General features: G+C 43.2%; 2 protein-coding genes across 5 annotated transcripts in view; both read left to right on the plus strand.

Moving 5' to 3' along the window:
• The window catches only part of PIWIL2 (piwi like RNA-mediated gene silencing 2), a 44,942-nt gene extending 7,365 nt beyond the window's left edge, over window positions 1-37,577 (plus strand). The window contains exons 4-23 of the mRNA XM_058194838.1: window positions 66-219; window positions 1,488-1,655; window positions 3,741-3,851; window positions 4,627-4,744; window positions 6,917-7,041; window positions 9,621-9,701; window positions 10,249-10,362; window positions 12,891-13,079; window positions 13,324-13,408; window positions 14,654-14,743; window positions 17,249-17,389; window positions 19,289-19,402; window positions 21,705-21,893; window positions 24,372-24,473; window positions 25,285-25,404; window positions 28,086-28,174; window positions 31,467-31,572; window positions 34,395-34,648; window positions 36,289-36,396; window positions 37,061-37,577. Of these exons, the coding sequence (XP_058050821.1) occupies window positions 66-219; window positions 1,488-1,655; window positions 3,741-3,851; window positions 4,627-4,744; window positions 6,917-7,041; window positions 9,621-9,701; window positions 10,249-10,362; window positions 12,891-13,079; window positions 13,324-13,408; window positions 14,654-14,743; window positions 17,249-17,389; window positions 19,289-19,402; window positions 21,705-21,893; window positions 24,372-24,473; window positions 25,285-25,404; window positions 28,086-28,174; window positions 31,467-31,572; window positions 34,395-34,648; window positions 36,289-36,396; window positions 37,061-37,217 (2,615 nt within the window). The 3' untranslated portion in view covers window positions 37,218-37,577. The remainder of the gene's footprint in view (window positions 1-65; window positions 220-1,487; window positions 1,656-3,740; window positions 3,852-4,626; window positions 4,745-6,916; window positions 7,042-9,620; window positions 9,702-10,248; window positions 10,363-12,890; window positions 13,080-13,323; window positions 13,409-14,653; window positions 14,744-17,248; window positions 17,390-19,288; window positions 19,403-21,704; window positions 21,894-24,371; window positions 24,474-25,284; window positions 25,405-28,085; window positions 28,175-31,466; window positions 31,573-34,394; window positions 34,649-36,288; window positions 36,397-37,060) is intronic.
• Window positions 37,578-54,874: 17,297 nt separating this feature from the next.
• On the plus strand, window positions 54,875-120,898 carry SLC39A14 (solute carrier family 39 member 14). Of its 4 annotated transcripts, none has more exons than XM_058194569.1 (9): window positions 54,875-54,932; window positions 87,341-87,626; window positions 90,424-90,610; window positions 94,353-94,522; window positions 101,771-101,893; window positions 108,283-108,465; window positions 112,007-112,214; window positions 116,194-116,378; window positions 118,324-120,898. In XM_058194569.1, exons 2-9 carry the CDS (start codon window positions 87,351-87,353, stop codon window positions 118,468-118,470), a joined length of 1,479 nt encoding a protein of 492 aa, XP_058050552.1. In that variant the 5' UTR covers window positions 54,875-54,932; window positions 87,341-87,350; the 3' UTR covers window positions 118,471-120,898. The 4 variants fall into 4 exon arrangements, with proteins under 4 accessions (XP_058050552.1, XP_058050551.1, XP_058050554.1 ...); XM_058194568.1 differs by lacking the exon at window positions 94,353-94,522 and adding an exon at window positions 99,149-99,318; XM_058194571.1 differs by lacking the exons at window positions 54,875-54,932; window positions 94,353-94,522 and adding exons at window positions 82,389-82,409; window positions 99,149-99,318.
• Window positions 120,899-129,856: the final 8,958 nt, after the last annotated feature.

Raw genomic sequence — 129,856 nt, forward strand, 5'->3', positions numbered from 1 at the left:
ACCTCAGTGACTCTCTTTGGACGTGTAAGAAGAACTTGTGTTCTATCTTGACTTGGTTTTTCAAGGAGTCTGTTCAGGCCGAGGGATTGCAGGGAGAGGAGTGGGTGACATGAGCATGAAGCCCAACGTAGATCTCCTGGGACAGCAGGTGTTTGCAGGGTTGAGAGCAGGACCAGCTGGAGACAGCAAGACGGAACAGATGCTTCCTGGCCGTGGCAAGTGAGTTAAGCCATCTTGGGGTCAAAGGGGGCGGGGGGTTGGTAAAAATGGCAAGTTGTATTAAACATCCTGTAATTCCATTATTTTGGTTGGTATAGTTTTTGGTCAACTAAGCATGAAGTCAGCTTACTTTTCTGTTTATCATTGTTGTTGTTTTTTATTTGTTTTTATTTGTTTTTATTTTTTTCAATGATAAAAATGGCTGCCTTTATTTTAAGCAGAAACACATTGGGACATAGATAATTACGTGCATAGATAATTACACAGAGAACGTCCAGTCCTGTGAAAGCTAATTTCTTGAATATTTTGTGTCCTACTGTGTACCTTCAACTTTTCGTTCTGAAAAATTGCTGCTTTTGGAAACAAAACAATAAAAACTTTTCTGATTTTTTTAAAAAAAGTCGTGATGATATATTAAGTAGTAAAACTCATGAAGAGATATTAGTGAGGTTTATCTAACGTGAACATTGCACTCATATCTGCAATTTTTGCAGTATTTATGTGTAATGTCCCAGTGGTGAAATCCTGCCGGTTCTCTCCGGCTCACATGAACCGGTAGTGGCAGCAGCGTGTGGTTCGGTGAACCAGTAGCGACGGCAGCGTGAGGCTCCGCCCACCTGCTTGCATGTCATTACTTCCTGATTTTAACCAGGAAGTAACCTGTTTTTGACCTGCGCATGCTCAGAGGGTCAAAAATTGGATGCGTGCGCTTCCGAACCGGTAGGGAAGATAACTAGATTTCACCCCTGTAATGCCCTCTGAAATATTTGTCTCTTCTAGGCTAAGAAAATAAATGGGATAAATCAATTCTTATATGAACTGACTTTTGTTCACACCTTGGCAGTTTCCTATCTCTCTGCATCCACCCTCCAGATCTGCCTTGAGTGGTTTCCCCCTCCCTTAGGAGAGGGTTTAAGTGTTTAAGGAGTTGGACTGGAAACTGGAAGTCCTCGCTTAGACACAGAAGGCAGCTAAGTGACTTCCAGCCAGTCCCTCTCAGTCCAACCGACACACCACAGGGAGGTGACTGTGGGGAAAATAGGAGGAGGCAGGAGTATTATGCAGGCCACCTTGAAATGTATAAATAAAACTGGGATACAAATCAAAATGTTGCTTCAAAGCTGGCTCGGGAATTCTGGGAGTTGAAGTCCGCGAGTCATAAAACGCCTGTCGTCCCTCACCTCTGCTTTCAAAGCATAAAAACAATACAGAAATTTTATCTTTGTGGGTTTTAGACATTTTTTGTTTCCCTTTTAAATATTCTCCAGGTATATGGAAAGTGAAAAGCCATTTTGGGGGCTTGAGAAAACAAGCCTCTTGGGGCGTGGCCGAGGCTACCCAAGCCCCTTCCCTTCGGCCTCCGAAGGTCTTCTTCCAGCACCATCAATCAAGCCTAGTCCTCCTCCTGTAATTTCTGATGAGCCTGTGGATAAAAAGTAAGTGAGAAATGGTCTGAAGAAGGCAACAAAGCCAAACTCCTGTAAGTCTAGTAAATGCTGGATACCCCAGTGCTGAGATCAGCAAATGAGGTGGGACTGGTGTTTTTTTTTTAATATATATATATAGAGTATTCTTTATTGGCCAAGTGTGATTGGGTACATGAGGAGTCTCCATTGACATCGCTTAGTCAGAAGGTCACAAAAGGGGATCACATGACCCCGGGCCACTGGAACCATCATAAATAGCAGTCAGTCGCCCAAGCATCTGAGTTTTGATCATGAGACCATGGGGATGCTGCAACAGTCAATAGGTGTGAAAAGTGGTCGTAAGTCACTTTTTTCAGTGCGCCTGTAACTCTGAACAGTCACTAAATGAACCGTTGTAAATCGAGAACTACCTGTACTCTTTCTTGTTATAGAATAAATAACAGCAGAATTTTGAAAGCTCTATCAGAGTTTTTGAGTGCCCCCCCCCTTAATAGTACACGAATTTCTTTTGAATGCTTTTATCTTCTCTGGACTATGTAATTACATCTCCATGTTCCTCCCCCTCACCCCACCTCCTCCCGCCCATGGCTCTTCCTCCCTGCTGGCAGCTCTACATATGTTTACATTGTGTGCCTGTGGGTGGCATGTGAGAGAGAAATCCTGGAGTGCTATAAAACAAGGCAGGGAGTGTAGAGGCCTCTGTGACCATAAACTCAGACCTGGCAAGCTTTTCAAGGGCCAGGAGTAATCATATTATTTACAGTTTTACTGTAGTTATATAATGTAGCTTTATTATTGGGGGTTGTTTCTATTACGTTGGCAGTGGCTCTTGCTTTTGCATGCCTCTTATAGGAGCCTTGACTGCATTAGTTTACAAATTCATAAATGAAATCATGCGTGTTCAGTTCTATCAAATGCTGTTATATTCCCTGTGTGAATAATTTGCCAGAGTAACCAAGGATCTTTCATTCCTGAACTTGATTCTGAATTCTGATATTATGCTGCAGCAGATTTAAGTTCAAAATGGTTTCTTCCAAAATCACTTCGAGGTTGAGAAGCCACCATAATTTTATTTGTAAACTGCCTAGAGTACAATGCAAATGTGATGGGTGGCAGAGTAATTTGATAAATATGTTCTTGAACTGGTAAGAGAAGGTTAGAGATTTGGAAGTAGTTGTTCAGATTAATTAAAATTACTACCCAAAAAACTCCACAATTTTCCTTGACTGGTTTTTTCCAAAATACTTTTAATATCTCCCTTTGAAGGATTTGTAATTCTTGAGCACATTCTTTGTGCTGAAATGAATTTATTTTTAAATACTGCTTTTAAGTTATTGTGCTGTACCAATTACAAGTATCTCAGATAGCCATAACCCAAAAGCTTTTGGCTATACATGTGCTCGGTTTGGAGTAGATACAAACAGAAAATCAATAGCTTAAGCGAGAAAATTTTTTTTTTGAGTTTTCTGAATGTAGCAACCTCTGGTGAACTTCTGATTTGTGCAGGTCTTTAGAGAAGATAAAGCTATGAATTTTTTTTCAATTTGCTCAGAAAAAAAGTAAGAAATTTGGCTTGGAGTAAGACTATGGGGTAGAAGTATCGTCCAAGAAGCCAATCATATACAAATTACTTCTAGAACAGTACTCCTGTTTTGGACAAAGGGATGGAAGTGACAAAATATATCTAAGAATAGATGTTCTTGACAGATGCATCATTTTTATTGGATACACTGAATTGTATTTGTTTATGTAAAGATACAAATTGCTAATGATTTTAGCAAAACCTTTCATCCAAAAATGGTTCCCAGTTATTGATATTCTAATTCTTTGAACATTGGAGAATATTTTATTTATTTAGTGTATGACAAATACATATGGAATTATAGTGGTTCAAAAGTTAATGTCCAGTCCACCCAGCCATTCAAGGACAAGTTGGTCTGGGTTGAAAAATTTAGACATTGGGCTGGTGCAAGCTCTTGATGGACAATTGGAGAAGAAGCGCCCAAATACAGTATTCATGAGATTCAACTTCCTTACTGTCTTTCTCTTAAATGAAGCAGAGAAATTATGATAAATACACTTTCATCCTTCCAGAGAACCGCTTAAGAAGCAAGGGTCAAAAGGAGTAGTGATCCCTTTGGCACTGAATCTGATTCAGATACACTGTAAAAATGAAGCTGTGTATCAGTACCACGTGACATTCAGGTAACAGTTCTTAAATCTTAACTCTTTCCTCAACAGCTGAAGGCAGTTGCTTTGGGGTCTATCATGGCTTCAGTAACTGAATGCGGATAGAGAAGATCCAACATCTTTTATTCAAATTGTTCTCTTAAATTGCAGTCCAATTGATCCAACATTTTATATGCTAAAATTTAAAGGAAATATAAATCGTGTTTTGAAGCTATGTGGGAAATCTTTCATATTTTCTAAACCCTGAGGCTGTCTTGATAAGGTGCTTTCCAAAGTACCAGTTGCCAGCTTTATGAGCTAAGAAGGCACCTGTCCAGATGGTTAGTCTCAACCCAAATATGTCTTGCATCCAAAGGCAGCAGTTTTAGCTAACTAGTTTGACTATGGATGCTACCGTGTTAACGTTTTTGGTGGGACACCCCCCCCCCCCAATTGTCAGTCCATTGATACATTTCACTTGATAACGTAAAGCTGCAGGGAATCTGAACATTTTCTTGTAGAAATGCAGCCTAAAGACCCTGCATCATCTTTGGAGCCAAGACTGAAAAAGAAAATAGTTAAAGCTCTTCCTTGATGCTGTCTTTCAGTGAAATAGTGTAGCCAACCAGCATGTAGAAGTTGCCTTTCTAGCGACAACGTTAAGGAATGAATTTTAACGGTTTTCCTGTATTGGTATTTCTGTCCCTCTTAAGTAAAATGAACAGAAATGAACATTCTTTATTTTTTTCCTAATAAAAATGTACCACCCATGTTTTTTTTTCTTCTTCTTGATTTTCCTCTTGTCTTCCAGCCCAAACATAGAATGTAAAGGCATGCGTCTTAGGATGCTGAAAGAACATCAGTCGGTGATAGGAGACATTTCCGCATTTGATGGCTTTCTTCTCTATTTGCCCATCAAATTGTCTCAAGTAAGGAAAAACCAGAAGAGTTTGCTGCAATAATTTTATCTGACGCGGGCGTTTAATTCCAACTCCTTATTTTGTTAGTTGATCAACCCCCAGTCTATTTGGATGGAGCACCACCTGAAATTTTTCTGTCTCCTAGGAATAACCAAGCTGATACTGAGGTTGAAATATTTGTAGTTCACGATGATAAATGCTTTTTAAAAATGTGAATTGAAACAGTGATTGTGTGTGTGTCTAACACCTGAATGTTTTCCTAGTCTTCTGTGAGTTTGGAATTGAATTGTGCCCTTTAATTTAATTTAATTTATTCTTTTGAATTATACTGCAACTGAAGTATCCCTGATAATATTGAAACGTTCCTTGTGAAATGAGCCAAAGGAGTCAGTTCCCTTCTCATTTTCCCAGATTATTTTGTGATTTCTCCAATAGCAATAGGTGACAGCATATCTGAATTCCTCAAAGGATTTCACTTTACGGTTTAGCTGTGGCTATGACCATTGTATTAGTGGACAACTTTGTGCTCCAGATATTTGTTAATACAATTATGATCTACCTGTCCTATGATACCTTGGGTGATGTCCCCTCCTGCACCATCCTTCACAAATTATCCCATGAGATAGTCTATGGAGATTCTCACTCATCCAGGTCATGGTTGTCCCAAAGGTGCTTTTTGAAGAGGCAACTGGACTGTCTGGTTTTTCTTTGAAGATGTTTTGCTTCTCGTCCAAGAAGCTTCTTCAGAGAAGCACCTTTGGGACTCCCATAAGATAGGTTGAGCTGAGCTGAGAGAGACTAGTTCAAGTCATCCAGTTTTCTGTATTTTAAACAAATAATATACCCTGGTCTCAACATCTTCATCAATGTAACCTTGAAAATTTAAAATAGATTGATTTGTTTTCTAATATGTTCTTAAAAGAGAACACAGAAAGAAGGACTGGGGTGACATGATAGCAGTTGTCCAATATCTAAGGGGCTGCCAGAAGAAGGGGGGTAACCTTATTCCCCAAAGTACCTGGCAGGACAAGAAGCAATGTATGGAAGCTACCGTATTTTTTGGAGTATAAGACACACTTTTTTGTCTCCCAAAAGGGGGTGAAAATGTCTGCGTCTTATAGACCGAATGTTGCCGAAGCCCTGCCCACCCACAAGCGATTTTATGGCCTCTGCACGCCCTGTTTTTGGGCCTTTTTCAGGGCCTTTTTTGGCCTATTTTCGAGGTGCTTTGCAGCCCATTTTGGAGGCTTTTTGCAGCCCATTTTGGGGGCTTTTTTCTGCCTGATTTTGAGGCTTTTTTGGTCCATTTTTTGGAAAAAGGCTGAAAAAAGCCTCAAAAATGGGTTGCAAAAAGCCTCAAAAACTGGCCCCAAAAAGATGCACCTACATTTAGAAGAGGAAAACAACAAAAGCCTTTTTTGTTGTTGTTTTCCTCTTCTAAATGTAGGTGCATCTTATAGTCAGGTACGTCTTATAGTCCGAAAAATATGGTAATCAAGGAGAGAAGCAACCTAAAGCTAAGGATACATTTTCTGACAATAAGAACAATCAGTGGAAAAACTTGCCTCCAGAAGTTGTGGGTGTTTCATCACTGAAGGTTTTTAAGAAGAGATTGGACAGCCGTTTGTCTGAAATGGATTTAGTGTCTCCTGCTTGAGCAGAGGGTTGGACTAGAAGACTTCCAAGGTCTCTTCCAGCTCTCTTATTCTGTTAATATTATATTAAGCATGAGTTTGCTTTCAACTGTATCTCTTCACAATAAGAAAAAAAGGTGTCCAATCTTCATGTTTCAAGGGGTTTTCTTAACAGAAAAGTTAAGAATTTAGCAATATAGCAAAAGAAGAAGTATATTAATACAATATGCAATTTCAACCGCAACGAAATAAGGCATAGTTATAAATAATGGTTTGTTTCGTTTCCTTTTCATTTAGGTTTCATTTTGTCTTTCTTTTGTGTGGATAGACTAATTCGAAAACAAAGCACTTTGAAATGTTACTCTTTGTTATCTTGAGAGGGCTAAGTTATACATAATATCTTTTTACTGCAATATTTACTTACTGGCAAGAATTGGAACTGATTATTTTGTAGTTTATTTTGTAAACATAATGGTTTTGGAATTCTTAGGTTGTTTTTTACTGACCTGTATTTGAGTTCTGATAGGATATATTTCTTCTACTTTAGACTCTTAACCTGAAGTGTGAAAGAAAAACAGATGGAATGGAAGTCAATTTAAAGATTCAGATGACCAAAATTCTGGAACCGAGTTCAGAGTTGTGTATCCCGTTTTACAACGTTATTTTCAGAAAGTGCGTAATTTCTGCTGTCTCACATCTGGATTTGAAGCATCCCATAAGTACAGCCATTCTTAAAATAAATGAATGTTATACAAAATATCAATGTTAAAATGCTTAGACCTGCTTTTTTTAATTGAATTTATAACAGTTGACAGAATGTTGACCACTATGTTAGTATCTCTTAACATTTCTAATCTGTGTGATTGAATAAGTGAATGATTGAATGTCTGAACAAAAGCTCGATAGACCAGTCCTAGAACAGCTCTGCACAATTAATAGTTCAAATATAATACTCATGATTATTTTAAAGCCGGATCATTTTAATATATAGCATTACAACTTTAAACCATCAAATTGTATCTATCTACTCACAAGGAAGTGTGCGTCTTACGTAATGAATGGGGCCAAGTGTCCAATTTAAGATAGTGGGAAAATTTTACAACTGGAGTTTTATACAAATAGGCGTGCTGTACAGAAAAAGGATGGGATTCAGATTTTTGCATTGTGCAAACAAGTACATGATTATTACAGAAAATATAAATGGCTGCAAAGCTCTGTTTATTTTTAAATCAATATATGTTGTAGTGACCAATTGGCATGCGTATCATTTCAGTACAGATAAAAGAAGTGATTACACGTTATTTTGATTGGTTCTTTTTCTTGGTGCTTGAAATTACCTTAATCTCAATTAATCTACCTACTTAATTCATGAAAGAGGGTACACCAGTTTTCTCTATCAGCATTACAGGTCGTCCTTGGCTTGCAGCCACAATTGAGCCCAAAATTTCTGTTACTAAGCGAAACATTGGTTAAGGAATTTTGCCCCATTTTACAAGTGAATCACTGCAGTTGTTAAGTTACTGACACGGTTGTTAAGTGAATCGGGCTCCCCTATTGACTTTGCTCATCAGTAGGTTGCAAAAGGTGATTACATGACCCTGGGACACTGCAACCGTCATAAATATGAGTCAGTTGCCAAGCATCTGAATTTTGATCACATGACCCTGGAGATGCTGCAACGATCATATGGTCATAACTCATTTTTTCAGTGCTGTTGTAATTTTAAATGGTCACTAAATGAACTGTCCATAAGTTGAGGACTACCTTTACTGCAACCTAATCTAGTCAAGTTGCATTCAGGATCGGCTTCAGTTTGGGATAACATCTCTGGCCACATAGAGAAGTACAGTGTAAGATTCTATACAGTAATACAGTTTTAAGGGAGGAAAAAAAAAACCCTTGGCCTTTGGATCAAACCCTATTTTAACCAAAGAGTTCATGATAGGGAACAATTTCGATTCTTGGCTCTTGTTCATCAGGCTAGAGGGAAAAAAATGGGAGTTGGTATTATTTAAAACGGGTGTCGAATTCAATTTCATTGAGGGCCGCATCAGGGTTGTGTTCGACCTCGGGGTCTGGTGGGCGTTGCCAGGGTGGGCGTGGCCAGCTCGACGTCACTCCTGTCGGGGGGGCGCCTGTGGCGGCCTGAGCGCTCTGCCAGCAAAAACTAAGCTTGAGAGGGTCGGGTCCGTTTTCACTGGCAGAGGGTTGCAGGTGGCCTTCGCAGCTTGAAAACAGCTTGGGGGGGGGGGGCACAAGTGACTGTCCCAAGCTCCGCTTTCGCTGGCAGAGGCACCGTGGGCCAGTCCTTTGCTGTTTCCAGGGTGGCCCCACGGGCCAGATCTAAGCACCCTGTGGGCTGTGGGCATCTGGCCTGTGCACCAGGGATGAAATGCTACCGGTTCAGACCAGTTTGGGCGAACTGGTAGTAAAAAATGCTACCGGTTCGGGCGAATCTGTATTTCCGACGATCAGCTGGGTGACGATCAGCTGTGATGTGTGATTTATATTAGCTAGAATTGTTGGATTTCCTGCTTTCTAGCTAATCTAAAAGTCACGTGGCACAGCTGATTCACCCTCCCACCCCGCTGTTCTACTTAACCTCTGCAGACTTGGAAGGCTTCAAAATGTTCCTTTTTTAGCGCTGTGCAGGCGCACCTCAGGCGTGCCTGCGCACGCAAAGTGCGTGCTTGATAGCAGACTGACAGAACCGGTAGGCGAGTTCAGAGGATTTCACCCCTGCAGCGGGCCTTGAGTTTGACCCCCCCCCCCCGATTTAAAAGAATGGAGCCTGCATTTAAATTCACTCTTGAGGTGAAAAGTAGAATGAGGCTCTTTTGCATCTGCTGCAGTGTTGGATGCTGGAATGCCCGTGGACTTTGGATTGTGCTTAGTTATTCATCTTAAAATCCTGAAATGAAGAAAGAGAAGCAGAGAGATTTGATACCAGAGATAGCTATTTACCAGAAATATTGTGTGGGTATCCTTCACATTCAGGATCAAAAACAAACAGCAGGAAAACCATCATCGTTTTAAGAATTGGAGAAAGAGATGTAAGTCTTCGCTCTAGGTCTGATCTGAAGATGTTTGAAATCTTGTGGGAGCTGACCCAGGTTCTTCTGCCCTCCTTTGGTGATGGGACTGGCAAAATAAAAGGGATTTTATTTGTGCCCAGAGTTCACGCTTTAAACAGCAATTTCATTTCTCAGTGTCATATTTATCTTGGTGTGTTTTTTTTTAATGTATTCTAGAGTGATGAAGATTTTAGGTATGAAACTTGTTGGGAGAAATTTCTATGATCCTACTAGTGCTACTGTACTTCAGCAGTACAGGTTGGTATGTTGCTTTGTGCACTAGTGTTTTAGTATTTGATTATTTGAACTATATGCTGTGCAATAGAAGCAATATTCTTTTAAAATATGTTTATGCTGATACATTTTCGCACGTTCTATAGCAAAAACTGAGTTACTTTAGCTAATTGCAATATATACCAAAATTAGCTGCCTTGTGTCTCTGGAAAGATTTAAAATAATGCTGTGACATATTTTTAGTGGATTATTTTATTCATTTATTTGTGCCTCAATCCTAGTGAGCTCTGGGTAATCTATGGACATTATTAATAATATATAATATATAGTAATAAATTAGACTGCAATTTCATCACATACTAAATTTTATTACCTCATCAGAATGTTCTGTGACAGTATATTTTAATATTCAATCATTTGCATATGATTGTTGTTTAGAATTGTAAACAGTGAAACCAGACGGTAGCAATTATTAACGATGACTCTGTTCATAAAATCAGTTTGCATCTTTTAATTAAGGAGTTTCCCTTTGATAGTAAAAATTAGCCTCTTTGTGTATTTTTGTCAAAAGTTTGCAAATATGGCCTGGCTATGCAACTAGCATCCGAAGGACAGATGGTGGGCTGTTTTTGTTGGTTGATGCTGTTCATAAGGTTATTCGGAACGATTCAGTCCTGAATTTGATGTGAGTAAAAATGCTGATATCTTAAATACTTATAGAAAGCATTTCAAAGACCATTAAGAATATTGTGACCCTTATTTTTGTTGTGATATAACAAAAACCAGTACCTAACCAAGATTGCTCCCGAAGTTTAGTTTGTTTGGGCGCGAGTCTCAAGAGTTTGGGTAGGAAATGATTTTGGAAGTGGTGTAAAATAGCTTTTAGAAAGAAGATAATTTTTCTGGAAATTAGTTAGAATGGAACTAATAGCAAGATGTGTGCATGAGCATTGCTCTTGGTAATGTGAGATGGAATGTGCTCACTTCCAATGAGAGAAATGTGCTGGTCGTAATCTGCACACTAGATCTGTCCCATTTTTTTATATGAAAGAAATCTGTATGCAAACTGAGGAGATCTAAAAAGGAATTTTCCATAATGAGTCTATAGATCATGCTCAGGAATTCCACGCCCATTTGCGCTAGTCAGGTGACTGAGGGCATGGATAAACATCCAAGCAATCTCAACTACTCAGAAAGAGTGATAACAACCAGATGACTGCAAAGAATATAAATCCTTCCATCCTCCACCACTCAGTCAGAACTGAAGAAGCTTCTTGGATAAGAAGCGAAACGTCTTCAGGGAAAAACAAAGTCCAGTTGCCTTTTGAAAAAGCACTTTTGGGAAGCCATGGCCTGGATGACTGAGAATCTCCATAGAGACTCAGGAATTCTAGGAGTTGAAGTCCACAAGTCATAAAGTGCCATAATTGTCCACCCCTGCTATAGATAAAGCTCCACTATAGAGAACCTCATTTTAGATCTCCCTGGCTTACACATTTCTAGCAAAATACTTATTTGTATCTTTTATGACCTTTAATTTGTTATTTATAACTGCATATCTCTAGTTGGGGGGGGGAAACATTTTTCCTGTTGTGTTAAATTTATGTTTTACCGACAAAGAAATAAGGGGAGACAAGTATAGAACTATTTCAAGCTATTTAGCACATTTTTTCCTGTTATAATGTATTTTAATTATCTTTTAACATTTAGTGGCCATCTGATTTTAAAATATTCTGGATGGCTTACAGTTTAAAATATATATATATATATATATATATATATATATATATATATATATATATATATATATATATATATATATATATATATATATATATATATATATATATATATATATATATATTTGTTTTCTGAGATTTTCGCGGGTGTTTGTATGTAGGTCTTTGTTTATTGGGTTTTCTCACGTAAAATTGGAAGTGTCTTGGCGACGTTTGACGAAGTCTCATTCGTCATCTTCAGGCTTCAGCTTTGTGCTTTTGGAAGCTGCTCTCAGAAGCATGAAGCTGAAGCCTGAAGATGACGAATCAGACTTTGTCGAAATGTCGCCAAGACACTTCCAATTTTACGTGGGAGAAAACCCGAATAAACACAGACCTACATATATATATATATATATATATATATATATATATATATATATATATATATATATATATATATATATATATATATATATCCAGGAGCACACATATACGCACACACACAACAAATTGACAAGATCTCAACATCCATCTTATCCCAACCCTGAAGAAATAGTTTTTTGTTTTTTGTTTTTATTTGCATTTATACCCCGCCCTTCTCCGAAGACTCAGGGCGGCTTACACTATGTTAAGCAATAGTCTTCATCCTATTTGTATATTATATACAAAGTCAACTTATTGCCCCCAACAATCTGGGTTCTCATTTTACCTACCTTATAAAGGATGGAAGGCTGAGTCAATCTTGGGCCTGGTGGGACTTGAACCTGCAATAATTGCAGGCAGCTGTTGTTAATAACAGACTGTTTAACAGTCTGCGCCACTCAAGGACCCCTTGAGTGTTGGGCTTGGAGGACTTTGGAACTTCACCACGATGATGGTGTTTCAGAGAGCTGGTGCCATGACAGAGGGTCATAAGGTGATGTTAATCCTGTGTGCTTGTAGAATGCAGAATTCTCAGAATAAGTTTATATTGAACTATCAAATATGCCAAGTATCTCTCATGCAGCTCATTATTTGGCTGTGTAAGACCATTCCACAACATTCAAAAGAGAATAAAACAGAAACAGAAAAGGAAACAATAGGGCTGCAGCCCATCCCTTCCAGCAACCAACATTCAGATAAGCAGGGATCAGCACCAGACAATCAGACAGAAAACAATATTCTAATTGAGGAACCACCAAGAAGGAAATTACACTTCCACCAAAACTGACAGGAAAAACTGCTGAATATAAACAGGCAGCAAACTCTGCCCTCACGTGCACTGGAAATGTTACCTAGTTGGCTAATGAAACATCTGTAAGCAAACAATCAAGGCCAGAGAGCACCAAGAACTACAAAGCATTGCAAAGTTAGATCTAGATGAGTGGATTTGGCAGATGGGATGTTGCCAGTGGGGTAAACAGACTTCTTAAAGTCAGCTGGTAAACACAAGGTGAGACCATAATTTTTGCCTTCCTGGTTTTTAACTTGAAGCATTTCTGTTTTCATAAAGGCATAGAATCTACCAACAGAGTCGGGAAAATTTCCAAGACGAATGCATGAAGCAACTTATCGGTAACATTATAATTACCCGTTACAACAATAAAAATTACCGAATTGATGACATTGATTGGAACAAGACACCACAGCACAGTTTCACCATGTCGGATGGGAAGGAAATCACTTTTCTAGAGTATTACAGGTAAAAGATTGTGATTCAGTTGTTTCTACGATGTCTAGATAAGATGGGTAAAAGAAAATAATTAACAGGAGAAAAAATTCCAGTACCTTGCATAGGTTTTGTTAAAAGTGTCAGCCATTATCAAAGTCATTAAGTACTTTGGCTTAATTGGAATTGTTTTTATTAGTCTTTTAGCTATTGATATTTAAAATTATCAAGTGAGTTTAGTTTTCTTCCTAGAATTCATGTGACATTCTCTTTCCAGTAAAAATTACGGGATTACCATTAGAGAACTTGACCAGCCACTGTTGATTTACAGAGTTCAAAAAAGAAAAAATCCTCCAGAAAAGGTGAGAATTTGAGCAATTGCAATTATTAGAAGCAACCAATTGCTGGCATTTGTAATGCAGGCCTCAACTAGAATGGCTTGATTTATGTGACTTGTCTTGGGTGACGTTTCTGGGCTAGGAACACTTTTGAGCTATGACCGAGGATTGTGGGAATTACTATGGGACAGATGTCATGGGCGTGGCTTTGATTTCTCCTACCATCAGCCCTCCCCCCACTCCCCCAGATGTTACCAACCATCAGGTTGGGTTTTTTTGTAAATAAGGCTAATCAGTTTAATGGGAAGCTTTAGGCTGTGATGCCCCTCACTCTTATAGTTTAAGACCTTATATGAATACAAGCATTCAACTGGCATAGTATTGGAAATTGGCCATTGTTGGTCAAGCACTTCAGTCTTCCAGATTAACTGCAGCAACAAACAGGAAGAGAGGATAGGTTTTAACACTGGGGGCTTTCAAGAAAAGACTGGACAACCATTTGTGTGAAACGGTATAGGGTCTCCTGCTGAAGCTGGGGGTTGAACTAGATGACCTCCAAGCTTCCTTCCAACTATGTTATTCTATGTTCTATCTTATTAGTCCTAAGACAAGACATCTCTTGAGTGTTAGTCATAAGCCATTAGCTCACGTGTTAGCTCTGCTAGCCCTGGACTATTCCAACTACCACTTAACGTTTTTTCCACAGGGTTTGGAGAGAAAATCGTGACAATTAAAAAGCCAAACCCACACCACCTATCTGGTTTTCTCGTCACCATTCCCTTTCCTTTTTTCCTTTCCATATAATGTGTACAGTATATGGGGTATATCAGGGCTGTCAAACTCAAGGCCCGGGGGCTGGATCCGGCCTGGGGGTGCTTAGATTTGATCCATGGGGCTGCCCTGGAAACAGTGAAGGACCGGCCTGCGGTGCCTCTGCCAACAAAAATGGAGCTTGGTAGAGTCTCCAGAGCTCCATTTTTGCAGGCAGAAGGTTGCAGGAGGCCGTCACAGCCAAAAATGGAGTTCGGGAGCCCATTTTCGCTGGCAGAGCGCTTGGGTCACCACAGCCCCCCCCCCCCCCCCCGGACACGAGTGACGTCAAGCTGGCCACGCTCACTCCAGCCCACCAAGGTCAAACACAATCCTGAGGCGGCCCTCAATGAAATTGAGTTTGACACCCCTGGCGTACATCAACCCAGCTGATTCTATTCGTGATTTATTTCTGTACATGATGTGCGCTAACAGGTTTTGTATTTGATTTTCCTGCAGCTTCAGGAAGGTGAAATCCTGTTAGTGCCAGAGCTTTCCTTCTTGACGGGCATTCCTGAGAAGATGAGAAAAGATTTTAGAATTATGAAGGTGCCGGACTATCTATTTTACACGGAATTGGAATTTGTTTATAAAATTCACAACCTCTTAACATCAAATATTTGGCCTCTCGCCAATTTTCAAGTCGTAACTGGCCGTTCAGAGCCCTGGTTTTGTTGGTTCAATAGCATCTGAAGCCTTCTCGTCCCGCTCTGCTTGAAGAAGGATTCCCGTGGCCTCCCAGAGATCTTCCGTGGCTATGTGGTGATGTAATTGGCTGACATTTTAAGCTTGTCTAATCAGCCAAAAGTTGTAGTCGCCAATCTCTTTAACGATTTACTCCTCCTCCTCAGATCACAAGAGAGTCATGGTATTTTTCTTCTAAAGACATTATTGAACTTCATATATATATATATTGGTTAAAGTGCTAGATAGTTTCTGGGAGACCACGAATTCTAGTCCTCCCTTAGGTCAGGTGGTTGACTATAGGCCAGTCCCTCTTTCTCAATCCAGCCCATCTTACACATATGTTGTGGGGAAAGTTGGAGGTGGAAGAATAATGTATGCTACTTTGAATTGTATAAGATAACATGATGGAATGTACGCTGTGCATCTAATAACTACCGTAAGTTTTAAAACACAGTAAATCTCACTCTCTTCGATTTGAAACTTCGGGAGGGAGGAATCCAGGGGTGAAATGTAAAATTTGTTACTACTGGTTCTGTGGGTGTGGCTTGCTGGGGGGGGCAGGGTAATGCCACTGGGTGGGCGTGGCCAACTTTTTTTCTTTTACTTTTAAAAGCATTTTTTCTACAACCTCCTCGGCCGAAGAGGCTGTAGAAAAAATGCTTTGAAAGGGTTCTGACAATCCCAGCTGAGTTGCTGATCGCCAGAACCCTTTAAAAGCTTCTTTTTTTTTTAACAGCCTCTTCGGCCGAAGAGGTTGTAGAAAAAATGCTTTGAAAAGGTTCTGACAATCGCAGCTGAGCCGCGCGATCATCCGAGGCTTTTTTTTTTCTTTTAAAAGCATTTTTTCATCCAAAGGAAAAATGCTTTGAAAAGGAGAAAAAAAAACCCTCTGACGATCGTGCAGCTCAGCTGGGCATGCGGGGGGAAAGGGGGGGGGGCAGGGATTTTTGCTACCAGTTCTCCGAACCACCCGCTGCCATCTCTACTGGATCGGGCAATCCGGTCCGAACCGGGAGCATTTCACCCCTGGAGGAATCCTATCATTTATCCCTGCCATTTCTTGCAGTGGCTTAAGAGAGACCTTAGGTGCTGAAGTGGCTCCTGCTTGGATTATAGGAGGGGTGTGTGTGCACAAAATGGAACACGGTTTCCATGTCCGACTCAAAGTTTAGCTCGGCTGTGGTTTGGCAGAACTAAAATAAAAGCATCCCAGCCTTCTAATTTAGAACAAATTGTGATTTTACTATAAAAGTCACTGATGACCATTTTTCACACTTACAGCATTCCATGATCACGTGATCAAAATTCAGACGCTTGGCAACCGGCTCACATTTATGACGGTTGCAGTGTCCCAGAGTCATGTGATCCCCTTTTGTGACCTGACAAGCAAAGCCAAATGGGGATGCCAGATTCACTTAACGGTAGTGTTACTAACTTCACAACTGCGTGGATTTACTTAACAACTGTGGCAAGAAAGGTCGTAGAAGGGGTTAAAACCTATTTAACAACTGTCTCCTTTACCAGCAAAAGGAGGTGCTCAATTGTGGTCGTAAGTCAAGGATTCTGTTCAGAGGTGTCTGCAGGATGTGATTTAAAAAACCCTCAAGATGGTGACCAATAATAATGCAAAAAAAAAAACAACAACCCAAAAACCACCCATCTGTTTTTTTATGTGCAATTACACACACAATTTCTGTTCCTTGTGAATTTTAAAAGCAACTAGCTGCCTGTAGCCTTCCGGGTGCGCTTCAAGGTTTTGGTAACTATCTTCAAAGCGCTCCATGGCTTAGGGCCGGGCTACTTACGGGACGGTCTGCTGCCACCGATTGCCTCTCACCGACCCGTGCGCTTTCACAGGGAGGGTCTCCTTAGGGTGCCGTCTGCCAGGCAGTGCCGACTGGCGACACCCAGGGGAAGGGCCTTCTCTGTGGGGGCTCCCACCCTCTGGAATGAACTCCCCCCAGGACTTCGTCAACTTCCTGACCTTCGAACCTTCCGCCGCGAGCTTAAAACACATCTATTTATTTGTGCAGGACTGGACTAGAATTTTAATCTTAAATTTAATTTTAATGGGGTTTTATTATTTTAATTGTAATTTTAAATTTTGGCCTATTTAAATAAGTTTTTTAATTAGTGTTTTATCTTATATTATATTTGTATTTTTATCGGGCTGTAAACCGCCCTGAGTCCTTCGGGAGATAGGGCAGTATAAAAATTTGATTAAATAAATAAATAAAGTAAGTAAGTAAGTAAGTAAGTAACTGGAGAAGCTCCTCCTTCAAACTGCTGCTTTGCTGGCCATGAGTTATGTAAGCTTCCTTTTTTGAATACAAGCTGAAATGCCTTTTCCTCCCCGTCTGTACTCAGGATCTTACGCAGAAAGTCAACATGAGTCCCGAACAGCATCACACCTCTCTGCTCCAACTGCTGAGCAGAATTGAGAAGAATGAGAGTGCCCATAACGAATTGTCCCGGTGGGGACTTTTCTTGCATGGGGATGTTTATAAGGTAAGAAAACTTTGTGTTAGCTTTCCCAGTGCTTTAAACTTTGCCTGGTGGGATCCTGCCTATTTTATGAAACATGATTTTGACAAGAAGAGATTGATACCCTACGACCCCCTTCCCTCTCTTATTTGGTTTATGCTAACCATGTTGTAGAAAATAAATGGCTAAGCTATATATTTTTCTCCTTTTATTTTGTAGCCTCTAGGACAACTGTTAATAACAGAAAATAAATAGGTCGTTCATTTCTGCAAAGTCCCGAGAGTATTTACCCAAAGGTAGTACACTTTTGGCCCGGATCAGAAAGTTGTGTAAGAGAGATAGCTGCATTTGTCACCACATTCCTGCCTTGAGCTGGTGGACAGCACCGAATCTACTTTATATCTGATTATTAGAAGCTCAAGGCAAATGAGTTGAAGAATTGAAAATTTTTTAGAAGTTAAAACTCACAATTTTTGAGTTTTGAGTAGTCATAGAGGGGAGAGTTTTTTCTACTACTCAAAGCTTATTTTTGTTTCCTTTTTCTACCTGTAATCTTGGTTCACCAACTTCTCCATGTCTGTCTTCTTGGAAAAATGCAGGCTTTATAGAAATGTTCAGTACCACAGTACAAATTAGGGGACTGGAGACTAAAACATATGAAGAACGGTTGCAGGAACTGGGCATGGCTAGTCTAGTGAAGAGAAAAACCAGGGGAGACATGATAGCAGCCTATCAATATTTGAGGGGCTGCCACAGAGAGGGGGGGGGGATCAACCTATTCTCCAAAGCACCTGAAGTCCGGACAAGGAATAATGGATGGAAACTGAACAAGGAGAGATTCAACCTGGAAATAAGGAGAACTTTTCTGACAGTGGGAACAATCAACCCATGGAACAGAAGTTGCCTTCAGAAGTTGTGGGACCTTCATCACTTGAGACTTTCAAGAAGAGACTTGACAGTCATCTGTCAGAAAGGGTGTAGGGTCTCCTGCTTGAGCGGGGGGGTGGGTGTTGGGCTAGATGACCTAGATGACAGGTCCCTTTCAACTCTGTTAATCTGTTTAAAAAAATTGAATTTCAGTTTTAAATTTTGAGGGAGTCACACTGGGGAGACAATTGTTCCTTTAAAAAAAACAACTGTCAAGGTTCAGCAGCACTCCTGTCTAATGCTTTTCATGACACGGGATGATTTATTTGAGGAACCACATTTCCCCAATTACACAAGCTCATCCCATCAACTCTGGCAAGAAGGACATGCTACAGGTTCCCCCCTCCAGAGAACTACACTCGGTAAGCCCAAGGAGGTGGGTCTTTTCCACTGTGGGGCTCACATCCTTCCCCCCCCCCCCCGAAAACGAGGTCATCTTCATCCCTTCTTATTTTCTGGAAGTCCATAAAGATCTGGCTTTGTCTCTAAGCCTGGGTGTTTCAGGGGACCGGTGAGATCTTGGAACTGCTCTTTGTCTTTCAAACTATGACAGTGTTTAATACATTTATTGTTTTATGCTGGTTTTGCTTATACGATGCCCAGAATCGCTTCTTGTGAGGTGGAGGGGGCATAGCAACAAATTCTCGGTCTTGAAGTTCTGCCTTGTGCAACTTCGTAGATTTTGAAAATCATAACACAGCTTTGCCTGAGCCTGTTTTTCAATCTGCGAAACAGCTGCTCGTGCGATTGGAGCTTCGCACGTGAGTGCGAGCGCCTTCTGCTATGGCACAAAGCTCCATTGTGTGCCTGATGCTCGCACAAATGGAGCTGTGCGCGCACCTGCTACATACACACGTGCACCGGGCTGGAAAGGTTGGGGACGGCTGCTTTAAGGCATATTTGGTGCTGAGCTCTGGAATTAAAATGGGCTGAGGGTTGTCCCAGATTTAGCCTTGTATACACCCTGACTGTTTTCTTTTTGTTTGCTTGTTTCAGACCACAGGACGCGTCCTTCCCATGGAAAGAATAAATTTAAAGAAGTCCTCCTTCAATCCCTCGGAAGACCTAAACTGGACTAAAGAAGTCAGCAGAGAATCCTGCATTTCTGCAGTAAGCTTAATTTTGGGTGTGTTAGAAGACATTCCCTATTTTGAAAAATCTCTAGAACTAATTTGGCTGATCTAGTCAATCTGGTCAGAAGGCTATAGGGTTATAATAATAATAATAATAACAGAGTTGGAAGGGACCTTGGAGGTCTTCTAGTCCAACCCCCTGCCCGGGCAGGAAACCCTACACCATTTCAGACAAATGGTTATCCAACATTTTCTTAAAAATTTCCAGTGTTGGAGCATTTACAACTTCTGTAGGCAAGTTGTTCCACTTATTAATTGTTCTGACTGTCAGGTAATTTCTCCTTAGTTCTAAGTTGCTTCTCTCCTTGATTAGTTTCCACCCACTGCTTCTTGTTCTACCCTCAGATGCGTTGGAGAATAGTTTGATTCCCTCTTCTTTGTGGCAACCCCTGAGGTATTGGAAGACTGCTATAGTGTCTCCCCTACTCCTTCTTTTCATTAAACTAGCTATGTCCAGTTCCTGCAACCGTTCTTCATATGTTTTAGCCTCCAGTCCCCTAGGTTGTTGGAAATATTTCTAGAAAAATATGGCAAGCAACAGAAGAATCAATAAAAGTCCTGTCCAAACAATGCCAATACATCTGGAGGACAATAGAGTAACCATCAGGCTGGTAGAGGTCAGTCTGCATACCAAAAGAAGGAAAAGTCTAGGAGACTCTGCATGCAAATTCTCATATAATAACTTTTCCATGCGAGGAACTTAATCCCCAAATTCATGCCCTGCGAATCGGAGCCTGAAATAGAAAGTTGGAAACCAGCTATTCAAGCTAGTTTTAGAAAAGGCTGAGGAATGGGATACAATAATACATTGTACATATTGTTGGATAGTCAAGAAAGCCAGAGAATTTGCACAAGAAGTCAATGTGTGCTTCAGAAAAATGCTTTTGCTCATGTCAGTCATGTCAAGCTGTGGAATTGCCTTGGGAAAATAGGAAACCAAAGATATTACAGGAAGTCCTTGACTTATAACAGTTTATTTAGTGACTGAAGTTACAGTGGCACTGAAAAACATGACCGTTCTTCATACCTATGACCATTGCGACATCCCCTTGGTCACGTGATCAAAATTCAGATGTTTGGCAACTGACTCAAGTTTATGACGATTGCATGGTCCTGGGGTCATGTGATCACTTTTTGTGACCATCTGACAAGCAAAGTCAATGGGGGAAGCCATTACACCGAGGGGAGTCGGATTGGGAGAAGAAGAGCGTGGTTTTAAAAATCAGAGGAAGAAATATCAATAACTGGTATTATGTCGACAACTATTAGTCTGTTAACTGAAAATGCAAACAGGCTTCAAGCTCTGGCAATGAACGTCAAAGGGCACAGTGAAAAAATACGGCTGAAACATAAAGATTAATAACCAGTTGTAATATTGATGCTGAAGAAATTGTGAAGGAATTGAAATGGCGGAATAGCATTTGCCTTTTAGGATCCTAAAGCAACACTTATGGTTTTATAGCTTTAATGTTATAAGGCACCTGGAGTCACCCCGAGGCGAGATAGCAATAGCACTTAGACTTATATACCGCTTCACAATGCTTTACAGCCCTCTCTAAGCAGTTCACAAGGTCAGCTTCTTGCCCCCAACAATCTGGGTCTTCATTTTACCCACCTCGGAGGGATGGAAGGCTGAGTCAACCTTGAGCTGATCAGGATCGAACACTTGGAGTGAGCAGTGAGTTAACCTGCTATACTGCATTGTAAGCACTGGGCCACCGCGACTCACTACGAGATGGGCAGTGAATGAATGAACGAATGAATGACTAAATCAAGGGTCTCCAACCTTGTCAACTTTAAGACTTGTGGACTTCAACTCCCAGAGTACCTCAGCCAGCTTTGAAGTCCACAAGTCTTAAAGTTGACAAGGTTGGAGACCCCTGGACTAAATCATTGCAGTTGTTAAGTGAATCACGACTTTAAGCAAATCCAGCTTCACCAATTGTCTTTGCTTGTCAGAAGCTGGCTGTGAAGGTTACCAATGGTGATCATGTGGCCCTGGAACACTACAACCGTCATAAATGCATGCCAGTTGCCAAGACCCTGAATTTTGATCAAGTGCCCATGGGGTTTTTGGAACAGTCATCGGAGTAAAAGATGTGTCACTTTTTTTCAGTGCAATTGCAACTTTGGTCATTCAACAAATGGTTGCAAGTCATGGAGTCTCTGTAGTAAAAAAAATATATATTATGATCCTCAAATCCCTGTGAAGCCATATCTTTCAGCAAGGATCTTATTTCAAGGGTCAAAAGTATGTTGACTTTCTTCCTATTTCTTAGGTTCCAATTCATTTCTGGGCACTCTTTTACCCAAAGCGGACGATGGAGCCAGCGCATGAACTAGTCGGCATGCTGCAAAAAATCTCAGGAGCGCTTGAAATCCCATTAGCTGCACCTATTTGGAAAGAGTTGAAAGATGACCGAATAGAAACCTATGCCAGAGCTATCAAATCATTGCTAAGTAGTGAGGTGTGAGTTTATGGGTTTGTGATTTTATGGTGGTGGTTTCCTGTTTGATTTCTCCCCCTCCTTACAGCTTTTATTGAGCTTGCTTTCAAATAAAGTATACTGAGATACAGAGTATTAAGACAGGAAGGGTGAAGGAAGAGGAGTGTATAGTTGGCATGGATAGAGCAAACGTCTGCAATTTGATCTTAGTAAAACTTTCCTGGGAAAGAAGCTATTGCGCTTCAACAGTTTGCCTTCTAATAGATTCATATTTTGTTGAAATATGAACAAACTATCAGGGTTCCAAGTAACACCCCCCCCCAACGAAATCAAACTCCGAGGCTTGCAGTTCCCCAAAGCTAACTTTTATTGGAGATGTCATATTGGCACAACTGTGGAAAACCCATATCTGAGATCTTCTGGGTTTTCCTCGCCCAAAAGAAAGTTCAAGACCTTGCCCACTTCTCCCACATGTCTCCTATCAGTTCCTTTATGTACAGCAGACTCCTCCACATTCTTCTCTGCACAGCTGTCTTACACCATGGCCTTGAACTTATCTGTGAAGTTTTATTATGGCTAATTCTACTTCACTCATGCAATCCCCCCTCCCAAGTTCCCATAATAGACTTGTGGTAGGCCTGGGTCTTAAAGACACCAAGGTAATATGGTTTCCAGGCATGGCACAAACATATACAGTGGTATCTTGGTTACTCATCACTAATTGGTTCCGAGAGGCGCAATAAGTAACAAAAATGATGAGTACCAAACAGATTTTTCCCTTAAGAAATAATGTAGCGAGTCACAAGGCAGTCGATGCTGCCAAGCTCTAGCTTGTGTGTTGAGTACTATTTATTTTATTTATTGATCAAATTTATATACCGCCCTATCTCCCGAAGGACTCAGGGCGGTGTACAGGCATTTAAAAACGCATAAATACAATATAAAAAATATAAAACAGTTAAAAAACTTATTCTAAAGCCTGTTAATTTAAAATTAAAAATATAGAATAAAAGCCAATTTAAAAGCCAGTAATTTAAAATTTAGCTCAGCACTGCACAATTAAATAAATATGTTTTAAGCCCGCGGCGGAAGGTCCGGAGGTCCGAAAGCTGACGAAGACCGGGGGGTAGTTCATTCCAGAGGGTGGGGGCCCCCACAGAGAAGGCCCTTCCCCTGGGCGTCGCCAGACGACATTGCCGCGCTGACGGCACCCTGAGGAGACCCTCTCTGTGAGAGCGCACGGGTCGGTGAGAGATATTTGATAGCAGTAGGCGGTCCCGTAAGTAACCCGGCCCGATGCCATGGAGCGCTTTAAAGGTGGTCACCAGCACCTTGAAGCACACCCGGAAAGCCACAGGTAGCCAGTGCAGCCTGCGCAGGATGGGTGTTATACGGGAGCCACGGGGGGCTCCATCTATCACCCGCGCAGCCGCATTCTGGACTAACTGCAGCCTCCGGATGCCCTTCAAGGGGAGCCCCATGTAGAGAGCATTGCAGTAATCCAGGCGAGACGTCACGAGTGCGTGAGTGACCGTGCATAGGGCATCCCGGTCCAGAAAGGGGCGCAACTGGCGTACCAGGCGAACCTGGTAGAACGCTCTCCTGGAGACGGCCGTCAAATGATCTTCTAGAGACAGCCGTTCATCTAAACAAACGATGAGTACTGGGATGAAATTTTTGCACCACAATGTGTTAAGAGTATCAAATTTGATTAGTTTCAAAGCAATTGAGTACCAAGGTAGCACTGTTGTTTGGCATTCAGGTTGGAAATATTTTTATGATCATAAAGTAATGGCAAAGAGCCAATTTAGTGTAGCGGTTAAGGTGCTAGTCTAGAAATCAGGAGACTCTGAGACTCTGAGTTGGGAAGACATTGGGCTCTTAACCCAACCCACTTAATAGAATTCTTGTTGTGGGGAAATTGCAAGAAGGAAGTATTAGTTACACTGCCTTGAGTTCAGGGGTGGCTGCTGGGGGTTCGCAGAGGTTCGGGCGAACCTCTAGCTAAGATTCTGTGCAGTTTGGAGAACCCCCAAATCCCACTCCTGGCTGGCCCCACCCATCCCCTCCAAGTAGTCTCCACACAGCCTGTTTTGGAATCGGGTAAGTGCTGGGCATGCGTGGAGGCTCAGGGAGGGTGAAAAATGGGCCAAATGGAAGTTGGGGAAGGCCTCCAGAGTCTGGGGGGGCGTTTTCTCCCTCCCTGAGGCTCGAGGAAAGCCTCCAGAGCCTGGGGAGGGCAAACTCCCCTCCTGCCATGGTGCAGGAGGCTGACTAGGCCACGCCCACCATGGCCATGCCCATCCAGCAACCAGGCAGAGAACCCCTTCCTAAACTTTTTGAAGCCCACCCCTGCTTGAGTTGCATAAAATAAAAGCAGGATGTAAACTAACAAATGACGTTAGTTCTACCTCCCAATATGCCAAACCCCTAGTGGTATACTGGTATTTAATGATCTTATTGCAAGCTGGTTACTTACTGTCCTTTCTCTTTATTAAGCGATCAATACAGTTAGTCGTTTGCATTATCACAGGAAGTAAAGACGATTTGTACAGGGCCATTAAAAGGCTGTGCAATGTACAGAACCCGGTTCCTTCCCAGGTACGTCGAATAGTTGTCTCTTCCTTGAGCCTGTAAAAATGCTTGCATGGACGTTGCTGATGGTGATGTTACTTGTTTGATCACCTGCGTTTTTATGAGGAGCCTCTGATGTGTCTTTGAGGCCCAACATTTGGTGTAACCTGAAACAGTTTATACTGTTTGTATATATATATATATATACAGTTCGTATATAAGCTTTGAACAGTTTTGTGTTCTAGTGATTTAGAGCTTTATGATGTTCAGATATTAGTCAATGAATGTCAGCTATGTTTAGCTTTTAATTGCGAATTCAATAGTTTATTAAATGAATCTCTAAAATCAGATTTTTTTTAGAATGTAGAAATACAGAGGAAACTTAGTCAAACCCTATATTTTTAATGACTTAAGGGTGTTATTTTGGGAAATACGTTAAATGTTTTTTGTTGAATGGAGGCTTATTTTTTTGTGAGGGGGAAACAAACCGGTGTTGTGTTTAAGCAATAATAACCTCTCATTGCCTTGTAAATATATTAAAACTCACAGCTTAGAATTAGATGTGGAAAATATGGAATTTCAACCATTTCCACTTTTGAAAGGGCTATTTCTAACGTCATAAGAAATATTTTAGTGCCCTTCTGATTTTAGTGGAAGTGTTTCAAGTTCAGAACCCTTCTGGTGAAGTCAGGAAAGCACTAGGGTACTCCTGATGAAATTAAGCTCAAAGTGGAATGGTTTAAAACACGTTATGCAATAATCAGACTGAGAATCGTTGAAAGAGAAACATTTTTTTCTTGCCCGGGCATTTATTAATTCTGATCATTCATTGCTACAGGTTATTAATGTTCGAACCATTTCAACACAATATGCTAAACTTAGAAGTATAGCACAGAAGATTCTGTTGCAAATTAATTGCAAGCTAGGTGGAGAGCTGTGGGGTGTGGACATTCCATTGGTAAGTAATACTGACATTATTTCTCTTCAATGAAGCTTAATTCAGGAAGAAGAAGAATTCTCTAAAATAATGATGCATATTTTATGTATGAATACTTGTGTCCTTTAAATGGCACTATTAATATCCATCTTTTTCAGTTCCTTTCATTTCTCTAGACAGCTCCCCTTCACTTAGTTATGACCTGCTAAAAGTTGGGAGCCCTGAAAATAATACATTACAAGGTCAGGGTCATTTCTGTCCTCTTACAATTTGTTTGGATAAGATGCTGTTTCAAAAAGAGACAAGTGAAGATGTGCAAAGCATCCCACCGAAGAATTCAGCTGATATGTTTAAAACACATTAATATCAGCCTTAATCCTAGCATCCACTACTGCTGGTAATATTTTAAGAACAATTATTTATACATTAAGAGTGACTCCCCCCATTGGCAACAATTGCCACATTTCCATAATCCATTAGCCAGTTCTACAACCTTTTTCTTTCCAAATGATCAGAATCATCATCCCTTTTTTATAGAGTAGAAATACGTTGTCTGTGGATTAAGTCAGGTTAAAGAAAAGATTCTTAAGATTCCAACTTCTGCACAAAACGGGATGGCTTGGATTGCCCCTTCTAATACAATGGACAGTATAAGAATATGATGAAAAATTGGAACTGGGAATCTTTTTTGGGTTATGCAATGGTGGCACAGTGGTTAGTATTGCAGGCTAACTCTGCCACTGCCAGCAGTTTGATTCTCATCAGCTCAGCCTTCTATGTTTGGTAAAATGAAGGTCCAGTGTCAACCCTGAAGCTGACCTGACCGGAGCCATATTGGAGCTTCAGTGTTGCCACACTGGAGCTGAGGGACAGGGAGTGGGGATTAGAGATAGAGGGGTTTGTGTAGCCAAAGCAAAATACTTTCTCTTGAGAACCAAGGACATTCTCATCAAGGACCATGGAAGAATGAGGGAGGTCTCCAGATGACCAGACAGCCTCTTGATTGGACCATGTGACTGATTGTTTTGGGTTTGGGAAAAACTTTCTCTTTTAAGTAGATGCCAATATGATATGTGCCAATATGATATTTCCAATAAAGTAGGGGTGAAATGCTACCAGTTCGTACCGGTTTGGGTGAACTGGTAGTAAAAAAATGCTACCAGTTCATCCGAACCGGTATTTCTGACAACCAGCTGTGCCACGCAATTTATATTCACTAGAAAGCAGGAAATCCTGCTTTCTAGCAAATCTAAATTCCGTGGCACAGCTGTTTCCCTCCCCTCTGTTTTACTTACCTTAAGCCTCCTTTTTCCATGCGAACCATGCATTTGGTGCACATTGTGTATGCGTGTGCGCAGCGTGCATTTGGTGCATGTGTCTGCAGCATGCATTTGGCATGTACTGCACATGCATTGGCGAAGCGCGCATTTGGCGCGCACCGCACATCACGGGCATCAAACTGGTAGCAAACCATGGAGGATTTCACCCCTGCAATAAAGCTATCCTTTGAGGAATTTGCCTGCCTCGGAGTTTTGCTTTCTGTGGGTCTATTAATTGTAACCCTGACATATAACCGACTCTTGTCATCCAGATTGTTTGGGGCAATATGCTGACTCTATAAACCACGTAGACAAGGCTGTAAAACTCTGTGAAGCGGTATAAAAATCTAAGTGTTACTGCTATTACAGAAGAGGGCTTTCTCTTGAAATGTTAAAAGTAGAAATGTTAACTGTTTTTGGCAGTGTTTGCTGCCTGAAGTGCTTATACTTAAGAAAATGGATAACAGCGTTAATGTATTTGAATAGAGAGAAAGTTATTTATCACGTTTTGTTGTAAAACATACCAAAAAGTCAGCCGTGAAAATACCTTGTCATGGTCCTCTTATGGAAGGTGATAACGAAGGGGAGGTGCCCTCTTATTGTAGTCACCAGGAGTCAAAATTAATTTGAATTATGGCTGAGCCACAGGAAACTCCCCTGCTATAAAGATAAGCGCTCAGTATTGTGCAGAGATCAGAGGACCAAAAGTAGCGAAGTAGATTATTGTTTTGCAAGCCTCTATTAAGGTTAGAAATGACATGCCAGCTTGCTTGCTTACTGTTTTCCCTCTTGCTATCATCCAGGTCATGGTGCTTTTTCAAGAGGCAGTTGGACTTTTTTTCCCCCCCTTGAAAACGTTTCACTTCTCATCCAAGAACGGAAGAATCTTTTTGGATGAGAAGCAAAATGTTTTCAAGGGGGGGAAAAATCAATAAAATCCAGTTGCCTTTTGAAAAAGCACCCTGTGTATTGTGTTTTTTCTGTATTGTGTATTTTTATTTTTGGAAATTTAATAAATATTATTTTTTTTTAAAAAAAGAAAAAGTACCCTTATGTTTAATGGTTAAAGCACCAGGCTTATAGACCAGGAGACTCTTGAGGTCTAGTCCTGTCTTAGACACAAAAGCCAGCTGGGTGACTTTAGACAGGTCCCTTTGTCTCAGCCCAACTTACCTCACAGGGTTGTTGCTTTTGCGGGGAAAGTAGAAAGAAGGAGAGTGAGGGACGTCCACTGCCTTGAGTTGTTTATTAAAAAAAATGCAGGTATAAATAAAACAAGCGGGCAGGAAACCTTGAAGCACATCTGTTCGCCTGCCTATCTTGCTGGATATCCCTTGCAGATGTGCATGTGGAGAATAATTTTTACCTTGTTCTTCCTTCCAGAAACAGCTGATGGTGATTGGCATAGATGTGTATCATGATCCCAGCAGGGGGAAGCGCTCCGTGGTGGGCTTTGTGGCAAGTATGAACCCGTAAGTGTCCTCTTTTTAAAAAAAACTTTTTGGGCATGCAGATCTATGGGTCTGTTCAAGGACTGGGGCCCTTGCTTAAGTTCACATAGAATGGCTGAATCAGAGGTCCAACCGTGGCAATTTTAAGACTTGTGGACTTCAACTCCCAGAATTTCAGCAAAGCTGGCTGAGGAATTCTGGGAGTTGAAGTCCACAAGTCTTAAAGTTGCCAAGGTCGGAGACCCCTGGGCTGAATGGCTGTGCCGATTCTCAGTCATCCAGGTCATGGTTGTCCGAAAGGTACTTTTTCAAGAGGCAATTGGACTTTCTGGTTGTTGTTTTTTGGGAAGATGTTTTGCGTCTCATCCAAGAAGCTTCTTCAGCTCCGAAGGATGATTTCCAAGTATTTAGTATTTCTGGTCTTGAGGGAAAAAAATATGCTGCTTATGATTTATGTATTCAGGTTTGGTTTTTTTTTTTTTCATTTGAAAGCAACATCCTTTCTGTCAAAAGTTAGGAAGCAGCTTGTCTTATTTCTGAGCTAAGCTTAATTCACAGATTCACCTGCTCAGCCGCCTATTACACCCTTCTCCCTAGTGTTCCACCATCCACTCATCAGCTGACTGAAGGTTCCAAGTAACACCCCCAATGAAAGAAAACTCTGAGGCTCGAGATTCCCCAAAGATCCATTTTATTAGAGATGTCATATTGGCACATCTGGGAAAACCCGAATCTGAAAGCTTCCAAGTTTTCCCCACCCAAGCAAAAGTTCAAGTCCTTGCCCAACACCCATGTGTTCATCACATGGTCCAATCAATCCGCTGTCCCAACTGGAGATGCCTCCCGGTCATCCGACTACAGGTGCCAGGGCAAGGAATCCTTGACTCTCTGAGAAAAGAATGTTATTTTGACTATATATCTCCCATTCGCCATACAATCCTTCCCTCCCATTTTCCCACAGTAGAAAATGTGGCAGGCCTGAAGGCCCAATGCAAAAGATGGCTTCCAGGCCTGACACTAACTTCAGAAAAAGAGTCCTCAGTCCAGCGGTGAAATCCAGTTTTTTTTTACTACTGGTTCTGTGGGGTGTGGCTTGGTGGGCGTGGCTTGGTGGGTGTGGCAGGGGGAGGATACTGCAAAATCCCCATTCCCACCCAACTCCAGGGGAAGGATACTGCAAAATCTCCATTCCTACCCCACTCCAGGGGAAGGATACTGCAAAATCTCCATTCCCACCCCACTCCTGAGGGAAAGATACTGCAAAATCTCTATTCCTACCCCACTCCAGGGGAAGGATACTGCAAAATCTCCATTCCCACCCCACTCTGGGGCCAGCCAGTATTTGCCGGTTCTCTGAACTACTCAAAATTTCCGCTACCAGTTCGCCAGAACCTGTCAGAACCTGCTAGATTTCACCCCTGCCTCAGTTTCCTCTCTCTTGTCTTGGATATGGAACCAGTTACAGCAGGTCTTAATCCTGATCATTTCCCAGGAGCCACTGACTGCACAGGGTTGGGGGAGAATTTTCTTTTCTTCCTTTTGTTTTGCTATGGAGGAGATGTAATAAGAGGCCGGGTGAAAAATGCAAAGGACCTAAAAGTACTAAAAGACAAAGAGCGCAGTGAAAATTTGGGACTAACATTAAATTAGAAGACCACCAATTTAACGAAGACCAATAATGACAGGTAGAACTGACAGTGAAGATATTGAAATGGTGGGTAGTTTCTGCCTGTAAGGCCCAACCACCAACAGTAAAGGAACAAGCAATCAAAAAATATACAGCATTTACCTGGAAATGTCATCAGATACCTGGTTCATATTACCATATGTGGTGGACGTGCATAGAAGCTAAAAGATACTGGTCCACACATGGTTGGAAAAAATGATAAAAAAACACATAGACTTTAAACCTGAATAACATATTGAAATGAATGATGTAATAGGATTAACATAAAACCGAGAATATTTTACATGAAATGAGGGAAAAATACTTATATTTAAGCAATGATTAAACCAATATATTTGGAACATATCAGATTGATAAAATGTAAAACCAGATAAATCATATGTTACACATTTGCTGAAATTGCACAAAAGATTTGTAATCAACCAACCGACACACTGTATTTGTATTGAAGACGTTTTTATGTTTGTTTGTTTAAAAAATAAAAAAATTTCAAAAAAGAAAGAAAGAAATATACTGCATTTAGTGGAGCAATTAAGGCAGCCCTGGGAAAGATATTCAGATGCCACGATGTCTCTATACCTATAAAGATCAGAGTCATGCAAGCCATGGTATTTCCCGTGATGCTCTATGAGAGTGAAAATTGGATTTTAAAGAAGCAGGATAGGAGCCGTTTTGATGCTTTTGAACTTTGATGCTGGGGAAAACTCCTGAGAATATCATGGACAGCAAAGAAAACAAACCGAGGGACCATCGAACAAATCAACGGAGTCAACAGAGTTCTCACCTGAGGCACAAAAGACCAAGCTCAAATTATCCTACTGTGGACACAGGATGCGAAGTCCCAGAGCTCTGGGAAAGGTGGAAGGGAAAACGAGAAGAGGACGACCGACAGCAGTGTGGATGGACTCAGTTACTCTGGTGATGAGGGCACCATTGGGAAACCTGCAAGGGGTCTGTAGATATTTTCACAGTCCTCTTTTTGACTCGTGCGGTATACAGATCCTCAATGGAAGGCAGGTATATACGGACTTGATGATACATAATCGATGAGCAGAAAGGGACTGAGGATCATAGTTGCCTAATTTTAAAATGAGGGGCAGAAATATTCAAACTTTTGTTCTTGCTTTTCCATTGTTTTCATTGGGTTTACACCCAAATAGAATTGCTTGGATTCTTTTTGCAGCGTGTTTTTTTTTTTTAAAAAAAAACTGTATCCCTCCAGATTGATGCAAATTATTATTTAAGTGTTACGGTGTTAAAAAGATTCCAAAGCTATGATGCAATAGTGGGTTTCAAATCCCAGCGCTAACAGTTCGCTATTGGTCGTATGCGGGTGTATGCGCTTGCTTTGCAAATGTGTGGGACTTCTGCGCATGCGCAGAAGCTTCTGCATATGTGCAGAGCATTTTTGATGATGTCTGGGTGAGTGGGTGGGTGGATGGAGCCTCCCGCCACTGCTACTACCAGTTTACCCGAACCGTAGCAAACTGGGAGCAACCCACCACTGTTATGATGGCTCTAAAAAGCTAACCATTTCCAAAAATAAAAAAATTGGCCTAATGTTGAATTATGAGGCTTTATGCTTTGAATTAACATGGGTAATATCTTATCCTTTTCTGCCACCAGAATTGTGACTCGATGGTATTCCAGGGTTGTATTCCAGACGCCTCATCAAGAAATAATAGATAGCCTAAAGGTCTGTTTAGTAGCTGCTTTGCAGAAATTCCACGAGGTGAGAAATGTACTATTATTTTCCAGTTCTCTGGAATTTATAGAGAAGCATGTCCAGATTTGACAGTTTTTGCATATTTTTTTGAGAAGGTACGCTTGTTTCATTCTGCTGTCTTTAGTAGCCAACTTACGCCTAGTCAACTTACAACAACAATTGAGCCAAAAATTTTCTGTTAAGTGAGGGATTTGTTTAGTGAGTTTTGTCCCATTTTCCAACTTTCCTTGCAACAGTTGTTTAGCGAATCATTGCCGTTGATAAATTAGTAATTTGGTTGTTAAGTGAATCTTCCCCATTGACTTTGCTTGTCAGAAGGTCGCGAAAAGGGATCACATGCCCGGGATATAGCAAAGGTCATAAATAAGGCTAAAACATATGAAGAACAGTTGCAGGAACTGGGTATGTCTAGTTTAATGAAAAGAAGGAGTAGGGGAGACATGATAGCAGTCTTCCAATATCTCAGGGGCTGCCACAAAGAAGAGGGAGTCGGGCTGTTCACCAAAGCACCTGAGGGTAGAACAAGAAGCAATGGGTGGAAGCTAATCAAGGAGAGAAGCAACTTAGAACTAGGAGAAATTACCTGACAGTTAGAACAATGAATCAGTGGAACAACCTGCCTCCAGAAGTTGTGAATGCGCCAACACTGGAAGTTTTTAAGAAGAGATTGGATAACCATTTGTCTAAAATGAGATAGGGTTTCTTGCCTAAGCAGGGGGCTGGACTAGAAGATCTCCAAGGTCCCTTCCAACTCTGTTATTCTATTTTATCCTATTCCTATTCTATTCTATTCTATTCTATTCTATTCTATTCTATTCTATTCTATTCCAATCCATTCCTATTTCTATTCCATTCCTATTCCTATTCCTATTCCTATCCCATCCCATCCCATCCCATCCCATCCCATCCTATCCTATCCTATCCTATCCTATCCTATCCTAATCCATTCCATTCCTATTTCTATTCCATGCCATTCCTATTCCTTGTTCTGTTCTATTCTATTCTATTCTATTCCAATCCATTCCTATTTCTATTCCATTCCTATTCCTATCCTATCCTATCCCATCCCATCTCATCCTATCCCATCCCATCCCATCCCATCCCATCCTATCCTATCCTAATCCATTCCATTCCTATTTTTATTCCATTCCATTCCTATTCCTTGTTCTGTTCTGTTCTGTTCTATTCTATTCTATTCTATTCTATTCTATTCTATTCTATTCTATTCTATTCTATTCTATTCTATTCTATTCTATTCTATATTCCAATATTCCAATATTCCATTCCTATTCCTATCCCATCCCATCCCATCCCATCCTATCCTATCCTATCCTAATCCATTCCATTCCTATTTCTATTCCATGCCATTCCTATTCCTTGTTCTATTCTATTCTATATTCCATTCCATTCCTATTTCCTATCCTATCGTATCCTATCCTATCCTATCCTATCCTATTCCAATTCCTTTGAACTATGGAGATGGTGCAAAGGTCATAACTGTGAAAAACGGTCAGAAGTCACATTTTTCAGTGCCGTTGTAACTTTAAACAGTCACTAAATGCACTGCTGTAAGTCGAGGACTGCCTCTAAATGCAAACAGGAGTGCTTTGTAAGAGGAGCTCCACCAGTTTCTTCTCGGTGACTCAGGGCAGGGACTGTCCTTCCTATCCATGAAGACCGAATCCTTTTAGAGGAATGGCTAGGATGGGAACTGGAAAGAGGGGCACCGGTTTCTTTTTTAAAGCTGGTCCTTTTCCCTCCTGGTAAAGTCGATCGCATCCCAAGCTTTGCTTATATCGGAGCAGCTCTTCCTAAGCGCAGGTGGTCCTTGACTTACAACCGTTTATTTAGTGACCATTCGAAGTTACGATGGCACTGAGAAAAGTGCCTTGTGACCCTTTTTCCCATGTCCACTGCAGCATCCCCATGATCAAAAGCTGGGGGCTTGGCAAGTGGTTCATATTTATGACGGTTGCCGTGTTCTGCGATCACGCGATCCCCTTTTGCCGCCTTCTGACAAGCCAGTGGAGAAGCCGGTTTCATTTTACAACTGTGTAAGTAATTTTGAATTAGTCCAGGCTCTGATTTTCCCAGTTGCAATGGATGGCTGTGAAAGTTGGATCGTAAGGAAGGCTGAATGCCAAATAATTGAGGTCTTTGAACTCTGGTGCTGGAGAAGACTCCTGCGAGTCCCTTGGATTGCAAGGCGAACAAACAAGACAGTCCTAGAGGAGATCAACCCTGACTGCTCTTTAGAAGGCCAAATCCTGAAGATGAAACTCAAATACTTTGGCCACCTAATGAGAAGGAAGGACTCCCTGGAGAAGAGCCTAATGCTGGGAAAGATGGAGGGCAAAAGAAGAAGGGGACGGCAGAGAACGAGGTGGCTGGATGGAGTCACTGAAGCAGTCGGCATGAGCTTAAATCGTCTCCAGAGGATAGTAGAGGACAGGAAGGCCTGAAGGAACGTTGTCCATGGGGTCGCGATGGGTCGGACACGACTTTGCGACTAACAGCAACAAAGTAACTTAATAACTGTAGTGATTCACTTACCAACGGTGGCAAGAAAGGCTGCAAATTAGGGGCAAAACTCACATAACAACTATTTCTCTTAGCAACAGAAATATTGGACTCAATTGCGGCTGCAAGTTGAGGACTCCCTATGGTTTAGATTGTTGTTGTTTTTTTTCCTTTTGCTACAGATCAGGCAGAAGAAAAGAAGGAACCAGTTCCACTTTGAGCAAGAAATCGTTGTTACGTCTTGGATCAAATCTAGATACGAGCTGATATTAGCTCTTTCTGATTATTGAATGTTTGTTCTCTCGAAGGTCAACCATCATCTCCCGGAGAAGATAGTGATTTATAGAGATGGAGTTTCAGACGGCCAGCTGAAAATAGTAGAAAGCTACGAAATCCCACAGCTGGAGAAATGCTTTGAAGCTTTTAATAATTACAATCCTAAAATTGTGGTGTTTGTGGTTCAGAAACAAATCAGCACCAACATCTATTCATCAGTTGGTCAACAACTTTTAGCTCCTCCTCCCGGGACGGTATTAGACCATACAGCCACCTCTCAAGACTGGTGAGTGAAAAAGCTTTCCCACAGCACTTCCTCCCCCCCCCCCCCAGATCTCCCAGTCACTTCTAGGAACTGCTGCTGGGAAGTGGGGAGCTTAAACCCAAAGGTGCTTCTGAGCTGAAAAAGCTTCTTGGATGAGAAGTGAAACATCTTCAAGGAAAAAAACCCGAAAGCCCAGTTGCCTGTAGAAAACAGGGGGCCGGGATAGCTCAGGCAGTAGAGAAGCCTGTTATTAGAACACAGAGCCTGCAATTACTGCAGGTTCGAGCCCGGCCCAAGGTTGACTCAGCCTTCCATCCTTTATAAGGTAGGTAAAATGAGGACCCAGATTGTTGGGGGGGCAATAAGTTGACTTTGTAAAAAAAATATACAAATAGAATGAGACTATTGCCTTATACATTGTAAGCCGCCCTGAGTCTTCGGAGAAGGGCGGGGTATAAATGTAAAAAAAACCAAAAAAAACCCTCAGAAACAAAAAAAAAGCACCTTTGGGACAAATCATGACCTGGATGACTGAGAATAGACATGGAGAGTTTAAAGTTATGTATTTTCCCCTTTCCTCCATGATAAAAAAAAACAAACAAACCCTCCTATAGACGCAGCTTTGCAGTTAATGCAAACACTGGAGGTTTTTAAGAAGAGATTGGACAACCATTTGTCCGAAATGGTATAGCAGGGGTGTCAAACTCGAGGTCCGGAGGCCAGATCCGGCTTGCGGGGTGCTTAGATCTGGCCCGCAGGATCGCCCTGGAAACGGTGAAGGATCGCTAAAAACAGAGCTCACAGGAGCTGTGGGCAGCCTTCTCAAGCTCTGTTTTCGCTGGCAGAGGGTCACAGGAGGGCATCACAGGTGAAAACGGAGCTCAGGAGCCCGTTTTCATTGGCAGAACGCTTGGGCCATCACAGGTACCCCCAACATGAGTGATGTTGAGCTGGCCATGCTCACCCTGACCACGCCTCCCCCCCCCCCGAGGTCAAACACAACCCTGATGTGGCCCCTCAATGAAATCGCGTTTGACACCCCTGTGCTATAGACTTTCCCGCTTGAGCAGGGGGTTGGACTAGAAGACCTCCAAGGTCCCTTCCCACTCTGTTAGATGCATCTTTAGGCGTTTCCCCCTCAACTAAAAAATAGCTCATTTCCTGGTGATCGGAACCAACCACGGCCACGGTCCTTTTGTCAGCTTTTGTTTTATTTACGGTCTTTTCTCTACTGCACGATAAACACATCCCCACGTGGGATGTCTCCAGAACCGAGACGGTAATCAATCTGATAGGGCAGGCTGCCTGCAAAACGGCCAGAACCTGATTGGCAGTTGGATCGGCAGTATTTCGGGAGGCCGATCCAACTGCCAATCAGCTGCTTGTGCTGAACCGGGCTGTGCTGAAGCTGACCACGCTGTTTGCTGCAAGGAGGCAAACTGCTGGGAGGCAGAGGCCGAAGGATGGGGGCCAGCAGGTGGGCGGGGCTTCGGCAACAGTCACTCTATAAGGCGCACAGACATTTTCCACCCACTTTGAGGGAGGGAGGGGGAAGTGCGCCTTACAGACCGAAAAATATGGTAATTCTTTCTCTGCTGACGATGAAGTTGATAGAAGTTCAACTCTGCTCTTTTTCCCTTTGGTTTTTTTTTTCTTGTTAGGGTGGATTTTTACTTGATAGCCCACTACTCGCCACAAGGTTGCGGCATCCCTACTCACTACGTCTGTGTAAGGAATACAGCCAATCTCGCCCCCGATCACATGCAGAGGTGAGTGTTACGCTAGCCCTCGGTTTCAGATTTTGCTTTCTCATTGTACAGGAGGAGAATCTAATGAATACAATAAACAAAGCAGGAAGTACTGAATGCAGCAAAAGGATGTTGGAATTGTAATTATGGAAGTTAGGATTTTGCTTATGGGTTTTTTATATTTTCTTAGAAACCACTGCGTGTATAGCTTTGCTTCATATTCAGTAGGGCAACCTGAATGAAAGAAATTAGGACTTTCTTACTTCTTGGTTTAAAAAGCAATTGCCTAGGAAAGGAGCCTCCAGCTGCCTTTTGCCTTTCTTTGCAACGTGATGGGATGGCCCAAAACTGTTTGCTAGCTGCCTAATTTCCCGGGGCTTCCATGCAGCTCTTTGGCCAATATTATTCTTCTCAAGCTTGAAGCAGGACAAAGGTGTTTATATATCATTTTCTTTCTGGATGGAGTGAGGAATTTCCTTTGCAAAAGGGGTAAAATAAATCCAAGAAACGAAGGCGGAATGAATCAACTTTTTCCCCTGCAGCATTTAAGAACGGAGACTGATCAGAATATATTGGGAGTTTAGGGATTTATCCGCCCATAATAGAAACATATTATGGATGCAGGTTATAGAAGCAGGCATTCTAATCCAGAATTTCCTTCTCGCATTCCTGTTTTTTTTAATAGGCTGACTTTCAAACTTTGCCACCTCTACTGGAATTGGCCAGGAACTATCCGAGTACCTGCCCCGTGCAAATACGCGCATAAGTTGGCTTTTCTCTCCGGGCACGTTCTTCACCACGAACCATCAATTGAGCTGTGTGACAAACTCTTCTTCCTGTAGCTTCTGCAGTGGCTGCAGAATTGCCCTCTTCCAGCCCTTCCCAGTTTCAGACCACTCTTCCGCCCCTCCCCCTTCAACTGGAGAGACTGTTTTATAATAATGTTTATTTGCTCAATGACCAGGAGAAAAAAAGTTTTTAAAGAATTACAACACCATAGTAAAATAGGAAAGGTGAAACAAACACGGATGAAAATGTGGCTGCTCTAACAGTACATTAGTTACTTGTACCTCTATGGCAGGGCGCACTATGCAGTAAAATAAATACCATCTTATAAACAAGATAAGCTAGTATGTGTTAAATCTAAATAGGTAAATAAAACAAAATTTTATTGGCTGTACACCGCCCTGAGTCTTCGGAGAAGGGCGGTATAAAAATATGAATAAATAAATAAAAATAAATAAATAAAAATAAATAAAAAATTTCCATAACCAGTTCTGTCTTATTTTCATTGCAGCGACATAGAATTTGGCTATTGCATGGATGATAACGGGTCTCAAATTTCGTAGAACATGGTTCATACAGAAATTGGTCTGGTCTTCCTGGAACTTTTTATTTTATTTTTATTTATTACATTTATTTACCACTCATCTTGTTTTGAAGTGACTCTGGGTGGCTTAATGCATAAATTTACTTACTAAGAGCAGACTATATGCAGACATGATATCCCTTAGAGCAGGGGTATCAAACTTGATTTCATTGAGGGATGCATCAGGGTTGTGTTTGATCTCGGGGGTGGGGTGGGGTGGGGGGGTAGCATGGCAGCAGGACTTCCCTCAGACCCTCCCTCACTCTCATTATAACCTTCCTTCCTTCCTTCCTTCCTTCCTTCCTTCCTTCCTTCCTTCCTTCCTTCCTTCCTTCCTTCCTTTTCCTTCCCTCTTCAGACTTCTTCCTTTCCCTCTTTCCTTATTTTTCTTTCCTTGCTCTTTTCCCACCTTCCCTTCTTTTTCTTTGTCTTTCCTCTTTTTCCCTTTCTCTTTTCCTGTCCCTTCTTGCATGCTCAAATGCAAAAGGGGAAACATTTCTCCTTTTGTTTTTAGTTTGTTGTGGTAGCCCTCTGTCAGCAAAAACGGAACGCGCAGCGAGCTCCATTTTCCCTGGCAGAGGACTGCAGGATTTTGATCTCTTTGTGGCCACATCGGCCGGTATGCTCAGTTAATGGGTTTTTGGAGTATCTTGCAGCAGTGCTGATGGTCAGATATTATATCTGGCTTTGAAAAATGCCACCCTTAGCTTGGAGAAAGTCAGATTTTTGTAGATTTCTTGCTGGTTCCCAAAGTGCTCTCTTTTTTCCCAGGTTGGAATCGCCGGTTGACTTCTGTTTGAAATGCCATATCCCTTATTCCAGTGGTTCTCAACCTTTTCTTCACCATGCCCCCCCCTTTTTAAATAGCTTTTGTGGCCACGGACCCTCAAGATTTAAATCATAACATATTTTTTTTCAAGCCTTCGCAGAGCCCCTGTGACAACATCATGGGACTCTCCAGGGGTCTGTGGACCGGAGGTTAAGAAGCACTGCCTTATTGTCTTTCAGCAATTGTTTTGCTTGGTCATATGGTGGAACAAAAAGCTCTATAATGCCAATTTCTGCTCTGTGAACTGTTTCCAGAAAGAAGGGAAATGATTGAAACCAAAAGGGTCAGTCCAACTGGAAGGAATTGGATTTTCAACCAATAGTTTATCTTCATTATCTTCCTATCTCCAAGCTCTTACCTGTCTCAAGCCTTAATCTGGTGTTTGCTGTTCCAGTTGGGTGCAATAAGAACTGGTCTCAAAATTTTTTGCTTGTACTGTCTCCAGGGCTGTTTTTTAGCACACATTTCTTATCTATCTGCCCTGTAAAGCAGGGGTCTCCAACCTTGGTCCCTTTAAGATTTGTGGACTTCAACACCCGCCAGTTGGGACTTTTTAAAAAAATATTTTAGGCAAAAATTTAGACAAACAGTACCATGGCCTTATTTACTTTAAAGGATGCAATCAGTCGGTTTACTTCTCACACTCAGTAAGTGTGACCCAGGCACCCTTGGGTCAATAGGGAAATGTCCCAGACTTTTCCACAATCTCTCACTTGGTATTGGGTCAAAAGCTGACTTAAAAAAACCAACGAAGGTTGCAAAAAGGGAACCATGAGGAGGCATGGAATATTTTTCTACCAAGTGGCGGAGAACCCAATAACGACCCAATATTGATTGATCCTTTCTAAATCCTACCTGTTCTTCAACAATGATATATTTTCATTTGGTGCCCAACCCACTAATTTTAGGCATAAAATCTGGCATAAAGTTTATTTATTGTGTTAGATAAAAGTTAATAGGCTTATAATTGCAGAGTCAGATCTGATTTTGTATAATAGTTTTGCTATTGCATAAAATTCTTCTCTTGCAAAAAAAAAAAAGCTCCTATGAATAGAAATAGATTAGACTAGACTAGAATAGACTAGAATAGAATAGAATAGACTAGAATAGACTAGAATAGAATAGAATTTTTCATTGGCCAAGTGTGATGGGACACAAGGAGTTTGTCTTGGTGCATGTGCTCTTGGTGTACATAAAAGAAAAGATACGTTCATCAAAAATCCTAAGGTACAACATTTAATGATAGTCACAGGGTACAAATAAGCAATCAGGAAACAATATAAATCGTAAGGATACAAGCAACGAGGTTACAGTCATACAGTCATAAGTGGAAGGAGATGGGTGGTGGGAACGATGAGAAGATTAATAGTGCAGATTTAGTAAATAGTTTGACAGTTTTGAGGGAATTATTTGTTTAGCAGAGTGATGGCATTCGGGAAAAAACTGTTCTTGTGTCTAGTTGTTCTGGTGTGCAGTGCTCTATAGCATCGTTTTGAGGGTAGGAGTTGAAACAGTTTATGTCCAGGATGCGAGGGCTCTGTAAATATTTTCACAGCCCTATACAGGTCCTGAATGGAAGGCAGATTAGTAGCCATTGTTTTTTCTGCCGCTCTAATGATCCTCTGAAGTCTGTTTCTGTCTTGTTGGGTTGCAGAACCAAACCAGACAGTTATTGAGGTGCAGATGACAGACTCAGTAATTGCTTTGTAGAACTGGATCAGCAGCTCCTTGGGCAGTTTGAGCTTTCTGAGTTGGCGCAGAAAGAACATTCTTTGTTGTATGTATGTATGAATGTATGTATGTATGTATGTATGTATGTATGTATGTATGTAAATGGAAACCATAGATTACAATCAATTCAACTGCTGTTCGCTGAGATTCTGTTCTAAATTGAACACACAAATATGGTCAAGGCAGAAGATCAACCCTGAATACATAACCTTTTCTGGATTAGAACATAATTATCTAGTTTCCCTGATATTGGTATCTAGAACTGTAGTTCTTCGTGCTGTTAATAATTTACCCTGCTATGCTAGCATTGAAATGTCATTCAGCTTTATTACCCAATTCTGTTGTGATCTGTCTGTACTTTGTCCAAGTCTACCGAATGAAGCGTTCGATTATGAAACTGGACACAGAACGGAAAACAGCTGCTTCTTTCTGTTTGGAAAAAAGATCAGCTGCTTATTGTCTGAAAGCTTCCTAGAGAAGCAGTTTCTTTGCAGGATTTGAGAAGGGAGTATTTGCTGCCTTGTCGTTCTTGCCTCTTTGTGTCTCCCGATTGTATATTTCTAAATAAAGTAGATATTTAAAAGCTGAAGTCAGGTTCCAGAGTTCTCTCATCCTAGACTTCTTCAGGGGTGAAATCCAGCAGGTTCTAACAGATTCTGGAGAACCGGTAGCGGAAATTTTGAATAGTTCGAATAACCACCTCTGGCTGGCCCCAGAGTGGGGAGGGAATGCCTTTTACTTCCAATACTTAATCTTTAATCCATTCAAATAATGTAGAATTTTATTTCGTTTCTTCTTTGTCCCTTCTCGCACCTCTTTTGTAAATCCAATGTAAAGAAATTATCCAAGTTACTCTCTTAGTTTATTACAGGTAGTCCTTGACTTATGACCACAATTGAGAGCAGAATTGATATTGCTAAACAACGTGATGGCTAAGTGAGTCTCCCTTAATGTTACAATCTCTTTTGCCATCGTTGTTAAGTGAATCATGCAGTAGTTACCCAAATCCAGATTCCCACATTGGCTTCATTGTTGGAAAGGGACAATCACGTGATCCCGGGAAGTAAATACATGTCAGTTGCTAAGCATTCAAATTTTTGACCGCGTAATTGTGCGGATGCTGCGACAGTTTTAAGCGAGTTGACCAATGGTAAGTCATTATTTTCAGTGCCGCTGTAACTTCAAATGGTGGTTAAATGACTGGTTTGATGTTGAGGGCTACCTGTACTTGTATTTCTGTTTGCTTTTAAAATGTCAATCACGGAGAACATCTATTTTTTTGTCCTTCTCGTAGCTACCATTTGTAGTTCCACTTTCGATGCCGTCTCCGTCTTGTCAAATAAAACATATTCCTCATCTGCCATTTCTTCTTCTGCGATATCTTTTGAACACAGTCCATCCATAGAAACAAACATCACTATTGATATAGTGGACATTAACTTCCAATTATATTTTTCAGACGCGCCCGTTAGTGTTTTCAGCGTTAGAATGTTCTGTGCCATTTTTTTAATGTCCCAGTTCGTTAGCTGTAAATCAGGCTTGTATATAATTTTTTTTCCCATTAACTAAAATCTTTAGTTCCTTCTAGTGTTTCATTTTCAAATGGTCAGTCTTGTCCTTATCCAAATAAAATATAGGGCCGCGGATTGTTGAGAGCACTTTTGTTCCTCCTTTTTGTGAAAGGGTGGCAACTAAGTCAGAAACTCTAAATCTCTTTTTTAAAAAAAACAAGTTTTAGTAAATTTTTCTTTTTATATATTACATATTTTATGAACAGAGTACTGACCGAGTCACATCTTATACAACTTATAACATAGTTATATATTAATTTTTATAATCTATTCCAATCTTCTTTTTTGTTTTTCCCAAATACAATTTACATATTTTAATTTCTACCATAATATTCTTTTCCCCTACTTTTTAATCTTATCTTATTCTCTTCTTAATACACAGTATATAAACAATATCACCCTCCACCCTTCAAATCCTAAATTCTTAGCATTATTTCAATTAATTATCTTATTTCTCCATTTATAAAGTATATTTCTCAACATCCCCACCACATTTTTTTGGCTATAAACAATTTACTTCATCTTATTCAATTTTTACTTTGAAACCCTTTAATTGACCTTCCACATCTTATCTTAATCTCTTCTAAGTACATAATAAGCAATATCACTATCCACCCTTAATTCTTAATTCTTTATTATAGCATCAATTAATCATTTTACTTCATCATTTACAACATATTGTTTCAAAATCCCCATCACACTTTTTTACATTTCAATTTTATCTCTTGATTTCAGTTATTTTCATAATTGAACCAAATTACCACTTTATATTTCATCTGCTGGTCATTTTATAATACACAATATACATCATCAATATACATTGTTATTTCTTTCAATTTTCAAGCCGGTCGTTGTAGTGCTTTCTTTTCACCAGCAGATGTCTCTCCAATCCATAATTCTCAGAACAACAAAGTATCCAGCTTGCAAAAGTGTTTTAAATCCACATAGAAAATACTTTCTCTCAAAATTCTTTTTTTTAAATTGTTTTTAATTACTCCAACTTTTGTTTTAAATCCAATTATAAGATTTCCTTTATTGGCCTTTAATATTTTAACCTCCTCTTTGTTCTTCCTTCAAATTTCAAAACTGTCAAAATTATTTCAAATCCTCATTAAAAAGTACTTTCCCTCAGGTTTCTTTTTCTTGTATTAGTTTTAATTTCTCCAAATCCAATTTTAAATCCAAATATAAAGTTTTCTTTTCTGGGTTTTAATACTTTAACTTCCTCTTTGTTCTTCTCCCTCCATTAAAATTCCCAAGTGCTAATTAGCTGCTCATTTTCTTGCTTGGACACCTTTTAAAGTTTTTTTTTTAATTTCCTTTTTTACCTGTGAGTTGGCCAATCACTTACGGTACCAGTACTCCGTTCAAACACCGCTCGTGCACAAAATCTTATTCCGGTTGCCCCAGCTTCAAAGCGATCATTTTTTATGACCGCCACCCCCTGCCGCCCATTCGAAGAGCTGCCTCCGACCTTTTGAGGAACTTGCCTATTCCTCTTGGTCGTCCGAGGCACCTCTCCTTCTTCACTATCCCTACAGGACAGTTCCGGTCCGAAGACCCCCTGACAGCGGTTTATCTGGCTGGATTTTTGCGAGGCTCATTGGAGCCCACTATTTTCCAGCCAGTCTCGCCGCCACACTTCCGGTTTCTCTCCAAAACTCTAAATCTTTAAACTTCTCTAGCACCCTCCAAATGGATGAATTTTCTTTCCACAGCTGGTGATGAACTCCCGTGATTTATCTGGAAAGGTGAAGGAGGACTGGAAAGGACTTTGTAAGTACATTTTCCCAGCCCAAAGCTTGATTAGTTGTCTAATGCATGTTAACAAACAAAATTTCCATCCAGCAAACACTTCTAGGTGGCAAACCTACAATAAGTACAGATTGTACTGCAGGTGAGGTTGCATTTGATGGCAAATAATTGATTTTTATTTCGTCAATCATCAGCACAAAGCAAACAAAAAGACAGATCCACAGAAGGTACAAACGCAATAACCCTGACTCAGAAACAGAGAAGGAAGTGACCAAAATAACATATTGTGGCAGTGAAAGTTGTCTTAATTACAGCTGTCTTAAAAAAAAAAAAAGTAAAAAATAAACGTATTCAAGTCGTTCTCCAGAGCATATTTTTAGCTCTAATTTTAGCTCAACTCAAAGCTCAAACTGCCCAAGGAGCTGCTGATCCAGTTCTACAGAGGAATTATTAAGTCTGTCATTTGCACCTCTATAACTGTCTGGTTCGGTTCTGCAACCCAACAAGACAGACACAGACTTCAGAGGATCATTAGAACTGCAGAAAAAATAATTGCTACCAACCTGCCTTCCATTGAGGACCTGTATACTGCACGAGTCAAAAAGAGGGCTGGGAAAATATTTACACACCCCTCACATCCTGGACATAAACTGTTTCAACTCCTACCCTCAAAACGACGCACACCAGAACAACTAGACACAAGGACAGTTTCTTCCCGAACGCCATCACTGTGCTAAACAAATAATTCCCTCAACATTGTCAAACTATTTACTGAATCTGCACTATTATTAATCTTCTCATTGTTCCCATCACCAATCTCTTTCCACTTATGACTGCATGACTGTAACTTTGTTGCTTGTATCCTTATGATTTATATTGATATTGTTACCTGATTGCTTATTTGTACACTATGACTATCATTAAGTGTTGTAATGGTCCCCATTCCCACCTCACTCCTGAGGGAAGGATACTGCAAAATCCCCATTCCCACTCCACTCTGGGGCCACCCAGAGGTGGTATTTGCCTGTTCTCCGAACTACTCAAAATTTCCGCTACCGATTCTCCAGAACCTCTTGGATTGCGCCCCAGGTCATACGTCACCTTTTTTCAGCGCCGTTGGGACTTTGAACAGTCACTAAATGAACTGCTGTAAGTTGAGGACTAGCTGTGAGAAGGAGGCACCTGGTTCAGCATTTTTTCCCTGAAACTTTATTTTCTTATCATTTGGCCTTTATACTGAAGGCCAAAATTAGTAGGAAAGAACAGCAGCTGAAGGTCTCTCTCTCTCTCTCTCTCTCTCTCTCTCTCTCTCTCTCTTGCTCTAGCTTTCTCTGAAGCAAACAAACTTTATGTTCCCACCCTACCCCAGCCCCAAAAAAGGCAAGAGATTTTACAAAAATCATGCATGGGTTAACTTCTACCCTCAAGCTTGCAGTGATGGCTAACCTTTTTGCTGTCACATGCCAAAATTGGGGGGGGGGGTTTGTGTGTGGGGGTCACATGCACGTGTGCCCACACCCATAATTCAATGCCCCCCCTGCACCCCCTCCATGCATACGTGCACAACACGCCCATGCTCCCACCACTTTTGGCACCCAATGGCAAAAAGGTTACCGGTGGCCCTGGTTTTCACCCTCCCTAGGCTCCAGAGGCTTTCTTGGAGCCTGGGGAGGGCAAAGACGGCCTGCCATAACCCCCCTCCCCCCCTCGGAGTCCGGAAACGGCCTGTTTTTCGACTTCCGGTGGGCCCGGAAGATCCGTTTTTCACCCTCCCCAGAGGCTTTCTTGGAGCCTGGGGAGGGCAAAAACGGCCTTCCCCACCCTTACCCCTCAGAGGCCGGATACAGCCCATTTCCCAACTTCCGGTGGGCCCAGAAGGCCTGAGAATCAGCTGGCTGGTGCGCACGTGCACGCTGGAGCTGAGCTACGGCAACACTTGCGTAACCTCAGATATGATTCCACGTGCCACCTGTGGCACGCGTGCCATAGGTTCGCCATCACGGCCCTAGAACAATTTCTTCATGATACACACCACTGAGAAAGGGACATGACTCAGTGGATTCAACTTGAAGCGTGCATGATTTCAGGAGATACTCCACTTTTGAAGGGACCGAGCCAAAGACCAGGTGATGGGGAGATCTAAGGCACCAAGTGGACCTTCAACAGGGTCCTTTCAACTCATTTTGGATGCACCAAAAGTTCTTCCTCCTTCTGCATGGAAGAAAGCATTCTTTTGATCTTCCAGATGTCCAGTGGAAGGAAGATGCCTGACTCCTTCTGAGGTGTCAAGTTAACTAGGAAATAAAAATCCTCCAATCAAAATCTCGTATCTCATGCAAATGTGTTTTTTTAAAGAAGTGTTTACTCTTCTTTGCTTTATTTCTCTATTCTTCCTATTTTCTCACTGGAATAAGGTTATAGCCTTAAGCTACTAATCTGATCAAAGAGCCCTCCAAAAGGAACTATCTAGCAAACCCATCATCTATTCAGCTCTTCTACAATTTCCATAATTACCACCTCTTTGCTGGCTATGAAAATTACAGTCACCAAGACAATAATAGTCTTTGGTTTGAAGACAAATGGCATCTATGGCCCCTTTCATGGGACAGGGTCCCATGAAGCCCCTGGGAAACCTTTTGGTCCTCAAAGGGGGTTAACATCAATGCTAAGCTATTTACGTCTGGGTTTAGTTTGCAGAAGTTGTCCATGTTCTGTAGGAGAGACAAGCATCTGTTTGCCTTGCATGTAATAGAACAACAGAGTTGGAGATCTCCTAATCAAACCCATATCCCTGATGGCGAACCTATGGCACGTATGCCACAGGAGCCATATCTATGGGCACACAAATGTTGCCGTAGCTCAGCTCCAGCGCATATGCGTTCACCGGCCAGATGATTTTCGGGCCTTCTAGGCCCACCAAAAGTTGGGAAACGGGCTGTATCCAGTTTCCTGTGGGGAGGCTGTTTTGCCCTCCCCAGGCTCCAAGAAAGCCTCTGGGGCCTGGGGAGGGTGAAAAACAGGCCTTCTGGGCCCACCGGAAGTCGGGAAACGGGCCGTTTCCAGACTCCGGAGGGCCTCTGGGGGGATGGGGAAGGCCATTTTCACTCTCCTCAGGCTCCAAGAAAGCCTCTGGAGCCTGGGGAGGGTGAAAAACGGGCCTACTGGGCCCACCGGTAATCTTTTTGCTGTTGTGCACCAAAAACAGCGGGAGCATGGGGGGTGTTGCATGTGCATGCACGGGGTGGGTGGGACTCGGGGGCATCGAATTATGGATATGGGCACGCGTGCATGTGGCCCCCCTCCCCCGCTTTTGGCATGCGACGGCAAAAAGTTTAGCCATCACTGCCCTATACCATGTCAGACAAATGGTCGTCCAATCTCTTCTTTAAAATCACCAGTGATGAAACACCTACAACTTCCAAAGGCCAGCTGTTCCACTGATAAAATTGTTCTCACCGTCAGGAAATTCCTCCTTAATTCTAGGTTATTTCTTTCCTTGATTAGTTCCCACCTATTGCTTCTCATCCTGCCTTCAGGTGCTTCGGAGAATACATGGCACAGGTGGGTTTCAGCAGGTTCTGACCAGTTCTGGAGAACCGGTAGCGGAAATTTTGAGTAGTTCGGAGAACCGGTAAATACCACCTCTGACTGGCCCCACCCCCATCTATTCTCTGCTTCCTGAGGCCCAACTGATCGGGAGGGAATGGAGATTTTGTAATATCCTTCCCCCAGGAGTGGGGTGGGAATGGAGATTTTACAGTATCCTTCCTCTGCCATGCCCACCAAGCCACACCCACAGAACCGGTAGTAAAAATTTTTGAATCCCATCACTGATACATGGACCCCCTCTTCTTTGTGGCAGCCCCTCAAATACTGGAACACTGCTATCATGTCTCCCCTAGTCCTTCTTTTCATTAAACTAAACATACTCGATTCCGGCAACCGTTCTTCATATGTTTTAGACTCCAGTCCCCTAATCATTTTTGTTGCTCTGTGAAAGTCCTTGACTGCGCTTCTTACACTTTAAGCTGGGCAAGATTAATAGTTAAGCTGATGTTGAAAAGTTGAGTTTCCCCACCAGCTTGCAGTCCAGTGCCTTTTATTTGAAGATTCCTGAAATGTCTTGTGAAGAGCCGTGCCGAGGGCAAGGGTCAATCTCATCCAGTTATTATTGTTGCTACCAGAGGAAAAAAACCCAGAACTTTCTGCCTGCTGATACATAACATATACCAGCCCTGGCCTTAGATTGTGGTGAAGTTTAATGTATTTCTTTGCACTCTGATCTGCAATGATTCACAACAGTTCATTGACACTTCGAGGTTACAATGGCACTGAAAACGAAGTGATTTACGTCTGTTTTTCACTCTTAGGACCGTTGCAACATCCCCAATGGTCACACCATCCAGATTCAGATGCTCGGTAACGGACTCATATTAATGATGGTTGCAGTGTCCTGGGGTTATGCGATTCCCTTTTGCAACCTTCAGACAAAAAAACTCAATGGAGAAACCAGATTCACTTAACAACCGTGTTACTCAGCAACTGCAGTGATTCATTTAACAATCGTGGCATGAAAGTTGGTAAAATGGGGGCAAAAGTCACTTAACAACTGTTCCACTTAGCGACAGAAATTTTGGGCTCCAATTGTGCTCATAAATGTACACAGTTGAATATAGAGTGAGTTACACAGATGCCAATTCCCTTTAGCTGCTAAACTGGATCGCCATCTAAATGCCTGCATTAAAAAAAAATTAGTTTTAATCATCTGGGTTGCTCCTTGACTATAGATGATATTGAACAAACACCAAGCCACCCAACCACAATATTGTATTGGTATAGTTGGGCCAGAAAATGGACTACTTGGGCAAAGGCCAAGATCTTTCAGAGCTGCTACTGATGATGGTATAGATCTATGATGGCGAGCCGATGGCACGGGTGCTCAAAGTGGCACGCGAAACCATGTTGCGCAGCATGCGTGGCCTTGCCTGTTTGTCTTCTGAGTATCTGGTGCACATGTGCACGTGATGATCAGCTGTCCGTGTGCGCGGCAGTGCCGAAACCCGGTGTGCACATGCGCGCCGGCCAGCTGATTGTCAGATGCACATGCGCGCCAGAACCCAGACGTTTAGCTTATCCGGAGCACGATCCCTTTATGTGCATGGCAGTGCCAAAAACCAGCTTGCGCATAAGCGCTCACCAGCTGATCATTGGGCGTGCATGCGTGCTAGGACCTGGAAGTTCGGGTTTTCCGGAGCGCGGCCCCGACAAGCTCGTGCGCGACATTTCAGCGTGACCTTTTTTGCAGTCAGTGCCGAAAACATTCGCCATCACTGGTATAGATAGTACTTTAGTGATGGAAACTGGTGCATCGTAAGTGGGGTAGCAAGAAAGCTGTCAGGCCTGGAAACCATATTAGACTTGAGGGTTCCAGACGCTGCCACATTTTTCCCCTGAGGGGAGGAAGGGGGGCTGAGGGGTATGGTAACATTCTTCAAGCGGTCAAGGTCGGATGGTGTTCACATCTGCAGGAAGAGTGGCAAGAAGATATTCGAATGAACTTGGAGAACGTGGGACCATGTGACCATCAAAGGGGTCAGGGGGATGGGACTCTTGGGGTTTGTATAACTGGGAAAAGAATCCGGAAATTCAGTTTTGGAATTTCACTCATCGTGTGCCAGTTTCCTCATGCTAGTAAAGAACTCTGGAAAACAATGGCTTCTGAGGTTTTTTTTTATGCAGAAGAGGTTTTTCTGGAACCTTGACATTATTCCAAAACTGAATTTCCGGATTCTTTTCCCAGTTATACAAACCCCAAGAGTCCCACCCCCCTGACCCCTTTGATGGTCACATGGTCCCACGTTCTCCCAGTTCATTCTAATATCTTCTTGCCACTCTTCCTGCAGATGTGAACACCATCCGACCTTGACCGCTTGAAGAATGTTACCATACCCTTCAGCCCCCCCTTCCTCCCTTCAGGGGAAAAATGTGGCAGCGTCTGGAACCCTAAAGTCTAATATGGTTTCCAGGCCTGACAGGCGTGACCAAGCCTTGGTAGTGCGTATCATTTTTGATCTACATGCCAGCACATCAATTTGATTTAAGTTCTGCTTGTTTGCCGTGCAATGTTTTCAGTAGAATCACATCAGCAAGTTAAAGAGCGTAGATTTTGCTCTTGGCCTCCTTCCTTGGAAGCCGTTGGCAACTGCAAAAGGAAGCTGGCTGGAAATTAATGCCACGTTTGAAATGAAGCGCCAGAAACTGGCATTGCTTTAATGTTGCCACTCCATGGGGGGACGACTAATGAGGTCACCAAGGTGTATGGCTCACCTGCCTGGCTAGTAAATTGCTCCGTTGGTTATTGAATTCAGAAGATGGCAACTTTAAGTGCCTCCCCTAAAAATCTATGCCCGTCGCAAATATTACGGACACATCTTTGTTTTTAGTCCTACTGAAAAATTAGGTGGCTTCTAACTCAGAACTTGCCTTGCACCAGGAGTGAAATGCTCCTGGTTCAGATCGGATCGGGCGATCCGATAGCGATTGTGGCAGGTGGTTAGGAGAACTGGTAGCAATGGCGGTGCAAGGCTCTGCCCACCCACCCGGCTATCATTACTTCCTGCTTTTAAAAGGTTAAAAAAAGGCTCTGACGATCACACGCCACAGCTGTGATCGTCAGAGCCTTTTTTTTTTTTTTACTTTTTAAAGCATTTTTTTTACAAGCTATTCGGCCATATAGGTTGTAAAAAAAAGCTTTTAAAAAGAAAAAAAAGGAAAAAGTTGGCCATGCCTACCCAGTCACATTATCCCCCCACCAAGCCACGCCCGCAGAACCGGTAGTAACAAATTTTACATTTCACCAGTGCCTTGCACCCAAATAAAGAGAAAACCTTACGTCAATGGTAAACTTAGAAGGAACTTCCTACCTAAACCAAGTTAGTTTTTCCAAAAGAGCTCTAAAAATTAAATCCATCTCAATTACAAACCTTGGTACCGGTAATCAGCAACGAAACACAATCGTTACAGGACCGTTATTTTAAAAATCTAGGAGGCTGAAATTCAAAACTTTGAGCAGTGATTATTTCAACGCTCTTCTGTATGAATTCTACATTTATTTATTTTTTATGTTCGGATCTCTGAAGCAGCAGAATTAGGCAGTTGAATAGCTGAGTTGAATAGATATGGGGGGGGGGGGAGTCCAGTGGTGAAATCTGAACTGGTTTACTACCGGTTCGCTGGCTGCACATGATTGGGTGGGCGGGGGTGGGGGCCAGGGATTTTTGCTACCACTTCTCCGAACCACTCGCCATCGCTACCTAATTGGCCAATCCGGTCTGAACTTGGAGCATTTCACCCCTGGGAAAGTGCGAATGAGAGCGCTACCCCACCATAATTAAAATCAGGGATGTCCAACCTTGGCAACTTTAAAACTTGCGGATTTCAACTCCCAGAATTCCCAGAAATCTGGATGGAGAATTAAGGAAGTTGAAGTCCAGAAATTTGAAAGTTGCCAAGGTTGAGAAACATTGCCTTAAGTCAACCCTGATTTCTGGTTGCCAAGCTTTTTTGGGCAGCATCACCAAAGCAATATAGCATTACCTTCTTCCAATTCCTCTTCTCCTCTTCCTCCTCTTTGTAATTATGAATTCCTGGTGGTTTTCCATCCAAATCCTGATCCTGCTTACCTTTCAGCCAAAATAAATGCCGCTGCCATACATCTGTAGCCAAGAATAACTTATCTATCAATTAAAAAAAATTAATTGCAGCTTGCTGTCTGCAAAGATACAACGCACAAGAAAAGGGGAACCATTTAAGAGTGCTGGATCAAAAGGTTAGATCAGGGGTCTCCAACCTTGGCAACTTTAAGATTTGTGGACTTCAACTCCCAGAGTTCCTCAGCCAGCAAAGCTTCAACTCTGGGAGTTGAAGTCCACAAGTCTTAAAAGTTGCCACGGTTAGAGACCCCTGGGTTAAATCACTCTTAGATACCTGTTGTAAAATGCAGCCAACAGTTGAAGAGAACAATCTGGGTGGTGATCTCTCAAGTGAATTGACAGGTTGATTGCTTGCCTTTGCATTTGGCTGATGAAAGAGCACCAGATCACCCAGTAGATGATCATCGAGAATCAAAGCAACTCTTGTCAATAACATAGATTGTGATTCTTTCCTGACCTAATAGCTTGGAAGAAAAATGGGCCGATGATAGGTTTCCTTTGTGGGGGAGAAAGTCAGCAAACCAAATAGGAGAGTCAACTCTGACAGGCTTGATTTTGCATGCGTGTGTGCTTTTTAATTTTTTCTAAAAAAAATGACTACAGTAACTTGCTTGTTTGTGAAAGCCGCAGTTTCCTGGCATGCGAAGGGAGCTGGTTGGAGAATGCAGGTTTTTAGTTTTAGCCAGTTGAAGACAAAAAGAATCAGCCTGGTTTGGAGGATGTTCATCTTGACGCCCGGCAATTGGGCTGGGTGGGTTCAAACGTCACGGTTTATTTAACCATGTTTTGTTGAGTGACTGTTGTCCTGCACATTCTTAAATCTTGAATCGCGATTTGCAAACTGCACAATTGCAAGGTGAAAACTAAGCAGAGCACATTAGTGTCAGGGTTGGGTTCTACATACCTTTACTACCAGTTCGCATTGCGCCCTTCTGCGCATGCGCAGATCACCTATGATGACGTCCAGGTCAGTAGGCGGAGCCTCCCACCAGTTTTACTATCGGTTCTTGCAAACTGGCCCAAACTGGGGGCAACCCATCACTGATTAGTGTGATGTGTGAACCCAGCTCAAGATAGTTCAATGAAATCTCCATGCATTATTATTATCATTATTATCTCTTTTATTCATTAAACATGAAACTCAAGTCAACTGAACATTTAAAAATGAATCACAAATACCATTGACTGGTGCTAATGGTTGGTATGGGTTGCTGCCAGCGTCCTAGGTATCAATCAAGTACCTTCTTAAAATATATGATGTTCCAAGTAGCGGAATTTTTTTTGCAGTTCCGCTGGTGTTATTGCAGGAAGCTATAATCTCTTGATGTGTTGCATAAAATTCTTGGACATGGTACCAAGTGCCCCGATGACAATGGGTATCACTGTTACGTTTCATCCATAGCTGTGTAGTTTCGATGGCCAGGTTGTGATATTTCGTGATTTTTTCCCAGTTCTTTTTCTTCGACTCTGGCATCTCCTGGTACCACGATATCAATAAATTGTACACTTTGGCCCTCAACAACCATGATAGCTGGTGTGTTATGTTCGAAATGACGATCCGTCTGTATTCGAAAGTCCCACAAGATCTTCACTGTCTCATTTTCGATAACCTTTTTCACTTTGTGCTCCCATGACTTTTTAGATACAGGTATGTCGTATTTTTTACATAGGGACCAATACAACTTCTTCTTCTTCTTCTTCTTCTTAACAGTAACAGAGTTGGAAGGGACTTTGGAGGTCATCTAGTCCACTCCCTGCTCATGGAGGAGACCTATACTAGGGATTCAAATCGCCAAACTGCCGACCTTTCTGATCGATAAGCTCAGCGTCTTAGCCGCTGAGCCACCTAGCCAAGCTTCTTCTTCCTCCTCCCCCTCCTCCTCCTCCTCTTCTACTTCTTCTTCCTCTTCCTCTTCCTCTTCCTCCTCCTCCTCTCCTTCTTCTTCTGCTTCAGAGGTGAAGAGAAGTTTCCCGAGTATGCCTCATCACCTTGTGATGGGGTGAAACGTTTTGCTAATCTTGTAATTGCAGTTTCTTCCTTTTCGTGGTGTGACTGTTGTGTTTTGCAAACTGGTTTGTTATGCCTGAAGTTTTTGGGTAGTGATTTTGAAACTTGGCAGCTTTTAAGATGAGTGAACTTCCACTCTTACAATTCCGCAGCCGCAATACTGGCCGAGACCAATTCTAAGAGCAGAAGTCCACCCATTTTGAAAGTTCCCAAGTTGGAAGTTTCCAACACTGCTATGGCATCACGTGCAAATCCACCAGTTACATCTATCGGTACTATCAAGTCAGACAATGCACCGCAGAAGGAAAAGAAAAAGAAACGGGTGGGGAAGCAAAATCAGTTCCCCCCCATTTCAAATTTCAGGTCTGAAATCAAGGTGAATTTGGGATGATCTTAATAACAGAAGTCAAGTTAAGTTAAAAATAACAGAAGTCAAGTTAAGTTAAAAGAAGTCAAGTTAAGGGGCCTGCCTACCGTTCCTGTCCTAATTTATTTATTTTTTATTTTTATTTTTTTATTTTTGTCACAATATATATAAGAATCATACAAAAAAGATTATGTAGTATATAAACATATGTATGAGGAAATATAAGGAGGTATAAGCATATATATATATATAGGAAGAAGAAAAGAAAAACAATAGGACAGGAACGGTAGGCACGTTTGTGCGCTTATGCACGCCCCTTATGGTCCTCTTAGGAATGGGGTGAGGTCAATAGTAGAAAGTTTTTGATTAAAGCTTTTGGGAAGAGACCACAGAGTCAGGTAAAGTATTCGAAGCACTGATGATTCTGTTACAGAAGTCATATTTTCTGCAATCTAGATTAAAGCGGTTGACATTAAGTTTAAATCTATTGGTTGCTCCTGTATTATTGCAATTAAAGCTGAAGTAGTCTTTAACAATAATGTTCCCTTTGAGTGTATCCAATTCGTACGGTTACTTCATGCTTATGCTTATATATACCGTTGTGTTTGACAAAATAAATAAATAAATAAATAAATTGGAAGTTGGACGGAACGACTGCGAATAAAAAAAAAGCAGAGGAGACTGCAACCCTCACGGCTATCGGCAGAGGGCAGCAAAGACGCAGGAACGCTTGACTCGCGGCTGCGGTCTGGCGGTCGTCGCCCCTTTGCAGCCCCCTCTGCAAATGCAAGCGGGGGGGGGGTTTCCACCGGAAGGCCTGCAGAAACCCCCCCCCCCGCAACCCTTCCCCAATTATTCCTCATATAAACCGCATTATAAAAGGGGGGGTAAGAAGCCCCCCCCCCAAAACCCGCCGCCCTCCCGCCTAAGTGACCCCGTCGCCCCCCCTCCCTCTGCATCCATGATGCGCCACGCGGACCGGCTCCTCCGAAGGGGGCGGGGCTAGGCTAATTTCCAGCGAATCCCCCGCGCGAGAGGCGGGGCGGCGTGGCCGGCGGGCCAATGAGAGTACAGGGGGCGGGAGTCCAATGACGGCGTGGGGGCGGGGCGCCGGCTCTCTTGATAACGAGCATGCGCGGTGGCGGCCGCCTGTCAGTCCCTCCGCTTGGCCTGGAGCGGAGCGAAGCGAAGAGGAGACGCGGCGCCCGTTGGAAGGTGAGGCGGTTGGGAGCCCCGAGCGGATGCTTGGCCGCCGGAGCGGGGCGACTGGAGGAGTGGGGCCCGCCCGGGGTGGGAGGTGTGGGGAAGGGGTCGAAGGGGGGAAGGAGGGAGGGAAGGAAGGAAGGAAGGAGAGAAGAAGAAGAGGGAGGGAGGAAGGAAAAAAGGAGGAGAGAAGGAAGGGAGAAGAAAGGAAGGAAGGAGAGAAGAAGAAGAGGGAGGGAGGAAGGAAAAAAGGAGGAGAGAAGGAAAAGAGAGAAGGAAGGGAGAAGAGGAAAGAAGGAGAAGAAGAGGGAGGGAGGAGGAGGAAAAGAGAGAAGGAAGGAGAAGAGGAAAGAAGGAGAGAAGAAGAGGGAGGAGGGAGGAGGAAAAAGCAGGAGAAGGAAGAAGAGGAAGGAAGGAGAAGAAGAAGAAGAAAGGGAGGAGAAGGAAAAAGCAGGAGAGAAGGAAGGGAGAAGAAAGGAAGGAAGGAGAGAAGAAGAAGAGGAGGAAGGAAAAAGGAGGAGAGAAGGAGAGAAGGAGAGAGAAGGAAGGAGAAGAGGAAAGAAGGAGAGAAGAAGAGGGAGGAGGAGGGAGGAGGAAAAGAGGAGAGAAGGAAGGAGAAGAGGAAAGAAGGAGAAGAAGAGGGAGGGAGGAGGAGGAAAAAGCAGGAGAAGGAAGAAGAGGAAGGAAGGAGAAGAAGAAGAAGGAAGGAGGAGAAGGAAAAGAGGAGAGAAGGAAGGGAGAAGGAAGGAAGAGGAAGAAGAAGAGGAAGGAGAAGAGGAAAGAAGGAGAAGAGGAGAAGGAAGAGGAAGGAAGGGAGAAGAGGAAGAAGAAGGAGGGAGGAAGGAAGAAGGAGAGAAGGAAGGAGAGGAAGGAAGAAAAGGAAGGAAGGAGAGAAGAAGAGGAAGGAAGGAAGGAGAAAGAGGAGAGAAGGAAGGAAAGAGAGAAGAGAGAAGGAAGAGAGAAGGAAGGAGAAGAGAGGAAGGAAGGAAGAGGAAGGAAGGAAAGAGAGAAAAGAGAGAGAAGGAAGAAGAGAGAGAAGAAGAGGGAGGGAGGAAGGAAGAAAAGGAAGGAAGGAGGAGAGAAGAAGGAAGGGAGAAGGAAGAGGAAGGAGAGAAGAAGAAGAGGGAGGAAGGAAGAAGGAGAGAGAAGGAAAGAGAGAAGAAGAAGGAGAAGAAGAGGGAGGGAGGGAGGAAGGAAAGAGGAGAGAAGGAAGGGAGAAGAGGAAAGAAGGAGAGAAGAAGAGGGAGGGAGGGAGGGAGGGAGGAAAAAGCAGGAGAGAAGGAAGGGAGAAGAGGAAGGAAGGAGAGAAGAAGAAGAAAGAAAGGGAGGGAGAAGGAAAAAAGCAGGAGAGAAGGAAGGGAGAAGAAAGGAAGGAAGGAGAGAAGAAGAAGAGGGAGGAAGGAAAAAAGGAGGAGAGAAGGGGAAAAGAGAGAAGGAAGGGAGAAGAGGAAAGAAGGAGAGAAGAAGAGGGAGGGAGGGAGGGAGGGAGGAAAAAGAGGAGAGAAGGAAGGGAGAAGAGGAAAGAAGGAGAGAAGAAGAGGGAGGGAGGGAGGAAGGAAAAAAGCAGGAGAGAAGGAAGAAAGAAGAGGAAGGAAGGAAAGGGAGAAAGAGGAGAGAAGGAAAGAGAGAAGGAAGGGAGAAGAAGAGGAAGGAAGGAAAGAGAGAAAAGAGAGAAGGAAAAGAGAGAAGGAAGGAGAAGAGGGAGGAAGGAAGAAGAGGAAGGAAGGAAAGGGAGAAAAGAGGAGAGAAGGAAACGAGAGAAGGAAGGAGAAGAGGAAGGAAGAGGAAGAAGAGGAAGGAAGGAAAGGGAGAAAGAGGAGAGAAGGAAAGAGAGAAGGAAGGAGAAGAGGAAGGAAGAAGAGGAAGAAGAGGAAGGAAGGAAAGGGAGAAAAGAGGAGAGAAGGAAAAGAGAGAAGGAAGGGAGAAGGAAAGAGACAGAGAAGGAAGGAGGAGAAGAAGAGGAAGGAAGGAAGAAGAAGGAAGGAAAGGGAGGGAGGAGACGGAAAAAAGCAGGAGAGAAGGAAGAAAGAAGAGGAAAGAAGGAGAGAAGAAGAAGAGGAGGAAGGAAGGAAAGAGAGAGAAGGAAGAAAAGGAAGGAAGGAAAGGAAAAAGAAGAAGAGCGAGGGTGGGAAGGAGGAAGGAAGAAAAGGGAGGGAGAAGGAAAAAAGGGAGAGAAAGAAGGAAGGGAGAAGAAGAAGAGAGAGGAAGGAAGGAAAGGGAGGGAGGGAGAAGGAAAAAGGTAGGAGAGAAGGAAGGAAGAAGAGGAAGAGGGAGGAAGGAAGGAAGGAAAGAAGAGGGAGAGAAGGAAGGAAGACAAGGGACGGAGGGAAGAAGGAAGGAAGGAAGGAAGGAAAGGGAGAAAAGAGGGAGAAGGAAGTAAGGAAGCTGGGGGGGGGAAACAGGTGGGTAAGAGGGGGTCCAGACTGCTCCCGCTACCTATCACTCCCCCCACTGCCCTCTAGAGCAGTTAGACTACGACTCCCATAATTTTGCACCAGCCTCCTCATTTCATGGCACTAATGTCATCAATGGGAGTTGTAGTCCGGTTCTGGGGGAAAATTGTGGGGGAAATTGGCACATACCCCTTTATGGTGTCTGTCTTCACCTCCCCCTATCCAGATTCTTGCTTCCTGCGCCCCCCCTCCCAATGTCAGACGTTCCTCAACCATAACACTTAGGAGGTCTGAACTTCATTTCCCAGTATTCCCCAGGAAGCCCTGCCTGGGGAATTCTGGGAGTTGCGGTCCAGACCTCCTAAAGGTGCCAAGATTGAGAAACACTGAATAGAGGGTGACTACTTCTTCCTTCCTCTAATCGATTGCGAGCCAAGGGGGATGTCCGTTAGGTGGGCCAGGATAAGTGGGTTATGGGTCCAAGGACAGGAGGATAATTCATCTGCTGTGGGCTGGGCTAGCTTCCTAGTGCTAAAGATGCTTAACAGGATAAGCATGGAAGGGACCTTGTAGGTCATCTAGTCCAACCCCTCACCCAAGCAGGAGACCCTACACCATTTCTGACAGATGGCAGTCCAGTCTCTTCTTGAAAGCCTCCAGTGATGAAGCTCCCACAATTTCTGAAGGCAACTTCTGCTCCATGGGTTGATTGTTCTCACTGTCAGAAATAATTTCTCTTTATTTCTAGGTTGAATCTCTCCTTGATCAGTTTCCATCCATTATTCCTTGTCTGGCCTTCGGGTGCTTTGGAAAATAGCTTGACCCCCTCTTCTCTGTGGCAGCCCCTCAAATATTGGAACGCTGCTATCATAGCTGCAGGCTGTCCATCTTACACTGTCTCTTCTCTGATATCAGCTGGGTTGGTTTTTTTTTTTTTACTCCAAATCTCTCTTAATTTCAGTTTCCTTTCCTTTTTCCAGGCTGATTCAGTTCCTTCTCAAAATCTGAGGTTGAAACCTGTCTGCCTGCTCTTCTGTAAATTTCCCAGTATAACTTCCCGATATGAATGTTCTTCCCTTCGATCGTGACGGGCTTCACGTGTCCCATTGCGCAGGTTGTTTTCTCAAGCTAGGTAGCCTCCCGATGTGCGCGCTTCCAGTTTTCAGCGTTCTCAGCAATGGCTGAGCTCGGTTTGAGTTTAGGGCATTGAAGTTCGTATGTAGAGTTGGGTGTCCAGGATGGGTTACATTGATTTTCACCGCTCAGAAAATAGCTTCAGAAGTTCCCTCAACGGTTTATTGAATAGCTTTTATTTATTTATTTTGTCACAACAGTATATATAAGCATAAGCATGAAAGTAACTATATAATATATAAGCATATATATATAAGTATAAGCATGAAATAACTATATGAATTGGATACAGTCAAAGGGAACATTAGGACAGGAATGGTAGGCACGTTTGTGCTCTTATGCACGCCCCTTACAGACCTCTTAGGAATGGGGTGAGGTCAATTGTAGACAGTTTTTGATTAAAGCTTTTGGGACTTTTGAGAAGAGACCACAGAGTCAGGTAGTGTGTTTCAAGCATTAACAACTCTGTTACTGAAGTCATATTTTCTGCAGTCAAGATTGGAGCGGTTAACATTAAGTTTTAATCTATTGTTTGCTCTTGTATTGTTGTGATTGAAGCTGAAGTAGTCTTTAACAGGAAGGACATTGCAATAGATGATTCTATGAGTTAAACACAGGTCCTGTCGAAGGCGGCGGAATTCTAAGTTTTCTAAACCCAAGATTTCAAGTCTGTTGGCATAAGGTATTTTGTTGTATTCAGAGGAGTGGAGAGCTCTTCTTGTAAAATATTTCTGGACACGTTCAATTGTATGGATGTCTGAAATGTGCTATGGTTCCAGACAGGCGAGCTGTATTCAAGAATTGGTCTAGCAAATGTTTTATAAGCTCTGGTTATAAAAAGGCTTGTTGCCTTTTTACTAAAAGCAATTAACCCATCATGCACATAACATAATAGAATATACAGTAGTGGCCAACATTGTGGGAATCTTTTGGGAAAAGTGTATTTTTGAGGTTTGATGGCTAATAACACCACTTCCTTTTTTTTTTTGGTTTCAAGATAATCCTATTCCACTGCTGGAATGGCCTGGGAATAGCCCAGACCTTCACCCAATGGAAAATCTATAGAGCCGATTAAAGAAACTTGTTAGTCAGAAGCGACCCAGCAATAAAACGCAGTTAATAGAAGCCATCATTCAGTCTTGGTTTCACATTATAACAGCTGCAGAACTAAAAGACATGGATCACTCCATGGGAAGACGTTGTAAGGCCGTCATTCATGCTAAAGATTACCCAACTAAGTATTAACTGACGTGGGGATAATTTTTGTACATCTTGTTTTTTCTACGTTTCACTTTTCTTCTTTATACTGTAACTGCTATTCTAATAGCAAATCCTTCATAAAAGTTATTGCATAACATTTTTGATTAAATTATATTTCCATTGATATATAATTTTATGGTACTACTCCAAAAAAAAGGGATGTTATTAGCTAGTTTTAGAAAATACACTTTTCCCAAAGGAATAGAATAGAATAGATTTTTTTTTATTGGCCAAGTGTGATTGGACACACAGGGCATTTGTCTTGGTGCATATGCTCTCAGTGTACATAAAAGAAAAGATACATTCATCAAGAATTCTAAGGTACAACACTTAATGATGGTCATAGGGTACAAATAAGCAATTGGGAACCAATCAATATCAATATAAATTGTAAGGACACATGCAACAAGGTTACAGTCATAAAGTCATAAGTGGAAGGAGATGGGTGATGGGAACGATGAGAAGAGTAATGCAGACTTAGTGAATAGTTTGACAGTGTTGAGGGAATTATTTGTTTAGCAGAGTGATGGCGTTCGGGAAAAAACTGTTCTTGTGTCTAGTTGTTCTGGTGTGCAGTGCTCTATAGCGTTGTTTTGAGGGTAGGAGTTGAAACAGTTTATGTCCAGGATGCGAGGGATCTGCAAATATTTTCACATCCCCCTTTTTGACTCGCGCAGTATACAGGTCCTCAATGGAAGGCAGGTTGGTAGCCATTGTTTCTTCTGCAGTTCTAACTATCCTCTGAAGTCTGTGTCTTTCTTGTTGGGTTGCAGAACCAAACCAGACCGTTATAGAGGTACAGATGACAGACTCAATTTGGGCCACTACTGTATGCAGCCTAGGGTTGAACTCTGGAGACCTCCGTGCTCTATGAGCTTGCTTCGAACAACCAAGGCCAGAGACCCCCCCAAGGATTCCACATAACACAATGCAATCTCAGGTTTCCATAGTACTGATGCCAGAATGTGCTATATTTCCAGTTCCACCTTCGGTTTCAGTGAGCATTCTAATTCATCTGAACTGAAGCTCTCTTTTTGCATTTGATCCTTGTACGTGTTATAATTTTTTTTTTATTTGAATTTATACCCCGCCCTTCTCCGAAGACTCAGGGCGGCTTACATTGTGTTAAGCAATAGTCTTCATCCATTTGTATATTATATACAAAGTCAACTTTTATTGCCCCCAATAATCTGGGTCCTCAATCTGGGTCCTTGTCGCGTACATTCTAATAAAACATTTCCCTCTAGGAATCGTCACCCCTCCCCTCCTCACCCAGCAGTATTCCTTGAATATGGGAATTTGTGGTTTTCCTTCCATGGAGCAATCTTCTTCTCCTTCCATTTCTGTGCCCTCAGTGCCTAACCGTTAAAGCTGGCTGAGCCCTACCATTTATAAATGCTCTTAAGAATATATATTTACCGTATATACTCGAGTATAAGCCGAGTTTTTCAGCACGTTTTTTGTGCTGAAAAACGTCCCCTCGGCTTATACTCGAGTATATACGGCTTATACTCGAGTTTTTTTTTTCCTTCTTTTTTTCACATTATACCGGATGGCGCAAACTTGGCGGGCTTTTGCATTAGCGCGGGGAAGCCCTGCCGGTGCAGTGAGAGGGCGGGGTGGGGGAGCCGCCAGCCTTCTCGGCTGAGGGAGGGAGGGTTTCCCCGACCGGTAGCTGCCTCATTTCCCACCCTCGGCTTATACTCGAGTCCCCAGTTTACCCCAGTTTTTTGGGGTAAAATTGGGGACCTCGGCTTATACTCGGATCGGCTTATATTCGAGTATATACGGTACTTTATATTCAAATGCAGTGTCATGTTTCAGTCCCATGCTACAGGGCCTCAAGGGACCTTGGAGGTCTTCTAGTCCAACCCCCTGCCTAGGCAGGAAACCCTACACCCACTTCAGATAAATGGTTATCCAGTCTCTTCTTAAAAACTTCCAGTGTTGGAGCATTCACAACTTCTGGAGGCAAGTTGTTCCACTGATTAATTGTTCTAACTGTCAGGAAATTTCTCCTTATTTCTAGGTTGACTCTCTCCTTGATTAGCTTCCACCCATTGCTTCTTGCCCTGCCCTCAGGTGATTTGGAGAACAGCCCGACTCCCTCTTCTTTGTGGCAGCCCCTGAGATATTGGAAGACTGCGATCATGTCTCCCCTAGTCCTTCTTTTCATTAAACTAGGCATCATGGCGACCAAAACTGGATGCAGTATTCCAAGTGTGGCCTTACCAAAGCCTTATAAAGCGGTATTAACACTTCACGTGATCTTGATTCTATGCCTCTGTTTATGGAGTCTAGAACTGAACGGATATCAGGGTCACCAGCAGGCAGAGGCTGCGTTTGCGCAACGCACTGGACTAAGCCAAAGTGGGGTTGGAGAGTTTGTGGTGTATCTTGCCATCACATTAATTTGAATTGTTTGTCTGACGTTCTCGTGTGATGTGACTGCAACCCATTGTGTTTTATTAGTCTGTGTAAATGTAGCCAATTTTCTTGGTTGGGGAATACGAGTGATATATGATACCATGAATACTTGGACTTTGTAAGAGGAGGGCTAAAGATCCTACGAGAGAAATGTTGGATGTGCTCTTGGTGCTTAGTATAGAGTATGGTGAGAATGTGAGAAATTGGGGAGAAGGATATTTGCGGGGTCCTCAAGTGGTGGCCCCTGAGCTTGGTTGTTTGCTTGCAGACACTTCATTACCCAACTAGATAACATCACCAGTGCAGGTGAGTGTAGGGTGTGTTCCCTGTTTATACACAGTAGCTTATGCTATCAGGCTTGGAGAAGTGTGGTTTCTCCTTGGTAATTCCTTGATTATGGTATTGTTTCCTGCTTGATTCTTTGTCTGGTGTTAATCCCTGCTTATCTGGGTGTTTGTGGCTGGAGAGGATATGTGCTAGTTCTTTTGTTTCCTTAGCTTCCTTTATTGTCTTTTTTTGGAGTGGTGTTTAAAAGCAAACAGATCAACTCTGAACTACCTATTCTCTTCTAGAAGAATATTTATCCAGTTCCTGTCGAACTTAGACTTTTCTTGGAAGAAGAGGCACATCTTGAAAAATTTGGTCAGCTTATAGGCCACCAATAGAACAGGACACGGGGAAGTTATCTTGGAGCACCGACATTTTGGAAGAAGTATGGTAGATTTAGTGAGATTGAGACTGAGGAAGCTGAGGATAATAAAATAGTAGCAGGAATAGTTGGTGTGTGTGTATGTGTGAAAGAGAATGGTAACATAGGTCACACTTGCAGACTCTGGCTTAGGTTCGTGGTTCTCATTTTATATTAAGTAATGCTGAGTTAATGGCACATTAATGGAATAATCTGAAAGTACTGGATGCATGGAAGATATTTTGGGCCACTTATATGTATGTATAAAAAGGTAAAAGTTCCCCTCGCACATATATGCTAGTCGTTCCCAACTCTAGGGGGCGGTGCTCATCTCCGTTTCAAAGCCGAAGAGCCAGCACTGTCCGAAGACGTCTCCGTGGTCATGTGGCTGGCGTGACTCAATGCCAAAGGTGCACAGAACACTGTTACCTTCCCACCAAAGGTGGTCCCTATTTATCTACTTGCATTTTTTACGTGCTTTCGAACTGCTAGGTTGGCAGAAGCTGGGACAAGGGGGGAACGGGAGCTCACCCCCTTACACGGCAGCACTAGGGATTCGAACCGCTGAACTGCCGACCTTTCGATCGACAAGCTCAGTGTCCTAGCCCCTGAGCCACCGCGTCCCTTATCCGTATGTATATTTTTAGCCATATGAACTAAAGTGGCTGGTTCGCTTGAATGGACTTTGCAAAAGTAGGCAAATGTTTATGTGCTTCTTGAGCAAGAAGCTGAGAGAAATAAGGGATGTTTTTGATATGAAAGGGTGCCTGCACCTTCGGTATAGAAAGAAATATTGTGTTATGTAGGTATATATGGATTTCACTCTTTGGGGGTGTTGTCAGGCATGGAAGACCAAGGCCGCAAGTTAAGTTCCAATGAAACTGATTAACTGCCCATGACTATGCATAGGAATCTAGACATCTAATGGTTATTGCTATTTTGGCGCTAGATGAGGGCCAACAGAATTCAAGAGGGGTTGGACTTAGTCATTTGTGGCTACTGGAGACTCTAGGCTGATTCCTCTTTTGACTCCACCTCTAGTTTCTCCCGCCTTCTCCTACAAGTGCTGAATAAAGTTCGGTTGCAGCAAACCGGGTGTGAATGATAACGAATAATAATAATTTTAAGGTTTCAGTGAGGAAAATGTCTTGTGGTATGGTGATGTTCATCCATCGTGTTCGAAGAGGACCATGACATCTAACAGGTTGTGGGGCTGTCCATGGTGTGTCCGCAAGTGGCTGGTAAGGCTTATACGGGCACGGACTGTTCTGCCACATGTCGGGCAGACATGTGTGGGCACCACTATTGCAGCATTTGCAGCTCTGGCTTTGCGGAGTGCTCGCTTCTCTTGTGCTATGGTTATCCTTCTGTCTTCAGATGTCTGGCAGCCTTGGCGGATCGACGTGCGCCATGTCGATCGATCTTGTGCCAGGGTTTCCCAGGAGGCGGTGTCGATATCCAGGGACTTGAAGGAGGCTTTCAGCGTGTCTTTGTATCGCTTTCTTTGTCCCCCGTGCGATCGCTTTCCTTGAGACAGCTCACCATAGGGGAGCTGTTTGGGGATGCGTTGGTCTGGAATCATTACAACATGATATATGCCCAGCCTGTCTGTCTGGGCTTTCATCAGCAGGGTATCAACTGATGGCAGGCCTGCTCCGGAGAGGACTTCTGTGCCTGGCCCCTTGTCCTGCCACCGGATCCTCAGAAGTCTGTGGAGGCAGGTTGTGTGGAAGTGGTACAGTTGCTTAGCGTGCCTCCTGTATCCAGTCCAAGTCTCACTGGCATACATCAAGGTAGCTAGCACTACTGCTCGGTGGACTTTGAGCTTTGTAGCAAGGCTTACTCCATGGCAGTGCCACACATGGGTCCGTAGCCTGCCAATTGCAGACTACTGCAAATCTTGTGGTATAGGGCAGGGGTCTCAACCTTGGCAACTTGAAGACTTGTGTACTTCAATTCCCAGAATTCCTCAGCCAGCTTTACTGGCTGAGGGCTTCTGGGAGTTGAAGTCCACAAGTCTTCAAGTTGCCAATGTTGGAGGCCCCTGGTATAGGATGCTAGAAGATACCAGACACTGGATTATTTGGTGCTTCCTATCCTGATAATCAGGGATATGGTGGCTCAGTGGCTAAGACGCTAAGCTTGTTGATCAGAAGGTCGGCAGTTCAGCAGTTCGAATACCTAACGCCGCGTAACGGGGTGAGCTCCCGTGACTTGTCCCAGCTTCTGCCAACCTAGCAATTCGAAAGCAGGTAAAAAATGCAAGTAGAAAAATAGGGGCTACCTTTGGTGGGACGGTAACAGCGTTCTGTTCGCCTTTGGCTTGTAGTCATGCCAGCCACATGACCATGGAGTTGTCATCAGACAGCGCGTGCTGTAATTTTGAAATTGCAAAAAACACGCATTGCTTACAGTAAAAGCTGACAAAATATGAAGTTGCAGGTCAGCGAGTTCATCAAATTTCCAGATCAATCAACTCACCAATTGTGGCAAGTAAGTTCATAAATTGGGGCAAAACTCACCTAGCGGTCTCACCTAGCAACATAAATTTGGAAGTCAGTTGTGGCCATAAATGCAGCATGAGCCACGGTGGTGCAGTGGTTAGAGTGCAGTACTGCAGGCTACTTCTGCTGATTGCCGGCTGCCTGCAGTTCAGATCTCACCAGGCTCAAGGTTGACTCCGCCATCCATCCTTCTGATGTGTGTAAAATAAGGACCCAGATTGTTGGAGGGCCATAGGCTGACTCTGTAAAGCGCTTAGAGAGGGTTGCAAAGCAGTGTGAAGCGGTATATAAGCCTAAGTGCTATAGTTCCATAACTGAATTGCAAACATTTTACCCTGTATTCCGTCGGTTCTGTGGCATATTACACTGCATGTAAATAGTCTCGTTTTATATCTTACAAGTATCAGCATTACGTTGAATAAGTCGCAGTGCTTGGGTATTGAAGGAGAGGCATAAAAGATGAATAATGCCGCGACACGTTTTATAAAACGAACGCCTTCTGGAACCTGATTGTGGTAGCGCTTAAACCAGGGGTCTCCAACCTTGGCAACTTTAAGCCTGGCGGACTTCAACTCCCAGCTTTGCTGGCTGGAGAATTCTGGGAGTTGAAGTCCGCCAGGCTTAAAGTTGCCAAGGTTGGAGACCCCTGGTTTAAACTGAACTCTCGCTTCATCCTGGTAAATATCTCTATGTCATGCCATGCTGAAGGAATGTCTCGAAGGTTATCGGGTGAGATGGAATACAGACTGAAGAGCGTGTGACTTGCTATCGGTCCGGGCGTTGAACTAGTGATGGCAGTTTCTTGGCAGATCAGGAGGTGTGAAAAGAGCATTGCTCATTAAGGCCTTGCTCTTAGCCTTTTGAGGGAGGATTGCGCAGAAGCGTAATCTTCTAATGCAGTTGTTTTCAAACCTGGCAACTTTAAGGTATGTGGACTTCGACTCCCATAATACCATGGCTGGCTGGGGAATTCTGGGAGTTGAAGTCCATAGGTCTTAAAGTTGCCAGGGTTGGATATCCCTGTTATAGACAGATCCATATAGAGGTGGGGGTTTTTTCCTTGCCAAAAATAAGAAAGTAAATTCTCCTTACAGGAGATATTTTATTTATTTATTTATTTATTTATTTTATTTATTAAATTTTTATACCGCCCTTCTCCCGAAGGACTCAGGGCGGTTTACAGCCATAATAAAAAACAACAGCAATATACCATATTTAAAAAACTTATTATACAAATGGCCAAATTAAAACATTTAAAATAAAACCCCGAATTATAAAATGTTAAAACATTAAAACTAATTAAAATCCTATTTAAAATCCTATGCCAGTCCTGCGCGAACAAACAAATAGGTCTTCAGCTCTCGGCGGAAAGTCCGAAGATCCGGCAGTTGCCGAAGTCCAGGGGGAAGTTCGTTCCAAAGGGTGGGAGCCCCCACAGAGAAGGCCCTCTCCCTGGGGGCCGCCAGCCGACATTGCTTGGCGGACGGCACCCTAAGGAGTCCCTCTCTGTGCGAGCGTACAGGTCGGTGGGAGGTATTCGGTAACAGCAGGCGTCCCATAAATACCCTGGCCCTAAGCCATGGAGCGCTTTAAAGGTAGTCACCAACACCTTGAAGTGTACCCGAAAGACCACAGGTAGCCAGTGCAGACTGCGCAGATATATTTGAGGGAGGGAGAGAGAGAGAGACAGATCTGTCTGTCTGTCTGTCTGTCTATCTATCTTTATCATCTAGCTAGCTAGCTATCTTAAGGCTAATACAAAGAATGTGATACTACTTACCCCTGTTTCCCCAAAAATAAGACCCTGTCTTATGCTTTTTTTGAACCCTGAAATAAGTGCTTGGCCTTATTGCCATGCACTCAAAAGCCCGATTGGGCTTATTATCAGGGGAGGTCTTATTTTGGGGGAAACAGGGTGTCTTATTTACTTATTTATCTTAAAAACGAAACAAAAATCCAACTGATGCAAATTATAGCCAAGAACGAGGTGAGGATCCATTAAACATCTTGGCTGCATCCTGTTGTGACCCAGGCCCAAGTAGTAGTAGATGCAATCACTTCAAAAACAAACAGACTTTATTAGAACAGCTGAGAATTAAACTCATTCTCAGCATCGTCCAAACTAAATCAAAGCAAATTCTTCATAACTCAATTCTTCAGTCTTATCACCAACCTTGGTCTAATTAGGCAAACTGCCAAAGGCTTTTCTGGGCAAAAGTTCAAAAGCAGAAGACGCTGACAAGAAATAAATGCAGCAAGACAAGGAGCAAGGCTATCAACGTTGTTTTCCGACAAAGAGCCCAAATGCCGTTGCTGGTCTTTTAAGCCTTATGGGAGGGGCCAATCATCTCTTGGCCCTACTTCTGAGTTGTCCTCTTTGCTTTAGCCGTTCTTGCCTTCTGGCAGCTCTTCTCATGCGTGCATTAGGAACAGGCTCCTCCTGTTCCTCTACCTCACTATTGTCAGCCTCTGGAGGCTCTGGAGTCTGCACATCACTCCCTGATGGCCCTGGCCCACCTCTGCCTCCGACGCAGAGCCCTCATCCTGGCCTTCCCCAGCCTCCAGGACTGGCCCATGTTCTTCCTCAGCCTCATCACTGTCTTGCTCCACAGGCTGCTGGCAGGCCACAACACATCCATTGCAATTTAGGTTTCTTTTTTCGGCTGATCATTTCAGGATAAGAGAATCCTTGGCCCTGTAACTCATTTCTTCTGAGCTAGTAAATATCCCAATAATATAATCCCATAGGGAGGAGGGGCTTTGAAAATCATTTCGTTTAGCTGGACTTGTTTGGAGCCAAGAGCTGCAAGGTTGATTTCTCTAGTGGAGGACTGATTGTCTAAGCCACAGGACATTTTTTTTTCTTTCCAAAAGCAGTGAACCGAAGGGGTCCTCTGGGGTCGATACCAGAAGTGTTCCTATGTTTTTATATATCCAGAGGACTTGAATAAATTGCGTACAAGGCAAAACTCTTCTCCTTGATGCTGGTACTTATTGAAACACTTCTGACTTTAGGTGAAATGTGTGGGAGTTAGCTTCCACTGTTGGCTATCGCTCATAGCCGGTAGAGGTAGATCAGTGGTGAAATCCAATTTTTTTTTTACTACTGCTTCTGTGGGCGTGGCTTGGTGGGGGTGGCAGGGGAAGGATGCTGCAAAATCCCCATTTCCACCCTACCCCAGGGGAAGGGTACTGCAAATTCCCCATTCCCACCCCGCTCCAAGGGAAGGATATTGCAAAATCCCCATTCCCTCCCCACTTCTGGGGGAAGGATATTGCAAAACTTCCATTCCCACCCCACTCCAAGAGAAGGATACTGCAAAATCCCCATTCTCCCCCCCCCACTCCTGGGGGAAGGATATTGCATAATCTCCATTCCCACCCCACTCTGGGGCCAGCCAGAGGTGGTATTTGCCGGTTCTCCGAACTACTCAAAATTTCCGCTACCTGTTGGATTTCACCCATGATGTAGATTAGGGGTCTCCAACCTTGGTCCCTTTAAGACTTGTGGACTGGCTGAGGGACTCTGGGAGTTGAAGTCCACAAGTCTTAAAGGGACCAAGGTTGGAGACCCCTGATGTAGATGGTCTATGCTTACATGTAGTCCTTGACTTACAACCTATTAGTGACCATTTGAAGTTGCAACAGCAGTAGAAAAAAGTGACTTATGGGCATTTTATACACTTGTTGGAAGAACTGTCCATCTGGTTCAGTTCCAAGCGGGGAAAAAGACACTGGAAACATGGAGGCTGATTGGAAAGATGGTTTGAATGAAGAAGCTAACCACCAAGCACATGGTTCTGGTGCCGCTGACCACATGGAGTTGAGAGTGAGGGGGGTTTTATACCTTCTCTTGGGCTTTGCACTTGAGCTTCCTGTTCCTGTGCAAGGACATGTATTCTATTGGTTGTTGTCAGATCCCATGGGGCCATGTACAAATCCTAGGAGTTTGTCTGAGCTAAATTTGATTGAGGTTTGTGAGGGTGATGCAATGAAAGGGCATTGGGCAATTCCTATTGTGGCTGAGGGCTAATCCTACTGTAGGAGTTTAGCACCCACCCCCCTCCTAGAAGAATGAAATATTTTAGAAAATATTTAAAAAGGCAGAATATATTTCCCTGGATGAGAAATGGAGAAACATGTTTTAAAGACAAAGCAGCTCCCTGCAACTTCCTGCCACCCCCCACCTTTGTCAATGGGCCATTAAAAGCCTCAGCTAAACTCACTCATTCTCCCCACCTTTGTCAATGGGCCATCATCTGCATCATAATAGAACCCATTTAGCAACTGAAACTCACCACATGGCACCTGGGAAGATTACATCAGCCAGCAAGGCTAGCTAAGACCCCCACCCCCTGGGAGTCTGACAGCCAATCAGGGTACTCTTCTTGTGCCCCAGGAAATTCAAAGCTCAGAAAAAGCATAAAACTAGGGAGCACACAGGATCTCGGCCCCTTTTCTGTTCAGGATCTCAAGCCATGTGATCCTGACCACCATTAAACCATCTTTCCAAGCAGCCTCCATGTTTCCAGTGTCTTTGTCCCCACTTGGAACTGAGCCCAGATGGATATTTCTTCCAACACTACCTTTGTTGGATCTTGGGTGAGGGTATTTGCTTATGAATAGAGCTGTCTATCTCTTTATTTGTTAAGTGCTGACATCTGCTGAGGGCTATTAAGAAAGGTGGGGGCTGCTTTCCAAGGGCATGTTTCTCCATTAGTATATTATATTTCCAGGGAAATATAATATTCTGCCTTTTTAATATTTCTCAAAATATTTCATTCTTCTAGGAGAGGGGTGGGTGCTAACTTTCTACACACTTAAGGCCATTGCAGAATCCCCGTGTCATGTATGTGATCAAAATTCGGGTGCTTGGCAACCGGCTGAACAATGACCTTGCTTAATGACAAAAATTCTGGACTCAATCATGGTCGTAAGTTGAGTATAGAAACCCTTCACCGTTTCAGAGAGAAGCGGGATTAATTTTGCCCAAAGGTTTTGTGTATATTGGAGTGCTTAAATTGTGGTTTTTCGCTTTAGATATGTGAGTCAGCCCATCGCTATTTATTCAGTCGGCCCAAAGAAAGTGAAACAGCAAAAAAGGGAGAGAGAAAGAAAACAATGCATCAATTCAGGGGGTTGGACTAGAAGGCCTCCAAGGTCCCTTCCAACTCTGATGTTATGTTATGTTAATTCTATGGAGGAGGCCTTCTCACGTAGCCAGTTGTATTTAGCAAAATCCGTGGTGTTTGGAGGGATTATGGTTTGGGTGAACCCAACCCTTATAAGCTTCAATAAATCCATGATTTTATTTTTTTTTATTTATTTATTTGTCAACCATATATAAGATTACAGGTAAAAATATAAACATGATTTGGATACATGAAAAGAGTAAGTAAAAAGGGAACATTAGGACAGGGACGGTAGGCATGCAGGTGCTCTTATGCACGCCCCCTTATAGACCTCTTGGGAATGGGATAAGGTCAACAGTAGACAGTCTAAGGTTAAAGTTTGGGGGGTTTGGGGAAGAGACCACCGAGTCAGGTAGTGCATTCCAGGCATTGACCACTCTGTGTCGTGTCCCACTCCTCCGCTGACGGCCGGGTCAGGGAAATCCGAATCAGGCTTGCCTCTGCAGCTCTGCCCAAAGTCCTAGCAAAGTCCTCAGAGCAGGCAGGAGACCAGTAAGTGACTTCAGCAAGATAAGTTCGACTTTGCCTGACTCAGAGACTGCCAGAAAGCAGATCCTTTATATAGGCCATGGGGTGTGGCTCCATGACTCAGCACTCATTAAGGCCTGCCCCTCCCTTCCTTCTGTTGCCTCCGCCTATCCAATCTTCTGATGCGAGGGTCACTCCAATCAGCTGTTGTTGGAAGTAAACTTTCCTCAGGCTCACATGCTGTGGAGGAGGGGGAGGGGTCTAGCTGCTCCGTTTGCCTGGGCATGGAGTCAGGGCTGGGGCCGGGGGTTGCTCCCTCCTCTGCAGCCTGCTTGGGCATGGAGCCAGGGCTGGGGCCGGGGGATGCTCCCTCCTCTGCAGCTTGTCTGGGCATGGAGCCAGGACTGGGGTCGGGAGGCATACATTCCTCCGTGTTCGGGAGCAGATAAGCAGACCCCGGCTGCGGTGAGAGCGGACAACACTCTGTTACTGAAGTCGTATTTTCTGCAGTCGAGTTTGGAGCCATTTACCTTGAGTTTGTATCTATTATTTGCTCGTGTATTGTTGTGGTTGAAGCTGAAGTACTCATTGACAGGTAGGACGTTGTAGCAGATGATTTTATGTACTATGCTTAGGTCAGACTGAAGTCGGCGTAGTTCTAACTTGTCTAAGCCCAAAATTTGGAGTCTGGTGGCATAAGGTATTTTATTGCTGAACTACAATGGTTTAATTAATTATAAACTACGATTGTTTAGCAGAGCGTTTGATTCTCTCGAAAGAACACTAAAGAGGTGGAGAACTTATATTGTGTCCTGATCGGGCCTACTGCTAAAGACTCTTTCTGGATTGGCTTTTACCTGTGTTAATAGATACCTTATACCTCTTTCATAAGATGCTGAATAAGGTTTAAAGCATCGCTGCTCTTCGTCCTTTGCCTAGCGCATTCCACTGAGGTGTGCGCTCCTTTGCCACGTAACACCCAAGAGTGGGAATTGGCCTAGAAATGAAATGCTGGCAAGGCTTACAAGCTCTTTTTATAGCTTGCCCTTGATTTCTTGCCGCCGTCGTCCTGCCTTTTTTCCTTTGGCGTTAATATTTCCACAGCCATGTTCCTTCTCCTCCTGCCTTCTGAATTGCCACCTGAAAAATTTAGGCGAAATCCTCGACTTACAGCAGTTCATTCAAAGTTACGACTGCACCGAAAAAAGTGACTTAGGTCCATCTACAGCAGAGGTCTTCAAACTTGGCAGCTGTTGTGACTCAGGCCCCAGTAGGTAGTAGGAAACTCAGTCAATGTAAAAACAAACAAATTTTATTATAACAGCTGAGAATAAACTCATTCTCAGCATAAGGTAATAGTAAAGGTTCCCCCTCGCATATACGTGCTAGTCGTTCCCGACTCTAGGGGGCGGTGCTCATCTCCATTTCTTTTTTTTATTATTATTATTATTATTATTTTTTTAAATTAACGTTACAAACAAAAAAGAAAATACATTTTCCACCCTTGTGCTATACATAAAAAAAAAAGGAAGATTTGGGTCTTCGGATATATCCTCACGATCGCCAAAATCCACGTTCTCGAGGTACAGGTACCGAAGCGTCCAATGTTCCAAGCGCATAGTCCACAAATGGTTTCCAAGTCTTCCAGAAAATATCTTCTTTATACACACCACTTCTAATTTTAATATCACATGTCATTTTATCATTTAAAGCTAATTTCCACATTTCAGAATTCCACTCTTCTATTCTAAAAATCACATCTCGTTTCCAATATCTAGCTATTATAATTCTACCTATTATAATCATAATTCTAATCAATTCTTTTTCATATTTTGTTAATTCTATTTCCTTAATTACCAACAATAATATAGTTTCCACTCTCAATGTTATTACTTTCCCCATCATTTCAAATATCATTTTCTCCAATTGTTGCCAAAACTTTTTAACCTTATCACATTTATACCACATATGTTCATAAGTCCCCAATTCCATCTCACATCTCCAACATTTTTTACTAATTTTTTTATCCATTTGTGACAATCTTACTGGAGTCAAATACCATTTCCAAACAACTTTATAATTATGCTCTTTAATCCTTATAGATAAGGTTCTCATAATTCTACTATTCCAATTCACATTCCAATCTGACTCTGGTATTTCAATATTAAGATCTTTTTCCCAATTTGTCCTCATCACTCTTTGTAGTTTTTCATTTATCTATTCGATAAATAGATGTGAAACTGAATTTGAATATTTAGTATCTCGGATTATGAAAGATGAAATTGGGCTAAAGGGACTCGTTAGCAGGGTTTATAAGCTCATCTCCATTTCAAAGCCGAAGAGCCAGCGCTGTCCAAAGACGTCTCCGTGGTCATGTGGCCGGCATGACTCAACGCCAAAGGCACACTGAACGATGTTACCTTCCCACCAAAAGTGGTCCCTGTTTTCCTACTTGCAATTTTTATATGCTTTCGAACTGCTAGGTTGGCAGAAGCTGGGACAAGTAACAGGAGTTCACCCCGTTATGCGGCACTCAGGATTCGAACCGCTGAACTGCTGACCTTTCGATTGACAAGTTCACCGTCTTATCCACTGAGCCACCACTTCCCCATTCTTAACAAATTAAATTAATTATCCAACAAGTTGGATTAATTATCCAACTAAATTAAAGCAAATTCCTCCCAACACAATTCCTCAGTCCTATCACCAACCTTGGTCCAATTAGGCAAACTGCCAAAGGCCTTTCTTGGCAAAAGTTCAGAAGACACCGATACGAAACAAATGCAACAAGACAAAGCTATCAACGTTGTTTTCCGGCAAAGAGCCCAAACGCCGTTGCTGGTCATTTAAGCTGTTCTGTCCCCCCTTGCCTCCTTCTGAGCGATGGCTTAATTAGCCGGCACTATCAGCTCTGGCAGCAAACTAGCGAGCGTCTGCCAAGTGACTCTGTTATCTCCCTTGATGCCAATAAGTCACCCAGGAACAAACAGTACTTCAGCTCTAGTTAAGCAGTTGATTTGCCTGCTACAAAGAGGCATAGCAGCCCTCGTTGGTTTTATATCCTGTGGGTGTGGCTCCATGACTCAGCACTTCCTAGGCCTGCCCCACCCCTGCTTCTGTTGTTCCTACCTCTCCTGCCTACGAAACCTAGGGTCCAGCCAGGCCTGATTGCCATCAGCTGGATCTGGAGGCGTGGCCTGGGGGGAAAAGAATCGGGACGGAGGCCTCATTACCTCCTCCACCTGGCCTGCCTCTGGCTCCTGGAGCTGAGCCAGGGAAGCCGGTGCTCCCGAGGTAAGTCCTGATGGCCCTTGCCCCTCACTTTCCAAGTCACTTTCTGGCAGGGGGCCCGGCTCGGGGGGCGCAGACACAACATAAGCCTTATGGGAGGGGCCAATCATCTCTTGGCCCTACTCCTGAGTTGTCCTCTTTGCTTTAGCTGCTTTTGCCTTCTGGCAGCTCTTCTCATGCGTGCATTAGGAACAGGCTCCTCCTGTTCCTCTGCCTCACTACTGTCAGCATCTGAAGGCTCTGCAGTCCGCACATCACTCCCCGATGACCCTAGCCCCACCTCTGCCTCCGACGCAGAGCCCTCATCCGGACCTTCCCCAGCCTCCCGGACTGGTCCATGTTCTTCTTCAGCCTCATTGCAGTCCGACTTCGTTGCCAGCTCCTCAGGCTGCTGGAGGACCACAACAGCAGCTTTAAGACTTGAGGACTTCAACTCTCAGAATTCTCCAGCCAGCAATTCTGGGAGTTGAAGTCCACAAGTTTTAAAGCTGCCAAGTTTTTTTTTTTAAACAATTTCTTATTTTTTTCAGACACACAAACAGAAAATACGTAATTTCTGAATAGAGTATTGACCGAGTCAAAATTCATACAGCTTATTTTCTCCGTATTTCCTATATATATTCCAATTTCTGCCAATATTCTACTTTCCCCCTTTCGTCTCTCACTTATATTTTTTATAGAATATATAATCAATATTACCATCCGCCCTCGCCTCCTTGTCTTTACCTATTTCAAATTATTCTCTTCATTTCTCCCTTTATCGTGTATCAGGAGCGGGGGGGGAGAGTCTCCCATACATGCGCGGGGGGCGTGTATAGAATTATGGGTGTGGGCATGCGCGACCCTTCCCCACCTCCCTTTGTGGCACACGATGGCAAAAAGGTTAATCGTCATTGTGCTACAGTCTCTAAGTTTGATTTAGTCTAATTTATATTAAATTACAAATAAGCTTGTTCCCTAAATTCACAGTCATCGAATGGAAAACGTTTGAATGCGGTTGAGGCTTGGTTCCTTTCTAAACGGGTCACTAACAATTGCAGCCATTATGCGTTTTTTGTTTTTTTTTAACAAGTTTGCCTGGAGTCTGCTTAAGAAAATAGTAATTTAAATTCATCTGCCATTCCACCCAGGGCCACGTTTGTGAAAACCGCTTGTGTTAACTTGTCTCCACCCTGTAAAAACAACCGTGTGTTTTAAAAAATTCCTGATAGTTTCTGAAAGCCCCAAATGGGCCTAAGCCTCTTAAGACTACGGGAATGCCGGATCCCTTTTTAATAAGATTACTGCCGTGCGTTGTACGTGCGGCTCCTGAAGAGCATTTGGAAGCTTCAATGGGTGCAGAAAGAATGCAGGAAGTCATAAATGGTGCGATATACGACACATGTGAACCCCACTAACTCTGTGAGCTGCACCGGCTACCAGTATGTTTCTGGCTGCAATTCTTGATGCTGGTTGTCACTTTTAAAGCCCTCTGTGGCTTGGGACCAGGTTATCTGAGGCAGGGGTCTCCAACCTTGGTCAAAGTTGGCCGAGGAACTCTGGGAGTTGAAGTCCACAAGTCTTAAAGGGACCAAAGTTGGAGACCCCTGATCTGAGGGACTATCAAAGTCCAAGCAAATATCTTTATTACGGTCATTGTCGTCTTCTTCTTGTGCCGTATCCGTCATCGGACATTGGCGATCCTGTCGGCGATCCTATTTTTATCAACAGCCGCACCAAAAAGTGCTGCTGAGTTTTGTCCAAAACGGTCCCTTAGGTTTTGAAGCCATGATGTTCTTCTTCTGCCTGGACCTCATTTGCCTTCAATCTTTCCCTCAAGGGTTAATTGAAGGATGCCGTATTTTCCTGGGTATTTTCCTCACATGTCCGAAATATTCTAACTTTCGCTTTTTAATGGCTTTGATGATTTCCCTTGGCTTTCCCAGGCGGCTTATCACCTCCTCATTTCTGATTTTGTCAACCCGGCTTATATGTAACAGGTGCCTGTAAATCCACATTTCAAATGCTTCTAGTCCCTTCAAGTGGCTTTCTGTCCGAGACCAACTCTCCACTCCGTAGAACAGGATAGAGAAAAGATGTAACATCTGACAAGCCTGATTTTCAATCTTAGGCTTATGTCGTGACTGCAGAAGATTTTTTTCATTTTGAAGGATTATTATTATGGTCTTAGACCGTAATATTATTTACAATCAAAGGATACGGTAAAAGGAGAGAGATGTATAACACCTATTAGGGAAGGAAAATAATAACAACAGACAATAAAATAGCATATGTACTGTGTTTCCCCTGAAAATAAGACTTATATTTTATATTTTTCTGAAGCATGAAATAAGTGCTTGGCCTTAATTGCCATGCTCTCAAAAACCCCAATTGGGCTTATGTCTTATTTTGGGGGAAACAGGGTAATTAAAAGTTGTTGTGCAACTTGGTAAAAATATGTAATGCAGTGGTTAGAGTGCAGTTCTGCAGGCTACTTCTGCTGCCTGCCGGCTGCCTGCAATTTGGCAGTTTAAATCTCACCAGGCTCAAGATTGACTCAGCCTTCCATCCTTCCGAGGTGGGTCAAATGTGGACCCCGATTGTTGGAGGGCCATAGGCTGACTCTGTAAACCACTTAGAGAGGTCTGTAAAACACTGTGAAGTTGTATATAAGTCTAAGTGCTGCTGCTATTGTCCGTCCTTCCTTCCTTCCTTCCCTCCCTCCCTCTGCCCACTGCCAGTAGTTCGATCCTGACTGACTCAAGGTTGACTCAGACTTCCGCCCTTCCGAGGTGGGCCAAATGAGGACCCAGATTGTTGGGGGCAAGAGGCTGGCTCTATAAACCGCTTAGAGAGGCTGTAAAGCACTGTGAAGTAGTGTTGCTATACTGAGCGTAAGTTTAACAGCCCTTAAAAAATAATCAACCTAAACTTTATCTGTGTGACCCTTGTATTTGGAAGCGATTGGAGCAATCGGAGCGAGTTTCGGGGCATCACAGGGCATTGAATGGGGACATGGGTGAGGGTTTCTTTCTCTCTGGATCCACAAGGAGAAAGTCCCTTGTGAATAAAGGGTCCCATGAAACCCTCCCTCCGGAATTGCTGATGGGAAGGCATCAAATCCGACCCTAGAAAAGGCTCAATGGGACGTGGTAGCTCAGTGGCTAAGATGTTGAGCTTGTCGATTGAAAGGTCAGCAGTTCGAATCCCTAGTGACATGTAACGGGGTGAGGTCCTGTGACTTGTTCCACCTTCTGCCAACCTAGCAGTTCGAAAGCACGAAAAAAAAAATACAAGTAGAAAAATAGGGATGATCTTCGGTGGGAAAGGAACAGCATTTCATGCACCTTTGGCGTTGAGTCATGCCAGCCACATGACCATGGAGACGTCTTTGGAAAGCGCTAGCTCTTCAGCTTTGAAACGGAGATGAGCACCGCCTAGAGTTGGGAACGAGTAGCACATATGTGTGAGGGGAACCTTTACCTTTACTTATATTTGCTTAATGTTAAGTTCTGTAAGTACCCCGTGACAGAGGACTATCTGATAATTGGCAATAGAATTCAGGGACGCTGGTGGTAACAGAAAGCAGAGCCCATCGTCCAAAGAGTGTTGGCTTCAGAAACCAGAAGATGGACCTATTTGCTATAGTCCCTGCTTTGCATAATATCTTCGCCTGGGACATTAGAATGGCCACAATCCTGCTATCTCTCAGGCCTGGAAAGCCATCTTTTGCATTGGGCCTGCAGGCCTGCCACATTTCCTACTGTGGGAAACTGGGAGGGGGGATTGTATGGAGCCTGGATGATATATATATATAGTCAAAATAACATTCCTTTCTCAGAGATTCAAGGACATCTTCCCTGCACCTGGATAGTTGGAGCTGGGAGGCATCTCCAGTTGGGTTGGTGCTTTGATTGAACCATGTGATGGACACGGACTTGAATATTCATTTGGGTGAGGAAAACCTGGAACCTTTCAGATTCGGGTTCTCCCAGATGTGCCAATATGACATCTCTAATAAAATGGAACTTTGAGGAAACTCAAACCTCAGAGTTTTCTTACGTTGGGGGTGTTATTTAGAACTCTGACACTGTCTTTTTGTAAATCTTTAAAAATTTGGCTCTGTACCCAAGCCCGGAGCACCTCTGAATATGCTAAGGGCACCATTTCTTGACTTTACTGTTAATTGGTTACTTATTTCTGTTGCTGTGTATGTTTATTTTGGATGATTATTGTTTTAAATGTTTTTTTAATTGTTTTTATAGTTTATAAAATATATACAATTTTTATAGGAATTAAAAGCCACCCTGAGTGATTGGTTCAGATGGGCGGCTATAGAAATTGAATAAATGAATGAATGAATGAATGAAATGAATGAGCAAGCAGCCAGTGCCATGCAAGTACGGGAGTAGCTAGTTTAATTTGTTTGGAATTGGTTGGATTTATTAGACAGGTATATTAGGACTGGGAATTGCAAATTCCATCTAAATTGCGATTTATTCCATCTCACTCATGCCCTTGTCATTTCCCGCCTGGACTACTGCAATGCTTTCTACATGGGGCTCCCCTTGAAGTGCACCAGGAGACTTCAACTGGTCCAGAATGCGGCTGCGCGGGTGATAGAAGGGGCACCATGATGCTCCCATATAACACCTCTCCTGCGCAGCCTGCACTGGTTGCCGGTGGTCTTCCGGGTGCAGTTCAAGGTGCTGGTTATCACCTTTAAAGCGCTCCATGGCATAGGATCGGGTTACTTACAGGACCGCCTACTGCCACCTATAGCCTCCCATCGGCTTGTGTGCTCCCATAGGGAGGGCCTCCTCAGGGTGCCGTCAGCCAAACAATGTAGACTGGCGGCCCCCAGGGGGAGGGCCTTCTCTGTGGGGGGCCCTGCCCTTTGCAATGAGTTGCCTCCTGGGTTGCGCCAACTTCCCAACCTCCGGTCTTTTAAACGCGAGCTCAAGACTTTCTTATTTCACCGTGCGGGACTAGCTTGATGGGAAATTTTAAGTGGGGGTTTTAGAGTGGTTTTGCATTGTTTTTAACTTTATTAGGCTATTTATAATCAGTTTTTTAATTATGTTTTAACTTTTGTCTTGTATATGTTTTTTATTGGCTGTAAACCGCCCTGAGTCCTTCGGGAGAAGGGCGGTATAAAAGTTTAATAAATAAATAAATAGATTGCAGATTCCATCTCTGGGAATTTCTATGGGAATTGCAAAGATTATTTTTTTTTTAACTTTCCAGCCTTTCCCATTAACTGCTTCCTTCTGGGCTGCGATCCAGACCTGCTCTGGGTCATACACGAGAAGTGACTAAAGTTTGCAACCTGTCAGCAGAAATCTCTATCGATTCTGGCTATGGGCCTGCCAAATGGGGTTTAGAAATGCAGTCCTTTTGTAGGTCACAGCAGGGGGGTTGGCCAAGAGAACTCATTTGCCAGCAGATGTGTGTGTGTGTGTGTGTGTTTCCTATTTACTTAGGAGCAAAACCCAGTTTCAGCACAATTCAGTTGACCTTCTGTTTAGCTGAATTGATCCGCCGCTTAGGATAAGCCGTTGGCTTCATTAGCCAGAGCAGCGATGCTCAACCTTGGTAACTGCAGGAGGGTTTTGTGTTGTTTTTTTTGAATTTATACCCCGCCCTTCTCCGAAGACTCAGGGCGGCTTACAATGTGTTAAGCAATAGTCTTCATCCATTTTTGTATATTATATACAAAGTCAACTTTTATTGCCCCCAACAATCTGGGTCCTCATTTTACCTACCTTATAAAGGATGGAAGGCTGAGTCAACCTTGGGCCTGGTGGGACTTGAACTTGCAGTAATTGCAAGCACCTGTGTTAATAACAGACTGCATTAGCCTGTTGAGCCACCAGAGGTCTTTTTAAGGTTTGGACTTCACGTCCCAGAATTCCCAGTGCTGGCTGAGGAATTCTGGGAATTGAAGTCCACACACCTCAGAGTTGCCAAGACTGAGAAACTCTTGGGTTAGTAGAGCCCATTTTGAAAAACGAAGCAGTCTTGGACCTATGAAATACTTGGATAGGAAACTATTTGAAAATCCATGGGTTTAGACTACTAGAGCGGTATTTTGTAAAAAAGAACAATCCAGCCTAAAGACAGTTTGAGGGAACAATAATTGATCTTGACTATAGAAGATTGACTCAGCCTTGTATCTTTCTGAGGTTGGCAAAATGAGGACCCAAATTATTGGGGGGGGGCAATTTGATGACATTTGTAAACCTCTTAGAGAGGACTGTAAAACACTGTAAAGTGGTATATAAGTTTAAGTGCTATCGCTATTAACTAGAGCAGGGGTAGTCAACCTTTTTATACCTACCGCCCACTTTTGTATCTCTGTTAGTAGTAAAATTTTCCAACTGCCCACCGGCTCGGGGGGAGATGTGCGAGCTATTCTGGGAATGAGGCTCTTTTGTTTGCGGTCATACTATAGCGCCATTTAGTTTCACTTACGCAACGTGAACTAAACTTATGCGCAGGCGATACAAATAGTATATTTTCAGAAATTTAAATTGTCACGGGGAATTTTATGAAAACCTAATGAAAATGTTTTTAAATAATGTTATGAAAATTTTTTAAAAAGTTAATTACATTAAAAAAAAGGAAAGTGCTTCAGTATCGGACAAAACCCCTACCGCCCACCATGAAAGCTGGAACGCCCACTGGTGGGCGGTAGGGACCAGGTTGAGTACCACTGAACTAGCGTTTATCATGTTGTTCTGATACTTCACGCTTGACACAAGACCCCAAACAGCTCTCTATATTTGTTATGACTTAAAGTATAAAGTTATTTTAAACTTAGAGTAAATAATTATTGTGCATTTACGGTACTAAACACACCCATCTGGCTGGCAATCTTAACTGGGGCGTATTTTGGGGGTGGGTCTTATATTACGAGCATCCTGAAAAAAATCATGCTGGGTCTTATTTTCGGGGAAACAGGGTACCAACAGAGTTGGTCAATGCATCTCAAACAGTTGGATTAGCTTGGAGGTTGGTTATCTTTAAGGTTAAAGCCCATGTTGATTTAAGGAATTGGTCTCATGCTGATCAACATGGATTGCTTAATCAATAGAGGGCAAGGACCGCTTAGCCCAGGGGGAAAAAACTACCGAGAGGTCAACATGCCCTCTGTGCTCGTAACATTACCTTGGAAAATTGAGAAACACGAATCCAGAACCACTTTTGTAGACACAGGTTCTTCTTTTAACTTCCATGCCCTTTATATACCAGGAGATCTCCTTCCTGATGGGTACATCAGGTGCTCTTTTCAAAGAACATCTTATTTTCAGTTCCTGCCACCGAGTTTCTTCATTCGTGGTCTGGGTAGGTTCTCTTTTTAATGTTTGCCTTATGAATTGCAAGCAGTGGTTAGACTTCAGGTTTATGAAACTTAAAACGTAAATGGAACATTGTGGCAGTTCAGCCGGATAGAATAAAACTCCTTGCCCCTGGCAGGTCTGTGGATTGATTCTTTTCAGGTAGAATTGCTGCTGTAGATTTCTTTCTTAGCCGCTTAGCAGAATTTGGAGAGAGTCTTAATTCCCTGTAACTTTTGTGTTTGGAAAAGCTTTGTGGAATTGTTGCCGAGTTGGGTAAGTCACTTCAATGCTGTCTGGATATTTGTTGATCCTGTGCAATTTTGATAGCAAACTAGCCAACATTCCAGTTTGCTATCAGTGGTATTAACACTTCACGTTTATAATGCCTTGGTAAGGCCACACTTGGAATATTGGAATAATCCATTCAGTTTTGATCGCCCGATGTAAAAAAGATGTTGAGACTCTATAAAGAGTGCAGAGAAGAGCAACAATTATGATTAGGGGACTGGAGGCTAAAACATATGAAGAACGGTTGCAGGAACTGGGTATGTCTAGTTTAATGAAAAGAAGGAGTAGGGGAGACATGATAGCAGTCTTCCAATATCTCAGGGGCTGCCACAAAGAAGAGGGAGTCAAGCCATTCTCCAAAGCACCTGAGGGTAGAACAAGAAGCAACGAATGGAAACTAATCAAGGAGAGAAGCAACCTGGAACTAAGGAGAAATTTCCTGACAGTCAGAACAATTAATCAGTGGAACAACTTGCCTGCAGAAGTTGTGAATGCTCCAACACTGGAACTTTTTAAGAAGAGGTTGGATAACCATTTGTCTGAAGTGGGTGTAGGGTTTCCTGCTTTGGCAGGGGGTTGGACTAGAAGACCTCCAAGGTCCCTTCCAACTCTGTTGTTGTTGTTGTTGTTGTTCTTCTTCTTCTTCTTCTTCTTCTTCTTCTTACTGCTATCGTGAAATCTCAAGCTAGCTTAATTAGCTGGAGATCATGCTAACATCATGCATGAACAGGGTAGCAGTCAAACTGGAAAACCGTCATGGATTTGTACAAGTTGAAATCTGAATTTAAGGTTGTAAATCATCTAGGAAGGAAGTTACAGCAAGCCTCGGATAGTCTTATATAAGCTAAATAAGGCTGGATCTGGTGAATGCTTGGTTGGGAGATCACCCTGAGGAACTATAAAAAGTTGTGATCTTTTATTTCCTCTGAAGTGTTCACATTGATTCATTAAGCAGTTTGAGCGCATTAAAATTAATTGCCTACTCGGTAACAGATCTGGTTCATTTTATGTACGATGCTTAAACCATGCCATGAGTTTTAAACCATGCTATGAAATTTACTGAGATTTTTGTCCCAAGCAGGTATGCTTGTTCAAGGTTTTTTTTTTGGGACTGATAGAAGGGGGAACAAAATGCTTTCAGATAATTATAATGTTAATATTTCTTCTTAAAAAAAATCCTTAACAGTTTAATGAAATAATCATGTTGAATCAAGCCTTTATTAATTTGTGGGTAATAAAAGAAAGGTTTTGAGTCTTCCATAAATTCCTAAAGCTGCTTTCTTTAATATGAGACATGAGTATCTTCTAGAGCAGGGGTCTCCAACCTTGGCAACTTTAAGACTTGTGGACTTCAACTCCCAGGGTTCCTCAGCCAGCAAAGCAAAGCTGGCTGAGGAATTCTGGGAGTTGAAGTCCACAAGTCTTAAAGTTGCCAAAGTTGGAGACCCCCTGTTCTAGAGATGTTGGCTGGCTAGTTATTCTGAAGGGTTCTATGTTGGGAAAATTTGCCCCAAGTTCTTCTCATTGAGAAGCTCCATTATTTGGGTCAGGTTGAAGGTCTTGCACCAAAATTGGAACTCCTTGGAAAATTGCCTCCTACATATCTGTTGGGCAACTCCATCAATCTTCATTTTGTCTATGGAGATTCTCAATCATCCAGGTCATGGTTGTCTCAAAGGGTTTTTGTTGTTGTTTTTAATTTTTCAGTTAGAACTGAAGAAGCTTCTTGGATGAGAAGCGAAACGTTTCCAAAGAAAAAACCCCAAGAAAGTCCACTTGTCTTTTGGAAAAGCACCTTTGGGATATCTTCACTTTAATTTTCTTCTTTATGTTGAGGGGGTAACGTTTTTTGCTCCAATTGTCTTCTTGGTGAATTGTAAGGTGTAGATTGGAAGAACAGTTTCATCTTAATGAATGCAATCTGTGCATCCCATGTTTCTAATCTTTGGCTTAAGCAGGTGTGGTGGCAACTTGGGTCTACCTCCTGCAGTTTCACTTATCGTTCTTAGAGCTCCTTGTGCGCCCTTGTAGACAGAAGCAAAGTTTCTGTCCGTGTTGCTTGTTGTTGTTCCAAATTTCAGTTTGCATAGTACTCTCCTTCCGTCTGCTGCTTTCTGGAGTATCCAACATTGTTGAACAGCTTTGGAGGACATTCTTCAGGGTCTTTTGCTTTTCTTTGTTTTTTATTAAAAACCCAGCTTTATTAAGTTTCAAGTTAAAGGTAAAGATTCCCCTTGCACATATGTACTAGTTGTTCCTGACTCTAGGGGGCGGTGCTCATCTCCGTTTCAAAGCCAAAGAGCCAGCACTGTCCGAAGACATCTCTGTGGTCACGTGGCCGGCATGACTCTAAATAATCTAAATAAATCTAAAAAATCGAAATAATAAAATCTAAATAATAAATAAAAATAAAATAAATGACTCAACGCCAAAGGCGTACGGAATGCTGTTCCCTTCCCACCAAAGGTGGTCCCTATTTTTCTACTTGCTTTTTTTAATATGCTTTCGAACTGCTAGGTTGGCAGAAGCTGGGACAAGTAACGGGAGCTCACCCAGGGGTGAAATCCAGCAGGTTCTGACAGGTTCTGGAAAACTGGTAGCGGAAATTTTGAGCAGCTTGGAGAACTGGCAAATACCACCTCTGGCTGGCCCCAGAGTGGGGTGGGAATGGAGATTTTGCAATATCCTTCCCCTGCCACTCCCACCAAGCCACGCCCACAGAACCGATAGGGGGGAAAAAATTGATTTCACCACTGAGCTCACTCCATTATGTGGCCTTAGGGATTCGAACCAGTGATCTGCCGACCTTTTGATCGACAAGCTCAGCGTCTCAGCCACTGAGCCGCCGCGTCCCTTTCAGCTTCAAAGAAAGATAGAATACCAAATGCCACAATATCAATATGAAATCTAAAAAAAGAAAAAAAACCGAAAAAGGAAAGGGGACATCAAAGTTGAAAAGTGGCAAAAAGAAAAAAAAAGGGGATTTATTTATTTATTTATTTATTTATTGTTTGAATTTATATACCGCCCTATCTCCCAAAGGACTCAGGGCGGTTCACAGGCATATAAAAACATCAATATACAAATTAAAACAATCATTAAAAAACTTATTCTACTGCCCAATTAATTAAAAATAAAAATATAGATATTAAAATCAATTTAAAAAACCCCTCTAAATTTAAAATCTAAAAAACTAAGCCAGTCCTGCACAGATGAATAAATGTGTCTTGAGCTCATGACGGAAGGTTCAAGGTCCGAAGTTGACGGAGTCCTGGGGAGTTCGCTCCAGAGGGCGGAGCCCCCACAGAGAAGGCCCTTCCTGGGCGCCGCCAGACGACACTGCCTAGCTGACGGCACCCTGAGGAGTCCCTCTGTGAGAGCGCACGGTCGGTGAGAGGTATCTGGTCGCAGTAGGCGGTCCCAGATAACCCGGCCCTATGCCATGGAGCGCTTTAAAGGTGGTCACAAAACCTTGAAGCGCACCCGGAAAGCCACAGGTAGCCAGTGCAGACTGCGCAGGATAGGTGTTATACGGGAGCCACGAGGGGCTCCATCTATCACCCGCGCAGCCGCGTTCTGGACTAACTGTAGCCTCCGGATGCCCTTCAAGGGGAGCCCCATGTAGAGAGCGTTGCAGTAATCCAGGCGAGACGTCACGAGGGCGTGAGTGACCGTGCATAGGGCCTCCCGGTCCAGAAAGGGGCGCAACTGGCGCACCAGGCGAACCTGGTAGAACGCTCTCCTGGAGACGGCTGTCAAATGATCTTCTAGAGACAGCCGTTCATCCAGGAGGACGCCTAAGTTGCGCACCCTCTCCATCGGGGCCAATGACTCGCCACCGATGGTCAGCCGCGGATTTAGCTGACTGTACCGGGACGCCGGCATCCACAGCCACTCTGTCTTGGAGGGATTGAGCTTGAGCCTGTTTCTCCCCATCCAGACCCGTACGGCCTCCAGACACCGGGACAGCACTTCGATGGCTTCGTTGGGGTGGTCCGGTGTGGAAAAGTACAGCTGGGTGTCATCCGCGTACAGCTGGTACCTCACACCGAACCCACGGATACCTGACTTTTGACTTTCTTCGGTACGCATATATAATAATTCCTCAGTATTGTATTTTATAATACTTTATAACTCAATAATAGTGTTAAGCAGGAAGACTTCTTCAGTGTTTTTTGAAATTGATATAGCTCTTTTGAGAAGTGGCTACAGCAAAAGATCAGCTGGCATCTGTTTAGTGATAATGAAAGCCGTTCGGCTATTCTCTTCTTCTTTGTCTTTAGTTTGTTATTACTCTTTTTGTGGGAAAGTGTTGCATGTTTTGTAACCTGCGAAAATATGTGAAAGCAAGAAGCATTCTGATCCAGGTGCTGTTTTTGCCTCTGTTAACCAAGCAGAAGTGTTTGGAAAAAATGGAAGGTCAAAATAGGAGCTTAGGAGCCTTTGGCATTGGAATAGTCTTCATTGGCCAGGTGTGATCGGACACACAAAGGATTTGTCTCGATGCACAAGCTCTCAGCGTACATACAAACAATAAAGGGATAAGATGTGGAGTCTTTAGAAAGAGTGCAGAGAAGAGTAACAAAAATGATTAGGGGCCTGGAGGCTAAAACATACGATGAACGGTTGCAGGAACTGGGTATGTCTAGTTTAATGAAAAGAAGGACTAGGGGAGACATGATAGCAGTGTTCCAATATCTCAGGGGCTGCCACAAAGAAGAGGGAGTCAAGCTATTCTCCAAAGCACCTGAAGGCAGAGCAAGAAGCAATGGGTGGAAACTGATCAAGGAGAGAAGCAACCTAGAATGAAGGAGAAATTTCCTGACAGTGAGAACAATTGACCAGTGGAACAACTTGCCTCCAGAAGCTGTGAATTCTCCAACACTGGAAGTTTCTAAGAAAACGTTGGATAATCTTTTATCTGAAGCGGTGTAGTGTTTCTTGCCTGGGCAGGGGGTTGGACTAGAAGACCTCCAAGGTCCCTTCCAACTCTGTTATTATTAAGTCAAAGATCATAAAATTGTAAGACACAATCATAATTCGTAAAAGCGATAAATCATGAGATGCTAATAGGAAAAGGTAGTAGGAAAGTTGAGAAATATGAAAAGGATAATAGTAGTATAGCCCTACTACATAAATCAATATATTTAGCCCTAAGACAGTGCTGTGGGAATTAGGTATTTAACAGAATGATGGCATGGGGGGACGGGGGGAATGGACACACACACACTCTCTTTGTGTCTGTTGTTTTGGCATGCAGTGCTCTATAGCGGGGGTCTCCAACCTTGGCAACTTTAAGATTTGTGGACTTCAACTCCCAGAATTCCTCAACCAGCCGGACTGGCTTATGTTCCTCCCCAACCTCCTCGCTGTCCGAATCTGCTGGCCGCTGGCTGGCCACAACAGGTTTCAAGGAGCAATGCTAATCCAAGGGCCTTGGTCTGTCTTTTCAGCTTTGAAATCATGTTTTGGAACGGAGAGTTTTGGAGATGGACCTTGGTGCTGCAGCTGTACCTCCTACTTCCGACTTCTTGGACGCGGGCTGGCGCAGAGGCCTTGGCCCCACCTCCCATCACCGCAGCCTCCTTTCTGCAGGACCTTTTCCTCCGCTACGGTGAAGAGGACAGGCTCAGCTTGCAGCAGCTGAAAACTCTGTTGAGACACCTACACGTGGGCGTCGAGCGGCACAATGTCAGCCACGCACGGAGGCAGCCGCCACACCACCGCAACGTCTCCTGGGTAATCGCCTCTGCTTTCCCATGATTTATTTTATTTATTTTTATTTATTTATTTACATTTATATCCCGCCCTTCTCCGAAGACTCAGGGCGGATTACAGTGTGTAAGGCAATAGACTCATCCTATTTGTATATTTATATACAAAGTCAACTTATTGCCCCCCCAACAATCTGGGTCCTCATTTTACCTACCTTATAAAAGGATGGAAGGCTGAGTCAACCTTGGGCCTGGTGGGACTCGAGCCTGCAGTAATTGCAAGCAGCTGTGTTTAGTAACAGGCGTCTTACAGCCTGAGCCACACCGCGGCCCTTATGATGACTCTCTCCTCCTTTTCATTTCAGAGAAGTCTACGAAGAATCTTCATCAAACCCCCCCACCCTCCCGATTATTACATTCTCCACATCGGTGAGAAACGGCAGTCAGGAGAAGCTTGACAGACAACCAAACCCCTTCTCCTGACTGCCGTTTTCACCGTCATGAGAAAGGGCGTGTCACGTAGGTCCAACGTCCATTTTAATGTAACCAATCCGGAGACCCTTTGTGCACGTGTAGGTTGACCTACCATACAGGGCTTACGGTCAGTGGTGAAATGTAAAATTGGTTATTGCCGGTTCTTTGGGCGTGGCTTGGTGGGGGGTGGGAGGTAATGTGACTGGGTGGGCGTGTCCATCTTTTTTTTTTTACTTTTCAAAGCATTGTTTCTACAACCTCTTCGGCCGAAGAGGTTGTGAAAAAATGCTTTTAAAAGGCTCTGACGATCCCAGCTGAGTTGCCTGATCGTCAGAGGCTTTTGTTTTCTTTTAGAAGCGATTTTTTGGGGGGTTTTTGCCTTTAAAAGAAAAAAAAAAGCCTCTGACGATCAGGCAACTCAGCTGGGATCATCAGAGCTGTTTAAAAGCATTTTTTTACAACCTTTTCAGGCCAAAGAGGTTGTAGAAAAAATGCTTTTAAAAACCTCTGACGATCCCAGCTGAGCTGCACAATCATCAGAGGCTTTTTAAAAAACTTTTAAAAGCATTTTTTTGGCCGAAGAAAAAATGCTTTTAAAAGTTAAAAAAAAAAAAACCCTCTGATGATTGCGCTGGTCATTTGTGCACGGGTGTGTGTGGAATTTTGCTACCATGTCTCCGAATCACCCGCCACCATCGCTACCAGATCCGGCAATCCAGTCCGAACCAGGAGCATTTCACCCCTGCTTAACGTGCTTTCATAAGAATTTACCCCTTAATCACTAGACCGAACTGGCTTTCGTATTCTGTTAACTTTCGTCTATCACTTGTGCCAGAGGTGTCCAACAGAGGTGGGTTTCAGCAGGTTCTGACCAGTTCTGGAGAACCGGTAGCGGAAATTTTGAGTAGTTCGGAGAACCGGTAGTAAAAATTCTGACTGGCCCCACCCCCATCTATTCTTTGCCTCCCGAGTCCCAGCTGATCGGGAGGAAATGGGGATTTTGCAGTAACCTTCCCCTGGAGTGGGGTGGGAATGGAGATTTTACAGTATCCTTCCCCTGGAGTGGGGTGGGAATGGAGATTTTACAGTATCCTTCCCCTGGAGTGGGGTGGGAATGGAGATTTTACAGTATCCTTCCCCTGGAGTGGGGTGGGAATGGAGATTTTACAGTATCCTTCCCGTGGAGTGGGGTGGGAATGGAGATTTTACAGTATCCTTCTCCTGCCATGCCCACCAAGCCACGCCCACAGAACCGGTAGAAAAAAAAATTTCCAACCTTGGCAACTTTGAAGACTTGTGGACTTTGAATCCCAGAATTCTCCAGCCAGCCATTGGAGGGGAAATCTGGGAGTTGAAGTCCACAGGTCTTAAGGTTGCCAAGGTTGGGAAGCCCTGATCTATTGGACAGTCTTTGGAAAAAACAGGGCTTGTGGTGGGTGAAAGTTTACCTGAACTTGTAGAATATCAAAAACTGGAGGTAGGAGTTGCTTCTGGATGCCTGAGGGGGAGGGAGAAGAGTCTGTGGCCGAGAAATTAAGGGCAGGAGATTATTATTATTATTATTATTATTATTATTTATTAGATTTCTAGACCGCTCTTCTCCCGAAGGACTCAGGGCGGTGTACAGCCAGGATAAAACATAAAGCATATACAATTAAAAATGAATTAAGAAACTTATTATACAGATTGCCGAGAAATTAAAATATTTAAAAAATCTAAAAACCCCAGTTTAAAACATAAATAGAATTTAAAATTTAAAAATCTAGACAATTTAAAAAGAAAAGCCTTAAGCCAGCCCCGCGCGAATGAACAGATGTGTTTTCAATTCGCGACGAAAGGTCCGAAGGTCAGGTATTTGGCGTAAACCAGGGGGAAGCTCGTTCCAGAGAGTAGGAGCCCCCACAGAGAAGGATCTTCCCTGGGGGCCGCCAGCCGACATTGTTTGGCGGACGGCACCCTGAGAAGTCCCTCTCTGTGTGAGCGTACGGGTCAGTGGGAGGCATGGGGTAACAGCAGGCGGTCCCGTAAGTACCCAGGCCCTAAGCCATGGAGCGCTTTGAAGGTGGTAACCAAAACCTTGAAATGCACCCGAAAGGCAACAGGTAGCCAGTGCAGTCTGAGCAGGAGAGGTGTTACATGGGAGCTACGTGGAGCTCCCTCTATCACCCGCGCAGCTGCGTTCTGGACCAACTGAAGCCTCCGAGTGCATCTCAAGGGGAGCCCCATGTAGAGAGCATTGCAATAATCCAGGCGAGAGGTAACGATGAGAGGCAGTGCATCACCTGCGTGTCTGAAGACGCACAAGACCCACTGCGGGAATCTCAACTTTTTTCTTTTGTGCCTTGCAGTGCTTCAGTTCTTCGGAACTCTTCGCCACCCACAATCTGAGTGAATCGTCCCATCTTGGGCAGAGCGAGTTCAAGGAATTCTGCCCAACTATCTTGCAGCAGCTGGAGTCGAGGGCGTGCATGCCAGAGAACCTGGAGAAGGAAGAAGAGGAATGGACGAAGGAAGGGAAACCAAGTTCTACAGAAGGTGCGTGCGGTCAACCCCTTTTATCTTGCGCCTTCGCGGCCTTTAAGCCTCAAATCTTCCTCATCACCTTCTCAAGATGTTGAGTGAAGAAGAGCAGGTGTCCTCCTAATCCGTTTTCCCTTTCCAGTTGTCCCTGTGTATAAGGGTTAGTCTTGTACTACAGAAGCTGCAAGGAACAGAGGATTAAAAGCGGACGTACAAAGCTTTGTTGTCTTTCAATTTTTTTAAAAAAATGTCTATGTTGCTTTCCAAAACTGGTTTTCAGGAAGCTTCTGAGCCTGCTGCAAAGATGGCTTTACAACCACTTAATTTCGAGTAAGTATCTACTTTGGAGAGTCAGTTTGGTGTAGGGGTTAAGATGCTGGCCTAGAAACCAGGAGTTGTTGAGTTCTAGTCCCGCCTTAGGCGTGAAGGCTGGCTGGGTGACTTTGAGCCAGTCACCAGGAGACGGTCAGTTCTAGTTCCTCCTTAGGCAAGAAAGCTAGCTAGGTGACTTCGGCCCAAAAACAAGGAGGCTGTGAGTTCTAGTTCCACTTTAGGCATGAAAAGTGGTTGGGTGACTTTGGGCCAGTCACCAGGAGACTGTGAGTTCTAGTTCCTCCTTAGGCAAGAAAGCTAGGTGGGTGACTTTGGCCCAATCATCAGGAAACTATGAGTTCTAATTCCACTTTAGGTGTGAAAACTGACTGGGTAACTTTGGGCCAGTCCCCAGGAGACAATGAGTTCATGCAAAAACTATGGTGCCTCTTTTAATCCCTTAAATTCCAATTTTTCTAATTTAGGGGTTTTAATTTAATTTTTCTAATTTAGGAGCCTTTAATGGGTATCATAGGTTTCTTATAGCCTTGCAGGCGTAAGCCACCCATTTAATCCCTTCAATCCTCCCCAAATAAAAATTAAACAGAAGCAACAAAGGGATGTACAAAAATGTTGACACCCCCTCCCCCATCCTTTTGCTGGATTTGGGAGGGGGAGGGGTCTCTAAATAGGATGCTGAAGAAGTTATATACAAGATCTGAAATGATCTGAGCACGATTTTTATCGTTCAGAGATGTCTGTAAGCAGGCCCCTTAGGTCCCTAGTTAACAAACACAGTTTTGACGTATTTATTTATTTATTTATTTATCATTTACATTTTTATACCGCCCTTCTCCGAGGACTCAGGGCGGTGTACAGCAAAATAAAAACATAAATACCAAAAAATTTAAAATACAATATTCCTTAAAAATCTAATTCGATACGCTGAGTAATTAAAATAAGTGTATAAAATTTAAATAAATTAAACCCCTTAAAAACCCCACTAACAAAACCACAATTAAAATTTTAGGCCAGCCCTGCTTGGTGAAAGAAGAAAGTTTTGAGCTCACGCTTAAAGGTCCGAAGATCAGGGAGAAGACGGGTAATTCATTCCATAGGGCTGGAGCCCCCACAGAGAAGGCCCTCCCCCTGGGGGCCGCCAGCCGACATTGGCCGACGGCACCCTAAGGAGGCCCTCCCTGTGAGAGCGCACCGGTCGATGAGAGGCTACTGGCGGCAGCAGGCGGTCCCGTAAATATCCCGGTCCCATGCCATGTATTTTATCCCAACTTTCTCTTTAAAAAATAATTAACCCATATTGCTTTTTTTTTTTTTTTTTTGGCTGGTCACGGTACCATGTCTAGTTTGCTTTGGCTACAAGCCGAGCAATCCAAGGCAAACTTTTACTGAACGACTTAACTCGGATAACATTGTGTTGAGCGCTTTCAGCCTCTCAAAACACACGCTCAACTTTTCCATTAGAACATTTGTTTTTCAACATCAAGCTTTAGCCTCGTCAGGTTACATGTCAGCTCCCCCCGCCTGTGTCTTGATCTTTGGACGTCCGTTCATGGACTAGGTTTGAGTTAGAGGATGGAACAGCTTCCTCCAACCTCACCCCACCCCCACCCCACCCCCGGAGAAAAAATGTGGGGGTGGGGGAATTAGCCGACTCGTTGGAAGAGTTGCTCATCAAAAGCTTCCAAGTCAACTTGCAAAAGAACTTTCCTGGCATTAGCTTAGATCAGGGGTGTCTAACTCAAGGCCTGCGGGGCAGTGGTGACATCCAATTTTTTTGTTTTTACTACCGGTTCTGTGGGCGTGGCTTGGTGGGCATGGTATGGCTTGGTGGGCGTGGCAAGGGAAGGCTACTGCAAAATCCCCATTCCCTCTCCACTCCAGGGGAAGGATACTGTAAAATCCCCATTCCCTCCCCATTCCTGGGGGAAGGATACTGTAAAATCCCCATTCTCACCCCACTCCAGGGGAAGGATATTGCAAAATCTCCATTCCCTTCCCACTCCTGGGGGAAGGATATTGCAAAATCTCCATTCCCACCCCACTCCAGGGAGAAAGCTATTGCAAAATCTCCATTCCCTCCCGACTCCAGGAGAAGGATACTGTAAAATCTCCATTCCCTCCCCATTCCTGGGGGAAGGATACTGTAAAATCCCCATTCCCTCCCCACTCCAGAGGAAGGATACTGTAAAATCTCCATTCTGACCCCACTCCAGGGGAAGGATATTGCAAAATCTCCATTCCCTTCCCACTCCTGGGGGAAGGATATTGCAAAATCCCCATTTTCTTCCCACTCCTGGGGGGAAGGATATTGCAAAATCCCAATTCCCTCCCCACTCCAGAGGAAGGATACTGCAAAATTCCCATTCCCTCCCCACTCCAGAGGAAGGATACTACAAAATCTCCATTCCCACCTCACTCTGGGGCCAGCCAGAGGTGGGATTTGCCAGTTCTCCAAACTGCTCAAAATTTCTGCTACCGGTTCTCCAGAACCTGTCAGAACCTGCTGGATTTCACCCCTGCCGCGAGGTGCTTAGATCTGGCCCTCAAGGCCGCCCTGGAAACAGTGAAGGAGCGGCTCAAGGGCGGCCCTTCCTAGCTCCATTTTCGCTGGCAGAGGATTTAGGAGGCTGTTGCAGCTGAAAACGGAGCGCGGGAGCCTATTTTCACTGGCAGAGCACTCGGGCCACAACAGGTGCCCCCGACAGGAGTGACGCCAAGCTGGGCACACCCACCCTGGCCCCACCCCCCTGAGGTCAAACACAACCCTGATGCAGCCCTCAAATTTGACACCCCTGGCTTAGACCTTTCCAGCATCCCCTGTGCTTAAAGGTCCAGTCCCAGTTTTCAATTACCGTATTTTTTGGAGTATAAGACACACCTTTTTCCCCCAAAAAAGAGGGTGAAAATCTGGGTGTGTCTTATACTCTGAATGTAGCCCCACCCAGCTTCTCAAACGGAGGTTTCAGAGGCTGAAAAAAGCATCAGAAAAGAAGCTCCCAAACAGAGCTTCAGAAAAAAAGCCCCCAAGCAGAGGTTCAGAAAAGAAGCCCCCAAACAGAGCTTCAGAAAAAAAGCCTCCAAATAGAGCTTCAGAAAAGAAGCCCCCAAACACAGCTTCAGAGGCTTTTTTTCTGAAGCTGTTTCAGAGGCTTTCAGAGGCAGAAAAAAGTTTTTCTGAAACTTGGAGTTTCAGAGGCAGAAAAAAAGCCCCAAAAACAAAAAAAAAAAGGCACAGAGCTCACAACCAAGGAACTTGTTGCTAAAATTCACCTCTGGGAACAGCTGATTGGGGGTATTCCGGGAGGCCTATCCACCTGCCAGTCAGCTTTTTTCTTATTTCCCTCCCCCAAAAACTAAGGTGCATCTTATACACCGAAAAATACGGTATTTGGGTAAACTTGCCCTTCTTTCTTCTTGTTTACAGTGTGGGGTTTTGGTTTCTTCAGTGTCACACTGATTAACCTTGCCTCCCTCCTCGGAGTCTGCATCCTGCCCTGCACTGAGAAGGCCTTTTTCACACGAATCCTAACTTATTTCATCGCGCTCTCCATCGGGACCCTGTTCTCTAACGCCCTGCTCCAGCTCATCCCTGAGGTGCAGTAAGAACAAACCCCCACCTGCTCACAGATCCCCATCGCATCCACTAATTTATCTTCCGGTACCCGATCGGCTGCTGAATTCTCAGCGGCTTTTGAAATTGGATTCTTCACCACTCGGGGCCCAGGGAGGTTTCCTAGAAATAAAGGGAGCAGAATAAAGGTTCTGCTTCACGTGGCATGTCCAGGCGTGTGCGTGATTTCTGTGCCTGTACATGGGACACGTTGGCCGCTTCCCCACGACAGAAACCTAGAAGGCAGTACTCAAGTCCCCTCCACGGTTAGATAGCCATAGCAATAGCACTTAGACTTATATACTGCTTCACAGTGCTTTTACAACTCTTTCTAAGCGGTTTAGAGAGGCAGCCTACAATCTGGGTCCTCATTTTACTGACCTTGGAACAGTGGTTCTCAACCTTTATAGTGCTGCGACCCCTTTAATACAATTCCCCACGATGTGGCGACCCCAACCATAAAATTATTTTCGTTTTGAATTTATCGCGCCTGAAGCCGTACTGGCTAGCAATCTGAACTGCTTGCGATTGCCTTGAGGACGGAGGCATTAAAGCGGAGACTCCTCCCCTATTAAGTTTATCGCGCCTGAAGCCAGGTTAGGCTAGCGATTGGGAGTGATTGCAGCTGGCTTGAGAGGGAGACATCAGAGCAAAGATTTCTCTCTTTTTTAATTCATCATCACGCCTGAAGCCGAATTCGGCTAGCGATTTGAAGAGCTGGCTTGTGGAGTCAACCATTGGAGCGCGATTCTTAGACTCGAAAGTATACTTCCCATATTTCCGATGGTCTTAGGTGACCCCTGGCACATCGTCATTCGACCCCCAACGGGGTCCCGACCCACAGGTTGAGAACCGCTGCCTTGGAAAAATGGAAGGCTGAGTCAGCCTTGAGCCAGTCAAGATCAAACTGCTGGCAGTGGACAGAGGGAAGGAAGGAAGGAAGGAAGGAAGGAAGGAAGGAGAATAGCAATAACACTTAGACTTATATACTACTTCATAGTGCTTTCTAGCCCTCTCTAAGCGGTTTACAGAGTCAGCCTCTTGCCCCCAACAATCTGGGTCCTCATTTTACCCACCTTGGAAGGATGGAAGGCTGAGTCAACCTTGAGCCAGTCAAGATTGAACTGCTGGCAGTGGGTAGAGGGAAGGAAGGAAGGAAGGAAGGAAGGAAGGAAGGAGAATAGCAATAACACTTAGACTTATATACCACTTCATAGTGCTTTCCAGCCCTCTAAGCGGGTTACAGAGTCAGCCTCTTGCCCCCAACAATCTGGGTCCACATTTTACCCACCTCGGAAGGATGGAAGGCTGAGTCAGCTTTGAGCCTGGTGAGATTTGAACTGTCGAACTGCTTAGCTCTCCATTCCAGGGGGAAAAAAACCCCTCTGATATTTTTTTTTCATAGTGCATATTAAGAGTGGAGGTTATTGAAGGATTGCGCCTCTTAATAAGCTTTTGACTATAAATGGAAGCTAGCTTGGTTGCATTTCCAAAGAGCATTATTATAAATGAGAGGCGCTTAACTCTGGGTTTTCTAGCATTGCGGTGTCTTTTTAGCCTGTTAAAACAACGTAGACAGGAAAGAACAATGGCTGAGCACCGTAAAGGTCATTTTTTTGTGCAAAAGGAAGGAACGAATGCCATGTTGGCACCGATATACTGGAGGACGTCCTTTTATCTTGACTTCTCAGATTTCTTTATTGGTTCCTCTTTCAGTAATTGGTTTATTTTCAGATTTCTTGGAGCTGTGCGAGATCTAATCTTTAGTAAATTGTGGTTTTTGATTGTACGTTTTGGGGACGTCTTAAATATAGCCATGAACTCTAGTCACAGGTTTTAAAAGTCATAATTGTCTTCTGCCATAACATTCTGGCTCAACTTTGGTGGCATACCAGTAGATAACGATGTCTTTCGGGCAAGGGTGAGAATCACAACGAGAGTTCACTTGGCCCTTTATGGGAAAGACTATTTTTATAGTCTCCGTACTAGTCTTCTTACTAATTGGCTTCTCTCATTCGGAAAAAAAGCAGAAGAAAGCAGGGGTGAAATGTAAAATTTGTTACTACCGGTTCGCTGGGCGCGGCTTGGTGAGTGGGGGTAATGTGACTGGGTGGGCATGGCCAACTTTTTTAAACTTTTTTTTTTTTAATTTAAAAGCCTTTTTTCTACGACCTCTTCAGCCGAAGAAGAGGTTGCATTTTTTTGGTAGAATAAAATGTGTAAATGAGTAGAGTAAAATGCTTCTAAGAAATTGTAAAAAAAATACTTTTAAAAGGCTTCTCTGACGATTGTCAGAGGCTTTTCTTTTCTTTTAAAAGCATTTTTTTGCCTTTAAAAGGAAAAAAAAAGCCTCTGACGATCAGGCAACTCAGCTGGGATCGTCAGAGCCTTTTAAAAGCAGTTTTTATAACCTCTTCAGCCAAAGAGGTTGTTAAAAAATGCTTTTAAAAGCCTCTGACGATCCCAGCTGTGTGCCGTGCGATCATCAGAGGCTTTTTTTCCTTTTAAAAGCATATTTTTTGGCTGAAGAAAAAATGCTTTTAAAAAAAAACAAAACCCTCTGATGATTGCGCGGCTCAGCTGGGCACGGGGGGGAGGGGGCAGGGATTTTTGCTACTGGTTCTCCTAACCATCCGCTGCCGTCGCTACCGGATCCGGCGAACCAGTCCGAACCGGGAACATTTTACCCCTGGTAGAAAGTAATAAAAAGAAATCTGCCACCATTCCTTTGGAAACCTTTCAACTTTCATTTTATAGGGATAATGCCAGGCTACCTGCAGCATTGTTTTGTGTAATCCTTTTTTTTAAAAATAAGAGTTCATGGATATTTGCGTTCCCAAACCGTAAACCCAATGTATTGTTGCTTGAAAACTAAAATACGTCTTCGTGATCCAACAGAAACAGAAATAATTGTCGACGTGCCATCTCCGTTGTCAAATTGCCTTGTTAAAAAACTGATGCAATATGGCGATGCCAATCAATTGTTAAGAATCTCTGTGCCTCGGGCAACAAATATTTCAGTACTGTGCTTGTCCTATAACGGAGAAGCGCATATGCATAGGCAAGGGATGGCTTGTGTTTTGCCTGCATCACTCTTGAGTTCTGGCACTTCCTCCTCCTTCTTGAGTCTTATGCGCTAAACAGATTTGGGGAAAATGTCCTACTACTGAATTAGAGATAACTTGGAAGTCTACCTGGCTGGAGACTTGAAGCTTCAGCACCAATCTGAACACTGTGACTTGGATGGTGGTGAGGAGCCCCCCACCCCTCACCATAAAATTAGCAAAACTTCCAATCTGGCGCAAATTATTGGATTAATACTAGAGACCCTTATATATAGCGAGGTTATACTTATTGAACTCCATTGCCTGCGGAGGGTCTCTTCCCCTCCCTTGCATTTTTATTGATTGATTGATTGGATTGACTGATGGGTTTGCCACCCCTCTCCTGTCGAAACGACTCTGGGCAGCTCACAGCTCTAAAAACATTAACATCCTAACAGATGAAAACGAGAACAATGGAAGTCCCAATCGAAATAAAATTATAGTGAATAAAACGAGATGGGGGAACAGGATGAGCGGGAAGGAGGTGGGCTTGCCCCATAATTCATCCGCCATCTCCAGCAGGGGTGATGATGCTCCTTCATTGGGGACCCAGGTCATCTGCCAGTGCCAGGTCTTCAGGGCCTTGCAGAGGTCAGAAGGATGGGAGCCAATCTCACCTCGGGGGGGATAAAATGTTCCCAAGGGCAGGAGCCCCGGTAGAGAAGGCCCTTCTCCTGGACCATGTTGGACTTTCCCATCAAGAAGGAGTTTTGCGTAGTGCTACGGTGCCCAAGAGTGCTTCACGCATGCCTGAATCAATCTTGATTTGCATATCAATCATTAATAAATATCTTGTCTCTCTCTCTCCCCTCTCCTTCTCTCCTTCTCTCCTCCTCCTCTCTCCTTCTCCTCTCTCTCTCTCCTCCCCTCTCTCTCCCCTCTTCTCTCTCTCCCTCTCTCCTCTCCCTCCTCTCTCCCCTCTCCTCCCCTCTCCTCTCTCCCTCTCCTCTCTCCCTCCCCTCTCCTCCCCTCTCTTCTCTCTCTCCTTCTCCCTTCCTTCTCCCCTCTCCCCTCTCCTCCTCTCTCTCCTCCCTCTCTCTCTCTCTCTCCCCTCTCTTCTCTCTCTCCCTCCCTCTCTCTCCCTCTCTCCCTCTCCTCTCTCCCTCCCTCTTTCTCCCCTCTCCTTCTCCCTCCCCTCACTCTTTCTCTCTCCTTCTCCCTTTCCTCCTTGCTCTCTCCCTCTCTCTCTTCTCCCCTCTCCTCCCCTCTCTCTCCTCTCCCCTCTCTCTCTCTCCTCTCCTCTCCCCTCTTTCTCTCTCCCTCTCCCTCCCTCTTTCTCCCTCTCCCCTTCTCCCTCCCCCTCACTCTTTCTCTCTCTCCTTCTCCCTTTCCCTCCTTGCTCTCTCCCCTCTCTCTTTCTCCCTCTCCCTCTCTCCCTCCCTCTCTCCCTCTCCCTGTCCTCTGTTCCCTCTCTCCCCTTTTCATCCCTCGGTGTGAATTCATTCCTCCTGTGTCTTTCTCCCTCCTGTGATTCCCTCGGGGCGGGGTTGACCCTCACACTGGCAGTCTGGGGATACGGTTTCCTCTGTGTGACCATCATTTCCCTCTGCTCCCTGATCGGGGCCAGTGTGGTTCCTTTCATGAAGAAGACCTTTTACAAGCGGCTGCTCCTCTACTTCATAGCTCTGGCCATTGGCACGCTTTATTCCAACGCCCTCTTCCAGCTCATCCCTGAGGTAGGACAAGGGCCTCCGGGCCTGGGTCATGCGATTGTCGATGATTGTGTGGTGTCTGCAGTGTGACCTACTTTGTGGTAGCCGTTCATCGCTTTCAGGGGAAGTGACACAGAATCATCCAGCTCCCTTCCTTTGTACTTAGGGTGGAAATATGTAAGCCATCCAAACATTGGGTTGCGGAGCTGTTAGCACAAAGAAACAATGGACCATTAATTTAGGCGTTTGCCTTTCAGGAAGGGATTTTTTTTTTTAAATTCATGTAAGAGTAAATTAACTCTTGGATCTGGAATCTGGCATCTTGAGAACAAATGTCAAGGAAGGAACACAGATTAAAAGTGCCAATCTAACAGGGCAGGAATCCCATATCAACAGAAAACCACAGGGTCAATTGTGTCAATTGTGGTAGTGTAAGCTAGGGACGCGGTGGCTCAGGGGCTAGGACGTTGAGCTTGTCAATTGAAAGGTCGGCAGTTCAGCGGTTCGAGTCCCTAGTGCTGCCATGTCACGGGGTGAGCTCCCGTTACTTGTCCCAGCTTCTGCCAACCTAGCAGTTTCGAAAGCACGTAAAAATGCAAGTAGAAAAAATAGGGACCACCTTTGGTGGGAAGGGAACAGCGTTCCGTGCGCCTTTGGCGTTGAGTCATGCCGGCCACATGACCACGGATATGTCTTCGGACAGCGCTGGCTCTTCAGCTTTGAAACGGAGATGAGCACCGCCCCCTAGAGTCGGCAACAACTAGCACGTATGTGCGAGGGGAACCTTTACCTTTTACCTAAGCTAGGGGTCTGCAAACTTGGCTCTTTTAAGACTTGTGGACTTCAACTCCCAGAGTTCCTCCCAGAGTTCAACTCTGGGAGTTGAAGTCCACAAGTCTTAAAAGAGCCAAGTTTGCAGAACCCCTGGTGTAAGCCAAAGTGAGATTAATCTAATTTTCTGCTAAGTGCTCTGGCAGCAAATACGTTGACCATAGTCATTTCCCAAGAAAAGGGTTATGGGAAGACCAATAGGCAGTGGGTAACTTGTTTCCGCATTCTACGGCACAGGGGTCCCCAACGCGAGAGCTGTTGGCCCACTAGTGGGCCGTGAACCATTCAGAACCGGGGTGCAGAAATGGGCGAGCAGATGTATGTGTCCGCATCCCTATTTGTGTGAGCAGCACGTTAGTGTGTGTGTGCGCGTGCTCCATTTGCATGAGCGGCATGGATGCATGCCTGCCGCTTGCGCAAATGGAGCTGCGTGTGTGTGTTTCCCAGCCACTTGTGCAGAGCCGTCTCCTCCCTTCCCCACCCCCCGGGGGTGGTCTGCCAAGCTGGAAAGATTGGGGAGCTCTGCTCTAGCAGACTCTTTTATGGAGGGAGGCTTCTTCGGGCGTAAAAGGTAATGGCCCTTTTCATCTGGCTTTTGTGATGAAGATTTTTCAGCACAGAGTACCAGATATCCTGTTTCCCCCCGAAAATAAGACCCAACTGGAAAATAAGCTCTAGCGTGATTTTTCAGGATGCTCGTAATATAAGCCCTACCCTCAAAATAAGACCCAGTTTAGATTGTCAGGATGCATTTAATGCTGTATTTCCCCCCAAAAGAAGACCTAACCAGAAAATAAGCCCTAATGCGTCTTTTGGGGTGAAACTTAATATTAAACCCGGTCTTATTTTCGGGGAAAGATGGGTAGTTCCAAGCCTTTCCGGATACGCCTGTATTCCTCATGAAAGCATGCAAGGCCCACAGTGTATCTGATCTAAAATGAATAAGAAACGTATCTTCCACGTGCTAATACTGTGTATGACACATTAGCTGGTTCATCATGGAACTGAAATATCAAATATCAAATGACAATTTTTGTGGTCTCACAAAGCAAGCTAAGAGGCCAAAAATAAGAATCTTGGGTCTGTCCAAATCTGCTATTTGATACAGTCCTGTCTCTTACTTTTAACCATACAACTTCACCAGCTAAATTATTTGATTTTGTTACCTTCTACGTATAATGCCAGAATTCAAGTCCAGCTTTCTCTTGGACATGGTCTCCATGTGGAAGGAATGTATTCCAGTGGAAGAGTGTGCAACCGCCTTGTTGAATGTGTTTTAGAATTGTGCACAAGGCAGAGCATAATCAGAAACAAGCAGTGTAAAATGCACTCCTCAAAAGCAGAAACTTCAACACATCAAAATCAAAGATAGCTAAAGATTCATTTGTTAGTTGCTTAGCAAGAGGAGATGACATCGGATGTGGGCTAACTTAGAGACATACTATAGTTATACGAATTTGTTGCCACTCATGATCAGGAAACCCATTTCTCAGGTAGTTTCTTAGGCTTTGGGTTTTTTAGATCCTCTTTGATCTGCCCTTAGAGGTGAGAAGAAAAGAAGAGAGAACTTTAGATAGAGAGGAGGGTAATGTTTATTTATTTATACTTTTGACAGCCAACCCCTTTTTCTCTCCATCTCCTTCAGGCCTTCGGGTTCAATCCACAAAAAGATGATTATGTCTCCAAATCTGCTGTTGTCTTTGGGGGATTTTATCTCTTTTTTTTCACTGAGAAAATACTGAAGATGCTCCTGAAACAGAAGGATCAGGTGAGCCTCAATTGTTCCTGACACAATCTTTAGTTCCTTTCCTTTTAGAACTTAATTGTATTTTCAATCAATCAATCAATCAATCAGAATAGAGCTAGAAGGAACCTTGGAGGTCTTCTAGTCCAACCTCCTGGGTTGGAGGAGGAGAACCTATACTATTTCAGATAAGTGACTGTCCAGTCTCTTCTTAAAAACCTCCAGTGATGAATTGGCCTCATTGTTAGGAGTTTCTCCTTAATTCCAGGTTGCTTCTCTCCTTGATTAGTTTCCATCCATTGTTTCTTGTCCTGCCTTCTGGTGCTTTGGAAAATAAATTAACACCCCCCCTCCTCTTTGGGGCAAACTCTTAAATACTGAAATACTACTACCATGCCCTCCCCAATCCAGCCCTCCCTCCTTTCATGAGCATTAGACATAATCAGGTAATAAGGAACTAAAGATTTGCAATTTCTTCCAAATATATTAGGAGTAGAAATTCTGCCAAATTATTCAAGATAATTTCAATTGATAAGTTGATAAGATCAAACTTCTTAAAAAATTGTCTCATAAAATGTCCGTAGGGGAGATCCCAGTTCGTTACAGTGTGTTCTGGAATGTTTGTGTAGGCAACAGCTGGTTATCTTTTATTTATTTATTTATTTATTTATTTATTTATTTATTTGATTTGATTTGATTTGATTTGATTTGATTTGATTTGATTTTTATACCGCCCTTCTCCCGAAGGACTCAGGGCGGTTTACAGCCAACATAAAACAATTTTATAAATAGAATTAAAAAACATTTTAAAAATCTTATTCAAATTGGCTAACCCCATTTAAAACTATAATCGAGAAATGATAAAACCCCAATTAAAAACCATAGTGTATTAGGCCAGCCCTGCATGATGAAACAGAAAGGTCTTGAGTTCACGGCGGAAGGTCCGGAGGTCGGGGAGTAATCGTAACCCCAGAGGAAGCTCATTCCAGAGGGTAGGTGCCCCCACAGAGAAGGCTCTCCCCCTGGGGGTCGCCAGCCGACATTGTTTGGCTGATGGCACCCTGAGGAGACCCTCCCTGTGTGAGCGCACAGGTCGGTGGGAGGCTATCGGTGGCAGCAGGCGGTCCCGTAAATAGCCCGGTCCTATGCCATGGAGCGCTTTAAAGGTGGCTATAGCATTTATCAGTGGTGAAATCTGAACCGATTTGCCACTGGTTCACTGGCCGCGCATGCGCAGTGATCGCCAAGCGTGTGCTGTGTGCTTGCCAAATACGCGCTGCATGCATAGTACAAACGCATGCTTCGCACAGAAAAAGGAGATTTGGGAAGGTAAATAGAACTGTGAGGGGGAGAACAGCTTTGCCGCATGATTTAGATTCACTAGAAAGCAGCATTTCCTGCTTTCTAGCGATTTTAAATCGCGCAGCACAGCTGATCGTCGGAAATACCGGTTCGGAGGAACCGGTAGCTTTTTTTTTTTACAACTGGTTCGCCCAAACCGGTAGTTTCTATCACTACCTGTTCCTCCGAACTGGTGCGACCCGGTAGCATTTCACCACTGGCATTTATCCTAGGATACTTCCATTCTTTTCTTGATTACATGTTTTAGGGATCTGTTGCAGTTTGAGAAACTTGGCAACTTTAAAATGGGTGGACTTCATCTCCCAGAATTCCCCAGCCTGGTGAAATGGTTGATTGGGGAATTCTGGGAACTGAAGTCCACCCTGTCTTAAAGGTGCCAAGCTCAAGAAACATTGATCAAGTCTGCAGTCAACTGGTTTTCAGAGAAGGTATCTGTCCCTGCTTATTTTCTGGAAAGGTTGTAATAAACATTTGAAGAAACCAAAGAGCCTTCCTGCCATTATTTTTTAGGGAAGTTTTTGTAATTAAATTTTTTATTACATCCTCAAAAAAATTCTGAAAGCTTTAAGCCATGAGCTCAATACCAATTACAACGGAAAAATAGTAAAAATACATCTAGAAATAATGAAGTTTCCTTTCGGGTTTTAATATCGGATATATTTTGTGCCGAGTATGAGATCGATCCTGCCTGCTTGTTGGAATTCTCCGTTTCTCCCCTTTTGAAGTTTTCAGTACTGATTACAGGTACAGAAACAAGGGTAGAACACATCAGAATTAAAACAGCTGAGCAAACCATGGAGTAGATATTGGAAGGAACAATCAATAAAGAACGACAACGGAAAATCATATCTGAGGGAAGAATTTGTTGCCTGTTCCAACATACACATAGGGTGAAAGTCCCGAATATGATTGCCTACATGAACTTTCAGAAAGAAGTATTTGGAAAGTACAAAGTAATCGGGACACTTAATGATTATGACCTTTTGCAGATTGTCCATTACGTGCCCATTACGTTGCACAGCCTAGAAATGTTGCAAAACATCTGTGACAGAGCAGTTTTGAACTGAGGTATAAAAATATGGGAATAACTATGAAGCTAAAAAAGCTAAAAAAAAGGATTGCAAGGCGATCAAACTGGTCGGTCCTAGAGGAGATCAACCTTGACTGCTCTTTAGAAGGCCAGATCCTGAAGATGAAACTGAAATACTTTGGCCACCTGATGAGAAGGAAGGACTCACTAGAGAAGAGCCTGATGCTGGGAAAGATTGAGGGCAAAAGAAGAAAGGGACGACAGAGAACGAGGTGGCTGGATGGAGTCACTGAAGCAGTAGGCATGAGTTTAAATGGACTCCAGGGGATGGTAGAGGACAGGTAGGCCTGAAGGAATGTTGTCCATGGGGTCGCGATGGGTCGGACACGACTTCGCAGCTAACAACAACAAAAATGGAAGGATTATAATAGAATAGTAGAATAGAATTTTTTATTGCCCAAGTGTGATTGGACACACAAGGAATTTGTCTTGGTGCATAATAATGGGTAATACTGTATACGGTGTCCTGTAGTGAATAGCAAGCCACTCTTATCTGGATGAAGCTTGTCTCGTAGACCTTGTAATGAATGATATGCGTGGAGATTTTTTGATCATCTTGCTTGAAGGCTAGAGCTTAGTGAGAAGTCGTCTTTGGACCTTGTGGTGATTTTGGATGCCATCAGCTGTGTTGTTGCTGGGATGGTGACTCAATATCAGTAATTCAGATCCATCCTGGTAGATCATATCTACAGTAGAAAGATGACACTCAGAGGCATGTTGTAACTTCCTAAGACTTTTAACCAGTGGTAGAATTCAATTTTTTTTACTACCGCTTCTGTGGGTGTGGCATGGTGGGCATGGCAGGGGAAGGATTCTGCAAAGTCTCCAATCCCACCTCACTCCAGGGGAAGGATACTGCAAAATCCCCATTCCCTCCCCACTCTGGGGCCAGCCAGAAGAGGTATTTGCCAGTTCTCCAAACTACTCAAAATTTCCACTACAGGTTCTCCAGAACCTGTCAGAATCTGCTGAATAGCACCCCTGCTTTTAGCCTATAATACCATGGTAGCTTTCTCCTGTTTCTCCTGTGCTATTTTTTAAATAGCAATAGCACTTAGACTTATATACCGCTTTACAGTGCTTTACAGCCCCTTCTAAGTGGTTTTACAGACTCAGCCTATTGCCCCAACAATCTGGGTCCTCATTTTATCCACTTCGGAAGGATGGAAAGCTGAGTCAACTTTGATCCTGGTGAGATTGAAACTGCCAAATTGCAGGCACCCAGCAGTCAGCAGAAGTAGCCTGCAGTACTGCACTCTAACCACTGCGCCACCTCCCTGATCAACTGTTTCCATAATTGGATCTGCTTATAGTTAAACCAAAGTCTCTCTTGGTTAACTTACTGGCCACGTACCTCATTTTTATAGACAGTCTATATGACGGGTCTCCAACCTTGGCAGCTTTGCCGGCTGAGGAATTCTGGGAGTTGAAGTCTACAAGTCTCAAAATTGCCAAGGTTGGAGATCCCTGGACTCTATACTAACCCCCATCTCTTGTAACCCAATTAAGCATATTGTGTGAATTTGCACGTAAACAACTAAATTCAAAAATACCCAAATTCAAAGGTCACTCGGTAAAGATAATTTATTACAAAAATTAAGGCAAAACTAATTAGAAATACAGGTGCGACTATACTAAGCAGATAATTAACTGCTAATTTGATCAGAATATTAAGTACTAAAGTGCAGGTTGCACAGACTAAGGTAGTCTCTACAAAACAACCCCGTGGCTAATAACTACAGTATATGAATCTTCTGAGAGGTCATCACTTAGCTCTACATTCGTTAGTTAAAAATCTCCAGTAATTCTTAGGTGCGATAACGAGGTAGGTGGAGATGAATATACTGGGGTTCAATGCACATTAGAGAGCAGTGTCCTTTGGAGCAGGGGTCTCCAAACTTAGCAACTTTAAGACTTGTGGACTTCAACTCCCAGAACTCCCAAGTCTCAAGGTTTGTGGCCCACTGTTCACTCCAAGAGATTAAAACCATAGTTTCGCAGCACACCTGGACTGCTACTATCCTGGAATCTCATGTGTGGTTGTTTGCAAGTTGTGGCGATTCCTGTCACTCCAACCTGGCCAAAGTTCTTTTGGTTGCATCATGTCTCCATTACTGCGATGTACTGGAAGGACTTTTGGAAGCATTCGTTGGAATCTAGCAGCTAATTTGTCATGATACAATCACAATGTCATGATTCATGTCACTCTAATGCAGTATTAAAAGATCAGCACATGTTTTCCAAGGTCTGGTCGGTGTTAAGAACTCTAAATACATTAGTAGCCAAAATTGTGGAAACCTTTCGAGAAAAATATTTTTGAAGGCTTGATGGCTAATAACACCACTTTTTTTTTTTTTTGAGTTTCAAGATTCCACTGCTGGAATGGCCTGGGAATAGCCCAGACCTTCACCCAATTGAAAATCTATGGAGCTGACTAAAGAAACTTGTTAGTCAGAAACGACCCAGCAATAAAATCCAGTTAATAGAAGCAATCCTTCAATCTTGGTTTCACATGATAACAGCTGCAGAACTAAAAGACTTGGTTCACTCCATGAGAAGATGTTGTAAGGCCGTAATTCATGCTAAAGGTTACCCAGCTAAGTATTAATTGACATGGGGATAATTTTTGCATATCTCACCTTTTCCTATGGTGATAATTTTTGTATATCTTGTTTTTTTTTACGTGTTTCACTTTTTTTCTTTATACTGTAACTGCTATTCTAATAGCAAATCCTTCATAAAAGTTATTGCATTACATTCTTGATTAAATTATCTTTCCATTGATATATAATTTTATGGTACTACTCCCAAAAAAAAAAATGGTGTTATTAGCTAGTTTTAGAAAATACACTTCTCCCAAAAGGGTTCCACAATTTTGGCCACTATAGCTTAGAACAGGGCTCTCCAACCTTGGCAACTTGAAGACTTGTGGACTTCAACTCTGGGAATTCTGGGAGTTAGAGTCCACAAATGTTCAAGTTGCCAAGGTTGGAGATCCCTGGTTTAGAATCCAGTTATCTTGAGGGATAACTTTTAAGTCTGCTAGTGAGCCTTCCTACTTAGCCGGTATTCACCAAAGGTGCAATTGCCCGACCTTCTGGTTTCCGAAATACTTCTAGACGCATTGTTTAAACATGGGTTTTCCAAGTGTTTGTTTGATCCTTCAAACCGCCTTCAATAGATGTTACATCGGTTCATATGCCTGTATTTAATTATTTATTTTTAAAATAATTTTTATTGAGTATTTTACATTTTTAAAACCAAAAACGTAATAGAAAAAGACAGAAACCAAAAAAAGGAAAGAAAAAAAAAGGAAAGAAGAAGACATACACATACATCAAACATATACAAAATACAAAACAAATATAACAACATTATGTTAAGGAACGCAGGGGCTAAGTTGCTGAGCTTGTCGATCGCAAGGTCGGCAGTTCAGCGGTTCGAATCCCTAGTGCTGCCGCCTAACGGGGTGAGCTTCGGTGACTTGTCCCAGCTTCTGCCAACCTAGCAGTTCGAAAGCACGTAAAAAATGCAAGTAGGAAAATAGGGACCACCTTTGGTGGGAAGGGAACAGTTTACAAGTTTCTGCATCGACAGTTTCCTTGCTATTAAATTCAGTCTTTCTAAATAATCCCTTGTTCTTGTATAACCGTATTGAGCATTCTTATATACCGTTCGTATATTTAATGATTATTGAAATAATCATTTAGGTTTACATAGAAAGGCAGGGCAAAAGCAGAGCAAAGAAAAGACAGATCTGTGGTGTTGGTTGCATTGTTATGGACCAGGGGTCTCCAACCTTAGCAACTTTAAGCCTGGTGGATTTCAACTCCCAGAATTCCCCAGCCAGCTTTGCTAGCTGGGGGATTCTGGGAGTTGAAGTCCTCCAGGCTTAAAGTTGCCAAGGTTGGAGACCCTTGTTATGGATCTTCTTTGGTGAAGCTCTCTCTGCCCTCCCTAGCATCTTCATGGGCACAGCCACTACAGCAGCGAGTCCCTCCCTTCTAAGAAGGACCAGGAAGAAGGTGTGACGGAAAAACTGCAGAATGGAGACCTGGATCACATGATCCCGAATAAGAGCGGCGATTTGGAATGCAAGAATCCCTCTGCTGATCAGAAGGTGGTTACCACCTTGTCTGTTCAGGTCAGTGATTAAATTACACTAGGGTCGCCTAACCTTGAGGGCCCTTCTGGGGCCAGTGAGCCCTTCTCTTCCCCCTCCCTCCCTCCCTCTCCCTCTCTCTTTCTCGTTCTCTCTATCTCCCCATCTCTCTTTCTTGTTCTCTCTCCCTCCCTCCCTCCCTCTCTCTTTCTCGTTCTCTTTCTCATTCTCTTTCCCTCCCTCTTTCCCCATCTCTCCCTCCCTCTCGTTCTCTTTCTCCTCCCTCCTCCCTCTTTCTCCCTCTCGCTCCCTCCCTCCCTCTCTCTTCTCATTCTCTTTCTCATTCTCCTTCCCCTCCCTCCCTCCCCTCCCTCCCTCCTCTCTCTTTCTCTCTTTCTCTTGTTCTCTCTCCTCCTTCTCTTTCTCCTCTTTCCCTCCCTCCTCTCCTCCCTCCCTTTCTCATTCTCTTTCTCTCCCTCTCTCTTTCTCCCTCCCTCCCTCTCCCTCCCTCCCTCTCTCTTGTTCTCTTTCTCTCGTTCTCGTTCTCTCTCTTTCTCATTCTCTTTCTCTCCTCCCTCTTTCTTCTTCCTCTCCTCCCTCTCTCTTTCTTGCTCTTTCTCCTCCCTCCTCCTCCCTCTCTTTCTCATTCTCTTTCTTTCTCTCTTGTTCTCTCTCTCTCATTCTCTCTCTCTCTCTCTCCTCCCTCCCTTCCCTGCCTCCATCTATCCCTCCTCTCTCTTTCTCTCTCTCTCTCTCCTCCTCTTTCTTCTTCCTCTCCTCCTCTCTCTTTCTTGCTCTTTCTCCCTCCCTCCCTCCTCCTCCCTCTCTTTCTCATTCTCTTTCTTTCTCTCTTGTTCTCTCTCTCTTTCTCATTCTCTCTCTCATTCTCTCTCTCTCCCTCCCTCCCCTTCCCTGCCTCCATCTATCCCTCCCTCTCTTTCTCTCTCTCTCTCTCCCTCCCTTTTTCTCTCTCTTTTTCTCATTCTCTTCCTCTTTCTCTCTCTTTCTCTCCGCCCCTCTCTCTCATACACACACACACACACACACACACACACTACCACTGCCAGAGGCTCTAGATGGCAAACAATGTCGACACAAAATAAACACTAACCCCCAAGCCCTACGTACATCCAAAAAAATAGGGTCTTCGGTGCTCACTGAGCTTGGTGGTTTGCTTGCAGATGTTCATTACTCAACTAAAATTCAACTGAGAAACTGTGAGCAGAAGAGTGAGATGGGTGGAGAATGAATTTAATAAATATTAAAATCAAATCCTAGATCATGGCTAAATCCAGAAATGCTAGGGAATTCCTGGAAGCTTGGCATTCAGACAAATTAGCCATCAACAGACATATAGAAGTGAATCACATTTACACACCATTCAGAAGAGACTGTAAAAAAGCTAAGAGGGAAAGTCTAGAATACATCCCCTCCAGTAGCCAATAGCTATATAAGCAGGGATTAACATTTGACATTTAGCAAGCAAAAAACAATATCCTAATTAAGGAACTACCAGGGAGAAGAATCACACCATCCACAACCCTCTATTTTAAAAATGGGGAGCAAATCACATACTAATTGATGATGTTACCTGATTAGGCAATGAAATGAAAAACAAGCTGAGAGAGCATCAAAGATCCACAGTTTAATCTTGAGATACAGATTCTCTTCTGTTACGATGTATTTTTTTTTCCTTTTTAACAGTCCTGTGAATCTCTTGCAGGATGACTTGAGCTGAGCATTTACTGACTGGATGCCCTTCCTGACCCCTATGCAGAGTTTGCAGCAGATACTTTCTCTTTGCGCACCAGGGAGAGAGAGAGAGAGAGACATATCTGCCGCTACCTAGGATTGAACTCACAGCCTCCTGGTTGTGAGGCGAGAGCTCCACCTCTAGGCCATCACGCTGCTCCTCTCCTTGTTATAAAAAGAGCAAAATAGGGGGTGGGGGGTGGAATAGAAAAAGAAATGACAGCATCTTGTTTGGGCCCTCTCACAAAATGTCTAGCATTGTGCCCTTGATCCGACAAAACACCCATTTTCCAAAAGTCTGCTTCTCACCACTCCCCCTGCTTTTCCAGAATACTATTTCATTTTAACTTCTTTTTTTTCTGGATAGGTGTGGGCACATTTAAATACAGTGCAGCTCCCCATCATTATTCTTAGGAGAATAATCCGCGGTGCCTATCAGGCTTAGAGGTTGTCTGGGAAATAAATGTTTTGTGCTTCAAGCTGCGGTTTTGCATTCCAGCATGCTAAGATTCCCATTTCTAATTTCGTTTATTTAAATCAAGTTCAAATTATTAAGCTATAATTTTAACAAGTAGACCTCGTGTCATTGAAGTTAGCATATTGCCCCAGAGGAAGGTTAAAATACTTGAGGGATTGCATAAAATATCTGGTCTGCAGTTACGTTCCCGCAAAACTTGAGGCACAGCAATAGCACTTAGACTTATATACCGCTTCACGGTACTTTACGGCCCTCTGAAAGCGGTTTGCAGAGTCAGCCTCTTGCCCCCAACAATCTGGGTCCTCATTTTACCCACCTCGGAAGGATGGAAGGCTGAGTCAATCTTGAGCTGGTCAGGATCGAACTTCCTGGCCGTGGGCAAAGTTAGCCTGCAATACAGCACTTGAACCACTGCTCCAACATGGCTTCCTTCCCCTCGCCTCCCCTCCCCTCCCCCCTCCCTTCCTTCCTTCTTGTTTTTCTTCCATCCTTCCTTCCTTCTTTCTCCTTCTCTCCCTCCTTCCTTCCTTCCTTCTCTTTGTTTTCCTTCCTTCTATCCTTCCTTCCTTCCTTCCTTCTCCCTCCCCTCCCTCCCTTAGCAATAGTACTTATATACCGCTTCACAGTGCTTTACAGCCCTCTCTAAGCAGTTTACAGAGTCAGCCTCTTGCCTCCATCAATCTGGGTCTTCATTTTACTCACCTTGGAAGGATGGAAGGCTGAGTCAACCTCGAGCCTGGTGAGATTCGAACTGCCAAATTGCAGGCAGCTGGAAGTCAGCAGAAGTAGCCTGCAGGACTGTATTCTAACCACTGTGCCATCTTAGGAGTAGTGAAGTAGTGAAATAGAACAGTAGTAAAGCAAGTGGAAGGGTCCTTTTGCCACTGCAGTATTGGAAAACGTTGCAATGGCAAGACTTGAATTTCCTGCATTAGATTCTCATAGTCTACGTACCTGTGTCTCCTATTGCATCATAGGAGGTAAAGTCATTAGGTGACCACAGGTTATGATGCAGGCCCCATATAGAGTCTCATGCGGGTTACCTGATGAAATTACCTAGTTGGGTAATCAAATGTCTGCAAGAAAACCCACCAAGCTCAGAGACCTCACAGTTAAATCCTGAGCTACAAATGCTGTCCCCCATAGGCTCCCTATAGCAGGGGTCTCCAACCTTGGCAAACTTTAAGCCTGGTGGACTTCAACTACCAGAATTCCCCAGCCAGCAATTCTGGGAGTTGAAGTCCTCCGGGCTTAAAGTTGCCAAGGTTGGAAATCCCTGCCCAATAGGATTGTTGGTTCACCTGTCATAAAATGATAAGGGATTTTCTTAATATCATACTTCTTTTTTTCCAGGACCTCCAAGCATCTCAAAGCATGTGCTATTGGTTGAAAGGGGTGCGATACTCAGACATTGGCACTCTGGCTTGGATGATAACCTTGAGTGACGGCCTTCACAATTTCATTGATGGGCTGGCAATTGGCGCCTCCTTCACCGTCTCAGTCTTCCAGGGCATCAGCACCTCAGTGGCCATTCTCTGTGAAGAATTCCCGCATGAGCTAGGTGTGTGTGCGCTGCTTCATTTCTGCTTCACAGCTGGAAAAAAATACCTAGGAATTCCTTTTAGGGATGCGCTTAGTGGAATTCTTACTAAGGAACCATCAAAAGTAGGAACATCTGCCTTGCAAAGAAAGGTCCGATGGATTTGAGGGTTGTTAGTTTAGATAAAAATCCACAAACAACAGAAAACAGGGCAGAGATTTCTGAAATTTCTACGCATTGTAGAAAAGGTAGAAGAAATTTTCTCATTGTACTATCAATGAGTTTTCAGTGATGCCCTGTTTCCCCTAAAATAAGGCATCCCCTGATAATAAGCCAAATTGGGCTTTTGAGTACATGCGCTAAAATAAACTCCCCCCGAAAAAATATTTAAACGCATGCACAGCTGGTCCCCGCCATTTCCTCTGGCTAAGGTTAGGGAGACAGAGCTGGAAATCAGGTAAGATGGCAAGAGGAGCCCCGTCTTGCTCCATGCGCCCCAAAATAATAAGACCTTCCTGAAATTAAGGCCAAGCGCTTATTTCAGGGTTCAAAAAAATATAAGACAGGGTCTTATTTTTGGGGAAACACGGTATGCATTCATCTGTATTAACATATTGTCAAACTACTGTGTTTCCCCGAAAATAAGACCTATCCCAAAAATACGTCCTTGCTCAATTTTACATGCATGCCCAATATAACCCCTACCCCATCCCACTCTGTTGCACCTGGTTGCACGAGGTGGGTGTCAGCTTTGGAAGCCATACTAGGTTGGAAGCATCCGTGCTGCCACTTTCTCATGTGTGGGAAAGTAGGAGGGGGGATTTAGTAGAGGGGTTGTCTTAAGACAGAATAACATTCTTCCTGTCGGTCAAGGTCAGGCCGATCCTGCATCTGGAGGAGGAGTGGTCGGAGTGCTGTCTTGAGATGGGATGGTTGGTGATTGGAGCATGTGATCGGCAGAAGAGTCAGGGGATGGTTTGGGGGGTTTTGATTTACTGAGGGAAAACCTGCACCTCTCAGATTTGGGTTTTCCCAGATGTGCCAGTTTACCTATCTGTCGTGTCTTCGGCTCCCAGGCCGGGCCTCCTGGTGAGGGAAAGAGCCAACAGGGCTTCCCTCTGCAGGACCTTTCTCTCTGGCTCCACTCCAGGTCCCAGAGGCAGGCCAGGTGGAGGAAATGATGAGGCCTCTTTCTCCCACACCTCCCACCCCCCCCAGGCAATGCCTCAAGACCCAGCTGCTGACAATCAGTCCTGGTTAAATCCCAGGTATCGCAGAAAGGAGAGATGGGAACAACAAAAGAAGGGGTGAGGCAGGCCTAGAGAGTGCTGAGTCATGGAGCCACACCCCACAGGGTATAAAAGCAGGAGGAGCTGCTCTATAGCTTCTTGTGACGGACAAAAACTGACTCTTGGAAACTTTGGCTGCAATATTTCAAGTCTAAGAATTTGGCTTCTGGATTTCTGTTTATTAACTGCAGTTACGCTGGCTTCTGAGGAGATACGAGAACTTGGCAGGCAATCGCAGGTTCGTTGCCAGAACTGATATCTGTCGTAGGAATAAATTGCTGGCAAATATAGTCAGCTCGCGTGTCTTCCTAGTTGTGGTTGGGGTGGGGACAGAACACTATCCTAGTAAATAGAACTTTGAAAGTTGCTTGCTTTGGAGTTTTTACTTGGAGTTTGGGGTTTTTCTGGAACGCTGACAAGTGGGGTGAGGCGCATGGGTAAAAATCAAGCTAGGGTGGGGATGGGGGTGGGTGGAGCTGCCCCACGTGCCCCCGCTTACTTTAGGACAGTTGCAACCAGGAGTCCCACACCCCGACACCTGACTTGCCTTGCCGGCTCACTTCTGCGGCCGCTTACCACTGCTTGTGTATGGCGCACCAACCTTCGTTTTGCTGTCAGAGGCCTTTGAGGCCAGGGGGGGCACTGCACATGAGGAACGGCAAGCGGCCACGGAAGAAGTGGGCCGGCAGTGGCCAACGGGCTTCTGCATGGTGGGGTTGTTGGTGCTGCCGCCGCGAGGTGAGACAGTGAAAAAGACATCCCCCGAAAATAAGGCCTAATGCCTCTTTTGGAGGAAAAAAATAATAAATCCGGGTCTTATTTTCAGGGAAACGCAGTAGATATCTTTGTATAAATATCAGTTTTGAGGATTCAGGGCCATAGAAGATACCAATGTTGGCATTGGATGGTTTCGTTATTTAGTTTATGAGTTCTTTCGGCCTTTCGGGATTAGCAAGTTCATTAGAGATCATGTATCAGTAGCCAGTAAGCCATGATGGCTGTTTGAATATTCACTCCAAACTCCAAGGCTATGCTGAGACAAGCTTGTGGAATATGCAAACATTTTGCAAAACATTTTTGTAAATGAGTGGTTGGAATTGCACAAGATTCTAAAACTAACAGACCACGAGATAGCTTTCTCTACAGGTAGTCCTCGATTTACGATCACAATTAATCCTAAAACTTCTGTTGCTAAGTGTCGTGTCCCACTCCTCCGCTGACGGCCGGGTCAGGGAAATCCGAATCAGGCGTGCCTCTGCAGCTCTGCCAAAGTCCTAGCAAAGTCCTCAGAGCAGGCAGGAGACCAGAAAGTGACTTCAGCAAGATATGTTTAGACTTTGCCTGACTCAGAGAATGCCAGAAAGCAGGTCCTTCATATAGGCCATGGGGTGTGGCTCCATGACTCAGCACTTATCCAGGCCTGCCCCTCCCTTTCTTCTGACGCCGCCGCCTATCAATTCTTCTGAAGCGAGGGTCGCTCCAGTCTGCAGCTGTTGGTAATTGACCTCCCTCAGGCTCACATGCTGTGGAGGAGGGGGAGGGGTCTAGTTGCTCCGTTTGCCTGGGCATGGAGCCAGGGCTGGGGGCTGGAAGTACTTCTTCCTCCTCAGCCTGTCTGGGCATGGAGTCAGGGCTGGGGCCGGGAGGTATGCTAGGACATTCTTCAGCGTTCGGAAGCAGATAAGAAGGCCCCGGCTGTGGTGAGATTGGGCGAGACACAACAGCTAAGTGAGACATTTGTTAAGTGCATTTTACCCCATTTACGACCTTCCCCATTGACTTGGCTTGTCAGAAGGTCGCAAAAGGGGATCACATGACCCCCCCCCTTTGGACATTGCAGCGGTCATAAATATGAATCACTTGCGAAGCAGCTGAATTTTGACCATATAGCCGTGGGGATGCTGCAATGGTCAAAAATGTAAAAACAGTCATAAGTCACTTTTTTCCGTGCTGTTGTAATTTCGAACAGTCACTAAATGAACTGTTCTAAGTAGAGGACTACCTGTAGTTGTATCATGGGATGGTGGTGGATGTTCAGGATTTACACAATAGATTAGATTAGATTAGAACTCTTTATTGGCCAAGTGTGATTGGACACACAAGGACTTTGGGGCATACGCTCTCAATGTACATAAAAGAAAAGATACGTTCGTCAAGAATCAGAAGGTACCACGCTTAATGATAGTCATAGGGTACAAATAAGCAATCAAATCATATTAGGAACCAGTCAATATAAATTATAAGGATGCCAGCAACAAGGTTACAATCATACAGTCATAAGTGGAAGGAGATGGGCGATAGGAACGATGAGAAGATTAATAGTAGTGCAGATTTAGTAACTAGTTTGACAGTGTTGAGGGAATTAGTTATTTAGCAGAGGGATGGCGTTCAGGAAAAAACTGTTCTTGTGTCTAGTTGTTCTGGTGTGCAGTGCTCTATAGCGTCGTTTTGAGGGTAGGAGTTGAAACGATGACACAGGTCATCATCAAAACGTTGTTGCTCAGACAAAGATGTTGATTGTTTGTCACAGAAGAAGAAACATATCAGCAGCAGAAACATATATTGATAATATGGGAGAAGTTGATTTGAAAAATGCAAAAGCCTTCTGGATCAACGGATCGATTAACATCTCTTCAAAGTTTTGATTCTGTGAATTTCAAATGCAACCCCTTCCTTCTAAACTTCTTTGGAACTGTGGTTCATCTTTGCAGGAGACTTTGTCATTCTGCTGAATGCTGGGATGACAATCCAGCAAGCCCTTTTCTTCAACTTCCTCTCAGCTTGCTGTTGCTACCTGGGCCTGGGCTTTGGGATATTGGCCGGCAGCCACTTCTCAGCCAACTGGATCTTCGCTTTAGCAGGCGGGATGTTTCTCTACATTGCGTTGGCTGACATGGTAAGTGGTAGGCAGGTAAAGAAAACCATCTGGCTCCATTGGGTTTCCTTCTGATAGGTTGGGTGCACACAACTCCTACAGTAGTGGCCAAAATTGTGGAAACCTTTTGGGAAAAGTGTATTTTCTAAAACTAGCTGATAACACCACTATTTTTTTATGGAGTAGTACCATAAAAGTATATATCAATGGAAAGATAATTTAATCAAGAATGTAATGCAATAACTTTTATGAAGGATTTTTATTGGCCAAGTGTGATTGGACACACAAGGAATTTGTCTTGGTGCATCTGCTCTCAGTGTACATAAAAGAAGAGATACGTTCATCAAGAATCATAAGGTACAACACTTAATGATAGTCATAGAATAGAATAGAATAGAATAGAATAGAATAGAATAGAATAGAATAGCATAGAATAGAATAGAATAGAATAGAATAGAATTTTTATTGGCCAAGTGTGATTGGACACACAAGGAATTTGTCTTGGTGCATCTGCTCTCAGTGTACATAAAAGAAAAGGTACAACATTTACAACACAAATGATGGTCATAGGTACAATTTAACACTTAATGATACAACACTTAATGATAATCATAGGGTACAAATAAGCAATCGGGAACAATCAATATCAATATAAATCATAAGGATTACCAGCAACAGAGTTACAGTCACAGTCAACACAGCTGTAAAAAAGAAAGCCAAACAAACCAAGAATTGGTCAAAAAGCCACTGTTTTTTTTAAAACTTCTCTTCTATAAAATACCTAACAAACAAGAAAAATTGGATTGGTCATTGGGACCAGAGGTTAAGTTTTCCGAGCTTTCAGACTTATGCTGGAGCCCATCTTCAGGAAGCTTCTTTTTACCAGAACGTAGAGTATAAGGTATAAGTATAAGTATAAAGTATAAGGGGCATGGTGGCTCAGTGGCTAAGATGCTGAGCTTGTCAGTCGAAAGGTCAGCAGTTCAGCGGTTCGAATCCCTACCGCTGCGTAACAGGGTGAGCTCCCGTTCCTTGTCCCAGCTTCTGCCAACCTAGCAGTTCGAAAGCAGGTAAAAAATGCAAGTAGAAAAATAGGGACCACCTTTGGTGGGAAGGTAACAGCGTTCTGGGCGTCTTTGGCGTTGAGTCATGCCGGCCACATGACCACGGAGACGTCTTCGGACAGCGCTGGCTCTTCGGCTTTAAAACGGAGATGAGCACCGCCCCCTCCTGTCTGAGTCAGGAACGACTAGGACATACGTGTGAGGGGAACCTTTACCTTTACCTTTAGAGAGAAGTATACACTCTGCAGGGGTCTGCAACCTTAAACACTCAAACAGCCATTTGGACCCGTTTCCCACACAAGAGAAAACACCGGGAGCTACAAAACCCTAACCCGTGCCTGACTATTTCTTGAGCGGCCACAAAACCACCATCTGTAGTTGAATTAAACGTTTTCTTCTGAAACTTTTCTTTTCTTGGATTTATCCATGGTTGGCCTACCAGGGGTTGAGAAGCTCAATACATTGCGTGCCAGTAGGTGTTGCACATTGGTGGTTGTGACGCATATTTTGAGTGACAGGGAGCCGCAGCAGAGGAGTGAAAGAGCCACATGCGGCTCCAGAGCTGCAGGTTGCTGACTCCTGTGCTAGAGAGAAGTTCTCCGAGGATGGGTTCTAGCAGGAGTCCGAAAGCTCGGAAGAATAAACCTTTGAACTACCTTGGGACACGTCTATTTGCCTTCATTCGTGAGAAGCCTTAACATCTGATCACGGCTAACATCATCTGTGCTTTATAAAATGGCTTATTTATTCTGCATCGTGACAGTTTGGAAATTGGAATGAATGCTGTTTGATTTACCAACTTGCAAAAAAAAAATAAAAGTTTTGCATTTGCTGTAGAATGAAACCGGGGGGGAGGGAGGGGGAGGAAAGCCACCCTAATTTTGATTTTCTTGATCTGTAAGTTCCCAGAGATGAATGAAGTCAGCAAAGAAGACGAAAGGAGCGGAAGTGCTTTGATTGCATTTGCGATTCAGAACGCTGGACTCCTGACGGGATTCGCGATCATGGTGCTTCTGACTGTGTTCTCGGGAGAAATCCAGCTCGGATAGCGGCTGTGCTGTCTGTTGGGAAATTGTAGGTCTGTGGACTCTGCTAAGCGCAGTTTTTTTTGGTCAAGGATTTCAGAAAGGGGCATGTTTATTCAACCTGCTTCTTAGATTTCTTATTGGACTGACAAACCTGCACAGGCTGACAATTTTTCTCTCTAGCATTAAATGACCGGGGGATCATTTCTTAAGATAACAACAGCATTTGTCTCTCTCCCTCCTACCCTTTTTTCTTATTTTTTTTCACATTTGGATGGAATCGATTAAGAAAGGTTTCTAATTCCCTGATGTTGTGCTATTCCTGCTTCCTTTCTGGGCATGAGTAGCTTGGTGCAGATCCCTTTAAGCTACCAGCAAATTGGCTAGGAGGGTGCCTTTCCCCCCCTCCACCCCAATTACTAAGGACCGTAATGTTTTCAATTTTAAACTCTGCACCAGTTTTGGGTCAGTTCATTGGTTGGTTGGCGTTACTCCGAAAATTAGTCGGCTGCACGTGGGAAAATCAGAATTAAAAATTGCAGCAAATTGGAGAACTGTAACACTTTGGGGGAAATTGGCCTTAAGCATGGGTTGGACTAGAAGATCTCTGAGGTATATCTTCTACTCTTCTATGATTGTAAATCACATTTCGGTGTGAGAAAGGAAAAAGTGCTTTTTGTGGCATGAAAGATCTAAACATGGAAAGAACGTGTTATATTGAAAACTCATAGCCAATGGATGCAGAGGGCTCCAGTTTATGTAGGAACATACGCGGGGACAATTTGACTTGAAATTCCTTTATTCAAATGGCATCGTTATATATAAACTATTTAGGACTCCAAGAAAAGGAAAAAAAAAACCATCTTGGAAGACACATTTTGAAGTCTTTTTAGTGCCCTCTTCCCCTCTTGTCTTCAAAAGTGATTATCTTTTTCAGCCCTTCCTTTAACATCTCCTTTTTTTTTTTTTTTAATTTCCTTCAAAAGATTCACACACGCAGGCTGGCCCACACAGCTGCTACTTTGCAAGTTGATTTTGTGTAGGATAAATCTGGCCAGTGTGGAATCTATTTATATCGGGAAAGAAATGATGTATGAAGTCGTTGAATTGCATCCTCTGGCTGGTGTGAAGGTCTTGGGATTGTTTATGGAAATGAAGCCTAGATTTGGAGAATTTGCTGGAGAGATTTATTGCAGGGTTAAATTTCCCAGAGTCACTAGGTGAACTGATGTATTATCATATTGATAAGATCAAGCCTGTCTAGCTTAAGTGTGTAGCACATTATTCACATCACACACACCCTCTTTAAACATTTAAAACCCGCTATGCTTGTATCAGCAAATGGAAACTGGGTTTCTTTTCAGTACAGCTAGGAAGATACCCTTTTAAGCCAAACTTCGCAGCATCTCTCTGTGTAGCTGAATCGTTCTGTTCTATATGATGGGTAAGTTGTACAGATTCCTCTTTTCTCTGGCGCGCCATTGGAGCATCAAATGAGTGTGGAGGTAGCGAACCCCAAAGACCTTGATCTATCTTTTGCACCAAGACGTTCTTTTGCATAATCAGATCTGATCTGTTCAGAAGCTCTCAGCCCTCTGTCTCTCTTCCTTCTCTCTCATAGATTGTATGAAAGCCCCTATGGTTGCATCAACCTGGTGCCCACAACTGCCTAACATGATTTAGCGAGTAATCCCTAATTACTGAGAAGTATGTAGTACTTCAGGATGATCCGTGTAACTTGACATTGGCCGCTAGGATCGAGTTAACTGTGTAGAGCAGATCCATCTTTCTCTCATTGGTTCAAGATAAGGACCAAGTGGAAAACTGCCCTGGGAAGGCTAATTTATACCTATTGAAATTTCAGCTGGTGGTTCTCACAGTCTTTATGTTGCTCCCGATGGGCTGTGCTTAGTGATGCCATGCGTATAATTTCAAATTATGCACAAGTCTTCTTAAAAAGAAGAATAGATGAAGGAGACATCCATTGGAGCCACAGTGGAGGGGGCAAAGCTAAACTTGATTGCAGATCACCAGCTCATCCATATCACTCGCTCACCACTTTGTAAAAGATGATGTATGCCACTGTGGATAACTGGAAGGGTGTTTTGCTTAATTTTGGCTCTTAAATGGTTGATTGCAGTGGGAATGGGACAACTTGCCACAGCCGACTCCCCACTGGATAAGTCGCTGGGGGACAATTTAACAATTCTATTTCATTATTTAAGATAAATAAAAATCATTTTAATTTTTGCCATTCACATTTCGTTCTGTCCCTCCTTTCTTTAATGATTCTATTCCACCATTTCTTTTGATATCAGTGTAACTCTTGTCCCACAGTGAATTATCCTGCAGCTGGTTGTCTTGTGGCGAGATGGCCCTGGCAAGTTGTCCTGTAGAGAGTTGGCCGTAGAGAATTGTCATAGACCCGATTTCAATAGCCTGCTCAGATAAGAGGACTTATGCTTCCAATGCAAACTTCCCTATGAAATATAATGATAATAGCAAGCTTTTAGCCTCCAATTTCATGCAACGGATGTTTCAAAATGCAGTGCATTCAAATGGCTGTGCAGCTTTTTCTGCGAATGTAACCTCCTGAGAAAATCCTGTAAAAAAAAAAAAGGAAAAAAAAAGCAATCTTTAAGCAGGCCTAGAAATTTGAGGTCCTTAGGTGAGATGCATAAAAGTGAAATGCCCCTAAAGAGGTCTTCAGTTTTAAACTATATTATAAAGCACTACGTTACTTTTAGAAAAGGCCCAGTAGCATCGATTATCTCTCATTTGACCCAATACGGCTATGGTAAGCAGAAACTTGCCATGTTTACTACTCTGCGTGATCCATTTTGAATAGAGAGGCTGAATATGCTGCTTGATCATCTGTCCGAAAAAGTGTAGGGTCTCCTGCTTGGATGGGGTGGGGTTGGACTACAACAGTGGTTCTCAACCTTTATAGTGCTGCGACCCCTTTAATACAATTCCCCACGATGTGGCGACCCCAACCGTAAAATTATTTTCATTTTGAATTTATCGCGCCTGATGCTGTATTGGCTAACGATCTGAACTGCTTGCGATTGCCTTGAGGACGGAGGCATTAAAGCGGAGACTCCTCCCCTATTAAGTTCATCGCGCCTGAAGCCAGATTAGGCTAGCGATTGGGAGTGATTGCAGCTGGCTTGAGAGGGAGACATCAGAGCAAAGATTTCTCTCTTTTTTAATTCATCGCGCCTGAAGCCGAATTTGCGATTCTTCAACTCGCAAATATACTTCCCATATTTCCGATGGTCTTAGACGACCCCTGGCAAATTGTCATTCGACCCCCAACGGGGTCGCGACCCACAGGTTGAGAACCGCTGATCTACAAGGTCCCTCCCAACTCTGTTAATAAAATCATCCCAGTTACCTTGAACCAGTCCACATTATTGAGAGGTACATGCTTCACTTTGTCCAATAATAACCTTGCGTTTTCTTCTTATTGCCCTATTATCATTCCACTTATTACACCTCTGGTTAACAGGATGCGCCGATTCCCAGTTTGTCCAATTCCAGGTGCTGGCGTTGACCTCCCTACATGGCATGGGACCACCTCTTCTCAATGACATCTGTCTGTCCCACCAAATGTAGATGAGAGGGCACTTGCAGCTTCCGTTGTCTTGGGAACGGTACTTTTGGCAGGCCCCAGGCTAGGGGCAGCTTTAGGACCTGGGGACTTCGACTCCCAGAACTCCCCAGCCATCTCATGGCTTGGATCTGAAGTCCACAAGTCTTAAAAGTTGCCAAGGTTCGATACCCCTGCCCTAGTCGGTGAACCTTTCCTGCTCTGGCAAACACATTGTGGCATTTTGTCCAGTGGTGGGTTTCAAAATTTCTTACTACCCCTTTGGTGGGCATAGCAGGGGAAGGATACTGTAAAATCTCCATTCCCTCCCGAATCCAGGGGAAGCTTACTGCAAAATCCCCATTTCCTCCTGATCAGCTGGGACCTGAGAGGCAGAGAATAGGGGCAGGGCCAGTCAGAATTTTTACTACCGGTTCTCTGAACTATTCAAAATTTCCGCTACCGGTTCTCCAGAACTGGTCAGAACCAGCTGAAACCCACCTCTGATTTTGTCCGTTGTGGCCATGGGGTTGGCTCCATACTTCTGAGCTTCCCATGTTCCCTCAAGACCTCTGGTGGTCAGGAGGCTTGGAGTGTCCAAGAGACCGGTGAGCTAGTGAGATGACTCCCATTATTATCAATATCCCTTCCCCTACTACTTCTTTTCTTAGCTTTCTTGTTAGAATTCTTAACGATGATCATTGTTTTAGGTATTTTGTTTTGTCGTACATCTCCCAGGGTTACTTGTTTCGTGACAGACACGAGCAGCTATATCAATTTAACAAATAAATAACAGCCCGTGTAGAAAAAGCTTTTAAACTTCTTAACTGGGACCGGATTAGCCTGCGCTGGAGATCCCTCATTTCGCTCTTCTAATGGTGTTACTTTAGCTAATTTCGTCCTCTGCATGTTACTACCGTAATATATCAAAATGATTTTTCTTTGCTCCTAAAAAAGGCCAAAAACTGAATATTCTAGTCTTGTACAGTAGATTGATGTAATACAATGTGGTTCTTGCAGGATCACTTCCTAACTTCCGCGTAGGAATTAGCTGCTTTGAATGTATCAAATCTTCCCAGAATTATAAGGAGAAAGCGAATCTTTGGCCAAGGGCAACGTTACTGCAGCTGCTCTAAATTCTGACATAGACAGATCAATGTCTACACGTTGAAATTATTTGAAGATAAAATCCAGTATTTAAATAGGGGAGATAGCCCGTTGTCTCTAAAGGTATACAAATTTCTGTTCTAAGTAGTATCTAGCTCAGAGGTGTCAAACTCGACTTCATTGAGGGCCGTATCAGGGTTGTGCTTGATGTTGGGGGGCCCGGGATGGATGTGGCCAAGGTGGGCGTGGCCAGCTCGACATCACTCGTGTCGGCGGTGCCTGTGGTGGCCTGAGCGCTCTGCCAGCAAAACGGGCTCCCGAGCTGTGTTTCGACTGCTCTGCCAGCAAAAATCAGAGCTTGGCAGCTGCCTGCGCACATCCTGAGCTCCGTTTTTGGCTGCGATGGCCTCCTACAACCCTCCGCCAGTGAAAGCTGAGCTCGTGAAGGCCGCATGCAGCCTTCCCGAGCTCTGTTTTCGCCGGCAGAGGCACTGCAGGCCAGTCTTTCAGTTTTTAGGGCGGCCCTGCGGTCCAGATCTGAGCACCCCACAAGCTGGATTCGGCCCCCGGGCCTTGAGTTTGACACCCCTGATCTAACTATTTAATACAATTACTTAAATGTTTTATGGGAGTTTCCTTTTGGTGTGGAGCTAAGCTCACTTAGAGACAAAGGAGCATCAGTTTAGTTTGACAGTCCAAATGGTTATCTGAAAATGGTATCTGAAATGATGCCTGGCAGACTGGATGTACAGTTAGGTACTGAATTCACTACAAAGCTTGTAGACTTCATATTTATTAAAGGTTCTGAGGAGGCTGGGGACTACATTGTGTGCAACTGCAATATGGACATTTGTAAGAATGCACAAAGGAGGTGCCATTACTCTGGTTTGTGCCAGAAATGCTTATCCAGTAAGAGGGAGGGGGAAAGCAAAACTGACCAATTGTGAGCAAATATTGATTTGAATTTTAATGTGTGACTCTTAGAAAATTGGGACTTTTTCCCTATCTCAGTATTTAAATAACTCAGGTGTTGTAAGAAAACTTGTCAAAACAAAGAATATAAATGATGTTATGTGACTTCTTGTTTGTAAAAATAAAACTTCTATAATGACAATCGAATTGCTTTTTTTTTTTACTCTCAGCATGAACCTGGAAGGAAATATCCTTCTTGTTTGACCCCTATAAAAAAAGGTTTATTAGAAAGTTAAAACATACTGAAGTAATAATCTATTCTGAGAGAACAAAGCAGGGGCGTTTGACACCTTCTGTAAGAAATTGTTTTTTTTATTTGCTTTTAGTATAAGAGGTGTTATGAAGGTTATACATGTAATTAAACATACAATTATTCAGTAAAAAAAAGCCAACAGATGAAATTCATTCTATAAGTAACTTTAAACATGGTGTTGTGTCATGCAAATGATAGGACCTTCTTCCAACTGCACTTTATTAGGTGTGGAATACATGGACCAGAATCTCAAATGGTGGCCTTGTTTAATCAGTGGGTTGATGCCATACAGATAATATAATTATGCATACAGTAATTGCAAGGTCATTGATTCAGTTTTTTTCATCTCCAGGTTTGCTTGCTTTTTTTGTAAAATATTGCTAGGTGACAGGTAATGGTGGGAAGAGAGCTGGAAAGGCAGTTTACTACACAAACATGGAGCTAGGACAGGGGTCTGCAACCTTAAACACTCAAAGAGCCATTTGGACCCACAGAAAAGAAAAACGCCGGGAGCCACAAAACCCTTCCCGTGCCTGGCTATTTCTTGAGCGGCCACAAAACTAGCATATGTAGTTGAATTAAACGTTCTGTTTTCTTCTGAAACTTTTCTTTTCTTGGATTTACCCATGGTTGGCGTACCGGGAGTTGAAAAGCTCAATAAATCACGTGCCGGCGGGTGTCACACATTGGCAGTTGTGACGCATATTTTGAGTGACAGGGAGCCGCAGCAGAGGGGTGAAAGAGCCACATGTGGCTCCAGAGCTAGGAGGACAAGAACCATGAAGGAGTATCCTGGAACCACTAGCCCTTTGAACTCGGGCACTGACCAAGGACAAGCAACCCTGGTGTAAATGGCTGAATAATATAGAGGGGGTTTAATTATTTCTTAGTCCAACACTGACTTTTCAACTTTAGATGTAGTTTTACTTTTAGAACAGAAGATGGCAGCCATGTGTAACATTTAAAACTTGTGTATTTTTTTTAAAAAAGACATCAGTTGCCATTTATACCCCTGTAAAAAAAAATGACTCAAACTGATTAAAATATTGCCCACTGAATGCCAACTTGCTCTAAGTGATTTTTTTAAATTTTCTCTCGGGGAACTTCATGTCCTTTAAAATTATACAAAAGTAACATGACTGAAGGCTTACAAAACAATGTGCAAAATTTTTCAGGAAGTCATCAGGAAAGATAGAGAAAAAGCCAGTAAGCTTGTGAGAAGTACGGTACCTGTTTTATGCAACTTAATACAAGTTTTTTTTTTACCTTTTGCTCCTTTATGCCTTTCGACTGCTAGATAAAACTTTTTTTTAAAAAAAAAATAGCTGTTAACAAAATATTAAATTATTTACTTCTTTATTTCTATAAAAAGGACCCTCTACTTTCTGTTTCCCACTTTAAGTATTGTGAGCTTTGCCTTGTGGATGATACGGTTGAATGTATTTTATTTTTGCCAAAGTGGAATTAAACCTTCCAAACCTGAGGATCTTTGATTCCTGACACTTTTCCTCTGAATAAAATGAACGCTTAATGTTCAACATTAAGAACTGTCAGTATATAAGAATTTATAAACTGGAATAGTCATAACAAGACGTCAGCTAATGAGAACTATTTGGTGACTGAGAGCCACGTCATACAGCTCAGAGCCTGGGCGTGGCTTAGTTTGTGTATATAAGCTTGCTTCTAGTTCTGATCCTTGCTTCTGTGATTCTATGCTTCTGGATTCTGAGTTCTGGTTCTGGCTTATGCTGCATGGGTATTGCATACATGCATCATGCTTCATATTATTGTATATAAAGAAGTTTCTTCTATAAACGAATCCTGCTGAATTATTTACTTGTGTGCTGGTTGGATTGCTGCAAACTCTAACAAGAGCATCCTCCTTTCCTGGTCAGTGAGTCCTGGAAAAACTGAAAAAAATCACTTTTGAGTCAAGCGTCACTCTTCCAACAGACGAGACTTGCCCTGGTTGTTGGGCAACAATACTGAAGTGGTTTGTCACTGCTTTCTTCCATTTTTTCACCAACTTCCTATCTCGACTACAGTCCTAGGATTCCTTAGTAAGTTTTTTATTTATAACACAACACAACACAACACACACAAAACACATAACGTACATTCCCTTTTTACAACTGTTTCGTAGCGGTGATCTCCTAATATTTACATTTTCTCCCAATTCCCTTTATAATATTTATATCCTTCTTGTCCCATTATCCCTTATTACTCTATAATTCCTATCACTTATAATATTAAATTTGTACATTTTATATACTATCTTACATACATCTTGCCCTTATTGTTTCTCCCCTTTCATCACTATTCATTTTTTCTAGTCTCCAGCCACTTGTATCATTTATCCCATATTACATAATATTCTGTACCTTCCTTTTCTTTCATTTCTTTTGTTCATTTGTCCATCTCGGCACAATCTAGTCCTAGGATTCCTAAGTATTTTCACAGTCAAGTACTAACCCAGATAAATACCTGTTTAGCTTATTGATATGATCCACGTTTGGCTAAGTGTTGCTGCTTGCTGAAAAGAGGATGTTAAGCTTGCAGACTTCCCAGAATGTCTCCAAATATTTTAGGTACAGGAGAATCATTCATCAATTCATCACGTTAAAAGTGCACGACCGAAATATATCAAAAACGTTTTGCTGGATTTTTCCTATACGTGGTTACGGTCTCTGACCACATTCCCCTGATGAGCATAATGAAACAGTTTACTTTGTTAACAAGTTAAGAATAATCTGTAAACAAAACAATGATGTGTCAGTTTTACAAGTCTCAGGTTTGTGTTGCCAATTCAACTGCAAAGTGGCAATTTTCAACTATCTTAATTCCCCACTGCTTTTAATTTTTACTCCACCCTTAATATTTTTATATATAACTCAAGTTAGCGAAAAACACTCCTTCCTTCTCTTTTCAATGATATATTAGGCTATTTATGTAATCACCCCCACACTTTCTAAATCTAAAGAAAGATCAGAAAATTTTGCTTCTAGTTCTGATCCTTGCTTCTGTGATTCTATGCTTCTGGATTCTGAGTTCTGGTTGTTCTGGTTCTGGCTTATGCTGCATGGGTATTGTATACATGCATCATGCTTCATATTATTGTATATAAAGAAGTTTCTTCTATAAATGAATCCTGCTGAATTATTTACTTGTGTGCTGGTTGGATTGCTGCAAACTCTAACAAGAGCATCCTCCTTTCCTGGTCAGTGAGTCCTGGAAAAACTGAAAAAAATCACTTTTGAGTCAAACGTCACTCTTCCAACAGACGAGACTTGCCCTGGTTGTTGGGCAACAATACTGAAGTGATTTGTCACTGCTTTCTTACATTTTTTCACCAACTTCCTATCTCGACTACAGTCCTAGGATTCCTTAGTAAGTTTTTTATTTATAACACAACACAACATAACAAACACAAAACACATAACGTACATTCCCTTTTTACAACTGTTTCGTAGCGGTGATCTCCTAATATTTACATTTTCTCCCAATTCCCTTTATAATATTTATATCCTTCTTGTCCCATTATCCCTTATTACTCTATAATTCCTATCACTTATAATATTAAATTTGTACATTTTATATACTATCTTACATACATCTTGCCCTTATTGTTTCTCCCCTTTCATCACTATTCATTTTTTCTAGTCTCCAGCCACTTGTACCATTTATCCCATATTACATAATATTCTGTACCTTCCTTTCATTTCTTTTGTTCATTTGTCCATCTCGGCACAATCTAGTCCTAGGATTCCTAAGTATTTTCACAGTCAAGTACTAACCCAGATAAATACCTGTTTAGCTAATTGATATGATCCACGTTTGGCTAAGTGTTGCTGCTTGCTGAAAAGAGGATGTTAAGCTTGCAGACTTCCCAGAATGTCTCCAAATATTTTAGGTACAGGAGAATCATTCATCAATTCATCACGTTAAAAGTGCACGACCGAAATATATCAAAAACGTTTTGCTGGATTTTTCCTATACGTGGTTACGGTCTCTGACCACATTCCCCTGATGAGCATAATGAAACAGTTTACTTTGTTAACAAGTTAAGAATAATCTGTAAACAAAACAATGATGTGTCAGTTTTACAAGTCTCAGGTTTGTGTTGCCAATTCAACTGCAAAGTGGCAATTTTCAACTATCTTAATTCCCCACTGCTTTTTAATTTTTTACTCCACCCTTAATATTTTTATATATAACTCAAGTTAGCGAAAAACACTCCTTCCTTCTCTTTTCAATGATATATTAGGCTATTTATGTAATCACCCCCCCACACTTTCTAAATCTAAAGAAAGATCAGAAAATTTTTGCTTATGTTCCTGATGTCATGCAACATCGCCTGCATCTCCTGCAACTCTGAACCCCTACTTAAAAAGTGCAGCCTCCAGCTGTAAAAGGATAACTCGCTCATATCCTAAGCAATGGGTTCTATATGATCAATGGAATAAGCTGCTGGTTTGCTGGTTTTATACAATATAGTAATCCACAAACTAGTTAATAAATAATAATGGCTGCCTTTTTACAATATACATAAGCGTACACCTATGCCATGTTTTAGATGATATGCAACCAGTCTCTATTTTCTGGGTTTGAGACTTTTAAAGCAGCACTTCCATATATATATATATGGAAGTATATAGGTAGCTATATAGTGTGTGTGTGTGTATGTAGTCTTAAAATAAACCTTGCTTCCCACAGCATTATGACATGACAATCAACTTGACAGGTTCTTAGTTTTCTGTACAAATACAATGCATTAAACATGCCTACTATAGGTTTTTCCCCAAACATTTCGCTTCTTGTGAAATAAAAGTAGATTGCTTTCCTTAAATTTAAATGTGAATCCCCCCACCTTCTTTGACAAAGGGGAAAAAAATCTGATTTGAAGCAGACGTGTATGGTTTCTGCATTTAACTTTTCTTACGTTTATCAAGCCAATAGTCTTTCAAAGCGATTGGCGCAGCAAAGTCTAAAAAGATGTTCAGTCCTAGGTTAAAAAATCAAATCAAATCAAAACGACAACCCACAAGAGGAGGGAAATGGTAAGTGGCCGCTTCCATTTTCATCCTTGTAACCACGGGCAACCTTACTTTCTACACAGAAAACATGGAGGAAATTAGAAAGGTTAAGGAGATTGCATCAGAAATAATATCAGAAGCTAGAATTAGAATTCTTTATTGGCCAAGTGTGATTAGATACACAAGGAATTTGTCTCCAGTGCATAGGCTCACAGTGTGCATACAATAATGATAGACCATTATCATAGTCATTGTAAAAATAAATTCATCGTAAAACATTAGATAAAACAGTGATAATCATAGATATTAAAGAAGCAATCAACATAAATCATACTAAGATAATAAACTGTATAACAGTGTACGGGAGGAGATTTTGAAGTATTTGTAGCAGGACTACCAGACTCTAAAAGCTTTGTTCCCTATGCCATCCGTCTGGTAAACTTGCAAGATCCG

Source organism: Ahaetulla prasina, chromosome 9 (assembly GCF_028640845.1).
Source record: "Ahaetulla prasina isolate Xishuangbanna chromosome 9, ASM2864084v1, whole genome shotgun sequence".
Classification (NCBI taxonomy): domain Eukaryota; kingdom Metazoa; phylum Chordata; class Lepidosauria; order Squamata; family Colubridae; genus Ahaetulla; species Ahaetulla prasina.

Coding starts and splice junctions, on each gene's coding strand:
- SLC39A14 (XM_058194569.1), top strand. CDS start 87,351: ATGTTTTGGAACGGAGAGTTTTGGAGATGGACCTTGGTGCTGCAGCTG. Junction 94,523..101,770: donor TGCTCCAGCTCATCCCTGAG/GTGCAGTAAGAA, acceptor CATCTCCTTCAG/GCCTTCGGGTTCAATCCACA. Junction 116,379..118,323: donor ACATTGCGTTGGCTGACATG/GTAAGTGGTAGG, acceptor TTGATCTGTAAG/TTCCCAGAGATGAATGAAGT.